Here is a 116,419-nt window from a genome sequence, read left to right on the forward strand (position 1 = left end):
GGAGAGGGAAGAGAGTTTGAGTATTTTCTCACTAAAAGGGAATATACAAATAGCATGCATATGTTTAGCCATTCCTCACCAGTCCAGGCTTGGGTATTTGAATGTTAAATGATCAGATGTAAATGAATGCAAATGAGCAGTGAGTTCTTTGGGCAATAAGGCCTTAGGCCAGCCAGAATGGCTGAGACCAGCGTAGACAGCCCTCACTGAAGGTGAGATAGGGCAGTGCCTGAGCATTTCAGCTCTGGTCTGAGGGTTCTTCAAGGGGCACCTTGGCTCAGTAAGAGGACAGAGACAGAGAGAGTGGGGACTCTATGGCAGAGGGTGGGCTCAGTCAAGGGGAGGTTATTGGTAAAAAGAGATGAGGGCTGTGGTGCAGTGGATCACCCCTGTAATCCCAGCACTTTGGGAGGCTGAGGCGGGTGGATCACTTGAGGCCAGGAGTTAGAGACCAGCCTGGCCAACATGGTGAAACCCTGTCTGTACTAAGGAGAGGTCCCCATCTCCTCACTGAGCCCCATCCCCTCACTAGGTCCCCACCCCCTCACTGAGCCCCATCCCCTCACTAGGTCCCCATTGCCTCACTGAGTCCCAGGAGGCAGAGGTTGCAGTGAGCTGAGATCGTGCCACTGCACTCCAGCCTGGGCGACAGAGCAAGACTGTCTCAAAAAAAAAAAAAGAGAGATGGGGGCTTAGTGATGAGGAGGGAAGGGGCATCCCAAGAACCTGGGATAGGGCCACCTCTGTTCCCAGCATTCCAAATGCCTTTCTGGAAGCTGCCTCCAGCCTACAGGACCCTAGAGGTGGGAGGAACCTTTTGGGAAATAAGAGGTTCCTTGCCCTCCAGGACCCAAGGCTAGGCCTCCCTCTCACTGGTTTCCGTGGCTCCCTCCCAGCCCTGGCCCCCTAACCCCTAAGGCCTCACAGTTTGCCACTCAGGACTGTTTGGTGTTGCCTGTCTTGGTCCCAGATACAGGTCACTGATACCAAGGTGCACAGCCATGTCCCTCTAGGGTCAAGCTGAATATAGACCAGGGGTAGGCTCCAGGACCAGAGCTGGGGTGGGAAGAGATCATTAAGGTAATGAGTTCCAGAGGCTTGTCTACCCCTTCTCTAATTCAAGCTTTCACTGAGCTCCATCCCCTCACTGAGTCCCTCTCCTCACTGAGCCCCAACCCCTCACTGAGCCCCATCCCCTCACTGAGCCTGAACCCCTCACTGAGCCCCATCCCCTCACTGAGCCTGAACCCCTCACTGAGCCCCATCCCCTCACTGAGCTCCAACCCCTCACTGAGCCCCATCCCCTCACTGAGCCTCCATCTCCTCACCAAACCCCTATCCCCTCACTGAGCCTCCAACTCCACACTGAACCCCCATTGCCTCACTGAGCCCCATCTCTTCACTCAGCCTCCAACTCCGCACTGAACCTCCAACTCCTCACTGAGCCCCATCCCCTCACTGAGTCCCATCCCCTCACTGAGTCCCTCTCCTCACTGAGCCCCATCCCCTCACTAGGTCCTCATCCTCTCACTAGGTCCCCATCTCCTCACTGAGCCCCATCCCCTTACTAAGCCCCATCCCCTCACTAGGTCCCCATCTCCTCACTCAGTCCCCATCCTCTCACTCAGCCCCAATCCCCTCACTCAGTCTGGTCCCCTCAGCTAGCCCTGTCCCCACGCTGATTCCCCATCTCCCTCATCAAGCCTTATTGGTATTAACCTCCAGTTCCCAGATGAAGCATTTTGAACTGCAGCCCTGAACCAGCATTGTGTTCACATGCCATAGCCATACCAGCCACATCCTTGTCATGTCATGGCCCAGGGCACAGGCTGAGAGATGGAGGAGCCAGAGGCAAAGGGATCAATAATAGCCTGGAAGGAGAGCCCAGCCAAGGGCTTTCTTGGGCAGCTTCCACAGCAGCTCCAGACCCATTCAGTGGAACGGATGTTGAGATGATGCTGTGGGCAGAGCAGCAGCTCACCCTCTGGCCTGCCAGGACTCAAGCCAGGCTGGAACACAGAGCAGGGACTGGCCCCACCCTGATCCCCTGCACAAGAGTTGCACTGTGCACCCTCCTTCCACCACCCACCCAGCCCCTCAGGCCTGGCCATGGGTCAGGGGGGTCAGGCAGGGCCACCCATAAAGGCCGGAAACAGAAGGACACCCAGGCAGTGAGGGAGCAAGGCAGAGAGGCTGTGAGATCCAGGGTCAGGGATGTATAGTATAGTCAGACCTACAAGCAGAGAGAGGCTGTGTGTTTACCCCCCAGAGTCTGGCGTGGCAGGATTGGCACCAGAGAGCTCCAGTGCCCTGGCATCTCCAGGACACAGAGAAGCAGACCCATGTGAGGGACCCAAGCCCACAGGCCTCCTGGAGAGCCCTGGACAAGGACACTGGAGTTCCAGGCCCCACCACACAGCATCGGCCTTCAACGGAGCCTCAGAGCTCCTTGGCGGACTTCACTCACCTGGTTGTTCACGAACACAGTCACTGACGTTTAACTCTGCCAGCCTTGTGTTGGGCATGGGGCAAAGATACCAAAAGATACTTCATGGAAATGGCTGAAATCGGGGTCTGGATTCAAGGGAGTGGTTTATGCTCTAAATGCCTGCCTTGCCCACCATCCTTTCTAAGGATTTCTTACATCACCAGGTGATCCAACTGGTCTGCCACTAACTAGATCAGAGGTGGGCCTGACCTAGGGCCTGGCCCTCTCTCAGCTGGCCAGTGGTCCATGACATGGTCTGGCTGGAAGCTGCCCTCTAAGAATCAGATTCACTGGATCCTCCTCCCCATCAGTAGATCCTCTGTCAGGGAGGAGGGAGTATCCAGAGAAGGCTGTGGGCAGGACCATGAAGCAGCAGGAGCCGAGGGCAGCAAGGACGCTGGTCGGGCAAGATGTGCAGGAAGGACAGAAGCAACGTCTCAGCGTGACAGTCTCTGTGACCACTAAGCCTCAGACTTGGGAGCATCAGGCGCCTGCAGACGAGGCAAAGAGGAGACATCCAGGTCAGTAGAGCTACTCTGCTTTGTGAACATCCATGAAGACTCCCTGAGGCTTGGAGGTGAGGGACACCATCCCTGCCTGCCTGCCTTCTCCAAACAGCCTCAAACAAGGCCCTGTCTCCTGAAGCACTTGGGTGAGCATTTCTCTGGTCCTTGTCACCCAGAAGAGCCAAATGAACTCTGGCTCTCACATCCTTGCTTCTGTGGCCTCCTCCACCAGCCAAAGTCAGCCCTGGTATCCAGTGGAAGCCACATATGGTAGCAAGAGCCTTGGACCTGAAGTCCAAAGGTGAGATTCAAGTCTTGCTTTTGCTGCGATCTGCCTCCCAGAGGCCTGCTCTTCCCACTCCCTGCCGGTGCCCTGTCCCATCGCCACTGCCCCCCACCTTTATTCCAGAAGAGCATCCAGGACTTCCATCAATCTGGTGCCCCCTGCTCTAGCCAGACTTCCCCAGGCAGGGCTGGAGACTAGACACATCCTGGGAGCCTGTGGTTCTGAAAGAAGGGCCGAAAGGGGACAGAGATCACTGGAATGGTGGAATTCCAAACACTTGCGACTAGCCAGTAGAGAGGTTGTTCAAGCCTGGGCTGATTTAGTCACGTTTTTCCCCAATCCAGCCCCCTCCGTCTAGGGGAGAGGGGCAATGGACAGGGAGCCGGATTCTGGTTAGAACAGGAAGTCCTACTGGGGCTGTTGATGGAGCTCACATGAGACTGTGTCACCTCAGCCTTCTCTCCATTTCCACCCATGTCTCGTCATACTTTCCTCCTTTCTCTCTGCAACTAGAGGTCAGTCAGTCCTGGACCAGCCCATCCCCAACCTCCCCCTACACCTAACAGCATGAGCTCCAGAGCCAGAAAGGCCTGGGTTCAAATCCTAGCTTGGCTACTTTCTGACCATGTGACCCTAGGCAAGCTGCCTCCCTCTCTGAGCAAGCCTGAAGGGAATAAAATGACAACATGGGAAAGGCCACGCGAGCGGCTGAGGGGCTCACTAAATGTCAGTTTCCTTTCTCTTTCCCAGGTTCAAAGTCCCTGGGTCGGGGACACTGACGGGGCTGGACATGGCCAGGGATTCCACCAGGGGCTTTAAGAGTCATGGAATTGCCAGGCGCTGTGGCTCACACCTGTAATCCCAGGAGTTTGGGAGACTGAGGCAGGAGGATCACTTGAGCCCAGAAGCTTGAGACCAGCCTAGACAACAACGTGAGACCCTGTCTCTACAAAGAAATAAAATTAGCTGGGTGTGGTGGTGCACACATGTGGTCCCAGCTACATGGGAGGCTGAGGCAGGAGGATCACTTGATCCCAGGAGGTTGAGGCTGCAATGAGCCAACACTACACCAATGCACTCCAGCCTAGGTGACAGAGCATGACCCTGTCTCAAAAAAAAAAAAAAAAAAAAAGAGTCATGGAATCAAACACAAGTGCCCACCTGCAGCAGGTCACTGCACTGCTTTGGGCTGTGTGTCATCATCTGTCAAATGGGGGTACAATAGAAGATGCTTAGCAAATAATGTAAGGCCCCCCTTCCCTGGTCACAGAAGTCCACCTAGAGGAGGGGACTGAGCCTTCCTTTGAGTGTTGAGAGGACAAGCTGGGCAAGAGAGGGACTGCTCTTTAAGGCAGGAGGCTCTGGAGGTTGGGGGCAGGTGCGGGGGCGGCGAGTCACCAGGAAGGGAGAGGGGGCACAGGGGCTGGGCTTTTCTAAAGGATGGGGCAGGCTTTATGCCTCCATCAGCCTGGGGCCAGTTGGAGGGGCACTTCTAAATGTGGACTCACAAAAGCTCAGGTTTATTCTGAGATTTATTCAGAGGGTCACACACACACTTGGCCACACAAAGGCACCCTGGAGACAAACAAACACATTCATACTTACTCCTGCACACCCAGGGACAGCCACACAGAAACAAAGGCACACAAAAGAGGTATTTGAGACATTCATGCAGTCTTGCATACAACCTTGTATCCTCACAGTCAAAGTGCACGTTTATTTTGTACACACTCCTGTGCACTCTGGAACATTCAGAGACACCCTCACAGACACACAGAGGCTAGCACAGTCAGGTGTTCTCAACACTCAGGTGCCTTCACCCACCCCAGGGCTGTCCCCTTCTCTCCAGCCAAGCAGACTCCGCCTTTTCTCCCCACCCACTTCCCACCGTCCTCTGGGGCCTCTAGGGCCTCCCTCCAGAGCTGGGGGAGGGGACAGGGCAGGGCTTACCCGGCTGATGTGGCAACAGCGCTCACCTGCAGCCAGGGCCATGCCCTCCACTGGGAAAGGCTTAAAGGAGCAGGAATCCCAGGTGTTGACCTCACAGGGTCTGTGCCCATGTTTTTCAGATGGGGTCAAATGGAGAATGGGACTTGAACCCAGGACTCCAGTGCCAAGAGCTGGGTGGGGAGTAGGCAGGGGACGCTCCTGCTGGGAATGGGGAAGCCTGGGTTCCAGACCCACCTCTTGCCTGCCCTGGTTAGCTGCTTGGCAACCTACGCCTCCCCACTGCTCCTCAGCTCCCTGACAGGCACTCCCACCTTCTTGCAGTCCCTGTCTCAGGAGCCAGCACTCTCCTGAAAGCCACCCAAGCCAGCAACCTGGGCATCCCACCACACACCTCTCTCTACCTGTGGAATCTATCCCTAAACATTTCCTGAACCTGGATAGAAGATGCAGTAGGCAACCAGCCAGCTCTTTCCCAGCTCTGTGACTTAGGGCAAGTCACTGCTGTTCTCTGACCCTCAGTTTCCTCATCTGTAAATGAGGCGTGATCACACCCACCTCACAGGATTGATGAGACAATTTAACTACATAATACAGATAGAGCGCTGCAGGCCCAGGCCCAAGAACTCTGGACTGGTTTGGTGAGTGACTAGATATATGGATGAGTTGCCCAACCTACTGAGGCAGGCCAGGTGACCCCTACTGCAGCCTCACTGATCCTGCCACCTCCTAGGGAATTCCAAAGGACCTGTATTACAGTGTGGTTTGCTGCTGCTTCCAAAGCTCAGGCAGCCCAGCCCAGCCCAGCCCAGCCCAGCCCTAACTGCTGTATCAAGGTAGAAGGGTCAGGCCGGTGGACAGTGGAAGAGGTGGAGAGGGGTCAGGAAGACACAGCCATGCCTGTGGGAGCCACCAGCCTGCTGGGGGAGATCCAGCTCAGCTCTGCTCCTGGAGTACCTGGCTGAAGCAAGGAAGGCCCATTCTGTTCTTGCGGCTCCAAGGCTAGTTAGTGAACATATCTAGCATAGCCCAAGGGCTCCAAAGCCTGAAGTAGAAGCAGCCTGGTCCAGGAGCTCCTGGGCTGGTAAGGGAGACACTCCTGAGCCCAGGTCCTCAAACTAGTTGGGGAGATAGAGCATTCGCCTGGGATTCCCAGTCTGATGGGAGCAAATTGCCCTCTCCTAGGGGCTCCTAGGCTGGTAAAAAACACAACTCTTTCCGGGCGCGGTGGCTCACACCTGTAATCCCAGCACTTTGGGAGGCCAAGGCAGGCGGATCACCTGAGGTCGGGAGTTCAAGACCAGCCTGACCAACATGGAAAAACCCCGTCTCTACTAAAAATTAGCTGGACATGGTGGCACATGCCTATAATCCCAGCTACTCGGGAGGCTGAGGCAGGAGAATCGCTTGAACCTGGGAGGTGGAGGTTGCAGTGAGCCGAGATCGTGCCATTGCACCCCAGCCTGGGCAACAAGAGCAAAACTCCGACTCAAAAAAAAAAAAAAAAAAAGGCTGGGCACGGTGGCTCATGCCTGTCATCCCAGCACTTTGGGAGGCTGAGGCGGGTGGATCACAAGGTCAGGAGTTCAAGACCAGCCTGGCCAACATGGTGAAACCCTGTCTCTACTAAAAATACAAAAGTTAGCCAGGCGTGGTGGCGGGCACCTGTAATTCCAGCTACTCAGGAGGCTGAGGCAGGAGAATCGCTTGAAACCGGAAGACGGAGGTTGCAGTGAGCCGAGATTGCACCACTGCACTCTAGCCTGGGCAAAAGAGTGAAAGTCCGTCTCGAGGACAAAAAATCATAACTCTTGCCAGGTGCAGTAGCTCATGCCTGTAATTCTAGCACTTTGGGAGGCTGAGGCAGGTGGATCACCTGAGGTCAGGAGTTCAAGACTAGCCTGGCCAACATGAGGAAATCTTGTCTCTACTAAAAATACAAAAACTAGCCGGGCATGGTGACGGGTGCCTGTAATCCCAGCTACTCAGGATGCTGAGGCAGGAGAATCACTTGAACCTGGGAAGCAGAGGTTGCAGTGAGCCGAGATCTTGCCACTTCACTACAGCCTGGGCGAAAGAGTGAAACTCTATCTAAAAAAAGAAAAAAAAAAAACACTCTTGTTCTCAGGGACCCCAAGTCACAAAAGAAAACAGACCTGGGACACAGAGGAGTAGTGAGCACAGATGAATTCAGCTTTGTGCGTGAGCCTGTTGCATATTTGTGCACCATTTGTGACTCTGTGCATGTGTGTGCCTGTGTGTGTGGCTGTGTTGACTCTGTGTATGTGCCTTTGAGCCGAGGCTGTTGAGAAAGCTTAGTGAGTGTGGACCCAGTTGGGTGGAATCACTTATTCATTAGACACACATTTACCAAACCTTCACAGGGCAGGGCCCTAGGCATAACATGGAGCCCTTGACTGATGAGGTTCTTGTTTTTGAGGGCTTCACTCTGTAATGAGGGTAGATTAGGCACTAAACAAAAAAATCCTGCTGGGCATGGTGGCTCACACATGTAATCCCAGCACTTTGGGAGGCTGAGTCGGGCGGATCACCTGAGGTCAGGAGTTCGAGACCAGCCTGGCCAATATAGTGAAACCAATGTAGTGAAACCAATATAGTGACCAGCCTGGCCAATATAGTAGTTTTGTAAAAATACAAAAAGTAGCCAGGCATGGTGGCGCACACCTGTAGTCCCTCCCAGCTACTCAGAAGGCTGAGGCAAGAGAATTGGTTGAACCCAGGAGGTGAGGTTGCAGTGAGCCGAGATCGCGCCATTGCACTCCAGCCTGGGGGACAGAGTGAGACTGCATCTTAAAAAACAAAACAAAACAGCCGGGCGCGGTGGCTCACGCCTCTAATCCCAGCACTTTGGGAGGCCGAGGTGGGCGGATCACAAGGTCAGGGAGTTCGAGACCATCCTGGCTAACACGGTGAAACCCCATCTCTACTAAAAAAAATACAAAAAAAAAATTAGCCGGGCGTAGGTGGTGCACGCCTGCAGTCCCAGCTACTCGGGAGGCTGAGGCAGGAGAACGGCATAAAACCCGGGAGGTGGAGCTTGCAGTGAGCCGAGATCGCGCGCCACTGCGCTCCAGCCTGGGAGACAGAGCGAGACACCTTCTCAAGAAAAAAAAAAAAAACAAGAAATGCAAAAGAAACTCAGGCGACCATAGGACCACAGGGAGGGAGCGTCCTGGAAGAAGTGATATTTAAGCTGTGCTCTGAGTAACAAGCTTTAGGGCTTGGGGAAAGGGTGTTCCAGATACAAGGAGTGGCATGTGCAAAGGCTGTGGACCTGGGAGAGGACACTGGGAAAGGTTTTTCTGGAGAAGATGGCTGGATGGGGTTTTGGAAGCGGTAAGGAGAACAAACGGGGCGTTGCTTCAGTTTGAGGGATGTAGTGGGATTGGCCAGGGGAAGATTGCTGGCTTGGGCCTGCACCTGGGGACGGAGGGGCAGTTCCCAGAGGAGCCCAAGGAGCTGAAGGTGCTGCCAACTCCAGAGAGGAGTAGGGAAGCTCCGAAGAGGGGGTTTAGGGAGAGAGCTCCTGAACTGGCCTTTGGGCTGTGCTAGGGGAGACAGAGACCCATGGAGGCCCGCGAGCCTGGGAAAGGGTCCCCAGCGTTCTCATTCCACAAAGGAATTCAATCAGAGCTCCCTCACAGGACAGAGGGAATTACGGTACATGCACTTCTCCTAAGTTGCTCATTTATTCCTCTCAAGAACTATAATACATTTCCCATTTGAAAACAAAGGAGGCTGGGCGCAGTGGCTCACGCCTGTAATCCCAGCACTTTGGGCGGCCGAGGCGGGTGGATCACAAGATCGGGAGATCGATCGAGACCATCCTGGCTAACACAGTGAAACCCCGTCTCTACTAAAAACATATTTAAAAATTAGCCAGGCGTGGTGGCGGGCGCCTGTAGTCCCCGCTACTCGGGAGGCTGAGGCAGGAGAATGGCGTGAACCTGGAAGGCGGAACTTGCAGTGACCCGAGATCGCGCCACTGCACTCCAGCCTGGGCGACACAGCGAGACTCCGTCGTCTCAAAAAAAAAAAAAAGGAAGCAGAAGCTCAGAGAAGCCTAAGGGTACAGAGCGGGGAAACGTGAGAGACTGCTCTGCTCTGGATTCGAACCCAGCTCAGAGTCTAAGGCCTGGCTCCTTCCCTGAGTCCCACAGCCTCCCAGCACGCGCATGCGCCCTTTAAACTCCAGCAGCTCGCTATGGGTGGATCTGCGGCTATTATTGTTGTGTGTTCATTATCACTGCGGTGCTAAAGGACGTCCTTGATTCAGCTGGGACGCCGACCTCCCCACTGTCGGCGCGCCATCCGTCGTGTAAACTCAGGGCCCGGGCGGCCCCGCGCGGCTCCGCGCGGCTGCGGCGGAAAAGACAACCCCCGGGGCGCGGGGTCGGCGTGGCGGCGCCCCCTGGAGGCAGTGCTCGGCATTGCCCGACCTGGGGAGGGACGACCCTGAACACAGCTTCCTCTGAAGCGGTGGCTGGTGGTCAGCACCGGGTAGGCCCCAATGGCTCCCAGACAGCGGTCCCAGAGGGCAGGGAGAAAGAAGGAAATAAAGAGAAGAACACTTATCAAGTGTCTCTTGTATACTGGGCAAAGGGCTGGGCATTTCCTGCACATTTTCTCATTTAACGCCCACCCAATCTCATTTCCTAGAAGCAGAATCAGGGGGCCAGGCGCGGCGGCTCACGCCTGTAATCCCAGCACTTTGGGAGGCCGAGGCGGGTGGATCACCTGAGGTCAGGAGTTTGAGACTAGCCCGGCCAACATAGTGGAACTCCGTCTCTACTAAAAATACAAAAATTAGCCTGGCGTGGTGGCAAGTGCCTGTAATCCTAGCTACTCAGGAGGCTAAGGCAGGAGAATTGCTTGAACTCGGGAGGCGGAGGTTGCAGTGAGCTGAGATCCAGCCACTGCACTCCAGCCTGGGTGACAGAGTGAGACTTTGTTTCAAAAAAAGAAAAAAAGAAGTGGCCGGGCGCTGTGGCTCACGTCTGTAATCCCAGCACTTTGGGGGGCCAAGGTGGGCAGATCACGAGGTGAGGAGATCGAGACCATCCTGGCTAACACGGTGAAACCCCATCTCTACTAAAAATACAAAAAATTAGCTGGGCGTGGTGGTGGGCGCCTGTAGTCCCAGCTACTCGAGAGGCTGAGGCAGGAGAATGGCATGAACCTGAGAGGCGGAGTTTGCAGTGAGCTGAGATGGCACCACTGCACTCCAGCCTGGGTGACAGAGCAAGACTTGGTCTCAAAAAAAAAAAAAAAAAAAAAAGGAAGCAGAACCAGAGAGGTTAAGCAATTTGCCCGGAGACACAAAACAAGTCTGTGGCCATGCCTGGGCCCCTTGGGGCTAAGTCTGAGGATGGAAAGGCTGCCAGATTCCCACTAGACTATAAGTCTCTGAAAGTCAAGGTTAATGACAATGATGTGGATAACACATCATTTATTCGTGGAGGCAGTGTATTGAATCTTGGGTGCCACCATTTCCTCTCTGTGTGACTTTGGTCAACTAAGTTGCATAACCTCTCCAAGCCTCAGTTTTCTCATCAGTAAATGGGCTTTATTACAGGCCCCATGTTATAGGGCTGTTCTGAAGATTTATTGCATTAAAGCAGATAAAATGCCTTCTAGCCCAGGTGCAGTGGCTCCGGCCTGTAATCCCAGCACTTTGGGAGGCCCAAGCGGGCAGATCACCTGAGGTCAGGAGTCTGAGACCAGCCTGGCCAACATGGCGAAATCTCCTCTCTACTAAAAATACAAAAATTAGCCAGGCATGGTGGTGGGTGCCTGTAATCCCAGCTAATCAGGAGGCTGAGGCAGGAGAATTGCTTGAATCCGGGAGGTGGAGGTTGCAGCGAGCCAAAATTGCGCCACTGCACTCCAGCCTGGGTGACAGACTGAGACTCTGTCTCAAAAAAAAAAAAAAAAAAAAAAGACTAGTTTAGCATCTGGCATGCAGTAGGGGCTCAAGAATATAGCTAACATCATTTACTAATTTGGCCACTATTTGTTTTTTCTTTTCATTCTTTATTCTCTTCTATTTGTCTTATTCATTACTATACTCTTCATGAACACATCATTTGGCCACTATTTGTTGAAAACCTAGGGACAAGGGACACAGCCATGAAGTCATACAGATATAGGTCTTGCTTTAATGACTTACTGTCTTCGTGTTCTTAGGGTTTAACACATTGTCTGGCCTAACAAATGGTGAAGTGAATGAATGAGCGAGTGAAAACACATGCTGTAGTCAGCCAGCCCCTGGTTGCAGCTTCAGAGAGAGGAAGCAGGAGAAAGGGGAGTTTCAAAAATAATAGTTAATTATTTCTTGTTTTTGTTTTGTTTTGAGACAGAATTTCGCTCTTGTTTCCCAGGCTGGAGTGCAATGGCACGATCTCGGCTCACTGCAACCTCCGCCTCCTGGGTTCAAGCGATTCTCCTGCCTCAGCCTCCCGAGTAGGTGGGATTACAGGCATGCACCACCATGCCCAGCTAATTTTATATTTTTAGTAGAGACGGGGTTTCTCCATGTTGGTCAGGCTGGTCTTGAACTCCCGACCTCAGGTGATCCACCCACCTCGGCCTCCCAAAGTGCTGGGATTACAGGAGTGAGCCACCGCGCCTGGCTGTGTTATCTAATTTTACAGAGAAGAAAACAATTTCCATGAAGTGGAGTGACTTTCCTAAGGTCACACAGCAAGTAAGCGCTCCAAAACTTGGATTCATACCCTGGCTCTCTAGAAGCAGTAGGTCAAGGCTGGGTGTGGTGGCTCATGCCTGTAATCCCAGCACTTTGGAAGGTCAAGGCTGGAGGATCGTTTGAGTTCAAGAGTTCAAGACCAGCCTGGGCAACATGGTGAGATACCCCTCTATCTGGCTGCGATCTGTACAAAAAATAAAATATTTAGCCGGGTGGGGTGGCACACACCTGTGGTCCCACTGATCATACCACTGCACTCCAGCCTGGACAAGAGCAAGACTCTGTCTGAAAACAAAAAACAGAAGTGGTGGGTCTGAGGACCCTGCCAGGGCATCTCTGTACCACCCTCCTCCCACCTCTAGATGGGTTGCTGGAGCTCTTGGCACAAAGAAAGTGAGCAGAGGCCAGGTGTGGTGGCTCATGCCTGTAATCCCAGCACTTTGGGAGACCCAGGAGGGCGGATTGAAGGTCAAGAGTTCGCGACCAGCCTGGCCAATATGGAGAAACCCCTTCTCTACTAAAAATACAAAAATTAGCCAGGTGTGGAGGCAGGTGGCTCAGGAGGCTGAGGCAGGAGAACCCAGGAGGCAGAGATTGCAGTGAGCCAAGATCGTGCCATTGCACTCCAGCCTGGGGGACAAGAGCAAGAACGCCGTCTCAAAAAAAAAAAAAAAAGTGAGCAGAATGGCCTCCACCTGCATCAGTAGTAATGGGGAATGTGCTACTCTCAGCTTGGAGAGCAGCTCCACTTCCAGTGGTTCATATGTTGAGCCTCACATTTGATTGCATTTCACAACAACCCTGTGAAGAGGGTGTTAATTGCCCATTTTGCTGAGAGGGAGCTGAGGTTCAGGGAGGTTGGTTTCCCAGGGTCCTATAGGATCTGCTCTGGGGTCTGGTAGAGACAGCTGCCAAGGCCATGCCTCCCCTGCTGCCCTCTGGTGCCTCTCCACTTCCCAGCTCATCCATCCATTCCTCCCACACGCATGTCCACTCACTCACAGTCCCCTGCCGGCCCCATTCTACCAGCCACAGAAACTACAGTCCTAAGACAGAGGGACCCCTTGGGTGGGGACCCTGCCTGGAGTGGCACCCAGAAGTCTTCACTCGAGATGAAATTTGTTCACAACTTTTCTGATTCTGGTTTTTGGTGCGTTTTTTTTTGTTTTTTTTTTTTTTTTTGAGACAGAGTTTTGCTCTTGTTGCCCAGGCTGGAGCACAGTGGCACAATCTTGGCTCACTGCAACCTCCACCTCCCAGGTTCGAGCAGTTCTCCTGCCTTAGCCTCCCAAGTAGCTGGGATTACTGGCATGAGCCACTACACCCAGCCAATTTTTGTATTTTTAGTAGAGACAGGGTTTCACCAGGTTGGCCATGCTGGTCTCGAACTCCTGGCCTCAGGTGATCCACCTGCCTCAGCCTTCCAAAGTGCTAGGATTACAGGCGTGAGCCACCACACTTGGCTCTAGTTTTTGTATTTTTATTTATTTTATTTATTTATTTGTTTGTTTATTTATTTTTTTTTTTTTTGAGACAGAGTCTCACTCTGCTGCCCAGGCTGGAGTGCAGTGGCGCAATCTCAGCTCACTGCAAGCTCCGCCTCCCGGGTTCAGGCCATTCTCCTACCTCAGCCTCCCATGTAGCTGGGACTACAGGTGCCCGCCACCATGCCCGGCTAATTTTTGTATTTTTAGTGGAGACAGGGTTTCACCGTGTTAGCCAGGATGGTCTCGATCTCCTGACCTCGTGATCTGCCCGCCTCGGCCTCCCAAAGTGCTGGGATTACAGGTGTGAGCCACCACGCCCGGCCTAGTTTTTGTATTTTTAGTAGAAACCGGGTTTCACCATGATGGCCAGGCTGGTCTTGAACTCCTGACCTCAGGTGATCCACGTGCCTTGGCCTCCCAAAGTGCTGGGATTACAGGCGTGAGCCACGGAGCCCAGCCGGTGGGGATTTATTTATGTATGTTTTTGGAGACAGGGTCTCACTTTGTTGCCCAGGCAGTAGGGCATCATGCAGTGGTGCGATCATTGCTTACCGTAGCCTTGAACTCCTGGACCCAAGCAATATTCCTGCCTCAGCCTCCCTCACACCTGGAATTAGAGGTGTGAGCCACCACACCCAGCTGTGGGGGGTATTTAGAAAGAAAGTCTCCCTAAGTTATCTGCCCAGGGCCCAGCTTTCTAAGGTTCAGTTTTTATCTTAGGGGTCTCAGCAGGAAACAGCAGCACACTCAAACACTCAGTGTTTGCCAGAAGAGGATTTAATGAAGAGACCATTCACAGAGGTGTGGGCAGGAATGGCGGAGCACCTGGGACTCGCAATGGTGGAATGGAATCATTACCCCTGGGCCTGAAGGAGCAGGGGAGGGAGCCTTGTTAAGGAACCTGGCCAGAGCTGTACCCATGGGTACAAACCACCCAACAGGAGCCATGGCTTTTGGGGGAGGAATATAGTTACTGCCAAAGTCACAGGCAGGGAGGGGGCATAATAAATATCTTTATCTAGGCTGGGTGTGATGGCTCACACCTATAATCCCAGCACTTTGGGAGGCTGAGGTGGGTGGATCACCTGAGGTCAGGAGTTTGAGACCAGCCTGGCCAATATGGCAAAATCCTGTCTCTTTGTATTTTGTAAAAATACAAAAATTAGCTGGGTGTGGTAGCACATGCTTGTAGTCCCAGCTACTTGGGAGGCTGAGGCACGAGAATCACTTGAACCCAGGAGGTGGAGGTTGCAGTGAGCTGAGATCATGGCACTGCACTCCAGCCTGGGTGACAAAGCGAGACTCTGTCCCCCCAAAAATAAAAAATAAAATAAAAATAAATATCTTGATCTCACTCTCCTCCCTCTCTGATCTCCTGCCAGGGTCCCCAATTTGGCCAAACCCCACCTGAAACCAGAAGGCAAGGGGGCCCAGGAGACGCTGGCCGCAGGAGTCAGCTCCAGGACACACAGCTCTGAGAAGGAAGGTTAGGCTAAGAGTAGCCAGCCCAGGGGCCTCTCTCCTCCTCCTGGGTTTGGCTTTGTGGAGGGGCTGAGAGTTAAGAGTGGCTGCGCTTGTCCTTCAAAGCAGAGTCTGTGCCTGATTCCTGATTCCAGAACAGCTTTTCTCATCCTTCCAGGCCCAGGTACTTTGTTCACGAGGCCATCCCCAGTCCCGGAGTTAATTTCTCCCATCCATCCCTGGCTTCCCTGGTTCTCAATGTCTATCACATCACTCAGCCCAGTGATTTGGCATTATTTTCTGCATAGGTTTTTCTCCCCAGGAGACGGTTCTAGCTTCCTCTACACTGAAAGCTTCTTGCAGGCTTGGGCCAAATAAGGCTGTTTGCTCTGACACAGGGCCCAGCACAGCCCAAGTGCCAATGTTTGCCAAGTGAGCTGAATCTTATGGGCTCAAATACCTCACACTGCCTTGCTGTATGCAATCTGGGCACATGTGTGTCTGTCTCCCTGAGTAGACTGGGGCTCCTGAGAGGTGAGTGGCCCAGGCCTAGCACACAGCAGGCATCAAATATTGCCTAAATTAGCCTAAATAAAACCATCCTCCTTCCCTTCATTCATTCAACAATTTTTTTGGAGCTTCCAGATAGCTGAACATATGGAGGTTCCTGGAGGATGGTGTGCCCAGGGAGGGAATGGAAGCTTCACGCCCCTTCCTCCATAACTCTGCCCTATTCATCTCTTCATCTGTATCCTTTTCAATATCCTTTATAATAAGCCACTAAAGCTAAATATGGCCATGTGACTGAGCTCTGGCAATAGGACACAATCAGAAGTGGTGTGAGGTGAGCGACCCCTCCTTTTTACTTTCACTGGATAGAATGAGGCATTAGAAGGGAGCTTGGACTGGTCTTGGACGGGTGTGGATTAGGGCCACAGTCTGGAGATGGTGGAAGACCAAGCTGTGATTCTGCATCTTTGGCAGATTGTATTTTCCCAAGACAGAGGCAATACTATATCCCATTCCATAAGCTCTTCTTATACTGTGACTTTGACACACCCTTCCCATTGAAAGGTGGCATCTATGTCCCCTCCCCATGAGCTGGAGGCCCAGGTTTTTGTGACTGCCTTTAGCAACAGAATAGGTCAGCAGTGACAGTGTGTAGCTTCCAAGGCTAGCTCAAAAAAAATGCCTTTCACTTCTGCCTTGTTCTTTTGGGACGTTTACTGTTGGGACTTAGCCACCATGCCATGAGGAAGCACAAGCAACCCGTGGAAAAGCCCATGTGGAGGAGAACCAAGACCCCCAGCCAAATACCCTGCTGAGCTCCCAGCTGACAGACCGCATCAACTTGCCAGCCACATGAGTGAGCTGTCCTGGACGCGAGTTCTGCAACCTCTGGGCAAGCCACCTCAGCTGATGCCACGTGAAGCAGAAATGAGCTGCCTCCACCAAGCCGTGCCCAAATCACAGATCTGTGGGTAAAATAAATGATTGTTATTATTATAAAAAACAAAAACAAACAATTTTTTTTAAGGTCCTACTATGTGGTAGTCCCTGTGCTGGGCTCTGGAGACACAGCAGTAAACAAGACACATAAAGTCTCTGCCCTCATGGGGCTTCCATTCTAGTGGGGGAAGCAGAGAAGAAAATAATTGAAAATGAATAGTATTGGCCGGGAGCGGTGGCTCATGCCTGCAATCCCAGCACTTTGGGAGGCCGAGATGGGCGAATCACGAGGTCAGGAAATCGAGACCATCCTGGCTAACACGGTGAAACCCCGTCTCTACTAAAAATACAAAAAAATTAGCTGGGCATGATTGCAGGCGCCTGTAGTCCCAGCTACTCCGGAGGCTGAGGCAGGAGAATGGCCTGAACCCAGGAGGCGGAGCTTGCAGTGAGCTGAGCTCGCACCACTGCACTCCAGCTTGGGCAACAGAGCGAGACTCCGTCTCAAAAAAAAAAGAAAGAAAATGAATAGTATTGTTGCAGATTGATAAGTGCTGCACAGAAAATAAACAGGGTGACAGGGATAAACAGTAAATGGGGTGAGGCATGGTGGCTCCTGCTTGTAATCCCAGCACTTTGGGAGGCTGAGTCTGGAGGATCCCTTGAGGCCAGGAGTTTGAGATCAGCCTTAACAACATAGTGAGACCCCATCTCTATTAAATAAAATTTTACAAAACCCAACAAAACAAAAAAGCCCATAACAAAAAAGTAAATGGGTGGACATTATGGGCAGGGGGTGGGGAGGCATCAGAGAAGGCCTCTGTGAGATGTGATCTGAGACCTGAAGGAGAGTAAAAGGTGGGCTGTGAAGAGCTGGAAAGGGTTTTCTAGGCAGAGGGAGCAGCAGAAAAGGCCTGGCTGGGTGTGGTGGCTCACTCCTGTAATCCCAGCACTTTGGGAGGCTGAGGTAGGAGGACTGCTTGAGCCTAGGAGTTTGAGACCAGCCTAGGCAACACAGTGAGACCTCGTCTTTACAAAAAATACAAAAATTATCCAGGTGTGGTGGTGTGCATCTGTAGTTCCAGCTACTCGGGAGGCTGAGATGGGAGGATCACCTGAGCCCGGCAGGTTGAGGCTGCCGTGAACCATGGTTGCACCACCGTACTCCTGCCTGGATGACAGAGTGAGACCCTGACTGCAAGAAACAACAGCAACAAAAAAAAACAACAACAAAGGCCTGGAGGTGGGGAAGTTTCTGGGACCCTGGGGAATTCAGGGTTTCAGCCTAAAGAAGCGCTGAGCAGGAGGGTAGGAGCGGGTCAGAAATTCAGTCCTGGGGACAGCCTAAGGCCAGGTCCTGGGCTGGGGGTTGGAGGGGCAGAGCCAGCTCCTCTGAATGCCACCCTTGCCGCCTGTTGCTTGGTACCACAGCAAACAGAGCCTCTGGCAGGCCTGCCCTTGCTGCCTTAGCTCTCCTCTGGCGGGCAGCAGATGTCAAATGCCCAGCAGCTGAGGCTTCGCCAGCCTCCTCCCCTGGAATAGTTCGGGGGTAAGTCAGAAAATGACCAGCAGCCTCAAAACCTGGCTTTTTCTCATGCATACCTTACAAGGGTATATTTGGCTGCCCTGGGTGTTAAATCTTCCACCCCCTTGCATTAGACAGAGAAATATAAATATACAGCCACAGGCAGCACACTCAGACGCGAGGATGAATGAACATTTATCAACCCCCAGTCACGCACAAGCACACAGTCAGAGTCACACGCGGGACCATACGCATGCCCCCCACACAGAGTCAAAACCGCCAGCCCCACAAAGACACTCCACCATGGCACAATCACCACACACATTCACCCTGAGATCACACAATCACACATCCACATGCTCACACACAGACATGTACCCCACAATCACCGCAGAGTCACACAGGGGCACACAAGCCCACACACATTCAACACCACGGCATGCTTCCCCCACCGGCCTCCCAGGCACCCCAGCCCCTGGGGCTTGTTATGGTGCCGGCATTCTTCTGCGATTGAGTCAAAGACCTCCCCAGACAGGGTAGCTAAGTGGAAAAAGGAATCTGAAGGAAGAACGCCTGAAGCCCAGGTCTGGGAAGGGGCCCAGCAGCTTCTCTCTTGGGGAGAAAGACGTCAGTGCTGGTTTGACCCTGACACTAGTGGGCTGAGGACGTGGGGGGAGGTATGTCTTGAAGTTGACAGAAGTGGGCTGAGTGGGGTGACAGGTGGAGCAGGAGAGAGACCCCAGGAAGCCTCAAAGGGTGGGGCAGAAAGTGGGGTTAAATATGGACTCAATGTGATAGGCGTAAACTCCTTCGCAGTTCTCTCTAACCCCAGCCACCCAGCCCGCCCCCAGGCTCCAGGCTGTCCCCAAACGCGCGGGGTGTGGCCGTGAACCCTCCTCCCCGGCCGCGCCCTGCCCCGCCCTTCACGACAGCTGCCGGGGACAGCCCGGAGTGCCCAGAGGGTGGCTGCGGCCCTTCCCCTCGTGGGTGGGGACCAGAGGGCGCTGAGCGGCAGCGGACACCCCCAAACAGTCGCGGGAGAGGGGTGCTGGCTCCCTTTGAGCAGCCCGCCCAACCCTGCCCCCACCCTCCCAGGCTGGACAGGGAAGGTGCTCCCTGGGGCTTCAGACCCCCCTTCTGACTCCCCCTGCAACGGGACCTCACGAAAGGAAGGGTGGAGAGAAGGTTCGGGAAGACGAGGGGGCTGGGAGGTTTGGAAAGACAGCTCCAGGCCCCCGTTCCCACCCCCGCCCCAGGCTGGTCCGGGAGGGGCAGCCTCTCCCCGCCCCCGGGTCCGCGCGGCCGCTCCCTCCTCCCCCGGCAGGAGCCCCGGCCAAGTGGGCGCGCCCGGCCCGGGGCCGGCCGGGATCTGGTGTCGGCTGCAGCTGGCAGTGCGGCGGGCGCGGGCGCCGGAGCGAGGGGCCCGCGGGCCCAGCTATTAATAACGCGGCCGCCAGCCCGGGGTCGCGCAGCCATGGCCAGCCCGGAGCCCCGGCGCGGCGGGGACGGCGCCGCCCAGGCCGCGAGGTAGGACAGTGCCGGGCCCGCGTCGCCGCCCCGCTGGGGAAGGGGTGCTGCTGGACGGGTTCCCTTTCCCCCCGACCGCGGGCGTCTTTCGCCTGTCTAGGGGTAGTGGTCCAGCCGGGGTGGGGCACTGGAGCCGCCTCGTGAGGGGACATCGGGGAGTCGGGCCGTCCCGGGGTCCTGGCACCTCCGTTTGTCTGTGGCTTTTTATAATACCCCTCCCCCTCCCGGGGCTACATGAAAATTAACCCTTCCAGGCGAGTGGGCATCCACCGCTCAAGTGCCATTTGGCCCATAGCAGCCAAAGACACTTCTCGCTAGCCTTCATTCCTCCCTGCAAATGTCAGTTGGAGACAGAGGCCTCCCCTGCTGAATTGGCTGTGTGGAAGCCACTTGGTGCAAGGCTGGGCATCTGCCAGCTTGAAGTTAAGAGTCTGTCAGGGCTTGTTCTCTCCCGTCTGGCCTGGGATGGGTGGGGGAAGGGTCCAGGGGCCCTCCCCACTATCCCTGCTGGCAGGGCACGGCTGATTATTGGGGGAAGGGACCTGTGGCTGAGGGGTTTGGGGTGAGGTGTGAGTATTTCTGTCCCAGGTCATACTGTGGCTCTGGGACTTCCCAGTGTACCAAGAGGTGAGGGTGCAAATACACAGCTCCCGACACCCCTTCACTGTGACACAGGGGCACAAAGCTGAGCGGTCTTACACACACACACTCGCCCATACTGCTGTCCACACCTACAGCTACAGTCAGACACACGGACTCTTGCCTGCACAATGTCACATGGACTCCCAGCCACATCCCTGAACAGGGTTGGAGAGCTCTGCGGTTCTCTGGGGACAGGGACAGAGTGGCAGAGGCAGGCTGCCCAGGGCCCAAGGAAGCCCGAGGTCAGGGGCCCCAGCTAAGCTGGCTTCCTCTCCTCTGAGCCTCCTGTCATCTGCTTCTTTCCCTCCTCTCTCTGTTTAAAAGAGGCGGCTGTGTGAGGGCAGCACCCAGCAGAGGCCTGGCACCATGGGTGGGGTGGTGGAGGCAGCACGATGTGTGCTAACAGCACAGCTTGGAGGTCAGGAGGCCTGGGTTTTACTTCCAGCTTTGCCATTCGACCTTGGGCAGATTTCCTCCTTGGAGTTCATCTGGTTTCTGCCTGTCTGCCCTTACAGAGCCCCACCCTAGGATATAGAGCAGAATGAGAACTCTGCTTGTCCTTAGGAAACTCACTATCAGGGAGACAGACACATGTACTTCTGTAACTGGAGCAATAAGTGTGAAGATGTGCTGCATACAGAGTGCCCTGAGAACACACATGGGGCTGTCTGGGAGATACTTTACGGAAGAGATGAAGTTTGAGCAGGGCTTGAAGGATGAGTAGAAATTTGTTAGATAGATAGAAGTATATTGTGGGCCCGGCGCGGTGGCTCACGCCTGTAATCCCAGCACTTTGGGACGCCGAGGTGTGCGGATCACCTGAGGTCAGGAGTTCAAGACCAGCCCGGCCAACATGGTGAAACCCGGCTCTACTAAAAATACAAAAATTAGCCAGGCGTGGTGGCGTGTGCCTGTAATCCCAGTTACTTGGGAGGCTGACAGGAGACTTGCTTGAACTCAGGAGGCAGAGGCTGCAGTGAGTGGAGATCACACCATTGCATTCCAGCCTGGGCAACAAGAGTGAAACTCCATCTCAAAAAAAAAAAAAAGTATATTGTGACTGCTGCATGCCAGGCTTTTTATATGTGCTGTAGTTACCTCTTTTGGACCTCACGCCTGTCCTAGGAGGGTGGTAAATACTGCAGGCCTTCTCCAGCCTCCACCACTTACAACAGTTGTGGAACCTTGTGTGAGTTCTTACTCTGTGCATTGGCTTCCTCATCTATAAAATGGAGATAATAGATGAAGATTCTTTCTTTCTTTCTTTCTTTTTTTGAGACAGAGTCTCGGCTCTTGTTGCTCAGGCTGGAGGGCAATGGCGCAATCTCAGTTCACTGCAACCTCTGCCTCCCAGGTTCAAGCAATCCTCCTGCTTCAGCCTCCTGAGTAGCTAGGATTACAGGCACGCACCACCATACCCAGCTAATCGTTTGTATTTTTAGTAGAGACGGAGTTTCACCATGTTGGCCAGGCTGGTCTCAAACTCCTGACCTCAGGTGATCCACCCGCCTCGGCCTCCCAAAGTGCTGGGATTACAGGCGTGAGCCACTGCACCCAGCCAATAGATGATGAGGATTCTATAAATGAGTATTCATGTAAAATGCCTAGAATAATCTTGAACACGGTGAAGTCATTCCAAGGTGGGCGGCTCGGCACGAGAATGATGAAAGGGCCGTCTGCTGGGAAAGCAGGGACTGTTGAATATCAGAGTGAGTTTGGCTGGCTGAGCAGGTGCATCCTTCCTGGCCCTGGCTCTAGGAGCTCTGCCTTCCCAGGTAGTACAGGGTTGTTCTCTAGTTAGGTGGTTTTTGAGAAGCTGCAATTCTCAGCTGGACACCGTGGGCTTAGAGTAGGAGGTGTAAAAAGTTAATGCAAGCTCTAGGATGTCAAGCATTGGGTGGGTTGCAGGAATAATGTGAGAGGAAGCTAAAAAAGGTATGTTTGGGGCCGGGTGTGGTGGCTTATGCCTGTAATCCCAGCACTTTGGGAGGCCGAGGCAGGCAGATCATGAGGTCAGGAGTTCGAGACCAGCCTGACCAAGATGGTGAAACCCTGTCTCTGCTAAAAATACAAAAAATTAGCCAGGCATGGTGGTGGGCGCCTGTAGTCCCAGCTACTCGGGAGGCTGAGGTAGAGAATTGCTTGAAACCAGGAGGCGGAGGTTGCAGTGAGCCGAGATTGCACCACTGCACTCCAGCCTGGGCAACAGAGCGAGACTCTGGCTCAAAAAAAGAAAAAAAAAAAAAAGGTATGTTTGGGCCACATCTTTAAGGACCTTGAAACCATGCGTAGCAATTTGGGTATTTATTGGTGAAGTGGAGCAATAGTTCACTCTGTGTTGTAGCAAGTTAACTGTGGTGGTGTAGAGAATAGATTGAGGTGAGGAGAGGAGGAAGTCCTTTTAGAAGACCAGGACAAAAGTGCCAGTGAGACAGGATGACTTGGAGGAGGGCCCTGACAGTGGGATGCAGAAGAGGGGGATGGAGACTGTAGTCTTTCTAAGATAGAAAGGTCACTTTTTGGCCAGGCGCAGTGACTCGTGCCTGTAATCCCAGCACTTTAGGGGGCCATGATCCCTGGTGGATCACGAGGTCAGGAGATTGAGACCATCCTGGCCAACATGGTGAAACCCGGTCTCTACTAAATACACAAAAATTAGCCAGGCGTGGTGGCAGGCACCTATAGTCCCAGCTACTCAGGAGGCTGAGGCAGGAGAATCACTTGAACCCAGGAGGAGGAGTTTGCAGTGAGCTGAGACCACACCACTGCACTCCAGCCTGGGCGACAGAGTGAAGCTCCATCTCAAAAAAAAAAGAAAAGAAAAGTCACTTCTCAGTGAACTGGCTATACAGGGGAGGGAAAGAGCTGTCTGAAGATTTCTTGCCTGTGGCCGGATGTGGTGGCTCATGCCTGTAATCCCAGCACTTTGGGAGGTCTAGGTAGGAGGATCGCTTGAGCTCAGGAGTTTGAGACCAGCCTGAGCAACATAGTGAGACTTCATCTCTACAAAAAGTTAAAAAATTAGCGGGTGTGGCGCTACGTGCCTGTAGTCCTGGCTGCCCGGGAGGCTGAGGCAGGAGGATGGCTTGAGCCGGGGAGGTTGAGGCTGCAGTGAGCTATGATCATGCCACAGTACTCAGGCCTGGGCGACAGAGGGAGACTCCATCTCAAAAAAAAAAAAAAGACAAAAACAAAAAAACAGAAACAGGAAAGACCAAAGCTATTTGCATTTGAGGGGCAAAGCAGCAAGAGAGCACTCCCCAGTGGGAACTGACTGAGCTGGCAGGCAATAGGCAGCTGGGTCAAAGAGCTCAGATGTCAGAATGATGGAATCTGACTTCAAGAGCGTTTGACAGGATAGAAGGGTGGGCCAGTTCTAACAAGATGAACTTTTACAGAAACAAGAAATGTTGCTTACAAGCACTTGGTATGAAAAACTTTTTTTTTTGATACAGAGTTTGGTTTTGTTGCCCAGGCTGGAGTGCGGTGGCGCAATCTGGGCTCACTGCAAGCTCCGCTTCCCAGGTTCACACCATTCTCCTGCCTCAGCCTCCCGAGTAGCTGGGACTACAGGTGCCCGCCACCACGCCCAGCTAATTTTTTTGTACTTTTAGTAGAGACGGGGTTTCACTGTGTTAGCCAGTATGGTCTCGATCTCCTGACCTCATGATCCGCCTGCCTCAGCCTCCCAAAGTGCTGGGATTACAGGCGTGAGCCACCACGCCCGGCATTTTTTTTTTTTTTTTTTTTTGAGATGGAGTCCCGGTCTGTCGCCCAGGCTGTGGTGTGATCTCGGCTCACTGCAACCTCTGCCTCCCAGGTTCAAGCGATTCTTGTGCCTCAGCCTCCCGAATAGCTGAGATTACAGGCATGCACCATCATGCCCTGCTAAGTTTTGTATTTTTAGTAGAGACGGGGTTTCACCATGTTGGCTAGGCTGATCTCGAACTCCTGAGCTCAGGTGATCCACCCGTCTTGGCCTCCCAAAGTGCTGGCATTACAGGCGTGAGCCATCTCGCCCAGCCCTGGGGCACTGTTTTTGATACCCATCCCAATTTCTAGCTCTTGGGGAACTTAAGAATAAAGGCAAATTTAAAAAAAATCCTCAAAAGAGTGACAGTCTGAAAGCTGTCACTTGTGTCACAAGGATATGACACAAATGAAGAGGGCACTGGAAACCTGGACATGTATGGAATAACAAAGATAAGCTGGGTTTTTTTTGTTTTTTTTTTTGACAGGGTCTCTGTTGCCCAGGCTGGGGTGCACAGTGGTGCAGTCATGGCTCAGCACAGCCTCGACCTCCCAGGCTCAGGTGATTCTCCCACCACAGCCTCCCAAGTATCTGGGACTACAGGTGTGCACCATCATGCCCAGCTAATTTTTTGTATTTTTTTTAGAGATGGGGTTTCGCCATGTTGCCCACGCTGGCCTTAAACTCCTGGACTCAAGAGGTCTTGGCCTCCCAAAGTGCTGGATTACAGACATGAGCCACTGCACTTGACCATGGTTATCTTTTTTTTTTTTTGAGACGGAGTTTCGCTGTTGTTGCCCAGGCTGGAGTGCAATGGTGCAATCTCGTCTCACTGCAACCTCTGCCTCTGAAGTTCAAGAGATTCTCCTGCCTCAGCGAGTATCTGGGATTACAGGCATGCACCACCACGCCCAGCTAATTTTGTATTTTTAGTAGAGATGGGGTTTCTCCATGTTGGTCAGGCTGGTCTTGAACTCCCGACCTCAGGTGATCCGCCTGATTCGGCCTCCCAAAGTGCTGAGATTACAGGTGTGAGCCACCACGCCTGGCCGACCATGGTTCTCTTTAAGTGTTTAGATAACTTACACAGAAAAGAAGGTAGAAATATCTGATCCTAGAAGGAAGAATCAGGTAAATCCAGTGGCTAAAAGTTACCAGGAATTGCTGGGCATGGTGGCTCAATGCCTGTAATCCCAACACTTTGGGAGGCTGAAGAGGGCGGATCACTTGAGGTCAGGAGTTTGAGACCAGCCTGGCCAACATGGTAAAACCCCATCTCTACTAAAAATACAAAAATCAGCTGAGTGTGATGGCACGTGTCTGTAGTCCCACCTACCTGGGAGGCGGTGGCTGAAATGGCACCACTGCACTCCAGCCTGGGTGACAGAGCAAGACTCCATCTCAAAGAAAAAAAAAAGTTATAAGGAAGGTTTTACCTCAACGTTATAATTTTATTAGAACTGGGCTGGGCGCAGTGGCTCATGCCTATAATCCCAGCACTTTGGGAGGCCGAGGAGGGCAGATCATGAGGTCAGGAGTTTGAGAACAGCCTGACTAACATGGTGAAACCCCATCTCCACTAAAAATACAAAAATTAGCCGGGCGTGGTGGTATGTGTGCCTGTAATCCCAGCTGCTCAGGAGGCTGAGGCAGGAGAATCACTTGAACCTGGGAGGTGGAGGCTGCAGTGAGCCAAGATCGCACCACTGCATTCCAGCCTGGCAATAGAGCAAGACTCCGTCTCAAAAAAAAAAAGGCGTGGTGGTGCTACTTGGGAGGCTGAGGCAAGAGAATCGCATGAACTGGGGGACAGAGGTTGCAGTGAGCCGACATCACGCTATTGCACTCCAGCCTCGGCAATACAGCGGGACTCCATCTCAAAAAAAAAAAATTATTATAATTGTGGAACAAACAGTGGTGCCTCAGGTACGTTGAGTCCTTGGAGCTGCATAAGCAGAGACCATATGGTGATGTCGCTGGGATGCTGGCAGGGGATCTACACAGTGGTTGGGTGTGTGGAGGGGTGGATTGACAGAGTGGAGGGAGCAGACGAATGGCTGCTGACATCTAAGAACCTGAGGTAGTCTAGGCCCATGGCTGCTGGCTCCAGAATTGCACCATCCTGGGATTGTGGCTGCCCTTTCACTTTCAATCATTTCTTTTGCAGGAAAACAAGAGTAGAGGCCAATTCTCCTCTTCCAAAGAACTCTGGATCCCTAAATGAGGCAGAAGCCTTGAACCCAGAAGTTACTCTATCTTCAGAGGGGTCCTTAAACCTCGAAGACATTCTCTACCTGGAGGACACAGGTGACCTTGATGAGACACTCTATGTGCAAGAGACTGAGAAGGCAGAGGAGGCCCTGTATATTGAGGAGGCCATGCAGCCAGATGAGGCTCTGCATGTGGAGGAGCCTGGGAATCCAGAGGAGACAGTGTGTGTGGAGGAAACCACGGAGCCAGATCGGATACAGTTTGTGGAGGGGCCCGTGGAGCCAGGAAAGCCCACAAGCCCAGAGCACGTTGTTTATGAGGGAGAGACAGTCACAAGGGCGGAGAAATCTAACCCTGAGGAGAGCCTCAGAGCCGAGCAGAGCCCCAGCATGGAGGAGAACCTGAGCATAGAGGACCTGGAATTGCTAGAGGGGCGTTTCCAGCAGTGTGTCCAAGCTGTGGCCCAGCTGGAAGAGGAGAGGGATCAGCTCATCCATGAGCTTGTATTGCTCCGGGAACCAGCCCTGCAGGAGGTACAGCAAGTCCATCAAGACATCCTGGCTGCCTACAAGCTCCATGCCCAAGCAGAGCTGGAGAGAGATGGCCTAAGGGAGGAGATCCGGCTGGTCAAGCAGAAGCTTTTCAAAGTGACGAAGGAATGTGTGGCCTACCAATACCAGCTGGAGTGCCGCCAGCAGGACGTGGCTCAGTTTGCCGATTTCCGGGAAGTGCTGACTACAAGGGCAACCCAGCTCTCAGAGGAACTGGCCCAGCTCCGGGATGCCTATCAGAAGCAGAAGGAGCAGCTGCGGCAACAACTAGAAGCCCCTCCAAGCCAGAGGGATGGGCACTTTCTCCAGGAAAGCCGGCGACTCTCTGCCCAGTTTGAAAATCTCATGGCAGAGAGCCGCCAGGACCTGGAGGAGGAGTATGAGCCTCAGCTCCTGCGGCTCCTAGAGAGGAAAGAAGCTGGGACCAAAGCTCTGCAGAGAACCCAGGCTGAGATCCAGGAAATGAAGGAGGCTCTGAGACCCCTGCAAGCAGAGGCCCGGCAGCTCCGCCTGCAAAACAGGAACCTGGAGGACCAGATCGCACTTGTGAGGCAAAAACGAGATGAAGAGGTGCAGCAGTACAGGGTAGGCCCATTGGGCATGAAAAGAACTGAGGTCTTTTAACCTGGGGAAAGAGTGGCCAGAGTCCAAGGTCTTTGGGGCTGAAAGATAGTGTCACATGTAGGAAGAAAAATTTGTTCTTTGGGGCCACGCAATTTTTTCTCCATTCTTCATTCATTCAGGCCCATGCTAGGGACTAGAAGTTATCTGCACTGTTTTTTTTTTTTTTTTTTTTTTTTTTTTTGAGATGGAGTCTCGCTCTGTCGCCCAGGCTAGAGTGCAGTGGTGTGATCTCAGCTCACTACAAGCTCTGCCTCCTGGGTTCATGCCATTCTCCTGCCTCAGCCTCCTGAGTAGCTGGGACTACAGGTGCTCACCACCATGCCCGGCTATTTTTTTGTATTTTTAGTAGAGTCGGGGTTTCACTGTTGTTAACCAGGATGGTCTGGATCTCCTGACCTCGTGATCCGCCTGCCTTGGCCTCCCAAAGTGCTGGGATTACAGGCGTGAGCCACCGCGCCCGGCCTGCACTCTGTTTTTTTGCGACAGGGTCTTGCTGTCACTTAGGCTGGTGCAGTGGCATGATCACAGCTAACTGCAGCCTCGACCTCTCAGGTTCAAGCGATCCTCCCACCTCAGCCTCTTGAGTAGCTGGGACCACAACTGTGCACCAACATGCCCAGCTAATTTTTTCTTTTTTGAGACAGGTGCAATCTTGAGGGCTCACTGCACCTCAAACCTCCTGGGCTCAAGCGATCCTCCTGCCTTAGCGCCCCCAAGCAGCTGGGACTACAAGTGTGTGCCACCATACCTGGCTAATTTTTTGTAGAGACAGAGTTTCACCACGTGGCCCAGGCTGGATTTGAACTCCTGAGCTCAAGCTATCCGCCTGCCTTGGCCTCCCAAAGAGCTAGGATTATAGGTGTGAGCCACCGCAGCCGGCCAATTTTTGTATTTTTTGTAGACAGGGTTTTGCCATGTTGCCCAGGCTGGTCTTGAAATCCTGGGCTCAAGTACTTTTAATGGCAAAAGCTGCAATTAATTTTGCACCAACCTTAATAGAATCCTCTCATCTTCACTTTCCTTTTATGTGCATTTGTCCCCATCTCTCTTGCATTCAAGTTATTTCTGATTAAGTGTGAGCCAGTTCTAATCCCTTTTTAGAACAGAGTGGGATATAAATACTAAGTGAATAAACAATTACGTAGTCCCTCCTAGACTGTGAACTTTCAGAAGGTAGGGAATACATTTTACTTATTGTTGTATTACTCTCTGCTACTCAAGGCTCAGAGCACATGTGCTGCTGGGCACTAATGAGAAGACTGTAGTGTGGTGCTCTAAGCAGTACTTTAATCTTTTGAAACACTGATTCCTTTGGATAAACTTAGAAATCTATGTCTTCCCAGAGATTGTGATATGCCCTTAAGGGAACAAGTTTCTCTGTTGAAATGGCTGCATTCACTTCACTGAAGATTTTGTCAAGCTTTCTGTGGTTTGTATTATGAAAACACTCTGTCTGGGAGCGGTGGCTCACGCCTGTAATCCCAGCACTTTGGTTGGGAGGCTGAGGTGGGTGGATCACAAGGTCAGTAGTTTGAGACAAGTATAGCCAATATGGTGAAACCCCGTCTCTACTAAAAAGACAAAAATTAGGGGGGCATGGTGGCACATGCCTGTAGTCCCAGCTACTTGGGAGGCTGAGGCAGGAGAATCGCTTGAACCTGGGAGGCGGAGGTTGCAGTGAGCTGAGATTGCACCACTGCACTCTAGCCTGGGTGACAGAGTGAGGCTCCATCTCAAAAACAAAACAAAAAACAAAAAAAAAAACACTGTGGTTTTTGGGGTCATAATACTGAATGTTTTTTATTTTTATCTTTATTTATTTATTTTTGAGACAGAGTCTTGCTCTTTCACCCAGGCTGGAGTGCACTGAACCAATCTCGGCTCACTGCAAACTCCACCTCCCGGGTTCAAGCAATTCTCATTTCAGCCTCCTGAGTTGCTGGGACTACAGGTGCCCGCTACTGCACCCAGCTAATTTTTTGTATTTTAGTAGAGATGGGGTTTCACCATGTTGCCCAGGGTGGTCTCAAACTCCTGAGCTTAGGCAGTCCACCCGCCTCGGCCTCCCAGTTATTTTTACAGAGTCTCGCTCTGTCACACAGGCTGGAGTGCAGTGGAGTGCAGTGGCATGATCTCAGCTCACTGCAACCTCTGCCTCCTGGGTTCAAGCAATCCTCCTGCCTCAGTCTCCCAAGTCGCTGGGATTGCAGACCTGTGCCACCATGCCCAGCTAATTTGTGTATTTTAGTAGAGATGGGGTTTCACCATGTTGGTCAGGCTGGTCTCGAACACCTGACCTCAGGTAATCCACCGGCCTCAGCCTCCCAAAGTGTTGGGATTACAGGCGTAAGCCACCACACCCAGAAGTAATACTGAATGTTTTTAAACTCTTCATATTCCCCTTACCCTATTTTTTAAAAAATTGGTTCACAGTCTAGTGAAAAGTCATTTATTTAGCATCAATACTATCCTTAACAGCCAATACTCAGACAGACATTACATTAATAGTTGTATCTCAGAGAAGAAAGTAAAAGGTGATTTATGAGAGGTGCAGGTAAAAGGGCTGTGGGATAGATGATGATGATGATGATTATTATTATTTTTGGAGATGGAGTCTGTCACTCTTGCCCAGGCTGGAGTGCAGTGGCGCTCAGCTCACTGCAAACTCTGCCTCCCGGGTTCGCGCCATTCTCCTGCCTGAGCCTCCCAAGTAGCTGGGATTGCAGGCGCCCGCCACCGCGCCAGGCTAATTTTTTGCATTTTTAATAGAGACGGGGTTTCACCGTGTTAGCCAGGATGGTCTCGATCTCCTGATCTTGTGATCCGCCCGCCTCGCCTCTCAAAGTGCTGGGATTACAGGCATGAGCCACTGCGCCCGGCCGGGATAGATTATTTTTAGGCGCTGGTTAAATCAGAGAACTCTTCATGGAAAAAGAGGTGGAATTTGAGCTAGGTATGAAAGCATAGGGAGAATCTAGACCAGTGCTGCCCAACAGAAATATAATGCAAGTCACATAAATAATTATAAATTTTCTAATAGCCACATTAAAATAGGCAAAAATTCAGCTGAGCTAAGCCTGAGGGGAGCAGGGGAGAAAAGATATAGGTAAAATTAATTTAAATATATTTTATCTAACTCAACATATCTGAAATATAATTAGTAACTTGGCTGCAGGTGACAAGCTTGAGTTTTGGACTTTATTCAGTAGTCTGCTTCATCATTAAAGGGATTTAATCAGGGAAGTAACATGATTGCCTTGCTACTTTTTTTTTTTTTTTCTGAGATGGAGTCTCCCTCTGTCACCCATGCTGGAGTGCAGTGGCACGATCTTGCCTTGCTGCAACCTCCACTTCCCAGGTTCAAGCGATTTTCCTGCCTCAGCCTCCCAAGTAGCTGGGATTACAGGCGCCTAACACCATGGACGTGGCTAATTTTTTTTTTAGTCGGAGTCTCTTCTATTGCCTAGGCTGGAGTGCAATAGCATGATCTCGGCTCATTGCAACCTCTACCTCCCGGGTTCAAGCAGTTCTCCTGCCTCAGCCTCCCGAGTAGCTGGGACTACAGGTGCACACTGCCACGCCTGGCAAATTTTTTGTTTTTTTTGTTTTTTGAGAAGGAGTCTCGCTCTGTCACCCAGGCTGGAGTGCAGTGGCATGATCTGGGCTCACTGCAACCTCTGCCTCCTGGGTTCAAGCGATTTTCCTGCCTCAGCCTCCCGAGTAGCTGGGACTACAGGTGCATGCCACCATAGCTGGCTAATTTTTTCTATTTTTATTAGAGACAGTGTTTCACTATGTTAGCCAGGATGGTCTTGATCTCCTGACCTCATGATCCACCTGCCTCGGCCTCCCAAAGTACTGGGATTATAGGTGTGAGCCACTGAGCCCGGCCAATTTTTTGTATAGTAGGGACGGGGTTTCACCGTATTGCCCAGGATGGTCTTGAACTCCTGAGCTCAGGCAGTCTGCCTGCCTCAGCCTCCCAAAGTGCTGGGATTACAGGCATGGGTCACCACGCCCGGCCCTAATTTTCGTGTTTTTGGTAGAGATGAAGTTTTACCATGTTAGCCAGCTGGTCTTGAACTCCTGACCTCAGGTGATCTGCCTGGCTCGGCCTCCCAAAGTGCTGGGATTACAGGCTTGAGCCACTGCCTGCCTCTCTCTCTCTTTTTTTTTTTTTTTTCTTTGGAGATGGAGTCTTGCTCTGTCACTCAGGCTAGAGTGCAGTGGCATGATCTTGGCTCACCAAAATCTCCGCCTCCTGGGTCAAGTGATTCTCCTGCCTCAGCCTCCCGAGTAGCTGAGATTACAGGTGCCCGCCACCAGGCCTCGCTAATTTTTGTATTTTTAGTAGAGATGGGGCTTCACCATCTTGGCCAGGTTGGTCTCCAACTCCTGACCTCGTGATCCACCCGTCTCGGCCTCCCAATGTGCTGGGATTACAAGAAGTACTGGTGGCAGGATATAAAGTGGGCTAGAGATGCAGAGCAATGGAGAATAATTAGAAAGCTACTCTAAGGAAGAGGTTAAGATGGTTTCAGATTTGATGATTTGTGCATCTTCCCAAGGATTGTTTTCCAAAGATAATCTTATGACACAAAGCTTTAAAAAGAATATTCAGAAGTCTGTCTATCTAATCTCTATCAAATGAATCTTTCTCTATTGAGAGGAAGTCTTGGTCTTCCTGCCTCAGCCTCCCGAGTTGCTGAGATTACAGGTGTGAGCCACCTTGTCTGGCCTGAAACACTCTTGGTAGTATAATAGCTTCTCTTGTTGCTATACCATCATTAAAGTAGGAAGCAAGGTCTGAGGGCCCTAATTTTTCTTTCTGAAATGGCTTCCTAAACTGTTTGCTAAAGTTCTATTTCATCAACTTACCTTTTTTTTTTTTTTTTTTTGTGACGGTGTCTCACTCTGTTGCTAGGCTGGAGTGCAGTGGCACAATCTTGGCTCACTGCAACCTCTGCCTCCCGGGTTCAAGCGATTCTCCTGCCTCAGCCTCTCAAGTAGCTGGGACTACAGGCTCACGCCACCACGCCCAGCTAATTTTTGTATTTTTAGTAGAGATGGGGTTTCACCATGTTGGCCAGGATGGTTTTGATCTCCTGACCTTGTGATCCGCCCGCCTCGGCTTCCCAAAGTGCTGGGATTACAGGCATGAGCCACCACGCCCGGCCCATCAGCTTACTTCTTAAGGGTGTCCCTTTAATCCTTAGGCTGCACTCCACTCTTAACGTTGCCTCTATCATCACCTTCATCAATTCATTCAACAGTTTCTAAGTGCCTAATTACTGTGGGCCAGGCAGTGAGCTATGTGCTGGCAATAGCAATTAGAAATAGTATGTGTGGCCGGGCGCAGTGGATCACAAGGTCAGGAGTTCAAGACCAGCCTGGCCAAGACGGTGAAACCCTGTCTCTGCTAGAACTACAAAAAAATTAGCCAGGCATGGTGGTAGGCACCTGTAATCCCAGCTACTCAGGAGGCTGAGGCAGAATAGCTTGAACCTGGGCAGCAGAAGTTGCAGTGAGCTGAGATTGTGCCACTGCACTCCAGCCTGGGTGACAGTGACTCACCTCAAAAAAAAAAAAAAAAAAAAAAAGCCAGGCGAGGTGGCTCACGCCTGTAATCCCAGCACTTTGGGAGGCCGAGGCGGGCGGATCACGTCAAAAGATCGAGACCATCCTGGCCAACATGGTGAAACCCCCATCTCTACTAAAAAATACAAAAATTAGCTGGGCGTGGTGGCATGTGCCTGTGTTCCCAGCTTCTCGGGAGGATGAGGCAGAATTGCTTGAACCCGGGAGGCAGAGGTTGCAGTGAGCCGAGACTGCGCCACTGCACTCCAGCCTGGCAACAGAGCAAGACTCCGTCTCAGAAAAGAAAAAAAAAAACAGTGTGTGTGTGTTGCGGGGTGGGGGTAATGCTCCTGCCCTCAAAGAGTTTGTACTCCAGAGGCCGGGTGCGGTGGCCCATGCCTGTGATCCCAGCACTTTGGGAGGCAGAGGCGAGTGGATCATGAGGTCAGGAGATCGAGACCATCCTGGCTAACACGGTGAAACCCTGTCTCGCTAAAAATACAAAAAATTAGCCGGGCGTGGTGGTGCGTGCCTGTAATCCCAGCTACTCGGGGGCTGAGGCAGAATTGCTTGAACCCGCAAGGTGGAGGTTGAGATCGCGCCACTGCACTCCAGCCTGGGCGACAGAGACTCCGCCTTAAAAAAAGTTTGTACTCCAGAAGGAAGCATAACAGACAAAATGAATGTATTTCGTAAAATCTAAGCACTGTTGATTTTAACATGCATCCTGATCGGAGATGTTAAAATGTGGCAGTCTTGGCATCAATTAAACATATTTCAATGTTATAAGCACTGTAATAGCTGTAGTGATAAGGCACTGTCCTGATGAAAACAGGCATGACTACCCCAGCCTGGGCAAAGAGGGGACATTTCATAGATCAACAATAGCTAGTATGTACTTGAAGTTCTTTACACAAAATAATTCCTTTAGTCCTTACATCTCTATGAGTTAGGTATAAGGCATTTGAAAAATAAGAAGACAGAGGTAAGGCAGAGCAGTGATTTGCCCAGGGTTAGGCAGCTTGAGAGTGATGGAGCGAGGATGTAACTCCTGAACAATCTAGCTTGAGTCCATACTCAGGCTCTTCAAGATGCTGGAGCTGAACCTTAAGAATGAATTCATGCCAGGAGCAGTGGCTCACACCTGTAATCCCAGCACTTTGGGAGGCCGAGGCAGGTGGATCACCTGAGGTCAGGAGTTCAAGACCAACCTGACCAATATGGTGAAACCCCGTCTCTACTAAAAATACAAAAATTAAGCTGCCTGTAGTCCCAGCTACTTGGGAGGCTGAGACAGGAGAATCACTTGAACCCAGGAGCCGGAGGTTGCAGTGAACCAAGATGGTGCCAGTGCACTCCAGCCTGAGCGACAGAGCAAGACTCCATCTCAAATAATAATAATAATAATAATAATAATAATAATAATAATTCACTGGGCAGGTAAGGGAGAGGTCTTCCAGACAGAGGGAACAGCTCATACAAAAGCATGGAAACACAAAAAGACATGTTTTGGGAAGTGAGCTTAGTGGTGGAATCACAAGGAATGTAACTAGATCCAGCTGGGACTAAACATTTTTTTCTTTTTTTTTTGAGACGGAGCCTCGCTCTGTCTCCAGGCTGGAGTGCAGTGGCGCAATCTTGGCTCACTGTAACCTTTGCCTCCCGGGTTCAAGCCAATTCTCCTGCCTCAGCCTCCTGAGCAGTTGGGACTACAGGCGTGTGCCACCATGCCCAACTAATTTTTGTATTTTTAGTAGAGATGGGGTTTCACCACATTGGCCGGGATGGTTTTGATCTCTTGACCTCGTGATCCGCCTTGGCCTCCCAATGTGTTGGGATTACAGGCGTGAACCACCGTGCCTGGCCTACTAAACACTTTTATGTTTTTTTTTGTTTTTTTTTTTTTTTTGAGATGAAGTCTCGCTCTTGTCCCCCAGGCTGGAGTGCAATGGCACGATCTCAGCTCATTGCAACCTCCGCCTCCCAGGTTCAAGCAATTCTCCTGCCTCAGCCTCCCGAGTAGCTGAGATTACAGGCACCTGCCACCACGCCCGGCTAATTTTTTGTATTTTTAGTAGAGGCTGGGTTTCACCATGTTGGCCAGGCTGGTCTCGAACTCCTGACCTCAGATGATCCACCTGCCTCAACCTCCCAAAATGCTGGGATTACAGGCATGAGCCACTGTGCCTGGCCAGTTTTATGTATTCTTTAGACTAGTGGTTTCCAAAACTAAAGTTTTCTCTAAAGCTGTGGACCTTCTCCCCCAGATAATTTTACATAGAATGCAATATATAAAGCAGTTAAAAGTGGAGTTATTCTCTAACGGAAAAGTACCAAGGGCACTCCAATTTGGCCAGCTTTTGGGGTTGCACAGAAAGTTTGAGAACCGCTAAAAAGCCTATTACCTTGAGTATGAGCTCTAAGCCAATGGCAAATCCTGGCTCTATCACTAAGTTGGAAACTTTGGACAAATTACTTAAGCTCTGTGGCTCAGCACCCTCACATGAAACATGAGATTAATACTACTCCCATATCCATAGGGTTGCAAGGAATGAACTAGTAAGCCACTTTCCCAGAATTCCATGACTATACATTGATTAGACCTCTTCTTCCCCTTTAACTCTTTACTCATCCTTTAAACCCATTTCCCTTCTTCCTGAAGTTTCCCGATATCCTTAGTGTGCGACAGATAACCCTCCTGTTTCCACAGCACCTATTACTTTATACTACTATTGCTGTAGCAGTTCCCCTTTTCCTGAGTTGGGGAATGTATCCTTTCTTTGTCTTTGTCCTGTGTAGAAAATTAAAACTGGCAATGCTGTCAATGCAAGTGCTGGGGCAACTGTAGACAGACATGTACTGGCCCTTGAGAAATTAGTATCTAGGTAGAAGGCAGCAGAAAACAAGGGACTGGCTGTCTAGGTGAAAAAAGTGGCAGGAACACAGGCACACAGATCTGAGTTGGTTAGGCTAGAGTAGTGCCATCACTGCAAGCCACAGATGTCATTTTAAATGTTCTGGTAGCTCTATTAAAAAAAAGAAACAGATGAAATTAACTTTAATGCATTTTATTTAACCCAACACATATGTTTCAACATGTAATCAGTATCAAATATTTTTGACGTATTTTACATTTTGTGTGCTGTCTTAGAAATCTGCTGTGTATTTTACACTTACATTACATCTCAATTGAGACTAGTCATATTTCAAATGAGTCCTATGTGACTAGTGACTTCGGTACTAGTAGTCCAGGGCCAGAGGAAAATGTTCATACGGAAGAGTAACAGAGGTTCAAGTTGGAGGTAGGGGTCAAACTAGAGGGGGTCTGAATGCCACTAAAGAAAGTGGAAAGCCTTTGAAGGATTTTGAGTTGATTGTAAAGTTAATCTAGTGGTTAACACAGGATTAAGAGAGACCATCCTTAATGCCACTGTAGCAATCCTTCCTTCATTTCATTGAGGCTGTTCCACTCTGTCACAGCTTATCACTGGTGGTGCAGACTGCTTTTCCAAGCATGTACTTTTGTACCTTACCAACGGGTCTGGTAGGTAGTGAGGACTGAGCAATCAGGACAGCAGTATGCAGATGCTTCCCTCTTCAGATGACACACTCTTAGGCATGGCTGGGCACTAAAAAAGGTCCTTTGACAATGTTGGTGAAAGCTGAGATTCAGCCAGAGTATCAAACAGTGCGGATTGATGTGCCACAGGTACAATGTCAAGTATGACTCAGAGGACAAATTATCTAGATCCTTCTAATAATAGCATGTACCCCAACAACTGGATTCCTTAGTATTCTTCAAAATCTGAGGTAAAATCACTCTCGCTTTAAAAGATACCAACTTCACCCCTTCCTCTCTTCCCAACTCCCTCCTGCTTCCTTAAGGATCCATGCCAGCTAGCAGGTAAACCAGAGACTGACTTGCTGACATCTTCCTTACCTTATTCCTCAGGTATACATCCTAGGCAGGGAAAATTTACAGAATGCATCCCAGCCTGATTTTGGAAGAATGAGAAAGTTATCTGAGGGATCCCAAGGGCCTCCTGTGCATACCATCTTTATCTTCCAACTTAGAACTAACCAAATTCAGTCTTTTTGTGTAATGAAAAAAGGATAAGCTGGGCACAGTGGCTCACACCTGTAATCCCAGCACTTTGGGAGACCGAGGCGGGAGGACTGCTTGAGCCCAGGAACAAGACCAGCCTGGGCAACATAGCGAGACCCTGTCTCTATACAAAAATAAAGAAGAAAAAAGGATGCAGGAAATTAACAATAGGATAGCCAACACCCTCACTAAAGCATCAATTTCCATATGATGTTAAGTACCAGGTAGAAATATCTCTGACTTTAAGGAGCTTTGGACACAAAAACTTTTCCTTAAACAAGCCATTTATTTTCTAAACATGGACTTCCACTAGTTGTGTAACTCTCCTAGAATTCTAGCCAATATTTAATAATTGTTGCCACACTTTTGTATTTCAACTTAAGTATTTTATATTATTAAAAACTACCAATTATCTTAACAAACCTGCACATGGAGGGAGAGGTATATGAAACTCAGCCCACTAACTAGACCAAAATCCTCCTCAATGACACTAAGGTTGTAATACTAAAAAGTCCCGATCACCCTCCCAGGATTCTATTAAGCAAGCTGTGGTTAACAGACAAGATGCCTTTTTGGTCATCATTTTCAAAAGCATTGTCACTTTTTTTTCCAAGACACAACTTCTTTGAACCTGTTTCATAACCTATCATATAAATACCAGCCTCAATACTGCTATCAAGATTAAACAATGAACAAAAAAGTGTTTTATAAATAAGAGTGGACAATGTGAGTTTTTATTGTTTGGCTCATTAGAAATGTTCTTGGCCATCTCATGCAGGAACAGCTGGAGGAAATGGAAGAACGCCAGAGGCAGTTAAGAAATGGGGTGCAACTCCAGCAACAGAAGAACAAAGAGATGGAACAGCTAAGGCTCAGTCTTGCTGAAGAGCTCTCTACTTATAAGTCAGTTTCTGCTGCTATACAAATCTCATCTAATACTGGCTGAGGGGATGGTGGGAGGGCTTAGGGAAAATTTTACCTTAGAGTCAAAAACAAAAAGAGGATTTGGGAAATGATTTTCAAATTGTGCTTATCCAAAAACACATGGAAAATGGCTCTCTCTTTTTAAAGGGCTATGCTACTACCCAAGAGCCTGGAACAGGCTGATGCTCCCACTTCTCAGGCAGGTGGAATGGAGACACAGTCTCAAGGTGATCTTTGTGAAGAGAAGAGTGGTGTTTGCATTGTTACTGCTTTCCTAACAATACTAATTAATGCCTTAAAAACAGGCCGGACGGGGTGGCTCACACCTGTAATCCTAGCACTTTGGGAGGCTGAGGAGGGTGGGTCACCTGCAGTCAGGAGTTCGAGACCAGCCTGGCCAACATGGCGAAACCCCGTCTCCGCTAAAAATACAAAAATTAGCCGGGCATAGTGGCAGGCACTTATAATCCCAGCTACTCAGGAGGCCAAGGCAGGAGAATCGCTTGAACCAGGAGGCAGAGGTTGCAGTGAGTCAAGATCACAATACAGCACTCCAGCTTGTACAACAGAGTGAGACTGCCTCAAAACAAAACAAAAACCCAAAAAACAAAAACAACAAAAAACCCTTGTGTGCCTAATGTACAAGGGGATAACCCAAACCTCCAAAATGCCTGAGTCAGGCATTCAGAGTTCATTTGGAATGTTTGTTTCTAGTAGGACTCAAAATATGCCCTGATTATCACCACGAATTCTGTGGCATCTAGGCTTTGGGCATCTTGTTTCCTCATCCTACCCTACCCACCTGCTATTCTCAGTTTTCCTTATAATAGCAGAGAAAGCAGTTGTGCTATCAAAAATAATAAACATATCTATCCATTAAGTTCCTTATATAATATTCAAAGGCTGTGGTTTTGGGTGGAAGCAGAGATGTTCATGTTACACAGACTTACTCTTTTTTTTTTTTTTGAGACGGAGTCTTGCTCTGTTGCCAGGCTGGAGTGCAGTGGTGTGACCTCTGCCTCCCAGGTTCAAGTGATTCCCCTGCCTCAGCCTCCCAAGTAAGCTGGGATTATACGCACGCACCACCACGCCTGGCTAATTTTTTGTATTTTAGTAGAGACGGGGTTTCACCATGTTGGCTAAGATGGTCTCAATCTCCTGACCTTGTGATCCACTTGCCTCGGCCTCCCAAAGTGCTGGGATTTCAGGTGTGAGCCACCATGCTTGGCCTACACAGACTTAACTTTTAGACACTGACAAAACTGAAGGCATCTTTCTGACCAATCACCTACTCAGGATCCCTCCCCCAATGTTTTACCAGTATATTCTGATAAAAGTTCTAGAGTCCGTGAAAGAAACTAAGGATAAAAGAAAGTCCGTGTCAAGTTGTACATTATACAGATGCCTATAAATTTTATTCATTTCCTAAACTTACATCAAATTCACAACTTTCTTTTTTTTTTGAGACAGAGTCTCGCTCTGCCACCCAGGCTGGAGTGCAGTGGCACGGTCTCGGTTCACTGCAACCTCCACCTCCTGGGTTCAAGTGATTCTCCTGCCTCAGCCTCCTGAGTAGCTGGGACTACAGGAGCATGCCACCACGGCCAGCTAGTTTTTGTATTTTTAGTAGAAATGGGGTTTCACCATCTTGGCCAGGCTGGTCTTGAACTCCTGACCTTGTGATCCACGTGCCTCAGCCTCTCAAAGTGCTGGGATTACAGGCGTGAACCACCGCGCCTGGCCCACAAGTAACTATTGTTGCTTTTTCTAATTTTCTAGGATTTTATTTTATTTTTTTAAATTTCTTTTTAGTAGAGATGGGGGGTTGGGTCTTGCTATTTTGCCCAGGCTGGAGTAGTGGCACGATCTTGGCTCACTGCAACTCTGCCTCCTGGGTTCAAACAATACTCCTGCCTCAGCCTGCTAAGTAGCTGGGATTACAGGCATAAGCCATCACACCCAGCCTTGAGGATTTTCTTATACTGTGTTTGAATCCACATGACTGATAATATGCTTAATGTTTGAGAAATTATAACCTTGCAATTGAGGTTAATGATCTACTAACTACCTTTGTGTTGATCAGATTGTGTACAATCTGGAAAAGACAAGGACTAATCCAAAGAAATGAAACTACAGAATTTCAGGCATTGTAATTATACCTGTGAGAAGTTAACCTAGCAGAGAAAACGTTTAACTATCCCTCCCATCACCATCACCATTCATTCTATTTGACAAACAGGAGGCATCCAAATATTTGCTAGGGGAAAGTCATCCCTGATCATCCATAAATCACACTGTAACAATCTCTTCTCAACAAAGCCTGCAGTAACTAAACCTCAGAAGTTCACTGTTATAAACTTTTTCTTTCAACTTTACAGGGGCTGTTTAGAAATATATGGCCAAATCTGTAACCCGGAAACAGCAAAAAACTTCTTAGCAAAGGATCACTAAGTACCCTTTGGACGTACTCTTCCAAACAGACAAGAGTGCCAGAAACTTGGCAAGCAATTCATCCTGTGGAAGTTGCAAATACTGGCTGACCTGCTTAAAAAGATTCTAAAGTTGGCCGGAGGCAGAACATGTCAACTCTTTGCTGGATTCTATTTCATCTGCTGTTGATACTGATCTCAATGCACCAAGGAAAGGAAAGATGAGCCTCCTGTCTTCCAGCAACAACCCTCACATATGCACTGAGTAAAAGATGAATGTATGGACACATCTGGGAGTATTTTAAAGAATGTATCTTGCCTTGTGTTGACCCAAACCAAAAACATTTTTGAGGGGCACATGGGGGGTCAAAAAGATAGCCAATTTCCATTACATGGGTTTACAATTTTCATTCTTTTGTGCCACGAGTGTTAGAATTTAAATGAATACTTTTACAAAGTCTACTTTTTGTTCAAGGATATGCTGACCCATATAGTTTACTCTTAAAATTGTGTCAAGGTATTTCTCACTATACTCTAAAACAACTAGACTTGAAAAGAAACCAGTTGAGATTTGAATCTAATGGTTAACGCTATTCAGATTTTCCCAAAGATCTTACCTCATGAAAGTAGTTCTGGGTCAGAATGATCTACTCAGTTAAAAAACAACAACAAAAAAAACTAAGCGATTAGGAAAAAACAGGAATTTTATCTGGTTATTGCATCTGGTGATAGAGGCCTTCAAAGCCTATTATTTCTAACCTAAGTAAAGGCCCCAGTGAAAAACATACTGGGGAGATAAAACCTCTCTCTGAGAAAAGGTTCAAGCACCTTTTCCAAATTTAAATCTTGCCTTAAATTCTCTCTACCACACTGCCTTTGACACTCTTGGAAGTCCATGTAGTTCTCTACAGATAGACTTCAAAGAAACGTTACCTTATCAAAGACTAATCTGTGCCACCTCTGATTCAGTGTTTTATGTCTTTCACTTTCCCTGGGAAGGAGTAAAGTTCTTTTCTACAGCTCTGGGACTATTACATTTAATTCTGCTCTTGATAGTCAAAGACCATGGACAACAACTGTCATCTGAAGGACTCTTCTAGAAGCCAGAGACTGGTGTTTGATGGATGTTTTATACTAAATAAAACCCATCAGCATGGGGTTATGTAGAAAAGCAATTTATTCCATTTTAAGCACTTACACAGTTAGTCATGGAGAGTAACAGGCCTGCTGGTGAAACAGGTCACCCAAAATGGAGATGGCATCAAACTAGTGGTCAAGGACTAACTCCTAAAAAAAAAAGCAACTCTTATCAAGGATTAATTTAATTTTTAAAACAAATACAAGTTATTGATTCACTCTTCTCAACTTGACAGTCTACCTGTGGTATAACTGTCAGGTAAAAACATACATCTTTACAACTTGGTGGTCCCAAGTTAAAAAAAAAAAAAAAAAACACCAACAAAAAAAACACCATTTCACAGACAGGAAATAAACAACATGAAAACAGCTCAAGAAATACACTAACGAGCAAAAATATATGAATATATGGGGAAAGAGGAACGTGTTGTTTTGACTTAACTGAAGAAACCAAGAGGAAACTGGTCTACGTATGAAAATGTGCATACTGGAAAGTCAGGTGTCAAGATTTTCGAGTAGGAATCTATATGACTTGAATCTCCCCCTATTTCCTGAATAAAAGTGACATCTTTCAGTATTTATACTTCATGGCTCAGACACCTACCTCATTTGGCTCTATTCCTTACTCACTCTAGCCTTTACTTAAATGAGTCTGAAAAACTTGGGGATATAGCATAAGAAGAAAAATAATCACACATAATATTCCCCTTTCTGTAGCTACTTTAGACCTGGGTTACTAGAAAATTCCTGAAGAAAATTTCAACGTTAAGTCTGTGGCTTTGTTGAATCAAGCCCCCCTATTAATATTTAGAAAACACCCACGGTTTGGGCTAATAGCATTATCGGTGGTACCTATTATATAGAGGGATAGCTGAATAAAGTCTGTCTCAAAACCAGTGTTAAATCACTCTCAGGGTTGAGAAGAAAAAAGGGGAGTCTAAAATCACAACAAGTAAAGACATATCTAGGACCCTTGTCCTTCTGGATCCACGCTTCCTTCAGGGTCTTCATCATTATAAATGTTCTCTGCCTGCCCAAAAACAAGAAAAAGAATTTAAACATGAAGACTTCTTCTAAAACTCAAGGTTTCAACAACAGATTAGGCCAGGAAGCCAGACAGTAAATACTTTATAGCTTTTGGGCCACACAATCTGTGTTACAACTATTCAACTCTTGGATGAAAGTATCCGGAGACAACCTATAATGGGTAATGAAATAGTAATTAGCATGATCATGTTCCAATAAAAATAAGCAGCTGATCCCCAGATGCGTGATTAGGACATTCCCACAAAACTGCAGTGTGGATACTATTTGTCTTGATAACCAACATTCTTGAGTTCTTTAACCAGGCATTATAATTTTTCTTTCCTTTTGAGATGGAGCCTTGCTCTGTCTCCCAGGCTGGAGTGCAGTGGCACCATCTCGGCTCACTGCAACCTATGCCTCCCAGGTTCAAGCAATTCTCCTGCCTCAGCCTCCAGAGTAGCTAGGATTACAGGCACATGCCACTACGCCTGGCTAATTTTTGTATTTTTAATAGAGATGGGGTTTCACCATGTTGGCCAGGCTGGTCTCGAACTCCTGATCTCAGGTGATCTGCCCACCTCGGCCTCTCAAAGTGCTAGGATTATAGGAGTAAGCCACTGTGCCCAGCCTAACCAGACATTATTAATAATAGCCAAAAAGTAAAAACAACCCAAATATCCATCAACTACTAAAATGGATACACGATATATCCAATCCATATGATGGAATATTATTTGGCATAAAAAGCCAGTCAGGCCAGGTGTGGTGGCTCACACCTGTAATCCCAGCACTTGGGAGGCTGAGGCAGACAGATCACTTGAGGTCATGAGTTTGAGACTAGCCTGACCAACAAGGCGAAACTGCATCTCTACTACAAACACAAAAATCAGCCATGTGTGGGGGTGCACCCCTGTGGTCCCAGCTACTTTGGAGGCTGAGGCATAAGAATTGATTGAACCTGGGAGGTGGTGGTTGTAGTGAGCCAAGATTGCACCACTGCACTCCAGCCTGGGTGGCAAAGCAAGACTGTGTGCCAAAAAAAAAAAAAAAAAAAAGCTGTCACATACTTTAGGATTTTATTTATATAAGGTGTCCAGGCCAGGTGTGGTGGCTCACGCCTGTAATCCCAGCATTTTGGGAGGCCAAGGCAGGCGTATCACCTGAGGTCAGGAGTTCGAGACCAGTCTGGCCAACATGGTGAAACGCTGTCTCTACTAAAAATATAAAAATTAGCCAGGCATGGTGACAGGCGCCGGTAATCCCAGCTATTTGGGAGACTAAGGCAGGAGAATCGCTTGAACCCAGGAGGCGGAGGTTGCAGTGAGCCAAGATCACACCACTGCACTCCAGCCTGGGGGGCAAGACTTCGTCTAAAAAAAACAGGGGTCCAAAACAGGCAAATCCATAGCTTGGTGGCTGCCTAGGGCTGGGGGACTATGAGAAAAAATAGGAAATGATGGCTAATGGGTACAGGGTTTCTTTTTCAGATGATGAAAATGTTCTCAAATTGACTGTGGTTGATGGTTGCACAACTGTAAATACACTGAAGACTGCTGAACTGCACACTTAAAACTTCCAAAACAATATGTTCCGAATCTCTATATATTGAAGAGAAAAACTGTTCTTGTATAGAATAAACTCTACTTCTACTGCTTGACAGAATACCTGTATCCAACGGCATAATCTTAAAATACAGGAACCACTTTCACAGGAGCAAAATTTACTGCTCTTAGCACCTACCATGCACATATCACTATGATAGGTACTGCAGAGGACAGGATAGTCTTACCTTCAAAGAGCTTGTGATCTGACCCCAGAGAAAAGAATACATACAATTGTGTGATGCTTTCTGACGTTACTTCTAACACCAAATGTGGGGTACCCTTTCTTAGGACACCAACTGGGTGTACAACAACTCAATCCTATTCTGACACTATCTGAAGTTAGCTTTGGAGAAGACTGTCCTTACTTCAGAAGCCACTTGCAATTTGCTGGTCCCAGGCTACCTGCACACTTCTATCCCACTTGACTACAAATTTCAGGGTTCCCACTACTGCCTCCTCAGGTCTGATAATTTGATGGAATGACTCACAGAACCCAAGAAAGCTTTTTACTATTACTGTTTTTTGTTTTGTTTTGTTTTGTTTTTTTAAATAAAGGATACAACTGAGGAACCACATGGAAGAGATGCATAGGGCAAGGTGGGGAGGGGCTGCAGAGCTTCCATCAAGTCTCTGGGCATGCTACCCACCCAGTATGTCGAGTTGTTCACCAACCCAGAAGCACATCAAATTAGGAGTTTTTATAGAGTTCAATCTCTGGCCCTGCAACCCCAAGGTTGGCAAGTGGGCCGACAAGTTTTAACCCTCAAATCAAGTGATTGGCCTTTCTGACTAAACCAACTATGAGGCTATCTAGGGGCCCCACCAAAGTCACCTCACAGTAGAACAAACTCAGGTGTGGTCCAAAGTGGATCACTAGGAACGACAAAGACACTCCTAGCACTCTGTAAACTCCGAGTGTTTTTGGAGAGCTCTGTGCCAAGAACTGGGACAAAGACCAAATATTTACTTACTCTATTACAATGCTAAAAACACCAAATAAAGTAACAACTTGGAATGGAGGTGATGGCCTTGCAGGGATCTAGTTTAACCTTGAATTCTTCAGTATTTTTTTTTTGAGACAGGGTCTCGCTCTGTCACCCAGGCTGGAGTGCAGTGGCACCATCTTAGCTCACTGCAACCTCTGCCTCCTGGGATCACGCTAGCCTCCCACTTCAGCCTCCCAAGGAACTGGGACTACAGGTACGTGCCATCATGCCCAGCTATTAAGTTTCTGTATTAATATTGAAGGGATTTATTACAAAAAGAGTGAGGTGAATTTTCTGTTTTCAAGTTACACATCTTTTTTGTAAAAAAATTATAATACAGAAAGGTCTAAAGAAACCAAGAACTAGGTACCAAGCACATTTTAGCAAACAGCTTTTCTTTTTCTTTTTTTTTTTTTTGAGATGGAGTTTTGCTCTTGTTGCCCATGTTCGAGTGCAATGGTGCGATCTTGGCTCACCGCAACTCCTCCGCCTCCTGGGTTCAAGCAAGTCTCCTGCCTCAGCCTCCCAAGTAGCTGGGATTACAGGTGCCCGCCACCATGCCTGGCTAATTTTTGTATTTATTTTTTAGTAGAGACGGGGTTTCACTATGTTGACCAGGCTGGTCTCAAACTACCGACCTCAGGTGATCTGCCCACCTCGGCCTCCCAAAGTGTTGGAATTACAGGCGTGAGCCACCACACCTGGCCAGTAATCAGCTTTCTAAATATAGACTAGATACACAAAATTTTAATATGAGGAATACCATTATGCTATTCTTCAGTCTGTGCTTCCCCTTTAACAGCATGTCATGAATATCTTATAACCCTAACCGTACTTCTTTCTTTTCTTCCTTTAGAGACAGGGTCTCGCTATGTCATCTAGGCTGGAGTGCAGTGGTGTGATCACAGCCCACTGTAGCCTCAAACTCCTGGCCTCAAGGGATCCTTCTGTCACGGCCTCCCAAAGAGCAGGGACTAAAGGCACATGACACCATGTCTCACAGCAGCCTCTACCCGCTGGATTCAAGGTATCCTCCTGCCTCGGCCTCCCAAGTAGCTGGGATCACAGGCACGTACCACCAAGCCTGGCTAATTTTGTTTTGGTAGAGACACGGTCTCACTTTATTGCCCAGGCTAGTCTAGAACTTCTGGGCTCAAGTGATCCTCCGGCTTTGGCCTCCCAAAGTATTTGGATTACAGGTGTGAGCCACTGAGCACAGCCCCTAATCGTACTTTTTAAATTTATTTTTATTATTTTTTTTGAGACAGAGTCTCGCCCTGTCACCCAGGCTAGAGTGCAGTGGCACGATCTCGGCTCACTGCAAGTCCTGCCTCCCGGGTTCACGCCATTCTCCTGCCTCAGCCTCCCGAGTAGCTGGGACTACAGGCGCCCGCCACCACGCCCGGCTAATTTTTTGTATTTTTAGTAGAGTTGGGGTTTCACCGTGTTAGCCAGGATGGTCTCAATCTCCTGATCTTGTGATCCACCCGCCTCGGCCTCCCAAAGTGCTGGGAGTACAGGCGTGAGCCACCGCACCTGGCCCATCCTTCTTTTTGATAAGTAATATTACAAAGTATGGATGTTGTGATGGTATTTGGAGGTAAAAGAAAAAAAGTATGGATGTAGTACAATCTGTTAATCTGGCAGGTCACAAACTTATTTTATTTCTGTCTTCAATTAATAGTGCTATTCCGCCAGGCGCGGTGGCTCACGCCTGTAATTCCAGCACTTTGGGAGGCCGAGGCAGGCAGATCACCTGAGGTCAGGAGTTCGAGGCCAGCCTGACCAACATGGAGAAACCCAGTCTCTACTAAAAAAAATTACAAAAATTTAGCCAGGCGTGGTGGTGCATGCCTGTAATCCCAGCTACTCGGGAGGCTGAGGCAGGAGAATCGCTTGAACCCAGGAGGCGGAGGTTGCAGAGAGCCAAGATCGCACCATTGCACTCCAGGCTGGAAAACAAGAACAAAACTCTGTCTCAAAAATAAAAATGCCGGGCACGGTGGCTCACGTCTGTAATTCCAGTACTTTGGGAGGCCAAAGAGGGCGGATCATGAGGTCAGGAGATCGAGACCACCCTGACCAACATGGTGAAACCCCGTCTCTACTAAATAAAAAACAACAACAAAAAAACTAGCCGGGCATGGTGGTGCATGCCTGTAATCCTAGCTACTCAGCAGGCTGAGGCAGGAGAATTGCTTGAACCTGGGAGGCAGAGGTTGCAGTGAGCTGAGATTGCTCTACTGAACTCCAGCCTGGGTGAGGCAGTGAGACTCTGTCTCAGAAAAAAAAAAAATTAAAAAAAAAAATAAAGAAATAAAAAATAAGAAAGTACTGATGAAAACATCCTCCCTCTCCTCATGATGAGTCAAAAACTATTCCCTGGAACTTAATTCCTGGTACTAGATCTACTCTGAGAGACACCAAGTTTCTCCTGAATTCTTTTCCTTTACCAGACAACCACCAAGTTACGCACTTCTTTAAAAACAAAAAAAAGCGGCGGGGGAGGGGGGGGGGCAGCCTCACATGTGTAATCCCAGCACTCCGGGAGGTGGGCAAATCGCTTGAGCTCACAAGTTCAAGACCAGACTGGCCAACATGGCAAACCCCATCTCTACAAAAAATTTTAAAAATTAACCAGGGCTGGTGATGCACACCTGTGGTCCCAGTTACTAGGGAGGCTGAGGTAGGAGGATGTCTTGAGCCCAGGAATTGGAGGCTGCAGTGAGCTGTAATCGCACCACTGCACTGTAGCCTGAACAACAGAGCAAGAAACTGTCTTCCACCTCCAAATTGTCGCAAACTCCATACAACATAAAACTTATCAGCTTAGCCATTTTAAGTGTACAGTTCAGTGGCATTAAGTACACTCACACTGCATTAACCATAACCACCACCTATCTCTGGAAAATATATATATATATATATACACACACATATATATATATATTTTAATTGAGACGGAGTCTCGCTCTGTCGCCCAGGCCAGAGTGCAGTGACGCAATCTTGGCTCAATGCAAGCTCCGCCTCCCGGGTTCACGCCATTTTCCTGCCTCAGCCTCCTGAGGAGCTGGGACTACAGGCGCCCGCCACCACGCCCGGCTAATTTTTTTTTGTATTTTTAGTACAGATGGGGTTTCACTGTGTTAGCCAGGATGGTCTCGATCTCCTGACCTCGTGATCCACCCGCCTCGGCCTCCCAGAGTACTGGGATTACAGGCGTGAGCCAACGTGCTCGGCCGAATATAACTATTTTAAAAATATTAATGTATGAGACACCACAGTTATTTTTATTAAATTGAAGTGCTTTGAAAATTTAAGAGGCCAGGCGCGGTGGCTCATGCCTGCAATCCCAGCACTCTGGGAGGTCGAGGTGGGCGGATCACAAGGTCAGGAGTTTGAGACCAGCCTGGCCAACATAGTGAAACCGTCTCTACTGAAAATACAAAAAAATTAGCCAGGCATGGTGGTACGCACCTATAGTCCCAGCTACTCAGAAGGCTGAGGCAGGAGAATCGATTGAACCTGGGAGGTGGAAGTTGCAGTGAGCCGAGATTGCACCATTGCACTCCAGCCTGGGTGAAAAAGTGAGAGACCATCTCAAAAAAAAAAAAAAAAAAAAAAAAAGAAAATTTAAGGAGGGTGTTCACATTCTTTGAGGTAGAGATAGGGAACATTTTTGAAATCTAGACAGCTTTCATGGAGAAATAGTAGTATTTGATGCTGTGATATGATATACCTCCTTTGGGTATGTAAATTTGTACTTGTAAGATGATAAGGAAAGATGGGAGAAACACCGCAGATAGAGGGTATGAAATCTGGAAGTGAACTAGAACTAGAGGTAAACAGACATGGAAAATTCTTGAGTTTTCAAGTCTGGTTAGCTAGGAAAATGTTGGAGTCATACAAAAAGAAAGAAAGGAGGAGGAGGGAAAAGGAGAAGTGGGAGAGAGGGTCAGTTTTGTTTAGCAGAGTTTAAAATACCAGTGGTATGACCAAATACAGTCAAGAGCAGGCAGCTGAAAATGATAATGTATAGACAAGTCTTAAAATCACACCTGGGAGTAAAATGAACAGAGATGGTAGCTGTAATCATAAAATATACAAATGTAAATTGATTCTATGTCTCACTTATTTCACCTCCCCAAAATAAATGACTAAACCCTTACCATTTGCCACACTTGCATGATATTGTCTTCTGATACAGAACAGATCACCCAAGGTTCATTGGGATTCCAGGAGAAATCAGATATCTTGGCAGTATGACCACCATGAATAAACTGAAAGAGGGAAGAAAACAAAGAGGTGAAATGCAGATAGAGGACATTAAATTACAGACTATTTCAGTACTGTCCAATGCTTTTAACATACCAACAACTCTGGTGGTCCGTCTTCTGCATCTTCTGGGGATTGTTCCTCTCCAATTTTACTAGTACAAAAGCATAATTTTAAAAGTTAAAACAGATTTACCCTTAGTAACTACCTTTGCAAAGTGTAAATAAAGGAAATAATTATGTAGAGAGAGGAATGAATACAAGAATTACCTTAAATCCCAGACATTCAGTCTGCGATCAGTACCACTGGAAGCTAAAATAGTCTCATTGTGAGGTGACCACTGAACCTACACATAGGAATGAAGAAAAGAGCAAAGCCACGAATTAGAAAATAAAGGGAAAAAATTCACAAAATATTTAACAATTTAAAAATTTTGTAAATAAAAGGGAAGAGGAAGTCAAGGTATTATACACGTTACAGTTAAAATTAAGAGCTAAAGAATTTATTTTATGGGCAGGCGCGGTTGGCTCACGCCTGTAATCCCAGCACTTTGGGAGGCAGGTGGATCACATGAGGTCAGGAGTTCAAGACCAGCCTAACCAACATGGTGAAACACTGTCTCTACTAAAAATACAAAAATTAGCTGGGTGTGGTGGCAGGCGCCTGTAATCCCAGCTACTCGGGAGGCTGAGGCAGGAGGATTGCTTGAACCCAGGAGGCAGAGGTTGCAGTGAGCTGAGATCGTGCCACTGCTCTCCAGCCTGGGTGACAGACTCTCTCAAAAACAAACAAAAAGAAAAACAAAAAAAAAATGTTTACAAAAACAACCCATTACTAGACATTTCTAGACCCAGGATATAAGCTTTTGTTCCATTCCCACAGCACCCCCTTGCACACTTTTTCTTGAGACGGAAGTCTTGCTCTGTCACCCAGGCTGGAGTACAATGGCAGGATCTCAGCTCACTGAAACCTCCACCTCCCAGGTTCAAGCGACTCTCCCACCTCAGCCTCCCAGGTAGCTGGGATTACAGGTGTCCGCCACCACGGCCGGCTAATTTTTGTATTTGTGTAGAGATGGGGTTAGGCTGGTATCAAAAAAAAAAAGAGATGAGGCCTCGCTATATTGCTTCTAGGCTGGACGTGAACTCTTGGGCTCAAGGGATCTCGCTGCCTCAACCTCCTGCGTAGCTGGAGGTGTGTGCCATGTGCCCAGCATCATTTTATCTTTGGAAACATCACATCTTGTCTGTTCTTGTGGGGTGATCTCAGTTCACTGCAATCTCCTCCTCCCATGTTCAAGCGATTCTCCTGCCTCAGCCTCTTAAGTAGCTGGGATTACAGGCGTGCACCACCATGCCTGGCTAATTTTTGTATTTTTATTAGAGACGAGGTTTCACCATGTTGGTCAGGGTGGTCTCAAACTCCTGACCTCATGATCCACCCGCCTCGGCCTCCCAAAGCGCTGAGATTACAGGCATGGGCCATCGTGCCCAGCCTACATCTTGTCTATTCTTATTTGCTAATTCTGGCCTCTACCCAAATGCAATCCAATTCTGACCTAAGAACTAAAGTACAGATGACATATACAATAACTATGTTCCCAAGTATTTACTATGAGTTCTGTATTACATATAAGTCTGATTAAAAATGACTCCATGCAATAATTTTATCAAAGAGTCAGACAAAAAATTTACCACTATATATCCAACAATCAGAGTTTGTTAACAAATATGGTAAAAGTGCTACCTAGCCTTAAGGTACAGAAAAAGAGGGCATTAGTGACCAGCAATTAAGGAAGAATTTGGATTCTGTCCAGGCAAGAACACCGTCACAAGCAAAGCAAAGAGATAGGGTAAGGATAAAATGTTCACCAAGGTGGGCTGAAAAGTAGAAAATAAGAGACTAAGTATGTAGGAGTATGGCTCACCTAAAGCCCAGTTCAGACGCCACCTTCACACACCAGAATTAATCTTTACCACCCTCAGGTTCATAACACTTGACAAAATCTTTTATTATAGTAATTTCTAAACAAGCCCTCCCTCACTATAAAATTTTGGGCTCGGCTGGGCGTGGTGGCTTACGCCTGTAATCCCAGCACTTTGGGAGGTTGAGGCAGGTGGGATCACCTGAGGTCAGGAGTTCGAGACCAGACTGGCCAATATGGTGAAACCCCGTCTCTACTAAATATACAAAAATTAGCCAGGCATGGTGGTGCACGCCTGTAATCCCAGCTACTTGGGAGGCTGAGGCAGGAGAATCGCTTTAGCCTGGGAAGTGGAGGTTGCAGTGAGCCGAGACTGCACCATTGCACTCCAGCCTGGCCAACAAGAGCAAAATGCCGTCTCAAAAAAATTAATTAATTAAAAAAAAAATAAAAAAAATTGGGGGCTCTTTGATAGCAAAGGCTACATAACGTAATCTCTCATAGTGCCCTAGCAACAAGCTTTGAACATAGTGCAATGATTATTTCTTTTTTTAATTTTTGCAATCAGACCTGGGCGATAATCTTGAGCAGGATATAAACTCCCACATGCTTAGCGTTCCAATAATGGAACACTAGGCATAAATGGGTTTAAACTGATGAGGTAGAAAATATGGAGCCAGAGGTTGAGGCTTGGGTTGAGAAATCAACACATGTGGCATGTAATGAAGGATGAAGAATATATTGGAAAAAGGGAAGAGATCACTAAGTGTCAGAAACAAGGCTGAAAAAATAATCAGGCACTAGTTTTCCTTTCTTTGTAAATTTTTATTAAAAAATAAAGAGACAGGGTTGGCCAGGCTGGTCTCAAACTCCTGGCCTCAAGTAATCCACCCATCTCAGCCTCCTAAAGTGCTGGGATTACAGGCATAAGCTACCATACCTGGCCTAGTTTTCTTAATATCTGAAGAATGTAAGTGGTCAATAACCAGTTTGAGAAAGTATAGAAATAACAAAGAAAAAACAATTCCCACAGAAAGTAGCATAGGCATATAGATTTCTATTTTTAGCAACGGCATAAAGCACATGTGTGCCCACTCATACATCCAGGTTTTTCTTTTTTCTTTTTTTTTGAGACGGACTCTCGTTCTGTCGCCCAGGCTAGAGTGCAGTGGCACAATCTCGGCTCACTGCAAACTCTGCCTCCCGGGTTTCATGCCATTCTCCTGCCTCAGCCTCCCGAGTAGCTGGGACTACGGGCATCCGCCACCATGCCCGGCTAATTTTTTATATTTTTAGTAGAGACAGGGTTTCACCGTGTTAGCCAGGATGGTCTCGATCTCCTGACCTTGTGATCCGCCCGCTTCAGCCTCCCAAAGTGCTGGGATTACAGGTGTGAGCGACCGCGCCCAGCAGGTTTTTCTTAAAACAAACAAGTTTCTCTTACCTGGAATATTTCATCCTTATGTGACTCAAAGGAATGCAACTTAAGTTTCAGATTTCTCAGATCCCACAAGGCAACAGTCTATGTACAAAAAGAAAAGCAAGAGCAATCAATTTTTTAAGAAAAAAAAATATTGTAAGTAAAATATCTCTGCAATTCAAAAAAACCTAGAGAAATTATGTTTTCTATTAAAATAAACGAAACTGACCTTGTCAGCTGATCCTGTGGCAAGAATGAACTCACTATAAGGATTGAAAGAAAGGCAGTTCACTTCAGCAGTGTGAGCATCAACTGAGTGGCTTGGTTTGGAAGTATTGTTTGAACGAGTATCCCAACTTCAGTGAAAAAAAAAAAAGGAAAAAAACCTTGAGATGGTGACTAAACATAAAACTTAGACAAGATATTTAGAAACTCTGAATGGATTCTACTCACATCATAAGTTTCTGATCATCAGCAACTGACCCAAACAGAGACTCATGGAGTAGATGCCAGGAAACATCTTCTACTACTGCCGTATGCCCTGTAAAGATGGTCTTCGCATCTACCACTTTTCCCTCCTTTGGAACGGCACTGATGTCCCACAGGCAGATGGTCTTAAATGTAAAATTAACCATTATATAAAAGGAAGATTCTCACCTCCCCACACACCCCAAAAAAGAAACCAACTGGTAACTAGCCCAGATTTGCTTCAAAATGGGAAGTATACACACGTGGTCATCTGAAGCACTAAGTAAGTGCCCACTGAGATTTGGGTTCCAAGAAAGCCCATAGCCTTCCTTCTGATGTCCACGGAGACGCAAGTCTGGGTTGCACTCTCCAGAAGGATCTGCAAAGTGACAGACACATCAAGACTACCCAGTCCACTGGCTCTCTGGGCCTACTGAGCATAATGGAATTTTGGTCAAGATGTCTAAAGCTCTTAACATTTATAAATGATATAGGAACCGTTATGATCAAATAGATAATGCTTAAACAGCACCAGTATTTTGTTCTATGTAAAAAAGCATTATTTTTTCATGGAGGCAAAATGAAGAAAAATATACACATATCAATACAAATCACAAGATGTTAAATTACACAGAGTAACATGCAATTAAACTCACAGTGAGTGGAACCATGTGTTTCTATAGTGACTCATTTGTATTTGAATAGAAAAGGGCACGTACCTGGTTTAGAAGGATGTTTTGTATAGTCAAAGACAAGAACATCACTGGAAGGAGTCTTTGTTGCGATGATACAAGGGTTCTGGGGCATATAACGGGCCCTGTTTACTTCTCCTTCATGGTTGATCTTGATTTCTATTTCAATTTTTCCACTAACTGAACCAAAACCTCCAAATTCTGTGAATAAATTAATTGCAAATGAGGACAAAACAAGAGCTACTCTAGAGGTTACCCAGAGTATAAGAACACAGGAAAGGATTTTTTTTCCTTAGCAACAAACTGGCATAATACTAGATGTAATCTATACATTTGCTAGCACTATAAAGTGCTTTCCTACCCCTGTGACTCCAGGTAGTTAAATAACTAATAAGAAATACAGTCAGCTCTCCATATCAGTGGGTTCTTTATCCATGAATTCAACTAACCATTAATTGAAAATATTCAGAAAAACATTGCATATGTATTGAACATGTACAGATTTCCCCCTCATCATTATCCCCTGAACAATACAGTCTATTTATATAACATTTACATTATATTAGATATTATAGGTAATCTGGAGACATTTTAAAGTATATGAGAAGATCTGCATAGGTTATGTGTAAACATTATGCCATGCTGTATCAGAGACTTCAGCATCTGTGAATTTTGGTATCCAAAGGAGGTCTTGGAAACAATTCCCCACGGATTCTGAGGGATGGCTGTATTATATTACTATCTGAAATTAAGGAAAACTAGAATTCTACTGATGTAGGGTCCAGCCCTACGGGGCTTAGCGGGTGTTCTCCCCGTGTGCGGAGACGAGAGATCATAAGAAATAAAGACACAAGACAAAAGAGATAAAGAGAAAACAGCTGAGCCTGGGGGACCACTACCACCAAGACGCAGAGACCAGCAGTGGCCCCAAATGGCTGGGTGCGCTGATATTTATTGCATACAAGACAAGGGGGCGGGGTAAGGAGGATGAGTCGTCCAAGTGATTGATAAGGTCAAGCAAGTCACATGATCATGGGACAGGGGCCCTTCCCTTTTAGGCAGCTGAAGCAGAGAGGTAAGGCAGCATACGTCAGCGTTTTCTTCTATGCACTTATCAGAAGGATCAAAGACTTTAAGACTTTCACTATTTTTTCTACTGCTATCTTCTAGGAACTTCAAAGAGGAATCAGGAGTACGGGAGGAACATGAAAGTGGACAAGGAGCATGACCACTGAAGCACAGCACCACAAGGAGGGGTTTAGGCCTCCGGATGACTGTGGGCAGGCCTGGATAATATCCAACCTCCCACAAGAAGCTGGTTGGTGGAGCAGAGTGTTCCCTGACTCCAAGGGAAGGGAGGCTCCCTTTCACAGTCTGCTAAGTAATGGGTACTTTCCCAGGCAATGGTGTTACCGCTTGCCAAGGAGCCCTCAAGTGGCCCTTATGCGGGCGTGACAGAGGGCTCACCTCTTGCCTTCTAGGTCACTTCTCACAATGTCCCTTCAGCACCTCATCCTATACCTGCCAGTTATTCCTTGGTTCTATTAGTAATACAACAAAGAGTAATATTAAAAGTTGATGATTAATAATGTTTATACTAATGATTGATAATGTCCATGATCATCTCTATATCTACTTTGTATTTTAACTACTCTTATTCTAACTATTTTCTTTATTATACTGAAACAGTTTGTGCCTTCAGTCTCTTGCCTCGGCACCTGGGTAATCCTTCGCCCACATACTTCAAAAACAGATCTTAATAAAGTTTTCAGCCAGGTGCAGTGGCTCACGCCTGTAATCCCAGCACTTTGGGAGGCTGAAGCGGGCAGATCACCTGAGGTCAGGAGTTCGAGACCAGCCTGACCGATATGGTAAAACCCCGTCTCTACTAAAAATACAAAAATTAGCTGGGCGTCGTGGCAGGCGCCTGTAGTCCCCAGCTACTGGGGAGGCTGAGACAGGAGAATTGCTTGAACCTGGGAGGCAGAGGTTGCAGTGAGCCAAGATCGTGCCACTGCACTCCAGCCTGGGTCACAGAGCAAGACTCCATCTCAAAAAAAAAAATAAAGTTTTCAAATTTCAAAGTGTGCTGAATAAGTATGCTGAATAAATAAAACCAATACTACTACTATAATGAATATTAAGTACACAGTGTGCTAAACACTAAAGTGCCCTTCTTGCATTGCTTGTATGAAGCTCTAGCTTGGGATGAATGTTCTGAAATACCATCATGCCGTTTATCTTCTCCTTACAGTGTTTCTTTTATTTCAGTGAGGAAAAACAGAGCCACAGCAGCCAGTTCCATTTTGCTACACCCACTTACACATGCCAACCAAAGTCCCTGGTTGAAATAAACCAGGTAGGCAACAACTAGATGAAAACATTTTTTATTCACACATGACTACTATGTGCACTTAGAGAGTTCTCTCAAGTACCATTATAGTATATATAACAATATAATGTGTGATTATGTAAATCTTGGCAAAGCAATATATAAATAAAGGTAGTTAATGATCAAAGAATAATAGAAGGCAGCATGGTACGGTTGCAAAAGTTCCAAAGTAAGAGTCAGACCCAGGCCCCTAAGTGGCTCTGTCACTTACTTAGTTTGGTGATTCAGGGAAGGCCTTCAGTTTCTCTGAGCATCAAATACCTTATCCACAAAGCAAAGAAGCTGTGAGAGTAACTTAAAAATAAATAAAAATATTCTGTCAATTGCATTGCTACATAGTGCTTTTTTTTTTTTTTTTTTTTTTTAAAGACAGGGTCTTGCTCTGTCACCCAGACTGGAGTGTAGTGGCACGATCTCGGCTCACTGCAACCTCTGCCTCCTGGGTTCAAGCGATTCTCCTGCCTCAGCCCCCCGAGTAGCTGGGACTGCAGCCATGTGCCACGACGCCCAGCTAATTTTTGCATTTTTAGTAGAGACGGGGTTTCATCATGTTGGCCAGACTGGTCTTGAACTCCTGACATCAGATAATCTACCCGCTTCAGCCTCCCAAAGTGCTGGGATTACAGGAGAGAGCCACTGGGCCGGGCCTAGTGTTATTCTTTGAAGGACAAACATCTTTTCAGAAAGCAAAGATATACATGGGTGGTATGGCTGGCGTATTAGATAACTTTCAACTTCAAAATAACTTTTGAAAAGCAAAATGTTTCACACAGGCTAAAAACCTAAAAATAAAAATTCAAGATAGATTCTAAAGGAGAAAAAATCCCTAATTTTTTCCATAACTCCAGCCCACAAGCATCTACAATCTATGAAAAAACAAGGCATATATGGTACGTACCTCAGGAAACTTCAGTCTAAGTACAGGCATAGCTCATTTTATTGTGCGTCACACATATGTTTTTTTCCCCAATTGAAGGTTACAGCAACCCTGCACTAAGTCTATTAGTGGCATTTTCCCAACATGTGTTCAGTTGGTGCCTCTGTGTCAGCATTATTATTATTATTTTTTTAGCAATGAAGTATTTTCAAATTAAGGTATGTACATTGTTTTTTAGACATAATGCTATTGCACGTTTAGGAGACTATAGTATAGTGTAAACATACAAAAAATTTGTGTGGTTTGCTTTATATATTTGCTTTACTGCAGTGATTGGGAACTGAACCCCCATCATATCTCTGAGATATGCACATATACAACTGCAAAGGCCAATGACCACCACCCCCAAAAAAGTGGCTGGGCACAGTGGCTCACACCTGTAATCCCAGCACTTTGGGAGGCCGAGACAGGTGGATCACAAGGTCAGGAGTTTGAGACCAGCATGGCCAATATGGTGAAACCTCATCTCTACTAAAAATACAAAAATTAGCTGGGCATGGTGGCACGTGCCTGTAGTCCCAGCTGCTCAGGAGACTGAGGCAGGAGAATTGCTTGAACCCAGGAGGCGGAGGTTGCACTGAACCAAGATTGCACGACTACACTCCAGTCTGGGCGACAGAGTGAGACTCTGTCTCAAAAAACAAACAAACAAACAAACAAACAAACAAACAAAAAAAAGCAGCATAGCTGCCAGAAAAGAGGCACCAATAACAAAGGAGGAGAAGCCACAGTTGGCGGAGCCCACAGAGCAAGGGGTAACCACTACATAACATTGGTTATTTCAGTATTGAGTAGATATTAAATGTAGGCCTCCTAAACCATAAAGAAAACCACAGTAGTAAGAACTTAGCGTATTCAAAATTGAAAATTGGGCCGGCCCAATGTTACTGGGTTATCAGAACTTACTAACATCAGTGTTATCAAAGTTGCACACATCCCTCACTGTTAAATTTGACAGGGTTCAGGAGATCAAGACTATGTTGGCTAACACGGTAAAACCCCGTCTCTAATAAAAATACAAAAAAAATTAGCCGGGCGTGGTGGCGGGCGCCTGTAGTCCCAGCTACTTGGGAGGCTGAAGCAGGAGAATGGTATGAACCCAGGAGGCGGAGCTTGCAGTGAGCCGAGATCGCGCCACTGCATACCAGCCTGGGCAACAGAGCGAGACTCCATCTCAAAAAAGAAAAAAAAAAATTGACAGGGTTAAAAAAAGAAATGGAAAATTGCATTTAAAAAACATTTCAAGGCCAGGCGTGGTGGCTCAAGCCTGTAATCACAGCACGTTGAGAGGCCGAGGCAGGCGGATCATGAGGTCAGGAGATTGAGACCATCCTGGCTAACACCGTGAAACCCCGTCACTACTAAAAATACAAAAAATTAGCTGGGCATGGTGGCAGGCACCTGTAGTCCCAGCTACTCGGGAGCCTGAGGCAGGAGAATGGCGTGAACCTGGGAGGCAGAGCTTGCAGTGAGCGGAGATCATGCCACTACACTCCAGCCTGGGCGATAAAGCGAGATTCTGTCTCAAAAAAAAAAAAATATTTCAGGGGCTGACTGTGGTGGCACATGCCTATAAGTCCTAGCTGCTTGGGAGGCTGCGGCTGCAGTGAGCTGTGATCACACCACTGCACTCCGGCCTGGGCAACAGAGCAAGACCCTGTCTGAAAAAATACATATATAGTAATATAATACAAAATAAATAAATAGGTGTTGAAGCTGTTATGCGAAAAGGCCAATCTGAAGTAGAAAAGAAAAGGCTGAGGTATCAACTTGCTTTCCTATTTTGTTGGCTTCTCTCCATATAAATATTATTAAAACAAACGTGAGGTATAACATGATATAGTAAAGGTGCACAAATCGTCGTAGCTTGATGAGTTTTTATATATGTATGCACCAGGTCAAAATATAAAACATTCCCATCTTACCAGAAGGTATGAACTGTGTCTTCCCAGTCAATACTATGTCCTCAAACAAGGTAACCACCATAGTGATTTTTACCACTGAGCCACTTTTTGAGTCCATGAACCTTACAACTAAGAATCTACCAGCTTGAGTAAAATATATAATAATTTATTATAAATTTGGACTAAAGACTAGAGACATCACTTTTTAATTTTTATTTATTTTTATGTTTTTTGAGACGAGTCTTGCTCGTCACCCAGGCTGGAGTGCAGTAGTAGCACGATCTCGGCTCACTGCAACCTCCGCCTCCTGGGTTCAAGCGATTCTACTGCATCAGCCTTCCAAGTAGCTGGGACTACAGGCACACACCACCACGCCCAGCTAATTTTTCTATTTTTAGTAGAGATGGGGTTTCACCACGTTGGCCAAGCTGGTCTTGAACTCCTGACCTCGTGATCCATAAGCCTCGGCCTCCCAAAGTGCTGGAATTACAGTCGCCAGCCACTGCGCCTGGGCTGAGATATCACTTCCTTAAAAAACAAAACTAGGCTGGGCATGGTGGCTCACGCCTATAATCCCAGCACTTTGGGAGGCTGAGGCAGGTGGATCACGAGGTCAGGAGTTCGAGACCAACCTGGCCAACGTAGTGAAACCCCGTCTCTACAAAAAATACAAAATTAGCCGGGTGTGGTGGTGCATGCCTGTAATCCCAGCTACTCGGGAGGCTGAGACAGGAGAATCGCTTGAACCTGGGAGGTGGAGGTTGCAGTGAGCCGAGATTGCACCATTGCACTCCAGCCTGGGTAACAAGAGTGAAATTCTGTATCAAAAAGCAACAACAACAACAACAACAACAAAAATTAGCTGGTGTGGTGGTGGGTACCTGTAATCCCAGCTACTCAGGAGGCTGAGGCAGGAGAATCACTTGAACCCAGGAGGCGGAGGCTGCAGTGAGATCGCACCACTGCACTCAGCCTGGACGACAGAGAGAGACTGTTTGTTAAAAAAACAAAACAAAACCCCCAAAAAACAAAAAAACCCGGGCGTGGTGGCTCAAGCCTGTAATCCCAGCACTCTGGAAGGCCAAGGCTGGCAGATCGCAATGTCAGGAGATGGAGATCATCCTGGCCAACATAGTAAAACCTCATCTCTACTAAAACCACAAAAATTAGCTGGGTGTGGTGGCACAGACCTGTAGTCCCAGCTACTTGGGAGTCTGAGGCAGGAGAATCGCTTGAACCCAAGAGGCAGAAGTTGCAGTGAGCCGAGATTGCCACACTGCACTCCAGCCTGGCGATAGAGCAAGACTGTCTCAAAAAAAAAAAAAAAAAAAAAAAAAAAAGTAGGCAAAGGACATGAACAGACACTTCTCAAAACACATATAAGCGGACAACGAATGTGAAAAAAAAAAGATCAACATCACCAATCATCAGAAAAATGCAAATCAAAACAGATAGATGCCTCTCACACCAGTCAGAATGGCTATTATTAAAAAGTTGAAAAATAACATGGTGAGGCTGCAGAGAAAAGGGAACACTTAGACACTGCTGGTGGGAATGCAAATTAGTTCAACAACTGTGAAAAGCAGTCTGTGGAGATTTCTCAAAGAACTAAAAACAGGGCCAGGCATGGTGGTCACGCCTGTAATCCCAGCACTTTGGGAGGCTGACGCAGGTGGATCACCTGAGGTTGGGAGTTCGAGACCAGCCTGACCAACATGGAGAAACCCCATCTCTACTAAAAATACAAAATTAGCTGGGCATGGTGGCGCATGACTGTAATCCCAGATACTCGGGAAGCTGAGGAAGAAGAACTGCTTGAACCTGGGAGGCGGAGAGTGCAGTGAGTTGAGATAGCGCCACTTTACTCCAGCAACAACAGTGAAACTCCATCTCAAAAAAAAAAAAAAAACTGAAAATAGAACTACCATTCAACCCAGCAATCCCATTACCGGGAATATACCCAAAAGAAAAGAAATTGTTCTACAAAAAAGACACGTGCACTTGTATGTTCACTGTAGCATTATTCACAATACCAAAGATACGGAAATCAACCCAAGTGTCCATCAATGGTTGACTGAATAAAAAAATTTTTTTGGCTGAGTATAGTGGCTCATGCCTATAAGCCCAGAACTTTGGGAAGCCAAAGTGGGTGAATTGCAAGAGCCCAGGAGTTTTCAGACCAGCCTGGGCAACGTGGTGAGACCTACTCTCTACAAAAAATACAATGGAAATCAGCTGGGCATGGTGGCGCATGCCTGCAATCCCAGCTACTCAGGACACTGAGGCAGGAGGATTGCTTGAGCCCAGGAGGCAGAGGTTGCAGTAAGCCGAGATTGTGTGACTGCACTCCAGCCTGGGTGACAAAGCAAGACTCCGCCTCAAAATAACAACAAAAACTCAATCATTTAGGAAAAAAAGGCTGGATTCTGATTCCATACCAAATACCAGAATGACAAAAGTTTTAATGGCCCAAACATAAAAGTCCCAGAAGACAACAATAGATGAACACATACTTTATGAAATCATTGAATGGGAGGTCTGAGGTGGGAAGATTGAGGCCAGAGTTCCAGATCAGCCTGAGCAACATAGTGACATGCCATCTCTTAAAAAAAAAAAAAAATTAAGTTATCTGCGTGTGGTGGTGGGCGCCTGTAATCCCAGCTACTTGGGAGGCTGAATCAGGAGAATAGCTTGAATCCGGGAGACGGAGGTTGCAGTGAGCAGAGATTGCGCCACTGCACTACAGCCTGGGCGACAGAGCCAGACTCCGACTCAAAAAAATAAATAAATAAATAAAATAAAAATCCAGGTATGGTGGTGTATGTCTGTTGCCAGAGCTACTTGGGAGGCATAGGTGGGAGGATCGTTTGAGCCCATAAGGAGGCTGCAGTCAGCTAAGATCATGCCAGTGCACTCCTGTCTGGGTGACAGAGCAAGGCTCCATTAAAAAAGCAACTTACAGCTTCTAACCAATAACAGGACTTAAGATTTTAAGTTAAACAAGAAAATGATCTGCACCTATTTATTGGGTGGAGAGGGTGTCATTTACCTTATATGAAGAGGTAACTCAAAAGGAAATACGGGCAAAAAACATAAATAAGCAGGAGATGTAAGCTCAACATCACAAATAAAAAAAGCAATGTAAACTTGAGAATGAACTCTACTGAGTCCAGTGTTGGCAAAGGCATGGAGAAACAGACATAAATACATACGCTGTTGTGGGACTTCAAATCTTTTTCTGGAGTGCAACTTAGCAGTATCAATTATATTAAAAAACGGTCCTGCCCTTTGATACAACATTCTACTTAGAAAGTATTTCTATAGCAAAACTATGCTTTTGAAGTCAAAAAATTAGAAACCATCTAAATGTCTATCAGTAAGAATAGTTAATTATGGTCTACTATACAGCCATCAAAAGGAGGCAGGTCTCCATCTACTAACAAAGAAACATGCCCCAGATATATTAGGCCATAAAAGCAAATTATGAACCTATATTGCATATTCTATACCTGGCATACAAAACTACTCAACATATTTGTTGAATGAGTGATCCAATACACAGGATAAATCCTTCAGAAAACAATACATCACAATACATTCATTTAAGTGATATCCAGGGGAAAGGTTTTTCTTTTGTTTTGTTTTTGAGACAGAGTTTCCCTTTTTTTTTTGCCCAGGCTGGAGTGCAATGGTGAGATCTCGGCTCACTGCAATCTCTGCCTCCCGGGTTCAAGTGATGCTCTTGCCTCAGCCTCCTGAGTAGCTGGGATTACAGGTGCGTGCCACTGCACATGGCTAATTTTGTATTTTTAGTAGAGACAGGGTTTCACTATGTTGGCCAGGCTGGTCTTGAACTCCTGACCTCAAGTGATCCACTGGTCTCAGCCTCCCAAAGTGCTGGGATTACAGGAGTGACTCACCGCACCTGGCCAGGGAAAGGTTTATTATATGGGAGAAGGGGTGTGTTTTTTACATTGTGTGTAAAATTATATATATATGTAAAACTACATATATGTGTGTGTATACATTTATATTGTGTGTGTGTAAAACTATATATTTTATATATATAAAATTTATATGTATTTTATATGTATATATAAATTATATATATTACACACAATATAAATATATACACATGTAGTTTTACATATATAATTTATATATCTATATATAAATATAATACATTTATATTATCTAAAATTATATATAATTATATATATTTTACACACAATATAAATATATACACGCATGTAGTTTTACATATACATACATATATACGTGTATGTTTATATATAAATATAACATTTATATTGTGTAAAATTATACATATAATTTTACACACACACAATATAAATATATACACACACATATATGTAGTTTTACAATTTATCACACTACCAATCAGAGTATTTGTGCCTCAGTAACAACAAGAACAAAAGGCAGGAGGATCATTTGAGGTCCGGAGTTCGAGACCAGCCTGACCAACATGATGAAACCCTGTCTCTACTAAAAATACAAAAAATTAGCCAGGCGTGGTGGTGCATGCCTGTAGTCCCAGCTGCTTGGGAGGCTGAGGCAGGAGAATCGCTTGAACCTGGGAGGTGGAGGTTGCAGTGAACTGAGATCGTGCCACTGCACTCCAGCCTGGGCAGCAGAGCGAGACTCCATCTCCAAAAAAAAAAAAAGGAAAGTGTTTAAGCATTTCATGAGCAGTTAAACCCTTAGGTTATGGCCTAAAAACAGGATATAATTAAACAACTCATTGGAACTTAGTTTCTATACACATAGAGAGTGCCATGGTTAAGTCATTTCTACCACTTTAAACCTAGAAAGGGTAATTTAAGTTAGTGTTTCTCAACCTTTTTTTTTTACTATTGCTCCTCTAAGGACTCTTTTAAGAACTATTCCCTCCCCACCAGTCCCATGAAATTTTAATACCATAGATATCCTATGTCCTCTGCGCATATCTGTGCTTTAAACAATCAACCAGTAAGATTATTTACACCTACTCACATACACAAACCAATTTTCACCTCCTTAGGGGTAGTTATCTCCCGTGTTAAGAATGTATACCAATATGCATGGGTGCGGTGGCTCACGCCTGTAATTCCAGCACTCTGAGAGGCTGAGGTGTGTGGATCACCTGAGGTCAGGAGTTCAAGACCAGCCTGGCCAACTTGGTGAAACCCTGTCTCCACTAAAAATACAAAAATTAACTAGGCGTGGTGGCGGGCGCCTGTAATCCCAGCTACTCAGGAGGATGAGGCAGAAGAATCGCTTGAACCCGGGAGGCGGAGGTTGCAGTGAGAGAAGATCGTGCCACTGCACTCCAACCTAGGCAATAGAGCGAGACTGAGTAAAAAAATAAAAAATCAAGAATGTACAGCAATAATATATATTTTTGCTTCTTTCAATTGCAGAAATCCTCCCCACCAGCACCAGCTGAGAAAAGTTTATTGTGAAGGTACAGAACCAAGGATGTGTTAAGTATTTCTTCTGATACCTAAAACTCTAATATAAATACCTACCATTGCAAACTCAGGCTTTCCCTCAACCTTAAATATTGTTTCTAAAGTCAGAGTTTACTTTATCAAAGTGCACATAACTTTTATAATTCAAAGACATAAAAGATATGACCCACACATCTTTACTTCTTTCACCTTTAAGATTCCTACCTCCTTTCTCACTGTCGTAGTGTGACGCATCAAACTGAGCATCATCATTAGGGAGCTGCACACTGGCTATAACAAGATGGTTTTGTTCATCCGATGTGTGTGTCCCCAGGACAAGTCGATGAATGCTGAAATCTTTCCCTTCTGGTCTGTAACGACAATATATAGTCACTGTTCAAATTAGTAACATCAGGAGACGGCGAAGTCAACAATATACATGTATGTAAAAGTCACTATTACAACCAGGTTTTAAGAGAGGGGAAAAAGTCATTAAGGGTCTTTTCTTTCTTTCTTTTTTTATAAATACAGTCTCACTCTTTCGCCCAGGCTAGAATGGAGTGGTGCGATCTTGGCTCACTGCAACCTCTGGCTCTCCGATTCAAGCGATTCTCATGCCTCAGCCTCTCGAGTAGCTGGGACTACAAGAACCTGCCACCATGCCTGGCTAATTTTTGTATTTTTAGTAGAGACGGGATTTCACCATGTTGGCCAGGCTGGTCTCGAACACCTGGCCTCAAATTATCCACCCACCTCAGCCTCCCAACGTGCAGAGATTACAGGCAAGAGCCACCGTGCCTGGCCAAGAGCCATATTTTCTACTTAATTACTCTGGAGAAAAAGTAAAACGTTTTATGGAATAAAATGTGAATTAACTACTCACTCACTACCAACAGGTTGGAGGGAAAGCAAACCATTGTTGGGTATGCTAATAATTTTGCTTACTAAAACTTTCATTAAAAAGGAAAGAAGGGGAAAGGGTGCAAAGAAATTGAAAAGAATGAAAAAAGGGAAAGAAGAGTAAATAACATAAACCAATTTTTCAAACATTTACTAACCGCCTATCAATGGACACATTGCTCCAAACGCGATGGAAGTACAAAGACGATTAAGACATGATTCCTGACCTCAAAAAACCTGCAGCTGGGCCAGGCATGGTGGCTCACGCCTGTAATCCCAGCACTTTGGGAGGCCGAAGAGGGTGGATTAATTGAGGTCAGGAATTCGAGACCAGCCTGACCAACATGGTGAAACCCCGTCTCTACTAAAAATACAAAAATTAGCCGGGTGTGGTGGCGGTGCCTGTAGTCCTAGCTACTCAGGAGGCTGCGACAGGAGAACTGCTTGAACCCAGGAGGCAGAGGTTGCAGTGAGCCAAGACGGTGCCACTGCACTCCAGCCTGGGCGAAAGAGCAAGACTCTGTCTCAAAAAACAAACAAACAAAACAAAAAAAACCGGCGGCTGGCTAATCCCAGCTACTTGGGAGGCTGAGGCACAAGAATCGCTTGAACCCGAAAGGCGGAGGCTGCAGTGAGCAGAGATCATGTTACTGCACTCCAGCCTGGGTGACAGAGAAAGACTACTTCCTGTCTCAAAAAAGAAAAAAATAAATAAAAGAAAGAAAATTAAACAATTTGCCTAAGATCACACAGCTACTAAGTAACAAGTATGCTGAAGCCCAAATCTGACTTCTGATATGGGAAAGCACAGTGGGAGAGAAGGCCGATTAAAACTGACTATTTAGTGTTCTGAATGCCGTCTTAAGGCATTCTGTACTCCACACTGGGTCAAGGGCATCCACATCATCTGGGAACTTGTTAGAAACGCAAATTCTCACATCTACTCCAGACCCATTGAATCAGAAACTCTAGAAGGTGGGGCACAACTAACTGTTTCACAGTACCTCCAGCTGATTATGATGCATATAAACTTTTGAGAACCCCTGGCCTAGATGGGAAAGATGCTACACAACCAGAATTCACTGGGGTTTATAAATTGACTGCCTATAAAATGGAGAAAGAGAAAATGTCAAACTAAAGCCAATTATGATGAAAAGAAATAGGAACAACAGGAGAGAAAGTTGGGGTAAGGCCTTCACGTAAGGAATAATTCCATTTACAACATGTCAAACTGGGGAAGCCAGTAAGATATACCAGGGAAGACACGGGCAGGCAGAAGAAAAATCAGGAAAAGCTCTGGAGAAGTTAGGTCTAAAGATATCAATAGGAATTCTTCTGCACAGATGTCACAGGCAAAGCTTTGAGAGCTTCTACATTACACTGAAAAGAAATGAAGAGAGATATGAACAGAAAATTGGAATTACCTGTATGTAGAAGGTTAGACAAGAACCAGAAAAAGAATGAAGGAGAGGACAGTGTTACAGAACTACAACCGTGGTTTTTCTTTCTTTTTAAAGGGGGGAAACGGATCTGGGTAAACACCAGAAAAAGAACACACACAAAAGTAAACACTGCATCAGGGCTGCTTGCTTGTAAGTAATCCTCATCTTAAAAAACAAAAACAGGGCCAGGCACGGTGGCTCATGTCTGTAATCCCAGCACTTTGGGAGGTCAAAGTGGGAGGATCACTGGAGCCCAGAAGTTAAAGAACAGTCTGGACAACATAGCAAAAAAATTTTTCAAAAATTAGCCAGGTATGGTAGCGTGTGCCTGTAGTCCCAACTATTCCAGAGGCTGAGGCAGGAGGATTCCTTGGCCCAGGAGGTCAAGGCTGCAGGGAACTCTGATTGTGCCACTGCAACCCAGTCTGGGCAACAGAGCAAGATCCTGTCTCAAAAACAATTTTCAGCCAGGTGCACTGGCTCACGCCTGTAATCCCAGCACTTTGGGAGGCCGAAGTGGGTGGATTACCCGAGGTCAGGAGTTCGAGACCAGCCTGGATAACATGGTGAAACCCCATCTCTACTAAAAATACAAAAAATTAGCTGGGCGTGGTGGCAGGTGCCTGTATAATCCCAGCTACTTGGGAGGCTGGGGCAGGAGAATCGATTGAACCCAGGAGGCGGAGGTTGCAGTGAGCTGAGATCATGCCACTGCACTCCAGTATGAGTAACAAGAGTGAAACTCCGTCCTCCGTCTCAAAACAGCAACAACAACAAAAAACAATTCTCACATTATTTATCTAGATTTGCTAATGCAGAAAACTACTAAGATGACAGTACAGATTTCAGCCTTGGGGAATTAAGTCTTTAATTCTTGCTTTCGTAACCTAGCTAGTCATTCTATTATATTACTTGGGAAGTTTCTGAAAAGTAGGGGTTCTAGAATGTTTAGTGGGTATGGGATGGCCAATATTTGTGATCCACTAGTCCAATAAGCACAATTTAGCATATGACTATAATAAATGTGGAATCACCATTCCAGTACACTTCTCATTAAGTACTCTGCCACAAGTTCTTTTTCTTTGAGACAGGGTGGCAATCCCTAGCTCAGGCTGGAGTGCAGTAGCAGGATCACAGCTCAATGCAGCCTTGACCTCCCAAGGCTCAGGTGATCCTCCTGCCTCAGCCCCCGCCGAGGAGCTGGGACTAACAGGTACGCACCACCATGCCCGGATAATATTTGTAATTTCAGTAGAGACGGGCTTTTCACCATGTTGCCCAGGCTGGTCTGGAACTCCTGGCCTCAAGCAATCTGCCTGCCTCAGCCTCCCAAAGTGCTGGGATTACACGTGTGAGCCACCATGACCAGCCCACAAGTTCTTAAATGGTTTGAATTACCACTGAAAACTCTTGACAGAAATGATTCCAATTATCCTGAATTCCCCAAGCAATTCTGATGATCAATTGCATGTGGGAACTCCTGGTCATGATAAAGAAGCTTCTAGGCCGGGCGCGGTGGCTCACGCCTGTAATCCCAGCACTTTGGAAGGCCGAGGCGGGTGGATCATGAGGTCAGGAGATTGAGACCATCCTGGCTAACACGGTGAAACCCCGGCTCTACTAAAAATACAAAAAATTAGCCAGGGGTAGTGGCCGGCGCCTGTAGTCCCAGCTACTTGGGAAGCTGAGGCAGGAAAATGGCGTGAACCCGGGAGGCGGAGCTTGCAGTCAGCGGAGATCACGTGACTGCACTCCAGCCTGGGCAACAGAGCGAGACTCCGTCTCAAAAAAAACAAAACACAAAGCAGCTTCTAACTCCCAATTTCTAGGTTTTTACTATGGTTTTGTGTAACATCCCTAGGACACATTTCCCTATTTTTCCTTATGCCACTGTAAAGGTAGCAGCCTCATTCTTAAGTTACTAGTATAATTTCTGCGAAATTTCTATCATTTGTTGAGCTACATCATAGTCTAATAACATTTTGCAATTATCTTAACTTTTAAAGATCCAAGTTTTGAAGGAATTTACTTAGCACACAATCGCTTTTGAATGTTATTCAGAAAACTTAGTTTTGTACCAGAAAATCCATTATTCCAAATGGCACAATGGTCTTGTTAAAACTATGTTAATATCATCTAAATTTACCCTCCTCTTTGTTTTTTGCATTGTCATTTCTTCCTAAGAAATGAGGCAAATTGAGGCAAATTTTCCTTCCTCTGATAATTTTATCTGTACCACTTTTATGCTAATTATAACTAATTTGGATCCCCGATATGTAGCACCAAATACAGCCCCAATAAATGCAAACTATTTTATCCCCTCTACTAGAGATAAGCTACCTACACGTAAGAAACATGGTATTAATCTTTATAGCCCTCATTATGCCCAAACCCCTTATAAGAAAGCCATTCCACCTTCAGGTGTTTTCTAGGTACCCTAATTATCTCTCTACAACTGCTGTCACCATATATAACTATAATTATTAGTTTATATCTGCCACTTCAACTAGACAATGTGCTCCTTGAAGGCAGGTACCATGACATACTACGAGAATTCAAATTAAGTTTTGTTGAGGCCAGGTGCAGTGGCTCACGCCTGTAATCCCGGCACTTTGGGAGGCAGAGGCGGGCGGATCACCAGAGGTCAGGGGGTTGGAGACCAGCCTGTCCCACATGGTAAAACCCCGTCTCTACTAAAAAAACAAAAAAATTTAGCCAGGTGTGGTGGCAGGTGCCTGTAATCCCAGCTACTTGGGAGGGCTTAGGCAGGAGAATCGCTCGAATCTGGGAGGCAGAGGTTGCAGTGAGTCGAGCTCGCGCCACTGCACTCCAGCCTGGACAATAGAGTGAGACTCCGTCTCAAAAAGAAAAACAAAAAAGTTTTGTTGTAAGGACTAGACTCATAGTAATACTTTTTTCTTTTTTTGTGTGGGGGGCAGTAGAGACGGGGGTATTCCCAGGGCTGGTCTCCAACTCCTGGCCTCAAGTAAGCCTCCTGCCTGGGCCTCCCAAAGTGCTCAGATTCCAAGTGTGAGCCACTGCTCCTGGCCATAATACTTTTTGAAAGTTGACAAGTTTTGTACTATTATTTGGTACAGCCACTATTATTACAGGTATTATCATCAGCTACAGCTATTTAATTCAGTATTGAGAAAAAAACGCCAATATGTTTTCTCTTGTCAGGTAAGTTACAAAATCATTTTGTTATTTTGCCTTACTTTGTGGCCTAGAAAAAATGTCACCAAGAGGTTTTGATCACATGCCTTCTCCGGGTGACTGAAGAGCGGAAAAAAGAAAATCAATGAGAAATCTACACTGAAAATACATCAAAATAACGTTCGGGAGAGTCATGTCACCTGGTTACATCTGGAAGCCACTGGGCAGTTAGGCTGGGCCACTCCAGAGCATGGGTCATCACCAAATCATAAAGAAAAGGGGTGTTCTTTTTCCATATTTTGTATTCCTCGTTGATCACTCGTTCTTCCACTGCGTCGTCGAAGGCTGCTAAAATTTTTAAAAACAAATTTAAGTTAGCAAACAAACGGAAACCGAGTAATCCTCTGCAAAGCCACCTGCATGACTCCTACATCCTAACCATGAAATGGAGGTGATTTGTCTAAATCCCCACGGCAGAGGCATGCACACTCTCCACTTTCGCGGCGCCGAAACTCCTCGGGCCATCCCCGCCAAACACTCCGTTACCCGTTCCAGGCCACGGGGCCAGCCAGGCCTTCGGAGCACGCTCGCGCGCGCCGAAACTCACAAGCCGGACGAGGAGGCCCGAGCTCCGAGCCTTGTGGGTAGGAAGCGGTGTCCCCACGCTCGGGACAGAGGCCGAGAAACCGATATCGGAGGCAGGAAGAGAAACAAACACTGGCCGGGGGCCCCACCGCTGGCTTCGCCAGCTGCGACCGAAATCGGTCCCAGGGAACTGGCGAGCCGTTAGCCCGCCCCACGGGGAGTTCCCTCTTCACGCCTTCAGTACCGGGGACTGCACTCGGCAAACTCGGGCCTGCCCTCACTGTTAGGCCATGTCGAGGCCGCGGCTCAGCCCAGGCACCCACTGCCCTCCTGGGTCGGCCCCGGCACCCTCACCTTCCTTGTCGGCCATGGCGGACAGGCGAGCCGGGGGAATCCTGGGGTCGAGCGTTGCAGGAGGGGCGGGGAGGCTGCAAGAGCTCGCTCTGTGCGCGCGGCCTCTATTGTTTCCTGCGCCCCCAGCGCGAAGGCTGACTCGCGCACCTTCGCGCCAACATCAGCCAATCGGAGCGCTCCTAATGGCGGGATGGGCGGGGAAGCCGCGTTCGCGACCAATCCAGACGCGCGGAGTAGCTTTCCGCGGGGACCGAGGCGCGCGCTCCGCCCCTCCCCCCACGCCTCCCCGAGCCGACTTCCAGCGATTGCGCGCGCCGGCGTTGACGGGACTGCGCCCGGTCAGGGTCACGTGAGAGAGGTTTGGTCCGCACACTCCCGCGGCAAGAGGGCAGCCATTTTCTTGAAGGCTATTAAGCTTACGACCCTTTCAGAGTACTGAGATGAAAAATCTAGAATGCCTTCGGGTCTAATTATCAATTTTGGGGGTGAAGCGGGGGAAAAAACCTCGCCAGTCAGACCCAGACGGGTTTCATTCAAGGTGCCCTTCAACGTTTTTCGTTAGTCTTTGGAAAGAACTAGTAATGAAGGAAGCGCAGAAGATGGGGTTTTGGCTTTTTAAATATGCGATCCAAGCGGCAGGGTAGGGACTAAAGTAGGTCAACAGCCAACTCCGAGAAAGGAGTGTGGTCCTTTAAGGGTGTGCGCCAAGGGGCGGAGTCTAGAGCGGAAGTAGTAATTCCGGGCCGAAGTCCGGTGGATGAAGGGCGGAAGTAGAGTGTCTAATCCTGCAGTCATGGCGCAGGAAGAGGAAGATGTTAGAGATTACAATTTGACTGAAGAACAGAAGGCGATCAAGGCCAAGTATCCGCCAGTCAATAGGAAGTACGAGTGTGAGTAGGTGGCTTACTTCTCTCTTTACATGTAAGCACACAGGCATCCCCTCTCCTTACCTGCGGCTTCCTGCTGCTCTTTCTACTGTGCCCCATGGGTACTTCAGGCATGATCCCATTTGTGCCGGCTGTTGTAGTCGCGTTCGTACTTCTCCTGGGAATGCTGAAGGAAAAAGCCACCTGGTTTAATAGTCGCGAAACCTGGCCTCCCTCATTTACAGTCTCTTGAACTTCTTCCACATGTGTCTAATCACATTTATCTTCGTAAATTCTAAAGATAACCATATTTTCAGGCGTTTGCAGTGTTGCTACCCCCATGTATTTCCCAACGGTGAGATTAGAGTGTGCGAGGTTAGAGGACTCGGAAAGCTAATTAGGGGATTTCTAACTTGATGTTTCACCTCGATCATATTAGCAAAAAACCTGGTTTTGCCATTTATGATTGTGATTTTTAAAAATGATTATTTTAGGCCGGGCGCGGTGGCTGACGCCTGTGATCCCAGCACTTTGGGAGGCCGAGGCGGGCGGATCACCTGAGGTCGGAAGTTCGAGATCAGCCTGACCAACATGGAAAAACCCCGTCTCTACTAAAAATACAAAATTAGCTGGGCGTGGTGGAGCATGTCTGTAATCCCAGCTACTCGGGAGACTGAGGCAGGAGAATCGCTTGAACCCGGGAGGCGGAGGTTGCGGTGAGCCGAGATCGCCCCATTGCACTCCAGCCTGGGCAACGAGCGAAACTCTGTCTCAAAAAAAAAAATATATATATATATATGTGTGTGTGTGTGTGTGTGTGTGTGTGTGTGTGTGTGTGTGTTTTTAGAGATGGGGTCTCGCTCTGTCGTCCAGGCTGGAGTGCAATGGAGCGATCATAGCCCGCGCTGCAGTGTCCAGCTGGTTTTGCCATTTATTCGCTTAGTGACTTTAGGTAAATCACATAACCTATCTTTGTCTCTTAAATTCTATATTAAACGTTAAGCTGTCATCCCTAAAGGTAGCTGTGGTTTGGGGAGCACAAATCTGACTTTTATTTATCTGCTTAAAATCTTTCATTAATTTCTCATTGTCCTCTCTGTAAAATCTACTTATTTACCATAGTATTCTAGGCAATGTGCTTTCTGGAGCTGGCATACCTCCTAGCATATCCCCTTCTCTCACTTAAAAACAATTTAAAAATATTATAGGCCGTTTGCGGTGGCTCACACTTATAATCCCAGCACTTGGCGAGACCTACGTGGGTGGATCACCTGAGGTCAGGAGTTCCAGACCAGCCTGGCCAACATGGTGAAACCCCGTCTCTACTAAAAATACAAAAATTAGCTGGGCATGATGGTGGACGCCTGTAATCCCAGCTACTCGGCAGGCTGAGGCAGGAGAATTGCTTGAACCCAGGAGGTCGAGGCTGCAGTGAGCCGAGATCACACCACTGCACTCCAGCCTGGGCAACAGAGTGAGACTGTCTCAAAAAAAAAAAAAAAAAAAAGGCCTGGTGCTGTGGCTCACGCCTGTAATCCCAGCACTTTGGGAGGTTGAGGCGGGTGGATCACCTGAGGTCAGGAGTTTGAGATCAGCCTGGCCTGGCCAACATGGTGAAACCCCATCTCTACTAAAAATACAAAAATTAGCTAGGCATGGTGGTGGGTGCCTGTAATCCCAGCTGCTTGGGCGGCTGAGGCAGGAGAATCGCTTGAACCTGGGAGGCGGAGGTTGCAGTGAGCCGAGATCGCGCCACTGCACTCCAGCCTGGGCGACAGAGCCAGACTCCATCTCAAAAAAAAAATTATTTTTAATAGGTCATATATATTGATTTGAAATTCAGAAAGTGTAACATAGGCAGTGAAAAGTAACTCTGGCAGCCCCCATCCTCAACCACCTAGTCCCCCTCTGTAGAGCAGTCATCGTTACCTTTTTCTTACATGTACATGCCTAGATGTTCTAGCATTTGCTTTAACCAATTTTCAGTTGATGGACGTTTAGGCTATTTCTACTCTTGTGGTATTAGAAACAGTGCAGCATTGAATACACTTGTACATCCACTGTTTTGTACATGTGCAAGTGGATCTGTAGAATCAAGTTCTCCAAGTTTTTTTTGTTTCCATTGCTAAGACTTCTACATTTTTTAAAAGGATATTTTAACTTGGACAGTTATTGCCAAATTGCTCTCTATAGGAGTTGTACCAATTTATACTTTCACTAGTATTGTGTGAATGTGCCTCTTTCCTCCCACTTCTACTAATTGTTACCATACTTTTTTATCTTTTCTAATTTGTAAAGTATACTTACTGTATTTTTCTTATTGTAAGTGAAGTTGAACATATTATAGTGTTTTGGAAGCTATTTGTATTTCCCATTCTGGGGTGTGTATGTTAATATTCTTAGCCCTTTTTTCTCTTGGGTTATTTTTTTTTTCTCTTGGGTTGTTGGTTTTTCTTACTAGGCAGAAAGTATTTTTATGCAATGCAGTTCATTAACTAGCGGTCCCCAACCTTTTTGGCACCAGGGACTGGTTTCACGGAAGTCAGTTTTTCCACCAACGGGGGTTGTAGGGGAGGATGGTTTCAGGATGATTCAAGCGCATTACATTTATTGTGCATTTTATTTCTATTATTATTACATTGTAATATATAATGAAATAATTATACAACTCACTGTAATATAGAATCAGTGGGAGCCCTGAACTTGTTTTCTTGTAACTAGATGGTCCCATCTGGGGATGACAGATCATCAGGCTTTAGATTCTCATAAGGAGCACACAGCCTAGATCCCTCAATGTGCGGTTCACAATAGTGTTCAAGCTCCTATTAGAATCTAATGCTGTGTCTGATCTGAAACGAGGTGGAGCTCAGGCAGTAATGTTAGCAATGGGGAGCTGTTGTAAATATAGAAGAAGCTTTGTGAGCTCACGTCCTGCTGTGCTGCCTGGTTCCTAACAGGCCACCAACTGGTACTGGCCAGGGGGTTGGGGACCCCCTGCATTGACCCTTTCTTTCTTTTCTTTTTTTTTTTTTTTTTTTGAGACAGAGTCTCGCTTTGTCATCCAGGTTGGAGTGCAGTGGCATGATCTCCAGTCACTGCAACCTCTGCCTCCCAGGTTCAAGTAATTCTTCTGCCTCAGCCTCCTGAGTAGCTGGGACTACAGACATGCACCACCACACCTGGCTAATTTTTTTCTTTTTTTTTTTTGAGACAGAGTAGCTGGGATTACAGGCATGCACCACCGTGCCTGGCTAATTTTGTATTTTTAGTAGAGACAGGGTTTCTCCATGTTGGTCAGGGTGGTCTCGAACTTCCAATCTCGAACTTCCAATCTCAGGTGATCCGCCCGCCTCGGCCTCCGAAGTGCTGGGATTACAGGTGTAAGCCACCACGCCTGGCATTTTTTTTTTTTTTTTTTTTTTTTTTTTTGAGACAGTATCTTGCTCTGTCTCCCAGGCTGGAGTGCAGTGGCACCATCTCAGCTCACAGCAACCTCCGCCTCCTGGGTTCAAGTGATTCTCTTGCCTCAACCTTCCGTATGGCTGGGATTACAGGTGCCCACCACCACACCCGGCTAATTTTTGTGGTTTTTTTTAGTAGAGACAGGGTTTCACCATGCTGGCCAGGATGGTCTTGAACTCCTGACCTCAAGTGATCCGCCCACCTGAGCCTCCCAAAGTGCTGGGGTTACAGGCATGAGCCACCACTCCTGGCCAACCCTTTTTTTTTATGGCTTCTAAGATAAGAAGTCATACTCAGGGAATGCCTCGTCCACTGAGATTTTAAAATAATTTTCCTAATTTTTTTTTTATACATTTGAAAATAGAACTTTTGGCCGGCGGATCACGAGGTCAGGAGATCGAGGCCATCCTGGCTAACATGGTGAAACCCTGTCTCTACTAAAAATACAAAAAAATTAGCCAGGCGAGGTGGCGGGCGCCTGTAGTCCCAGCTACTCGGGAGGCTGAGGCAGGAGAATGGCGTGAACCCGGGAGGCGGAGCTTGCAGTGAGCCGAGATTGCACCACTGCACTCCAGCCTGGGCGACAGAGTGAGACTCTGTCTCAAAAAATAATAATAATAAAATAAAAAACTTTAATTGAATAACCTGGAATTAGATACCAAGAAAAAAAAATCTTTTTTTTTTTTTTCCCCTGAGACAGTCTCGTTCTGTCACCCAAGCTGGAGTAGTGCAGTGGTGCGACTTTGACTCACTACAACCTCTGCCTCCTGGACTCAAGTGATCCTCCAACCTCAGCCTCTTGAGTAACTGGGATTACAGGCGTGCACCACCATACCCAGCTAATTTTTCATTTTTAGTAGTGATGGAGTTTCACCATGTTGGCCAGGCTGGTCTCAAATTCCTGACCTCAGATGATCTGTCTGCCTTGGCCTGCCAAAGTGCTGGGAGTACAGACGTGAGGCACTGCACCCAGCCAAAATACATCTTTTATTGAAGTATGATGTACTTATAGAAGAGTGCCCATGTCATAAGTGAATTTTCAGAAACTGAGTACACTTGTATAAGTAGTATAATAGTTCTCAAAATGTAATCTCTGTATTCCTGGGGTTCCCTATACCCTTCCAGAGGGTCTGTGATGTCAAAACTATTTTCATAATAATACTGAGGTGTTATTGTTTTCACTGTGTTGATATTTGTACTGGTGGTACAAAATCACTGGTTGGTAAAACTGGCCCCAGCCTGTAGTCCCAGCTACTCCAGAGGCTGAGGTGGGAGCATCACTTGAACCCAGGAGTTTGAGACTGGGCTTGGTCTTTTGGAGCTATAATTGCACCACTGCACTCTATCCTGGGCTACAGAGTAAGGCTGGGCTCTATCTTTTGGAGCTATAATTGCCCCCACTGCACTCCATCCTGGGCTACATAGCAAGACTCTGTCTGTGAAAGAAAAAGCAAAAACAAAATCTCTTGGCCCTTTAGCACAAATTGAGACAGCAGCACCAAACTGTATGCTAGAAAGGGTCTTCCTCTGTCTCCCAGGCTGGAGTATAGTGGCGCTGTCATGGCTCACTGCAAGCTTGAGCTCCTAGGCTCAAGCTGTTCTCCCACCTCAGCCTCCTGAGTAGATGGGACTACTGTCTATGCCTGGCTACTACACCTAGCTAATTATGTTATTTTTTATAGAGATGGGGTCTTGTCGTGTTGCCTAGGCTGATCTTGAAATCCTGGCCCTAAGCAATCGTCCTGCCTTGGCCTCCCAAAGTGCTGGGATTACAGGTGTGAGCTACTGCACCTAGCCCTAAGGACATTCTTGAATGAAAATGACTTTTTTTTTTGAGATGAAGTCTCACTCTGTTGACAGGCTGGAGTGCAGTGGCGCCATCTCAGCTCACTGCAACAACCTCCTCCCAGGTGCAAACAATTATCCTGCCTCAGCCTCCTGAGTAGCCGGGACTACAGGCACACGCCACCATGCCCAGCTAATTTTTGTATTTTTAGTAGAGACGGGGTTTCACCATGTTGGCCAGGATGGTCTCAATCTCTTGACCTCGTGATCTGCCCACCTCGGCCTCCCAAAGTGCTGGGATTACAGGCATGAGCCACCGTGTCTGGCTGCCTTTTTATTATTATATTATTTTTAATTTTAAGTGCATGGTAGTAAATTAAACACCTGGGTGAGGTGGCTTGTGCCTATAATCCTAACACTTTGGGAGGCCTAAGCCGGAGGATTTCTTGAACCCAGGATTTCCAGATTAGTCTGGGCAACACAGTGAAACACATCTCTACAAAAAAAAAAAAAAAAAAAAGCTGGGTGTGGTGGCATGTGTGTGTAGTCCTGTAGTCGCACCTACTGGGGAAGCTGAGCTGGAAGGATTGCTTGAGCTCAGGCGTTCAAGGTTGCAGTGGGTTATCATCATGCCACTATACTCCCGGCCTGGGTGACAGAGTCCCTGACTCCAAAAAAAAAAAAGGAGAAAGAAAAGAACATTCTTAGGATAGAAGCAGTGGCTCACACCTATAATCCCAACACTTTGGGAGGCTGTAATGCCCATCCTGGTATTTACTAACTCTGTTTTTAGACTCTCCCTTTTCCCTTAATCACCTAGTCTTGTTTCCACCTGAATTGACTCTCCCTTAGCTAAGAGAGCCAGAGAGACTCCATCTTGGCTCTTTCACTGGCAGCCCCTTCCTCAAGGACTTAACTTGTGCAAGCTGACTCCTAGCACATCCAAGAATGCAATTAACTGATAAGATACTGTGGCAAGCTATATCCGTAGTTCCCAGGAATTCGTCCGATTGATAAACGCCCAAAGCCCCGGATCTATCGCCTTGTAATAGTCTTAAAGCCCCTGCACCTGGAACTGTTTACTTTCCTGTAACCATTTGTCCTTTTAACTTTTTGACTACTTTACTTCTGTAAAATTGTTTTAACTAGACCCCCCCTCCCCTTCCTAAACCAAGGTATAAAAGTTAATCAAGCCCCTTCCTTGGGGCCGAGAGAATTTTGAGCATTAGCCGTCTCTAGGTCGCCGGCTAGTAAAGGACTCTTAATTTGTCTCAAAGTGTGGCATTTTTCTAACTCGCTTGGGTACAACAAGGCCAAGGTGGAAGGATCACTTGAAGCTAGGAGTTTGAGCAACCTGTGCAACCTAGTGAGACCCCCATCTTTTTAATAGAAAAAGAAGAAAAAAAAGTAAAAAAAATTAGCTGGGGCCAGGCATGGTGGCTCACGCCTGTAATCCCAGCACTTTGGGAGGCTGAGGCAGGCGGATCACGAGGTCAGGAGTTGGAGACCAGCCTGGCCAACATAGTGAAACCCCCTCTCTACTAAAAATACAAAAAATTAGCCCAGTGTGGTGGTGCACGCCTGTAGTCGTAGCTACTCGGGAGGCTGAGGCAGAAGAATAGCTTGAACCCGGGAGGCAGGGGTTGTGGTGAGCCGAGATTATGCCACTGCACTCCAGCCTGGGCCACAGTCCCAGCTACCTAGAGGCTGAGGCAGGAGTGATCTCTTGAGCCCAGGAGGTCAAGGCTGCAGTGAGCCATGATTGTGCCACTGTACTCCACCTTGGTAGACAGTGAGAACCCATCTCTTTAAAGAAAACAAAAACAAAAACTAAAGGCCAAGTGCAGTGGCTAACATCTGTAATCCCAGTACTTTGGGAGGCCAAGGCGGGTGAATCACCTGAGGTCGGGGGTTCGAGACCAGCCTGACAAACATGGAGAAACCCCCGTCTCTACTAAAAATACAAAAAATTAGCCATGCGTGGTGGTGCATCCCTGTAATCCCAGTTACTTGGGAGGCTGAGGCAGGAGAATTGCTTGAACCCGGGAGGCAGAGGTTGCAGTGAGCGGAGATCGTGCCATTGTACTCTAGCCTGGGCAACAAGAGTGAAACTCTATCTCAAAAAAAAAAAAAAAAAAAAGGCCAGGCACGGTGGCTCACGTCTGTGATTCCAGCATTTTGGGAGGCCGAGGCCCGCAGATCACCTGAGGTCAAGGGTTTGAGACCAGCCTGGCAAACATGGTGAAACTCTGTCTCTACTAAAAATACAAAAATTAGCCGTGCGTGGTGGCGCGTGACTGTAATCCCAGCTACTCCGGAGGCTGAGAGCAGGAGAATCCCTTGAATCTGGGAGGCGGAGGTTGCAGTGAGCTAAAATTGGACCATTGCACTCCAGCCTGGACGACAGAGGAGACTCCATTTGAAAAAAAAAAATTTTGTTTTGGCCAGGCGCCGGTGGCTCACGCCTGTAATCCCAGCACTTTGGGAGGCCGAGGCAGGCGGATCATGAGGTCAAGGAATCGAGACCATCCTGGCCAACGTTGTGAAACTCCGTCTCTACTAAAAATACAAAAATTAGCCAGGCGTGGTGGCACGTGCATGTAGTCCCAGCTATTCGGGAGGCTGAGGCAGGAGAATCGCTTGAACCCGGGAGGCGGAGGTTGCAGTGAGCAGAGATTGTGCCACTGCCCTCCAGCCTGGGTGATAGAGCGAGACTCGGTCTCAAAAAAAAAAATATTTGATGAATCAATAAGAACTGTTGATGTTATTAAATCTTAACTTTTAATATTCTGAATAGGTGCCTTTTTAATTGTTGACAAAATAGTCGAACTCTATAAAATATTTGAAGAGATGTATTCTGAGCCAAATGTGACCATGGCCCCTGACACAGCCCTCTGGAGATCCTGAGAACATGTGCTCAGTGTGCCCAAGGTGGTCAGGGCACAGTTTGGTTTTATACATTTCAGAGAGGCATGAGACATTAATCAATTAAGTTTAAGAAATACATTGCTTTGGTCCAGAAAGGTGGGACAACTCAAAGCTGGGGGGTGGGCGGGAGGGGGGAGGGGGGAGGGGTGGGGTAGCTTCCATGCTATAAGTGAATTTAAACATTTTTTGATTGATAATGGGTTGAGTTTGTCTAAAGACCTGGGATTGTGGCTCATGCCTGTAATAATCCCAGCACTTTGGGAGGCCAAGGCTGGCGGATCATGAGGTAAGGAGATTGAGAGCATCCTGGCCAACATGGTGAAACTCCGTCTCTGCTAAAATACAAAAAATTAGCCAGGCATGGTGGCACGCGTCTGTAATCCCAGCTACTCAGGAGGCTGAGGCAGGGGAATTGCTTGAACCCAGGAGGCGGAAGTTGCAGTAAGCCGAGATTGTGCCACTGTACTCCAGTCTGGTGACAGAGCGAGACTCCGTCTCAAAAAAAAAAAAAAAAAAAAAGACCTAGAATTGATGGAAAGGGAATGTTCTGGTTAAGATAAAAGATTGTGGAGAACAAAGTTCTTTTGAAGTCTTATAATGGCTGCCCTTAGAGACAATAGATGACAAATGTTTCCTATTCAGATGTTAGTTAACATCTTTAGGATTGGGAGGGTCTGGAAGAAAAAGATCTAGCTATGTTAATAGAGATTCTTTACGGATGCAAATTCTCCCCCAGAAAGAACAGCTTTGCCGGGCCATTTCTTTTTTTTCCTTTTTTTTTTTTGAGACAGAGTCTCGCTCTGTCACCCAGGCTGGAATGCAGTGGCACCATCTTGGCTCACTGCAACCTCTGTCTCCTGGGTTCAAGCAATTCTCCTACCTCACCCTCCCGAGTAGCTGGGATTACAGGTGCCCGCCACTACGCCCAGCTAATTTTTGCATTTTTAGTAGATACGGGGTTTCACCACGTTGGCCAGGCTGGTCTTGAACTCCTGATCTCAGGTGATTTGCCTGCCTTGGCCTCCCAAAGTGCTGGAATTACAGGTATGAACCACCGCGCCCGGCCCTGGCCATTTCAAAATATGGCAAAGAAACATGCTTTGGGGTAAAATATTTTGATTTTCTTCCTTGTGTTGTATCTTGTAATTTTATGCCAGACTCAGGTTAGAAAGTAAGTCACGATGTATAGGGTTAAATAAAATCCTTCTGATGAGAATTTATGATTTGTAGGGCATGACTCCCCAAACCCCTTAGATAGGAATTTGGGCAAGATAAAAAAAAAAATCAGAGTTTAGTTGTCATAATATTCTATGTAACAAAATTAGAAGTATGTATAAAGTTTTTGTTTTGTTTTGTTTTGTTTTGTTTGAGACAGTCTCGCTCTGTCACCCAGGCTGGAGTGCTGGAGTGCAGTGGCACAATCTCGGCTCGCTGCAACCTCCGTCTCCCGGGTTCACGCCATTCTCCCGCCTCAGCCTCCTGAGTAGCTGGGACTACAGGCGCCAGCCACCATGCCTGGCTAATTTTTTTTTTTTGTATTTTTTAGTAGAGACGGGGTTTCACCGTGTTAGCCAGGATGGTCTCGATCTGCTGATCTCGTGATCCGCCCGCCTCGGCCTCCCAAAGTGCTGGGATTACACGCGTGAGCCACCGTGCCCGAGCCACCGTGCCCGGCCTGTATAAAGTACTTTTGTGGCATGTTAAGTGTTGATTACTCGTGGAAAAGAACAATAATTGGCCGGGCGCGGTGGCTCATGCCTGTAATCCCAGCACTTTGGGAGGCCAAGGCGGTGGTGGATCACCTGAGATTGGGAGTTCGAGACCAGCCTGACCAACATGGAGAAACCCCATCTCTACTAAAAATACAAAATTAGCCCAGCGTGGAGGCGCATCCCTGTAATCCCAGCTACTCAGGAGGCTGAGGCAGGAGAATTGTTTGAACCCAGTAGGCAGATGTTTTGGTGAGCTGAGATCGCGCCATTGCACTCCAGCCTGGGCAACAAGAGCAAAATCTGTCTCAAAAAAAAACAAAAAACAAAAAACTTGTGTAATTGAGTTGTGAGCTGAACTAGGTCCGTTTTTCATGGAACACTTTTTCTTGAAAGAATGAAAGACATGCTTTTGTTATTCAGACTTCAGTATTTGGCTTGCTCTATTGCCCAGGCTGGAGAGCAGTGGCACGATCTCGGCTTACTGCAACCTCCACCTTCTAGGTTCAAGGGAGTCTTCTGCCTCGGCCTCCCGATTAGCTGGGATTACAGGCCCCACCACCATGCCCAGCTAATTTTTTTTTTTTTTTTTTTTTTTTTTTTGTATTTTTAGTAGAGACAGGGTTTCACCGTGTTGGCCAGGCTGGTCTTGAACTCCTGACCTCAGGTGATCGGCCCACCTCGGCCTCCCAAAGTGTTGGGATTACAGGTGTGGGCCTCCACACCCTTGAAAGTGAACAGTGATCTGTCACATCAAGGAAAATAGCTGACAATATTTGTTGATAATGGTAAAATTCAAGTCCAGTTAAAATTTTCAGGCCTGGGCCGGGCGCGGTGGCTCACGCCTGTAATCCCAGCACTTTGGGAGGCCGAGGCGGGCGGATCACGAGGTCAGGAGATCGAGACCATCCTGGCTAACACGGTGAAACCCCGTCTCTACTAAAAATACAAAAAATTAGCCGGGCGTGGTAGCGGGCGCCTGTAGTCCCAGCTACTCGGGAGGCTGAGGCAGGAGAATGGCGTGAACCCGGGAGGCGGAGCTTGCAGTGAGCCGAGATCGCGCCACTGCACTCCAGCCTGGGCGACAGAGCGAGACTCCGTCTCAAAAAAAAAAAAAAAAAAAAAATTTTCAGGCCTGATGAGCTTAATCTCAGCACTTTGGGAGGCCAAGGGGGACAGATGGCTTGAGCCCATAAGTTCGAGACCAGCCTGGGCAACGTGGCAAAACCCTGTCTCTTACAAAACATTAACTAGGTGTGGTGGTGCGTGTCTGTAGTCCTTACCACTTGGGAGACTTGAGGCGGAAGTATCACTTGGACCTTGGAGGTCCAAGCTGTAGTGAGCTGTGATTGTGCCACTGCACTTCAGCCTGGATGACGGAGTGAGACTCCGTCTCAAAAAAGAAAACAAAAAGATTCATTCTAAGTGCATAATAGATCAATGGATTTTAATTTTACAGTATGGTAAGTTCATTGTGATGGTTACAGAATCCACATTGCAACTAACGTTGAAAAAACTACCATGTTTTGGTCGGTGCAGTGGCTCATGCCTGTAATCCCAGCACTTTGGGAGGCCGAGAGGGGTGGATTGCCTGAGGTCAGGAGTTCGAGACCAGTCTGACTAACATGGTGAAACCCCGTCTCTACTAAAAATACAAAAAAATAATTAGCCAGGCGTGGTGGCGTGCACCTGTAATCCCAGCTACTCGGGAGGCTGAGGCAGGGGAATTGCTTGAACCAGGGAGGTGGAGGTTGCAGTGAGCTGAGATTGCACCACTGCACTCCAGCCTGGGCGACGGAGCAAGACTGTCTCAAAAAAAAAATACCATGTTTTGAGTTTTGGTATAACATAAAAAAAGATTATCCATAATTTTTTTAAAAGGCTAGTTAAGTAAAGCAGTGGGAGTGGAGAAGGAACAAAGAAATGTATAACTGGTTATGATGAATTAATTGTAAACATCACTGCACTTGGACCAGCCTAGCCACAATTATTTGAAAAAGCTATTAAAATGCTCCTGTATTTTCCTTCTGCATATTTGTGAGGTTGGATTTTATTTATGCACTCCAACTAAATGACTATATTGCCAGACATTTAAAATATTTGAAAAAATGTAAAACAGTGCCAGTCTTCACTAAATTTTTTTTAATTAATAACTTTTATTTTTTTTTAGAGTTGGGACCTTACTCTGTTGCCCACACTGGAATGCAGCTCACTGCACTCTTAGCTCACTGCAGCCCAAGCTCCTAGGGTCAGGCAGTCCTCCCCATCTCAGCCTCCCAAGTAGCTGGGACTACAGGCATGCACTACCACGCCTGGTTTTTTAAAAACTTTTTAAGAGATGGAGTCACACTATGTTGTCCAGGCTAGTCTTGAACTCCTGACCTCAAGCTGTCCTCCTGCCTCAGCCTCTTCAGTTGCTGGGGTTACAGGAATGAGCCACCATGACCAGTTAAATCTTTTAACAATATAGTTACTTTTTCATAAAAATATGCAAGGCCAGGATGGTGGTAAGCACTTGAGCCCAGGAATACTAGGATATATTGTACTATGGTCGTGCCTGTGACTAGCCACTGCACTCCAGCCTGGGCAACATAGGGAAACTCCATCTTTTTTTTTTTTAATTTTTTTTGGGGTGGTGGAGTCTTGCTCTGTTGCCCAGGCTGGAGTGCAGTGGCATGATCTCGGCTCACTGCAACCTCTACCTCCCAGGTCCAAGCAGCTCTTCTGCCTCAGCCTCCCGAGTAGCTGGGACTACAGGCACATGCTACCACACCGGGCTAATTTTTGTATTTTTAGTAGAGATGGAGTTTCACCATGTTGGCCAGGCTGGTCTCGAATTCCTGACCTCAAGTGATCCACCTACCTCAGCCTCCCAAAGTATTGGGATTACAGGTGTAAACCAATGCGCCTGGCCAGGAAACTCCATCTTTAAGATAAATAAATAAAAGCAAAAAGATAAAAATACTCAATTTATGTTCAATAAAATGGAATGATTGTTATTATTATTATTATTATTTAGATGGAGTCTCACTCTGTCACACAGGCTGGAGTGCAGTAGTGCGATCTCAACTCATTGCAACCTTTGCCACCTGGGTTCAAGCGATTTTCATGCTTCAGCCTCCCAAGTAGCTGGGATTACAGGGTTGTGCCACTATCCCCAGCTAATTTTTTCTATTTTCAGTAGAGACAGGGTTTCACCACGTTGGCCAGGCTGTTCTCGAACTCCTAATTTCAAGTGAACTACCCACCTTGGCCTCCCAAACTGCTGAGATTACAGTCGTGAGCCACCACACCCAGCCTATTGTTATTTTTAAATGAATTAATACGTATTTAAAAATCTTTTCACTTAAAATTTGCAGTGTGGTCATTGACAGATATAACCCATATTAATAAAAGCTCTTTGGGGTCTTCAATAATTTTTAGGAGAATAAAGAATTCTGGGCTGGTCGCAGTGGCTCACGCCTGTAATCCCAGCTTTTGGGAGGCTGAGGTGGGCGGATTACAAGGTCAAGAGATCAAGACCATCCTGGCCAACATGGTGAAACCCCGTCTCTACTAAAAATACAAAAATTAGCTGGGCATGGTGGCGCATGCCTGTAATCCCAGCTACTTAGGAGGCTAAGGCAGGAGAATCACTTGAACCTGGGAGGTGGAAGTTGCAGCGAGGCTGTCTCAAAAAAAAAAAAAGAATTCTGGAGACTCCAAAATTTGAGAACCACTGCCCTATAGCAGTGTGTCACTGTCTTTTAAATTGATTTTTTTTAATTGAAATATAATTTAGTCTGGGCGCGGTGGCTCAGGCCTGTAATCCCAGCACTTTGGGAAGCCAGTGTAGGTGGTTCACCTGAGATTAGACGTTTGAGACCTGCCTGGCCAACATGGCAAAATCCTGTCTATACTTAAAAAATACAAAAAATTAGCCAGGCATGGTGGTGGACTCCTGTAATCCCAGGTACTCAGGAGGTTGAGGCGGGAGAATCACTTGAACCTGGGAGGCAGAGGTTGCAGTGAGCCAAGATAACTCCACTGCACTCCAGCCTGGGCTACAGAGCGAGACTCTGTCTCAAAAAAAAATTATATATTTTACCTGAGTAAGGTGCTCAGACCTTATGGTGTAAAGTCCAGTGAGTTTTTGTAAACAGATGCATACATCTCTGTAACCAACACTCCATCCAATCTATAGAACGTGTCCATCACCAGAGAAAGTTCGCTTTTGCTCTTTTCCAGTCAATCCTCCACTTCCTTGTCTTGAGAAAAACACTTGTGTTTTCTACCACCATAGCTTAATTTTGCCCATTTTAGTTTTCATATAGCTGGAACCACACAGTTTAGATTCTTTTTTTTTTTTTGAGGCAGTCTTGCTCTGTCACCCACACTGGAGTGCGGTGGTGCAATCTTGGCTCACTGCAACCTCCGCCTCCAGGGTTCAAGCAGTTCTCCTGCCTCAGCTTCCGGAGTAGCTGGGACTACAGGCGGGTGCCACCACGCCCAGCTCATTTTTTTTTTGTATTATTAGTAAAGATGGGGTTTCACCATATTGGCCAGGCTGGTCTCGAGCCCCTGACCTCGTGATCCACCCACCTCGGCCTCCCCAAGTGTTGGGATTACAGGCGTGAGCCACCGCGCCCGGCCAGATTCTTTTATGTCTGGCTTCTTCACTCGTGTGTGAAAGGTAAATACAACTCGACGTTACTCAGAGCAGTGAAAACAGGTTTTATTTAATAACTACTGTGGGAAAAGAGCTGAGCTCCATTCTGATTTGTGTGGGGATGACTGGGCATTTTAAAGGGAGAGGAGTGAGGGGGACTTAGTAGAGTCAGAGAAGTGAAAAAGTACAAAGAGTTGATCAGTGTAAATGTGATTAGTCTAGCTGTGTCTGACAGCTGACAGTGTGGAAATTAGGATTCTTTCCTCCCACAGAGGCTGGAAGACAGACAAAGGCCCATCCTTCCCATTGATTACATTTCAATGGAATGGCTCTTGGGTTTTAGAGAAAGACACTTCTAAGTAGTAAGAGATGGATATTCACATTTGTAAGCTCTTTTTAGTACCTGCTCTAAGAAAGGAAATTTGGGGGCCTACATAAGGTGTTTGCTAGAACAAACATATTCTCCTGGCCATGATGCTCTTTCTCAGGCAGGCATTTCTACGACGGACAGAGGGTTAGGGTCATCCTAGGGACCTGACCCTCTCCTTCCCCCCCCCCCTTTTTTTTTTTCATTTTTTGAGTTTTGCTCTTGTTGCCCAGGCTGGAATGCAGTGGCGTGATCTTGGCTCACTGCAACCTCCGTCTCCTGGGTTCAAGCTATTCTCCTGCCTCAGCCTCCTGAGTAGATGGGTTTACAGGTGCGCGCCACCACGCCCAGCTAAGTTTTTGTGTTTTTAGTAGAGACAAGCTTTCATCATGTTGGCCAGGATGGTCTCTATCTCCTGACCTTGTGATCCACCTGTCTCGGCCTCCCGAAGTGCTGGGATTACAGGCGTGAGCAACTGCGCCCAGACTCAAGTTTTTTCTTATAAGTGTAACCGCCCAATGGGTTAACTTTGCCTGCTGCCCAGACAAAGCCGATTCATCAAGATGGGGGAATTGCAGTGGAGAAAGAGTAATTTACGCAGAGCTGGTTGTGCTTGAGACCGGAGTTTTATTACTCAAATCAGTCTCCCTGAGCATTTGGGGATCAGAGTTTTTAAAGACAATTTGGCTGGTAGGGGCTTGGGAAGTGGATACTACTGATTGGTCAGGTTGGAGATGGAATCACAGGGGATTGAAGTGAGTTTTTCTTGCTGTCTTCTCTTCCTGGGTGGGATGGCAAAACTGGTTGAGCCAGATAACGAGTCTAGGTGGTGTCAGCTGAGTGCAGGGTCTGCAAAATATCTCAAGTACTGATCTTAGGTTTTACAATAGTGATGTTATCCACGAGAGCAATTTGGGGAGGTTCAGACTGATAGAGCTAGAGGCTACATGACCCTTAAACTCTAATTTCTAATCTTGTAGCTAATTTGTTAATCCCAGAAAGACAGACTGGTTGTTCCCCAGGCAAGAAGGGGGTCTTTTCGGGAAAGGGCTGTTACTAATCTTGTTTCAGAGTCTAACCATGAACTGAATTCCTTCCCAAAGTTAGTTGGGCCCACCAGAAATGAACAAGGACAATTTACAGGTTAGAAGTAAGATGGAGTCAGTTAGGTCTGATTTCTTTCACTGTCATAATTTCCTCAGTTATAATTTTGCAAAGGCAGTTCCAAGTGAAGGAATCATATTCATGATCTCCAGGAATTCCTTCCAGCCCTAATATTCTATGATCCTAAGTGGGAAGAACTGATGAAAGTCATGTTGTGGGCCAGGCGCAGTGGCTCACGCCTGTGATCCCAGCACTTTGGGAGGCCTAGGTGGGCGGATCACCTGAGGTCAAGAGTTCAAGAGCAGTCTGGCCAACATGGTGAAACCTCATCTCTACTAAAAATACAAAAATTAGCCGGGTGTGGTGGTGTGCGCCTGTAATCCCAGCTACTCAGGAGGCTGAGGCAGGAGAATCACTTGAACCCTGGAGGCAGAGGCTGCAGTGAGCCAAGATCGCACCACTGTACTCCAGCTTGGGTGACAGAGTGAAACTCCAACTAAAAAAAAAAAAAAGAGTCATGATATGGATGAAGAATGTTGAGAGGAGAGATCCAATGGGAATGTGCTATAGTACCATTTGTTACTTTCTGGTTTTCCTGTGGGAATATCAGGAAAAAGCTCATATATTGTGGAGTTTATTTTCTAAATTGATTTTATCTAGGATTAGGTTCACTGTAAAAGAAAAGGTGAGACAGAAACCTGGAATTTTATTTTATTTATTTATTTTTTTTTTTGAGATGGAGTCTTGCTCTGTTGCCCAGGCTGGAGTGCAGTGGCGCGATCTTGGCTCTCTGTCCCAAAAAAAAAAAAAAAAAAAAAAAAAAGATTCCAACAAAGCAAAGCAATTAGCTTTGTTGAGTGAATAGATAGCAAAAGGTGTGGATGGACTGGCCCACATTTTCTTGCTCTTTAAAGATGATATTCCTAATAATAATGGACTAGAGTTATTTTGTGTGTGTGATTTGAGAGTCAAGTTTAGTGTCTTATAAGTGTTTTTCCCTCTGTCCCTCAGATTTGGATCATACAGCAGATGTCCAGTGAGTATAGCAGGAGTTCATTCCTTTGAAACCACGTCAATAGGAAGACTGAATGTTTCAATCTTGGTATCCCTATCTTTAATTTTTCTCCTCTCATTTTGGTTCCTTCACAATATGAAAATGATGGTTTGAAAGCACTCAGTTTTGCAGGGTTCAGTGGCTCAGTGAGCCGAGATTGCACCACTGCACCCCAGCCTGGGTGACAGAGAGAGACCCCATCTCAAAAAATAAAAAATAAAAATAAGGCCGGGTGTGGTGGCTCAACGCCTGTAATCCCAGCACTTTGGGAGGCTGAGGCGGGCGGATCATGAGGTCAGGAGTTCGAGACCAGCCTGACCAACATGGTAAAACCCCGTCTCTACTAAAAATACAAAAATTAGCCGGGTCTGGTGGTGCCTGCCTGTAATCCCAGCTACTTGTGAGGCTGAGGCAGGAGAATTGCTTGAACCCAGGAGGCAGAGGTTGCAGTGACCCGAGATCGCACTACTGCACTCCAGCTTGGGCAACAGAGTGAGACTCAGTCTAAAAAAACATAAATAAATAATAAAAAGAAAAGCACCCGGTTGCAGTGCCGTTAAATTGATTGAGGCCTTAAAATTTGTATTTATCATACTGAATTTATTTTGACTTTGCCTGCTATCAAATTTTCTTTCTCGCAGTGGATTGTATTACACAGAGCATGAATATACTTCTTTAGGTTACACGCATGGGGAGATACTCTGGAGGAAGCATTCGAGCAATGTGCAATGGCCATGTTTGGTTACATGACAGATACTGGGACAGTGGAGCCCCTCCAAACAGTAGAAGTAGAAACCCAAGGTAAATGATTTATTCACAATGAAGAAATTGTTATACAGTACTGTATAGAATTGTGCAGTATTCTACATAATCTGAGTATATTTTCACAAAAAGAACCAGAAAATTAAGGATGAGTCTTTTCTTTCTCTTTAAACTGACCTAAGACATTTATTTATTGCACTTTTAAATTCAAGTATGTTTTTAGAGACCAGAATTATTAAATATACTATTTGATCTTGTGTAGGAGATGACTTACAGTCTCTTCTGTTTCACTTTTTGGATGAATGGCTTTATAAGTTCAGTGCTGATGAATTCTTCATACCCCGGGTAAGCAAAGGTTTTTCTTTTTTACTGAGCAAATGGATTCTTAGTTCATATTTTAAAATAGAACAGATGATTTAAAATAGGACATGTGAAACAAAACCAATCCATACAAATAAGATGATACTGATTTGCAGAGATTATAATGACCACGGGCACTTCCTGGTTAACCTGCATTTGCCTATGTGGGAACATTTCGTATTTAGATCTCATGTATTTGTCACTAATCAGGATTGTGTGATAAAAATGTACCTACAGTTTTCATCCACATTTTTTTCTGTTTTTGTTTTTGATAGAGACAGGGTGTTGCTATGTTGTCGAGGCTAGTCTTGAACTCCTAGCTTCCAGCAATCCTCCTGCCTCAATTTCGCAAAGTGCTGGGATTACAGGTGTGAGCATTGCACGCAGCCTCATCCACACTTTTTATGTTTCCCAAGTTTGAGCTATATTTATGTCCATCCATTGTTCCTTTTGTTCCATTTGAAATTTAGTAGCCCTGTCACATTGGCCTAAGTTAAACAACTGCAGCTTTTAGTTTTCCTTAACATGAAAAAAGGAAAAGCCAAATGGAGATTGCTTGCTGCTGTCATCCTTTAGAAGGGAACACATCTGCAATGTCATTGTTATTTAATAGAGATGGCACTCTCTGCTTTTATAATTCCTCCATTCTCTGCTTTACCAGCTTCACTACTTATACTCATTCTATCAACTGAGTCACTCATCCTACAGAATTCAAGTGCCTACCAGTAGTTTATTAGGCTCAGAGTGATTGAAATCCTATGTTGTCCTCCTCCACCATATATCTGTTTTCCCCCAGCGTTAAACAACAGCTTTTATTGAAGTGGCAGTGTACAGCAGCGGCAGAGGTACTGCCCCTGTGTGCCCAGAGTAGTTCTCTACCATGTGTCTTGCAGAGAAATTCTTTTGACTCATATTTTTAGATCTTACATTTTTCTAGAATACCTCCCTTGAATATGTAAGAAAAAACTTATTTCCTTGAAATATATTTAATACTCAGCTTGGGCAACATGGCGAAACTCCCTGTCTCAAAAAAAACAAAAAAACAATAATTATCTGGGCGCAGTGGCACATGCCTGTGGTCCCAGCTACTCCAGAGGCTGAGGCGGGAGGATTGCTTGAGCTCGGGAGGTGAAGGTTGCAGTGAGCCAAGATCATGCCATGGCACTCCAGACTGGGCAACAGAGCGAAACCTTGTCTCAAACAAACAAACAAAAAAAACTGCATACATATATATCTCATTTGTTGTCCTATTTTAGCTAACATTTTAATTTTCTTTGCTTCACGGAAGTTGTGTGCTATTGTTTTCTAGAAAAGGTTGTAAAGGCCAGGCGCGGTGGCTCACGCCTGTAATCCCAGCATTTTGGGAAGCCGAGGCAGGTGGATCACCTGAGGTCAGGAGTTCGAGACCAGTCTGACCAATAAGGTGAAACCCCGTCTCTACTAAAAATACAAAAAAAATCGATTGGCCGGGCGTGGTGGCAGGCGCCTGTAGTCCCAGATGCTCAGCAGGTTGAGACAGGAGAATTGCTTGAACCTGGGAGGTGGAGGTTGCAGTGAGCCGAGATCACGCCACTGTACTCCAGCCTGGGCGATGGAGTAAGGCTCCATCTCAAAAAAAAAAAAAAAAAAAGATTTTACCAATTTTTAGTAGATGGTCCAAAAAAACAGAACAAAAAGATTTGTAGTAGATAGTCTATTATGAACTTATTTTAACTAAAAAATTTTTCTTCCTGTCTAGGAAGTGAAAGTACTTAGCATTGATCAAAGAAATTTCAAATTACGATCAATTGGGTAAGTTTTGAAAGTCTTTTAAGTACCGAGTTAAAGTTATATTCTTCATTGAATTCAATGAGCAAGGAAACAGATGGAAACATATATCAGAGGGCCACTTGCAGATTGAGTTTTGTGGGATGTCTAAGGGCTTGGAAGGACCAGAAACTTAACAAAATAAAGTTGATTTTAATTGTTAAATCTGATTCCCAATTTGTTGATTTTTTAGGGAGAGAATACATGTAATTGCTAAATGGCACAGCATAAAGCCCAGCTTAGTGGATGGGAAACACTGACACTTTTTTTCTCATATGTTCTCACTCCTAGACCTATTTAAATCAATTCCTTCTTTTAACAAATCGTACTTTTATTTTCCTTCCAGAGTTTGCAAACACTTGATTAGGTCACTTTGATTGGACTTGTTTCTCAGGTTTCTTTAGTCACTTAATTATATTTTTTAGGTTTTTTCTTTTTTCTTTTTTTTTTTTTTTTTTTGATACAGGGTCTTGTTCTGTCTCCCAGGCTGGAGTACAGTGGTGTGGTCATGGCTCACTGCAGCTTCAGCCTCCTGGGCTCAAGGGATCCTCCCACCTCAGCCTCCTGAATAGCTGGGACCACCAAGTGTGCCACTATGCCTGGCTGACTTTTTTGTTTTCTGAAGAGATGGGGTCTCCCCATGTTGCCCAGGCTGGTCTCAAACTCCTGGGCTCAAGCAGTCCTCTGGCCTCGGCCTCCCAAAGTGCTGAGGTAATAGGCATGAGCCACTGTGCCTGGCCCTCCTAGGTTACTTTTACATATAGCTTTTTTATTTTATTTTCATTTATTATTTATTTATTTATTTATTTATTTATTTATTTTTGAGACAGAGTCTCGCTCTGTTGCTCAGGCTGGAGTGTGTGATCTCAGCTCACTGCAACCTCCACCTCCTGGGTTCAAGCGATTCTTCTGCCTCAGCCTCCCGAGTAGCTGAGATTATACGCGCCTGCTACCACGCCTGGCTAATTTTTTGTATTTTTAGTACAGACGGGGTTTCACTGTGTTGGCCAGGCTGGTCTGAAGCTCCTGACCTCAGGTGATCTGCCCGCATCAGCCCTCCCAAAGTGTCGAGATTACAGGCTTGAGCCACTGTGCCCGGCCTCATTTATTTTTTTAGAAATGGGTTCTCATTCACTATGTTGCCCAGGCATCCTCAAACTCCTGGGCTCAAGTGATCCTCCTGCCTTGGCCTCCTGAGTAGCTGGGACAACAGGTGCATACCACCACGCCCGGCTCCATTTAATTTAATTTAATTGATTGATTGATTGATTGATTGATTTGAGACAGGGTCTTGCCCTGTCCCCCAGGTTGGAGTGCAGTGGTGTAATCATGGCTCACTGCAGCTTTGAACTCCTGGGTTCAAGTGATCCTCCTTTCTCAGCCTCCCAAGTAGCTGGGACTACAGGTGCGCACTACCATGCCAAGCTAATTTGTTGTTGTTGAGACAGAGTCTTGCTCTGTTGCCCAGGCTGGAGGGCAGTGGTGCAGTCTTGGCTCGCTGCAACCTCTGCCTCCAGAGTTCAAGCGATTCTCCTGCCTGAGCCTCCTGAGTAGCTGGGATTACAGGCACCTGCCACCGTGCCTGGCTAATCTCAGCTAATTTTTAATTTTTTTATAGAGATGGGGTCTTGCTATGTTGCTAGGCTGGTCTCTAACTCCTGTGGCCCCATTTTATATTGAATTTCATTCATTCTTTTTGTAAAGTGAGGTCTTTTATTATCTTCTCTGTGTTTTTGTTTTGTTTTGTTTTTTGTTGTTTTTTAATGAGTAAAGAAACAGGCTTGCTGGGTGCAGTGGCTCACGCCTGTAATCCCAGCACTTTGGGAGGCCGAGGCGTGCAGATCATGAGGTGAAGAGATTGAGACCATCCTAGCCAACATGGTGGAACCCCATCCCTACTAAAAATACAAAAATTAGCCAGGTGTGGTGGTGGGCACCTGTAATCTGAACTACTCAGGAGGCTGAGGCAGGAGAATCGCTTGAACCCAGGAGGCAGAGGTTGCAGTGAGCCAAGATTGTGCCACTGCACTCCAGCCTGGCAACAGCGTGAGACTCCGGCTCAAAAAAAAAAAAAAAAAAGAAACAAGCATGTCCAAAAGTACTAGCTAATAAGTGTTTGAACAGAATTTTAAAGCTTTGCTCTTTGTATTATACCACGTTGTGATCTTCACTCACATTAGTGTCAAAGACAGAGAGGAGACTGATCCCAAGTTCTAGATTACTTTTCTAGGGCCTTCTATATACAGATCATGGATATTTTTGGAAAAGTTGTAAAGTGTAAACCAAGTTCGGACTGTATTATAGAGTCTAGTATTTTGCCTTTGTGGTACTCAGACTTGCTTTCTCCAATGGGAGGTATTATTTAATTAGTTTTTGTTTTTCTTTTTTGTTTCGTTTTTGTTGTTTTTGTTTTGAGAGAGGGTTTTGCTTTGTCTCTCAGCCTGGAGTGCAGTGGCATGATCATGGCTCACTGCAGCCATGACCTTTTGGGCTCAAGCAATCCTTCTACCTCAAACTCCCACGTAGCTAGGACAACAGACATATGCCACCATGCCTGGCTAATTTTTTTTTTTTTTAATCTTTTGTAGAGACAGGGTCTCGCTACATTGCCCAGGCTGGTCTCGAACCCCTGAGCTCAAGCTATCTTCCTGCCTCAATCTCCCAAAGTGCTGAGATTACAGGTGTGAGCCACCGCACCCAGCCTACTTAACTAGTTTCATAACTGAGGATAGTACAAATTTTGAATATGTTACTACTCTGTTTTGAAACAATATTTACTAAACAATGTTTATTGAGATTCCACCATAGGTACACTATATTGGGGCACATTTATTTTGAGATCAACTATCAACCTTTTTTTAAAGTTTTTAAAATTAATTTTTTGTTTGTTTGTTTTTTGACAGTCTCACTCTGTTGCCCAGGCTGGGAGTGCAATGATGTGATCTTGGTTCACTGCAATGTCCGCCTCTCAGATTCAAACCATTCTTATGCCTCAGCCTCCTGAGTAGGTAGGACCACGGGCGCATGGCACCATGCCTGCCTAATTTTTGTATTTTTAGTAGAGACGAGTTCTCACCATGTTGGCCAGGCTGGTCTTGAACTCCTGGATTCATCTACCTCTGCCTCCCAAAGTGCTGGGATTACAGGTGGGAGCCACTGTGCCTGGCCACTAGAATTAAATTTTTTTTTTTTTTTTTGAGACAGAGTCTCGCTCTGTCGCCCAGGCTGGAGTGCAGTGGCATGATCTCAGCTCACTGCAATCTCCGCCTCCTGGCTCAAGCGATTCTCCTGCCTCAGCCTCCTGAGTAGTTCGGATTACAGGTGCCTACCACCACGCCTGGCTAATTTTTGTATTTTTAGTAGAGACAGAGTTTCATCATGTTGGCCAGGCTGGTCTTGAACTCCTGACCTCAGGTGATCCGCCTACCTCGGCCTCCCAAAGTGCTGGGATTACAGGCATGAGCCACCGCGCCTGACCTTTTTCATTTCGCTCTGTTGCCTAGGCTGGAGTGCAGTGGCCCGATCTTGGCTCACTGCAACCTCCACCTCCTGGGTTCAAGCGATTCTCCTGCCTCTGCCTCCCAAGTAGCTGGGATTACAGACATGCGCCACCACGCCCGGCTAATTTTGTGTTTTTAGTAGAGACAGGGTTTTTCCATGTTGGTCAGGCTGGTCTCAAACTGCCGGCCTCAACTGCCGACCTCAGATGATCCACCTGCTTCGGCCTCCCAAAGTGCTGGGATTACAGGCATGAGCCACCGCGCCTGGCCTATAATTAAAAATTTTTTTGAAACAGAGTCTTGCCCTAACACCCAGGCTAGAGTGCGGTGGTGCAATCACAGCTCACTGCAGCCTTGACTTCTGGGCTCAAGCAATCTTCCTGCCTCCTCCTCGTGAGTGGCTGGGACCACAGGCATGTGCCACCACACCCAGCTAAATTTTTTTATTTTTTTAATTTTGTGTACAGATGAGGTCTCCCTATGTTGCTCAGGCTGTTCTCAAACTCCTGGGCTCAAGCGATCCTCCCTTTGGCCTCCGGAAGTGCCAGGATTATAGGTATGAGCCACCGCACCTGGCCTTAACTATCAACCTTGAGAGCAAATGATGATACTGCACACACGTCCCTCAACAGCTGTATCTTCTGACAAATGAAAATGAAACTTAACAGCTCCCTGACCCCCTCCTGTCTCTTTTGGCTTTCTAGCATGTTAACCACATTTACAAGGCTTATTTTAAAACATATAAAGAGAGAACAAATCTTAATCATGTTTTAATTTGTATTCTCAAGGTGGGGAGAAGAATTTTCATTGTCCAAGCACCCTCAGGTATGTTTTAAAATCCAGCCATTAAGAACATGAAAAATTTCCTTACCATAAAGTTCATATATGTGACAATCAACTTCAGTTAGTTCTAACTGGTGTAAAGTGATAAGTTTTTCTCAAGCTTCTCTGACCTGTCTGGATATATTTTGTTAAAATACTGTGATTATACACACCTGATTTAGTGGATGAGGCGTCAGCATTGGGTTCTAGGGTCAAGTTTCTTCAGATTATTGTGGAATTTGAAATTCTCTTTGCCTTTTTGACCTTTATTTCTTCTCCTATAATAAAGATGTTGGACTAGATGTTCTCTATTGTGCCTTCTACTTTCTGTGTGTCTCTAGATTCTGTATTTGCCGACCTGTATGGCCTCACTCTATGGTAGGAAAATCTATTGGAACAGGAGTTGGCAGTTTTTTTCTGTAAAATGGACAGATAATAAATGTTTTAAGATTTGTGGGCCCAGAATGACAGAAGAGCAGCTACTCAGTGCTTCTGTTGTAGCACCAAAGTAGCCATAGATAATACTTAAATGAATGAGTTCACTTGTATTCTAGTAAAACTTATTTATGCCCATTGAAATTTGAATTTCTTATCATTTTCAAATGTAACAAAATGTCATTGTTTTGATTTTTTTCCCCAACCATTTAAAAATGTAAAAATCAGGGCAGGCATGGTGGCTCAGACCTGTAATCCCAGCACTTTGGGAGGCCAAGGCAGGCAGATCGCTTTAGGTCAGGAGTTTGAGACCAGCCTGGCCAACATAGTGAAACCTAGCCTCTAATAAAAATACAAAAATTAGCTGGGCGTGGTGGCACGCGCCTGTAATCCTAGCTGCTCAGGAGGCTGAGGCAGGAGAATCACTTTAACCTGGGTGGCAGAGGTTGCAGTGAGCCGAGATCATGCCACTGCACTCCAGCTTGGGTGACAGAGCGAGACTGGTCTCAAAAAAATAAAATAAAAGTAAATAAATAAAGATGTAAAAATCACTCTTACTTTATGGGACTGTACAAAAAGAGGCAATTTGGCCTGTGGGCTATATATATTTTGCTGACCCCTGTGTTTAGGCCAGAAAAAAAATACAGACAGGTCACTTAACTACTGGGATACATTCTGAGAAATGCATCTTTAGGCGATTACATCATTGTGCAAACATCATAGAGTGTACTTACACAAACCTAGATGCTATAACCTATGCTATATGGTATAGCCTATCGCTCCTAGGCTATGAACCTGTACAGCATATTACTATACTGAATACTATAGGCAGTTGTTACACATTGGTAAATATTTGTGTATTTATATTTCTAAATACCAAAAAAAGGTATAGTAAAAATACAGTATTATAGGCCCGGCATGGTGGTTCACGCCTGTAATCCCCGCACTTTGGGAGGCCGAGGTGGGTGAATCACCTGAAGTCAGGAGTTCTAGACCAGCCCGGCCAACGTGGTGAAACCCCATCTCTACTAAAAATACAAAAATTAGCTGGGTGCGGTGGCGGGCGCTTGTAATCCCAGCTATTTGGGAGGCTGAGGCAGGAGAATCGCTTGAACCTGGGAGGCGGAGGTTGCAGTGAGCGGAGATCACGCCATTGCACACTCCAGCCTGGGCGACAAGAGCAAAACTCCATCTAAAAAAAAAAAAAAAGAAACAGTATTATAATCTTCTCAGACCACCATCATATATGCAGTTAGTCATTGACCAAAATGTTATGTGGCACATAACTGTATTCTAAATTCATATTTGTCATTGGAAGTGTTCAGAATGGATTGTGAGCAAATTAATTTCATTTATTCCTAAGAGTTTTTGTTTATGTGAGACAGTGCCTTGCTATGTTGCCCAGGCTGATCCGAAACTCCTAGTCTCAAGCAATCCCCCCACCTCAGTCTCCTGAGTAGCTGAGCTTACAGGTGCACACCACCAATTCCAGCTTGGTACTCCTAACAGTTTTTGTTTTGTTTTGTTTTGTTTTGTTTTTGAGACGGAGTCTCATGCTATTGCCCAGGCTGGAGTGCAGTGGCACGATCTCAGCTCACTGCAACCTCCGCCTCCCAGGTTCAAGCGATTCTCCTGCCTCAGCCTCACAAGTAGCTGTGATTACAGGCACATGACGCCATACCTGGCTAATTTTTTGTATTTTTAGTAGAGATGGGGTTTCACCATGTTGGCCAGGCTGATCTCGAACTCCTGAGCTCAGGTGATTTACCTACCTCAGCCTCCCAAAGGAGGCGTGAGCCATCGCGCCCAGCCAACAGTTTTTTTTATTATTATTATTCTTTCTTTTTTTTTTGAGACAGTCTCACCCTGTCACCCAGGCTGGAGTGCAGTGACGTGACCTCTACTCACTGCAACCTCCCCCTCCCGGGTTCAAGCGATTCTCGTGTCTCAGCCTCCCGAGTAGCTGGGATTACAGGCCCATGCAACCATGCCAGGCTAATTTTTGTATTTTAGTAGAGACCGGGTTTCACCATGTTGGCCAGGCTGGTTTCAAACTCCCGACCTCAGGTGATCCACCCACCTTGGCCTCCCAAAGTGCTGGGATTATAGGCGTGAGCCACTGCGCCCAGCTACTTCTTATTTTTTGAATGAATGATCAAATAACTCTTTTTTTTTTTTTGAGATGGAGTCTCACTCTGTTGCCCAGGCTGGAGTGCAGTGGCGTAATCTCAGCTCACTGCAACCTCCACCTCCCAGGTTCAAGCGATTCTCCTGTCTCTGCTTCCTGAGTAGCTGGGATTACAGGTGTATGCCACCACAGCCGGCTAATTTTTGTATTTTTAGTAGAGGTGGGGTTTCACCATGTTGGTCAGGCTGGTCTCAAACTCCTGACTTCAGGTGATCCACCCGCCTCGGCCTCCCAAAGTGCTGAGATTACAGGCATGAGCCACTGGGCCCAGCCAATCAACTTTTCAAAGCAAAAAGGAATGTTTTACAAATAGCTTATTAAAACATCTGGTTCCTGGAATATTTCTTGGTTTAAAAATACCTTCCTGGTTTTAATACTGTCTTTACCTTCTCTCCATGAATCCATATGCCATCCATCCATGAATTTATGCATGCATTCAGCAAATACTTATCAAGTGCCTCCAGTGTTTCCGACTTTTTTTTATGCACTCGAGGTAGAAATGTAATAGGATAAGCGAAGTCTCTGCCCTTACTGAGTTTAAAATGTAGTGGGAGAAGTGAGCCAGACAAACATGTAAACACATAATATAATTTCAGATAGTGAACAGTGCCATCAGGATAAGGTAAGAGTGGTTGGAGGAGGGGAGGGGGTAGTCAGAAAATATATGTTTATTAACCCATTCTCACGCTGCTGATAAAGACATACCCGAGACTGGGTAATTTATAAAGGAAAGGGGCTTAATTGATTCATAGTTCAGCATGGCTGGGGAGACCTCAGGAAACTTACAATCATGGTGGAGGGGGAAGCAAACCCTTCCTTCTTCACATTGTGGCAGGAAGAGAAGTGAGTGCTGAGCGAAGGGGGAAGCCCCTTAGAAAACCATCAGATCTCCTGAAAACTCACGCACTATCACTAGAACAGCATGGTGGAAACCGCCCCCGTGATTCAATGATCTCCACCTGCTCCCTCCCACAACACGTGGAGATTATGAGCACTACAGTTCAAGATGAGATTTGGGTGGGGACACAGCCAAAATATATCAGTATGTTTGAGAAAGTGATATTTGAGCAGAGGCAAGAGAGATGAGGAGTGAGCAGAAATAAGGAAGAACTTTCTAGGTGAAGAAACAGGTGTAAAGGCCCTGAAATGAGGTAAGTTCAGGGAACAGCAAGCTGGAGCTGAGAGTGAAGGTGTAATAGTAGGAGACAAGGTTGTAGAGATAGGGCCACAGCCTCTTTGGTAAAATTTGGTAAGGGGGGTATAGGATCAAGTACTCACGTATAGGAGTTGGCCTTCTGATGGGAGCCAGGGACAAGCCATTCATTGCAATCAGGCTAAGGTGAGTACAGATACAGCATGATGGTAGATTTGGTGGTAGGAAAATGAGTCAGTTCTTACTGAGTTGCTCTTACTTTCTCTAGGAAGCACAGTTGATTGAGAGTGAGAATGAGGGAGGAATGATCACTAGAGGAGAAGAGAAAGAATTGTCTCAGAGAGTGAAAAAGGGAATTTATTGGTAATTGTAAGATTTTACTGCGAGTACTGAATTCCTGTTTGAGATGTGTGGACATACACTCAGGGTGATACCAGTTAGCATGGTGTGTGCTGCCATAAGCAGACAGTTGAACTTGAATTAGGTTGTGGTTTTGCCAGGTGATTGTGGCAGAGGAGAAAAAGCAGTGGCAGTGCCACTTATATCCTTCTGTGAAATCTTCCTTTTTTTGTGTGGTGTAGAGCTAGCAAATGCCATTTACCTATTGCCTGGTACATTTTATGGTGCACAGAATTATTGTAGATTCCTTTTGGAGCTGGAAAGAACCTAAGAGAACATCTAATTCTGTGGTTTTAAACTGGGGCAGGGTTGGGCAATGTCATGTATCAGAGACGTGTGGAGAGCTTTTGACCTGGGAAACTATATCTTATTCTTCAGCTAGACTTGGAAAGAGAAGAGTCCCAAGAGGTGAAGTGAGTGTTGTCAACTGAGGAAAAGAGAATAAGTTGAATTCCTAGGGCCTAGGTCAGAGTATAAGGAGGTGGTTTGGATTTCAGAAAGAGCCCTGAGCCAAATAGTAGAAAAGCTTGTGTTCTTTGATTCAACCCGTTTAATTTTTTTTTTTAATCATCCTCAAAAGTTTTTTACTTTTTTTTCTTTCCAACTTTTATTTTTAGGTTCATGGGGTACACATACGAGTTTGTTACATGGGTAAATTGCATGTTGTGGGGGTTTAGTGTACAGATAATTTTGTCACCTAGGTAATCAGCATAATACTTGATAGGCAGTTTTTCAATCCTCACCCTCCCCCAACTCTCAAATAGACCCGGTGTCTTGTTTCCCTCTTTGTGTTCATGTGTACTCAATGTTTATGTCCCAAATAAATATATGGAAACATGGTATTTGATTTTCTGCTCCTGCATGAATTCACTTAGGATAATGGCCTCCAGCTCCATCCACGTTGTTGCAAAGGACATGATCTCATTCTTTTTTATGGCTGTGTAGTATTCTATGGTGTATATGTGTCACATTTTCTTTATCCAGTCTACCATTGATGGGCATGTGGATTGATTCTATGTCTTTGCTATTGTGAATAGTGCTGCAGTGAACATACCCATGGATGTGTCTTTATGTGATTTAACCCATTTTATAAATGAAAAACTGATGTCCAGACAGGCCAGACAATTTCTATACACCCAGGTGGAAACAAAGCCAGGATTAGAGTTCCATGTCCCAACTCCATTGTGCATGTGTTGCCTCTCATTTTTCTTGGATCCCTGTATATTCTCCTAATTTGATAACTAATTGTTTCATGTGAGTTTTTCATTTTCAAAATACTAAAATTTTTACTTTCTGCTGATTGTTGCTAGAGTTAATGATTATGATTTCAATATCCTATTTTCCTTTTTTTTTTTTTTTTCTCTAACCCCAACTTTAGGGAACAGAAGTCAAAGCAATAACATATTCAGCAATGCAGGTCTATAATGAAGAGAAGCCGGAAGTTTTTGTGATCATTGACATTTAAGACACCAAAAAATAAAAGACTCCTATGAAGAACTGTTTTTGTTTTCCTCTTCCTTTTGAGAAGACACTATGAATTAAATTCTACAGCTTTTTTTTGATATATGGAAATTTGTAGAACAGAAATATTTTAGTTAAAGTGTGACTTTCAGAAAGGGAAAATCAGGGCACAGCCTTGGTCTGTGTTCCCCAAATATTCACACTTTAAAGAATTCTTCAACCCCCCAAGGGACAGTTATGGTCCTTTGATTCTCTGCTGTGGCAGTAGGTGTGCCTCATGCCCTTCCAGTGCAATGCAAGCCCTCCAGCCTCACCCCAGAGAGGATCACTGATGTCAGCAGCAGCCTGAGGCTGAATCCAGGTTGAAAGAAGAATAACTTGAAAAAATATATTTCCACACACAGAATTTTGTTTTTCTTCCAAGTTGGTTAAGACATATATTTTGTTTCTTTTTTTTTTTTTTTTTTTTTTTTTTGAGACGGAGTCTCGCTCTGTAGCCCAGGCTGAAGCTCAGTGGTGTGAGCTCGGCTTACTGCAAGCTCCACCTCCCGGGTTCACGCCATTCTCCTACCTCAGCCTCCCGAGTAGCTGGGACTATAGGCACCCGCCACCATGCCCGGCTAATTTTTGTATCTTTAGTAGAGACGGGGTTTCACTGTGTTAGCTAGGATGGTCTTGATCTCCTGACCTTGTGATCTGCCCACCTTGGCCTCCCAAGGTACTGCGATTACAGGCATGAGCTACCATGCCTGGCCACAAGAGATAGATTTTCTATATGCACATAAGGGAGGTGCTGGTTTAGGTTGCTATTGGACAGAGCTATCCTGTATTCCAGTTGGTTTTTGTAGAGAAACAATTAGACTTCTCTAGATAGAGCCCTGATTTTTCTCTCACGCTTTCAGTTTTTTAAAAGCACTAATGATATTTCCTGTTTTCTCATAAGAAAAAGTCAATACTATGCCTTACAAAGAGACCTTTCCTTCTAATATAGAATTTTATTTGAAAGTGAGTACATGTTTATAACTAGAGAATAAAAGGAGAATTTTTGAAAAATTTCTTTATTGTTGTTTTTGTTTAACTACTTAAGCTATTCGTCCTTTTTTTTGAGACAGGATCTTGCTCTGTCCCCCAGGCTGGAATGCACTGGTGCAATCATAGCTTACTGTGGCCTCGAACTGGGCTCGAGCAGTCCTTCCAACTCAGCTTCCCAAATTGCTGGAACTACAGGAATGCACCACCATACCTGGCTAATTTTTAAATTTTTTTGTAGAGACAGGGTCTCACTATGTTGTCTTGAACTGGTCTTGAACTCCTGGGCTCAAGTGATCCACCTTGGCCCCCCAAAGTAGTGGGATTACAGGTGTGAACCACTGCACCAGGCCTAGCTATTTGTCTTTAAGGAGACAGGAGGCCAGGAAAACAACCTTAAAATGATCTGAACTCTTAAAGTAGATGACTTTTTAAAAATGAAATTTAGTTTGATTTGCACCTTTTTTCTTGTTTCTATTGATTGAGGTATTCTCTTTTGGGATCAAGAGTTTGCAAAGTTGCTATTTATTCCCAAGAACATAAGAAAAAATTGCCACTGGGTGGTGCTAAATATCATCATAGTATGGCGAACCTGAACTAAAAGGAACGGATTAGCAATTATTTTTCTATGGGTATTTAACAGAAAACAGGGTTAATGAAAGCTGGGCACAGTGGCTCACACCTGTAATCCCAACACTTTGGGAGGCTGAGGCAGGCGGATCACCTGAGGTCAGGAGTTCAAGCCCAGCCTGGTCAACATAGTGAAACCCCATCTCTACTAAAAATACAAAATATTAGCCTGGCTTGGTGGCAGGCACCCATAATCCAAGCTACTCGAAAGCCTGAGGCAATGAGAATCGCTTGAACCCAGGAGGTGGAGGTTGCAAGTGAGCTGAGATTTGCCCCTGAACTGCAGCCTAGGTGACAGAGTGAGACTCTGACTCAAAACAGAAAAAGAAAATAGGGTTAATGAAGAATAGGCCAAGAGCCTGTGGTTTGAAAAGCAGCTCTTCAAATGAATATATATTAGGAACACTGGGTAGTGCTTTTTAACCTCCTTTGTACTCAGGCACATTTTACAAATTTAAATTGTTACTCTCCAAGCCAAACACATCCCTCAGAATCCTTTTACCTTTTATTAGGGTTGATTGCCAGGCTGTGATGGGGCTCTTTTTTTCACAGAACCTTTGCATATCGTGGGCTAATTGGGGCTTAATTGTGAAAATGAACAATGGAAGACCATGAAGGCAATGAAGGCCAAATCCAGAGTAAGAAGAGGGTGAGAGTTGGAATACAATAAAACCAAATAGAGCTGGGCACAGTGGCTCATGCCTGTAATCCTAGCACTTTGGGAGGCCAAGGTGGGTGGATCACTTGAGCCCATGAGTTTGGGACCAGCCTGGACAACATGGTGAAACCCTGTTTCTACAAAAAATATAAAAATTAGCCAGGTGTGGTGGCATGCACCGGTAGTCCCAGCTACTTGGGAGGCTGAGGCAGGAGAATCTCTTGAACCCCGGAGGCAGAGGTTGCAGTGAGCCGAGATCACACCACTGCACTCCAGCCTGGGCGACAGGAGTAAAACCTTGTCTCAAACAAAACAAAAACTAAGTGAGGCACAGACTTGCCTAGGACAAAAAGCATGCAAGGCAACCATATTGTTACCGGTGAAAGGTTTTGACTATGAGTTGACAGGTTCTTGGCGTTTTGAACAAATAATTGGACAAAATGCACAAAGCAAAAAAATGAAGCAATGAAAGCACACATTTATTGAAACAAAAAGTACACTCCACAGAGTGTAAGCAGGCTCAAGCAAGGGGCTCAAGAGTGCTGGTTACAGGATTTTTCTGGGGTTTAAATACCCTCTAGAGGTTTCCCATTGGTTACTTGCTTATACTGTATGTAAATTAAGGAGTGGCCCACGACCAGTCTGATTGGTTGTAGGAGGTGACCAATCAGAGGCTGAAGTAGAGTTCTGAATGAAGACTGTGGAGCCAAAGGGAGTACAGTCTGATCCTCTTGATTCAGTTCTAGGAAGTCAGCACAAATCTGCCTTAGGTTCCCCGCCTCCAGACCCTATTCTGCCTCAATATTGCTTACTACCAGCACTACATAATGGAGTTAAGTAAAAACAAGTGAGATGTAATTATGCAATACAAATTATAATTTATGATAAACTTATAATCTATTATATTTTAATGTAAATTTCAAATCTTAATATGTGTTTTTGGCTGGGCACAGTCGCTCATGCCTCTAATCCTAGCACTTTGGGAGGCTGAGGCGGGCAGATCATCTGAGGTTGGGAGTTCCAGACCAGCCTGACCAACATGGAGAAACCCCGTCTCTACTAAGAAATACAGAATTAGCCAGACGTGGTGACACATGCCTGTAGTCCCAGCTGCTTGGGAGGCTGAGGCAGGGGAATCGCTTGAACTTGGGAGGCAGAGGTTGCAGTGAGCAGAGATCACGCTATTGCACTCCAGCCTGGGCAACAAGAGCAAAACTCCGTCTCAAAAAAAAAAAAAAAAAAGAAAGAGAAATGTGTGTTAGTTTTTAAGTATGCCAAAATGTAATGAATAGAAGGAAGTTGAGTGTGTCACCCTTTATATAGAAAATTGGCATCTTTAGTCCATCAGCAGCAATGCACAGTTTATTTTTGGTTTATTTATTGAAATGGCTGCACTGGCTGTCACCAGATTCTTCTGCTAATTTCAAATAGGTGTTTTGGCCTAGGGAGCAGATTCTCCCCCAACTGCAGAGCTAATTGATTTAAATGGGGACTGAACCTTATCCTCACATGAAAACTCTGTTCTAGTTATAAACGTCTCAACATTATCTCTCACCTCATGACATACCCACTCATCTTCACTTCTCTGTCCAGTTCTCCTTTCTGGGCTGCCTTTATCCTTCCTCCTAAAGTAAGGGAAGAAAACCCACTGCCTAAGGAGCCAGGTGGGTAATGGGATTGGCTATGTGTTGAGCCCAGGGCTTATAGTGTCTGAGAGGTCAGCTGCCTCAGCGATAGCCCTTGTCGGTAGTGGGAATACAAGCTGAGTTTTGTAGTTTCTCATGGCACCTCAAAAATTGGGATTTTTATGTGAAAGCTCCCAATTTTTTGGAAAAAATAAAACCAAAACACTATGGTCATCACAATGAGGGGCAAACATCTTGCAAGTTCTGCTTTAAAGTCCACATCAGGCCGGGCGTGGTGGCTCACGTTCGTAATCCCAAAACTTTGGGAGGCCGAGGCAGGTGGATCATGAGGTCAGGAGTTCAAGACCAGCCTGGCCAAGATGGTGAAACCCGTCTCTACTAAAAATACAAAAATTGGCTCGGCATGGTGTCGGGCGCCTGTAATTCCAGCTACTCGGGAAGCTGAGGCAGAGAATTGCTTGAACCCGGGAGGCAGAGGTTGTAGTGAGCCAAGATTGTGCCACTGCACTCCAGCCTGGGTGACAGAGTGAGGCTCTGTCTAAAAAAATAAATAAATAAATAAAGTCCACGTCAAAGCCTGTCACCAAGAAACCTTGCCAACCATTTCAGCCATTAGTGGTCTTCTCTGAATTGCACCTGTCTAGTTAGTTTTAAAGATTTGCCAGCTTAGTCAATTTTATAATTGTCGAACGTTTGCTAGTTTTGTCTCTCTGAATAGAAAGCAAGCCCCCAGATCACATAATGGTCATTGGCTACTTAATGATGAATGGATTAAGCGTTTTAGGGCTACTTAAATCTCTTAGGCAGAGACTGCAGGTCAACTTCTTGAACAAATCTCAAGAGTTTAAGAATCTCAAGTCAGGCTTGGGAGGCCAACACAGGTGGATCACTTGAGCCTAGGAGTTTGAGACCAGCCTGGGCAACATGCTGAAACTCCACCTCTACTAAAAATACAGAAAAATAACCGGGGATGGTAGCACAGGCCTGTAGTCCCAACTTGGGCAGCTGAGGTGGGAGAATCACCTGAGGCCAGGAAGTCTAGGCTGCAGTGAGCCATGATGACGCCACTGCACCCCAGCCCGGGTGAGAGTGAGACCTTGCCTCCAAAAAAAAAAAAAAAAAAAAAAGGAATCTTAAGTCACAAGCCTTGATTCCTAATCCTTGCTCTACTGATGACCTTGGTCCTTATCTATGTATTATGGGTAACAATAGTGGTATGATTTTTTTTTTTTTTTTGAGATGGAGTCTCGCTCTGTCGCCCAGTGTGGAATGCAGTGGCATGATCTCGGCTCACTGCAAGCTCCGCCTCCTGGGTTCATGCCATTCTCCTGCCTCAGCCTCCCGAGTAGCTTGGACTACAGGCGCCTGCCACCACGCCCAGCTAATTTTGTGTGTGTGTGTTTTTAGTAGAGACGGGGTTTCACCATGTTAGCCAGAATGGTCTCTATCTCCTGACCTCGTGATCCGCCCGCCTTGGCCTCCCAAAGTGGTGGGATTACAGGCGTAAATCACCGCGCCCAGCCAATGATCTTTTTAAACATTTTTATTTTTATTTTAGAGATGGGATCTTACTATGTTGCCCAGGCTGGTCTTGAACTCCTGGGATCAAGAGATCCTCTTGCCATGGCCTTCCAAAGTGCTAGGATAACAGGTGTGAGCCACCACACCCAGCTGATCTCTTATCACTGGTACCTCCCATCTAAGATGGCTAAGTGGTTGTATTCACAGCCTCTTTTGCCAGTTCTTTCCAGTTTGGAAGAGAATGTTCAAGGAGAACCATTCATACCCTTCTCAAGACAGGAGCAGTGCCATCATGAACTACTGGGGCTACTCCCTCACCCAATCTGACCTGCAGAAGGCTTGGGGATTACCAGATTCTGCCCAGTAAGAAGCCCTGAATGATCTCAACAATACTAGCTTTGCCACAGAGAAACTATGAGACTGAGAATTTAGTTTCCTCACTTCAGAAACGAGGACATTGGAAAAGATATCCTCCAAAAGCTCTTCCAGAGCAAACTGTCAGAATTTAGTGACTGTATTACTGTATCAGTATGATTTCCTAAAGTGCTATGTACATTTTTTTTGTTTAATTACCTATAAGTGGCCTGGCGCGATAGCTCATGCCTGTAATCACAGCACTTTGGGAGGCTGAGGTAGGTGGATCACCTAAGGTCAGGAGTTCAAGACAAGCCTGGCCAACGTGGTGAAACCCCATCTCTACTAAAAATACAAAAATTAGCTGGGCATGGTGGCAGGCGCCTGTCATCCCAGCTACTCTGGAGGCTGAGGCAGGAGAATTGTTTGAACCTGGGAGGTGGAGGTTGCAGTGAGCCAAAATCACACCATTGCACTCCAGCCTGGGCGACAAGAGCAAAACTCCTTTTCAAAAAAAAAAAAATTTACATATAAGTAATTGCTTAATGTTAAATTCTGGACATGCAAGAGTGTGCTTTTAGAATGAACCAACATTATGGCCAGGCGCAGTGGCTCATGCCTGTAATCCCAGCACTTTGGGAGGCCGAGGCAGGTGGATCACCTGAGGTTGGGAGTTTGAGACCTGCCTGACCAACGTGGAGAAACCCCGTCTCTACTAAAAGTACAAAATTAGCTGGGCATGGTGGCACATGCCTGTAATCCCAGCTACTAGGGAGGCCGAGGCAGGAGAATCGCTTGAACCTGGGAGGTGGAGGTTGCGGTGAGCTGAGATCTCACCACTGCACTCCAGCCTGGGCAACAAGAGCGAAACTCCATCTCAAAAAAAGAATGAACCAACATTTATTTTGTCATAAATGCATATCCAGGTCTCCACTGTACAAAACATTTTTCTAGGTGCTTCCATCTGGAAAATGTTACCCATTTGTCATACCGGCAATTTTACATGTAGTACATTTATTCTACTTTTTATTAATGAGGAAATTAGTGACAACTAAGACTATCTGGCTATAAGAGGCAGACTTGGGACTTCAGACTCTAGTCAATGTATTTACACAAGATTCTTTTTTTTTTGAGACAGAGTCTCACTCTGTCGCCAGGCTGGAGTGCAGTGGCGTGATCTTGGCTCACTGCAACCTCTGCCTCCTGGGTTTAAGTGATTCCCCTGCCTCAGCCTCCCAAGTAGGTGGGACTACAGGCACCAACCACCATGCCTGGCTAATTTTTTGTATTTTTAGTAGAGATAGGGTTTCACCATGTTGGCCAGGATGGTCTCAATCTCCTGACCTCGTGATCCACTTGCCTTGGCCTCCCAAACGTGCATGGTGGCGCGCGCCTGTAATCGCAGCTACTCGGGAGGCTGAGGCAGGAGAATCGCTGGAACCCAGGAGGCAGAGGTTGCAGTGAGCCAAGATTGCACCACTGCCCTCCAGCCTGGGCAACAGAGCGAGACTCCGTCTCAAAAATAAAATGAAATATAATAATAATATAATATAATATAATATAATAATAAACTACCTCCCAGTATAAACACTAAAGACATTATAGTCATGGGCTCTGAGGACTAGGCTCTGATTTTTTTTCTTGCCCAAATTCCTATCTAAGGGGTCTGGGGAATCATGCCCTACAAACCATAAATTTTCATCAGATGAGTTTTATTTAACCCCATATATCATGACTTACTTTCCAATCTGACTCTGGCATAACATTTTTTTTTTTTTGAGACAGTCTCAGTCTGTCACCCAGGCTGGAGTACAGTGGTGCGATCTCGGCTCACTGCAGCCTCCACCTCCTGGGTTTAAGTGATTCTCCTACCTCACCTCCCAAGTAGCTGGGACTATGGGCATGTGCCATCGCACCCGGCTAATTTTTGTATTTTTAGTAGAGACAGGGTTTCACCATGTTGGCCAGGCTGGTCTGGAACTCCTGGCCTCAGGTGATCTGCCCACCTCGGCCTCCCAAAGTGCTGGAATTACAGGTGTAAGCCACCGTGCCCAGCATTCTTTTTAGAAAGAAGGTCTGGCTCTGTTGCTCGGAGTACAGTGGCATGATCATAGCTCACTGCAGCCTTAAACTCCTGGGCTCAGGTGATCATCCTGCCTCAGCCTCCTGAGTGGCTGGGACTACAGGCATGTGTCACTATGCCTGACTGCTGTTTTTTTGGGAGACAGTGTAACTACCCAGTGGGTTCACCTTACCTGCTGCCTAGACAGAGGCGATTTATGAAGACAGGGGAATTGCAATAGGGAAAGAGTAATTCACGCAGAGCTGGCTCTGCGGGAGACCAGAGTTATATTATTACTCAATTAAGATTGCCCAGTATTTGGGGATCAGAGTTTTTAAGGACAACTTGGTGGGTGGGGGGAAACCAGTGAGCCGGGAGTGCTAATTGGTCAGGTCACAGATGAAATCATAGGGAGTGGAAGCTGTCTTCTTGCGCTAAGTCAGTTCTTAGGTGTGGGGGGATCACAAGATCAGATGAGCCAGTTTATCGATCTGGGTGGTCCCAGCTGATCCATCAAGTGTAGGGTCTGCAAAATATCTCAAACACTGATCTGAAGAGCAGTTTAGGGAAGGTCAAGATTTTGTAACCTCCAGCTGCATGAATCCTAAACCATAATTTCTAATCTTGTGGCTAATTTCTTAGTCCTACAAAGGCAGCCTAGTCCCCAGGCAAGGAGGTTTGTTTTGGGAAAGGGCTGTTATCATCTTTGTTTTAAACTATAAACTATAAGTTTCTCCCGAAGTTAGTTCAGCCTCCACCCAGGAATGAACAAGGACCACTTGGAGGTTAGAAGCAAGATGGAGTCAGGTTAGATCTCTTTCCAGTTTGCAAAGGCAGTATTTTGCCCAGGCTGGTCTCAAACTCCTGGCCTCAAGCAATCCTTCCACTTCCTCCTCCCAAAGTGCTGGTATTACAGGCGTCAGCCACTGTGTCCAGCCCCCTCTTTAATTCTAAAGAAGGTCCACAGTGCTTGGTGAAGGGGTGTCATCATTCTAGAGACAACCCTGGGAGCCCGTGCCATCTGCACAAGTGACATGGTAGCTAGAATCTTAGTTTATTAAGCTGGGCAGGCTGAGTCACTCGTTTCTGCTTTTCCCTCTCCTTTCTCTTCTCCAGACTTATTTCCCGTCTCCTACTTATCTACTGTGGCTTTTTCCTGTGCTAATCTAGCTTTCTTTCTCCCATATCTTAGTTGAGCATCTATATTCAAAAGCCTGCACTTCAGGCCAGGCGCGGTGGCTCACGCTTGTAATCCCAGCACTTTGGGAGGCGAGGTGGGTGGATCACATGAGGCCAGGAGTTCAAGACCAGTCTGGCCAACATGGTGAAACCTCGTCTCTAATAAAAATACAAAAAAATTAGCCGGGCATGTGGCGCACGCCCATAATCTCAGATACTAGGGAGGCTGAGGCGGAAGAATCGCTTCAACCCGGGAGGCAGAGATCACAGTGAGCTGAGATCGAGCCACTGCACCCCAGCCTGGGCGACAGGACGCCAGTGAGATGCCTCTGGCCAAATCCCACGGGAGTGGTTCCCTAGCATCACGCGTCCAGGCTCCGCCCCGGCCCTTCTCACGGCTCCCATTGGCTCGGCCGCGGACTCCTGGGGCGCCGACACCTCCTACTGGCCGCCGCGGCGAGGTCGGGGAGCAGGGCACTGGCCAGTGCCAGCTGAGTTGGGAGGTGTCGGGGACGCAAGTGACTTCACAGAGCACAATGTCATAACCTTAAGTAACACCAGACAACTTTTCCTAAAGTGGGGATAAGATAGGCTTGCTCTCTAGGCTGCAGGTCTTAAGCACCTGCCGCGGCATCTGATCGCGCGGATTCGAGTCCCCTCCGCCCCTGAGTCGTGGCGTGGCTTCCAGGTTAGTCATTCCAGTGCACAACCCCCCAAGTCCAACTGTTTTAAATGAGGACGGTGCTGGATCTAGTCGGTGCCTGGCAAATGTGGGCTTTTTATTTTTGTTTTTTAATTTATTTTTATATTTTTTTTCTGAGATGGAGTTTTGCTCTTTTTGCCCAGGCTGGAGTGCAATGGCATGATCTCGGCTCACTGCAACCTCCGCCTCCCGGGTTCAAGTGATTCTTCTGCCTCAGCCTCCCGAGTAGCTGGGATTACAGGCGCCCACCACCACGCTCTGCTAATTTTGTATTTTTAGTAGAGACGGGGTTTCACGATGTTGGCCACACTGACCTGACCTCAGGTGATCCGCCGGCCTCGACCTCCCAAAGTGCTGGGATTACAGGCGTAAGCCACTGCGCCGGGCCAAATGTGGGCTTTTTATAAGGCGTCCACTACACACGACAGAAAAATGCCTATTTCCCCCTACCGCCCCCAGAGTCTAGCTAATCTAGCTTTAGGAGTATCTGGTAAATCCCAGGCCTCTCCGACGGGGGCGGTGGGGGAAGGGGAGTCTAGCTGTTAGACTGAATAACTTTCCAGGAAAAGTAGTTGTGACAAAAAACAGGACTGAAAAGGAAGAGTTTCTACCCCTTAATCTCGCTCACTGGCATAGTCATCCCTGAAAATAATATATAAAGTCATGGTTTATAGAGGGTTCACTTGCTTGAACGTGATATCCATTGTTTAGGGAGAAAAAATCCAGGCTTTTTTATTTATTTGTTACTTTTTTAATAGACAGGGTCTCACAATGTGGCCCAGGCTGGAGTGCAGTGGCGCAATCATAGCTCACTGCAGTTTTGAATTCCTGGGCTCAAGGGATCCTCTCGCCCCAGCTTCGCTTCCCAAATAGCTGGGACTACAGGCCTGTGCCACCATGCCCGCCTAATTTTAATTTTTTGGGTTTTTTTGGTGGAGGTAGAATGTCACTGATGCCCAGGCTGGCCTTGAACTCCTGGCCTCAAGTGATTCTCCCACCTCAGCCTCCCAAAGCGCTGATATTACAGGAGTGAACCAATGTGGCCATATCTCAAGGCCTTCATTTTTTAACACGTGGTGCTAATACTTTCAGGTGGGGTTTTCAACTCCTGGGTTTTTTGTGGACTTTTTCCTCAGTATACAGAAAAAGTTTAAAATCAATTCAGATAGGCAACAAAAGGCACAGTATCTTTTCTTTTGTTTTTTGAGAAGTTTCACTCTTGTTGCCCAGGCTGGAGTGCAGTGGCACAATCTCAGCTCACTGCAACGTTGCCTCCTGGGTTCAAGCGGTTCTCCTGCCTCAGCCTCCTGAGTAGCTGGGATCACAGGTGTGCACCAACACGCCCGGCTAATTTTTGTATTTTTGGTAGAGACGGGGTTTCACCATGTTGGCCAGGCTGGTCTTGAACTCCTGACCTCAAGTGATCCACCTGCCTCGGCTTCCCAAAGTGCTGGAATTACAGGTGTGAGCCACAGCGCCTGGACTCAGCATGTAACCTTTTAAAATTATGCAAGAAAATAAAAAGAAAAAAAATTATGGGCCAGTCATGGTGGCTCATGCCTGTAATCCTAGCACTTTGGGAGGCCGGGGCTGGCGGATCATCTGAGGTCAGGAGTTTGAGACCAACCGGGCCAATATGGCGAAACCCCATCTCTACTAAAAATACAAAAATTAGCTGGGTATGGTGGCCCATGCCTATAATCCCAGCTGCTTTGAGGCTGAGGCAGGAGAATCGCTTGAACCCGGGAGGCGGAGGTGTGAGCCAAGATCACACCACTGCACTCCAGCCTGGGCGACAGAGCAAGACTCCGCCTCAAAAAAAAAAAAAATTATGCAAGAAAGTACCATTTTGTCATTGGAAGAAATTCTTTTTTGCAGGAGACTGAAGAGATATACTTGTCATGAATGGATTGCAAACATAACCTTCAAGGTGGGAATGAAAATGGTACTCTATCTAAAAGTTGTGTTTTAAGTTATTTTTAAAGCTTTTTTTAAAAATGGTAATTCTTGAAGAAACAAAGCAAAAGAGAAGTTTGCTTTGTTCCCAAATTCGTCTGAAGTCTTCTTTAAATAATACAGTAGCATTTTCCTGCCTCTCTAGTATTCCATTTAACTGGAACTAAAGAATGACTTAATTCAATTATTTTATGGAATTCAAAAGTGTAGCAATTGAGCTTTTACAGAGCTTGGAGTGTTCTGGTTCCTTTCTTTAAAAAGAAAATATTAAAGCTTGTAAAATTTCAGTATGTAGTACTTCAGTCACGTATTCATTACATAGTTCTTTTATTGGTTTGAAATACTGTGTGAATTCCCAGAATGCAATACCCATAATCAAATAAAATGCAAATGCATCCCAAAATAAAAATGGGGTATTTTAAGATTACTCATTATTTTATTAGAGTGTCGATATTACTTGTCTCTATTAAAAACCTTAGATAATGGAACATGCAGTGTGTCTTGAAATTTTACAAAAATAAATATTTTCCTGGACTGGACACCTCTATTTTTAAATTTTTCCTTAATGATACGGTTGAGAACCAGTGGACTGTAAGGTCAAATAGTCCTACTGCCTCTCCTTGGCATCTATATGGGGAGGACAGAGGGAAACCTTGAATGGGCCCTATTTTGCATGTCACAAACTTCGGGAAGCTTTTATTTATTTATTTATTTTTATTTTTAGAGCCAAGATCTTGCTGTATCGTCCAGGCTGAAGTGCAGTGGCACCATCATAGCTCACTGCATCCTTCACTCAGTGATCCTAAGGCTCAAGTGATCCTCCCACCCGAGCCTCCTGAGTAGCTGAGACTACAGGCATGTGCCACCACGCCCACCTAATTTTTAAATTTTTTGTAGAGACTGCGACTTGTTATGTTGCCCAGGCTGGTCTCAAACTCCTAGGCTCAAGCAATCCTCCTACCTCTGTCTCCCAAAGTGTTGGGATTACAGGCATGAGCCACTGTATCCAGCCTAGGTTTTTTTTTTTTCAGACGGAGTCTCGTTCTGTCGCCAGGCTGGAGTGCAGTGGCGCAATCTCAGCTCACTGCAACCTCCGCCTCCCAGGTTCAAGCGATTCTCCTGCCTCAGCCTCCTGAGTAGCTGGGACTACAGGCATGCGGCACCACACCCAGCTAATTTTTGTATTTTTAGTAGAGATGAGGTTTCACCATGTTGGCCGGGATGGTCTCGATCTCTTGACCTCCTGATCCACCCGCCTTGGCCTCCCAAAGTGCTGGGATTACAGGCGTGAGCCACCGCGCCCAGCCAGCCTAGCTTGCAAAAATACTTACAGCCAAGCCCCACCTGCCCGAGATTCTGATTTGCCTAGGCATCTGTATTTTAAAAGATCCACAGGTGATTCTAATGTGCAACCAAAGTTGAGGATCTCTGGTCTAGGCAGAAATGTTGTTCCCTTTTTCCCTTATGGGCTGAATAAAAATAAGTTTCTCTTTAATAAAGAAAATAAGTAGTTGTAAGTAATATCAACAAGGAAATAAATGATTTTCCCAATGGGAAAATCAAGAAACTATATAATGGAATTGTGTATCTGGAAATCTGAAAGAGCAAAGCAGGCAAAGTATAAAATTCTGCTTGCAAATGATCTAGCTAAGCGCAAAGGTAAAGGTAAAGGGTATTTCCCTGGTCTCTGGTTTCCTTTTTTCTTTTTGAGACAGTCTTGCTCTGTCACCCAGGCTGGAGTGCAGTGGCGTGATCTCAGCTCACTGCAACCTCCACCTCCTAGGTTCAAGCAATTATTGTGCCTCGGCCTCCTGAGTAGCTGGGGTTACAGGCATGCGGCACCACGCCAGGCTAATTTTTGTATTTTTTATAGAGATGGGGTTTTACCATGTTGGCCAGGCTGGTCTTGAACTCCTAGCCTCAAATGATCCGACCACCTCAGCCTCCCAAAGTTCTGGGATTACAGGTGTGAGCCACTGTACCCAGCCTCTGGTTTCCTATTTAAAAGTGAGAAAGTATGCAACGGATTTTGATGGTTTGAAGAAAGAAAAAAAAAAAAGAAAGAGTAGGGAAAAGTGTTATACTATTTCAGTAATTGCAAAATATTTTGACTTCAAGATATTTTGACTTCAAGAGTCCCTTTGCTTCTATTGCTGTGTGGTTCATTACTTGTTAACATTATATTTAAATATTTTACTTTTTGGTGGCATTAATACAGTTCTGTGGGGAGAAGGCTGACGTGAAAATGAAGTTTACAGATCCTCGGTGGATTTCATTTTTCTGGCCTATTCATAGGTCCGTTAGCAGGAATAGTTAAGAAACTCCTGTATCAAAATTATATGTTACTTATACTTCACAATATATAAAACAGCTGGCTATATACTACCATTTCTGTGATAACTTGAATTTTATCATTAAAACTCTTGTAACTAAAGGCACCAGTGGCCCGTCTGTAACAGCCTCTGCTGCGATGCCAGCTGCAGTGAGGGAAACGCAGCTGAGGCTCACGGCTCCACGAAGCCCACAGGGGCTGGCTACAGGCAGGAGCCCTGCCCCTACTGAATCGGCAGGGCTGGAGTCCCACACTCCTGGGCACAGCTGCAGCCGCCCAGCTGCGGCTCCAGACCTGGGCATCCCTGCACTCTTCAGGGCTTGGGAAGCTCCCAGCGCCCACAGGCTCAGAAGTGCCTGCTCCCATTCCCTGGCCTCTTTCTGCTCCTGCACCTGCTCTGTTGCAGAGCAAAGTTGGGCCAAACCTAGGTGTTGTCGTGACCTGGCCAGGTTGAGCATGCTAGAGGTGGCACTGACACGCCAGCCCCCTGCCACCTCAGCCCCCTCTAAACTTTGGGCACCCATGTGCGTGGGAGGGAAGCCAGTCAGGGGGTTGATGACGGTGGCTTGGTTTGGGCCTGCAGGCGCCCCTTGGCACAAACAGCCTGGGCACCATGGAGGGCATGTTGATGGCAGGAGGCAGACAGGTTCCTGGGTGGAAAAGGCTGGGTT

General features: G+C 46.5%; 3 protein-coding genes across 29 annotated transcripts; 2 read left to right on the plus strand and 1 right to left on the minus strand.

The window, feature by feature from the left end:
* Positions 1 to 19,239: 19,239 nt before the first annotated feature.
* On the plus strand, positions 19,240 to 41,937 carry SYNC (syncoilin, intermediate filament protein). Of its 3 annotated transcripts, XM_016958383.4 has the most exons (5): positions 19,240 to 19,403; positions 25,964 to 27,143; positions 37,643 to 37,767; positions 37,936 to 38,015; positions 40,167 to 41,937. In XM_016958383.4, exons 1-5 carry the CDS (start codon positions 19,351 to 19,353, stop codon positions 40,175 to 40,177), a joined length of 1,449 nt encoding a protein of 482 aa, XP_016813872.1. In that variant the 5' UTR covers positions 19,240 to 19,350; the 3' UTR covers positions 40,178 to 41,937. The 3 variants fall into 3 exon arrangements, with proteins under 3 accessions (XP_016813872.1, XP_016813876.1, XP_054521267.1); XM_016958387.4 differs by lacking the exon at positions 37,936 to 38,015; XM_054665292.2 differs by having other exon boundaries at positions 19,254 to 19,403; positions 37,936 to 41,937.
* Positions 41,377 to 70,978, minus strand: RBBP4 (RB binding protein 4, chromatin remodeling factor). The gene is given in 12 exon segments (NM_001246374.1): positions 41,377 to 42,384; positions 49,140 to 49,250; positions 49,342 to 49,399; positions 49,515 to 49,591; positions 52,614 to 52,691; positions 52,819 to 52,945; positions 53,043 to 53,203; positions 53,321 to 53,436; positions 53,777 to 53,950; positions 64,658 to 64,803; positions 70,131 to 70,278; positions 70,870 to 70,978. Coding segments are annotated over 12 exon segments (1,278 nt in total). The 5' UTR covers positions 70,886 to 70,978; the 3' UTR covers positions 41,377 to 42,318.
* ZBTB8OS (zinc finger and BTB domain containing 8 opposite strand) lies at positions 70,514 to 101,714 on the plus strand. Of its 25 annotated transcripts, none has more exons than XM_063783364.1 (7): positions 70,514 to 70,574; positions 88,750 to 88,840; positions 89,472 to 89,593; positions 89,817 to 89,899; positions 91,653 to 91,705; positions 96,009 to 96,045; positions 101,596 to 101,714. In XM_063783364.1, the coding sequence occupies exons 2-7, from the start codon at positions 88,827 to 88,829 to the stop codon at positions 101,680 to 101,682; spliced, it is 396 nt and encodes a 131-aa protein (XP_063639434.1). In that variant the 5' UTR covers positions 70,514 to 70,574; positions 88,750 to 88,826; the 3' UTR covers positions 101,683 to 101,714. The 25 variants fall into 25 exon arrangements, with proteins under 25 accessions (XP_063639434.1, XP_054521334.1, XP_063639405.1 ...); XM_054665359.1 differs by having other exon boundaries at positions 70,559 to 70,574; positions 88,750 to 88,774; XM_063783335.1 differs by lacking the exon at positions 70,514 to 70,574 and adding an exon at positions 71,620 to 71,759.
* The last annotated feature ends 14,705 nt before the right edge of the window (positions 101,715 to 116,419 follow it).

This window comes from Pan troglodytes, chromosome 1, assembly GCF_028858775.2.
Source record: "Pan troglodytes isolate AG18354 chromosome 1, NHGRI_mPanTro3-v2.0_pri, whole genome shotgun sequence".
NCBI lineage: Eukaryota > Metazoa > Chordata > Mammalia > Primates > Hominidae > Pan > Pan troglodytes.

What these genes read in the sequence shown, in the direction of transcription:
- SYNC (XM_054665292.2), top strand. Translation starts at nt 19,351, where the DNA reads ATGGCCAGCCCGGAGCCCCGGCGCGGCGGGGACGGCGCCGCCCAGGCC. An exon ending in GGCGCCGCCCAGGCCGCGAG is followed by an intron (nt 19,404 to 25,963) that starts GTAGGACAGTGC and finishes TTTCTTTTGCAG; the next exon opens with GAAAACAAGAGTAGAGGCCA. An exon ending in AAGAGGTGCAGCAGTACAGG is followed by an intron (nt 27,144 to 37,642) that starts GTAGGCCCATTG and finishes CATCTCATGCAG; the next exon opens with GAACAGCTGGAGGAAATGGA.
- ZBTB8OS (XM_054665361.2), top strand. Translation starts at nt 71,627, where the DNA reads ATGAAGGGCGGAAGTAGAGTGTCTAATCCTGCAGTCATGGCGCAGGAA. An exon ending in ATGAATTCTTCATACCCCGG is followed by an intron (nt 89,900 to 95,687) that starts GTAAGCAAAGGT and finishes TTTTGTGTACAG; the next exon opens with ATGAGGTCTCCCTATGTTGC. An exon ending in CGGAAGTGCCAGGATTATAG is followed by an intron (nt 95,777 to 96,008) that starts GTATGAGCCACC and finishes TGTATTCTCAAG; the next exon opens with GTGGGGAGAAGAATTTTCAT.